The 144,179-nt window shown below is 43.4% G+C and overlaps 1 protein-coding gene and 2 pseudogenes across 1 annotated transcript; all 3 read left to right on the top strand.

Moving 5' to 3' along the window:
- Positions 1–10,591: 10,591 nt before the first annotated feature.
- Positions 10,592–50,502, top strand: LOC119239563 (40S ribosomal protein SA-like; annotated as a pseudogene).
- Positions 50,503–94,745: 44,243 nt separating this feature from the next.
- ONECUT1 (one cut homeobox 1) lies at positions 94,746–128,753 on the top strand. Its single transcript, XM_037501756.2, has 2 exons — positions 94,746–95,934; positions 128,081–128,753. The coding sequence occupies exons 1-2, from the start codon at positions 94,830–94,832 to the stop codon at positions 128,371–128,373; spliced, it is 1,398 nt and encodes a 465-aa protein (XP_037357653.1). The 5' UTR covers positions 94,746–94,829; the 3' UTR covers positions 128,374–128,753.
- Positions 128,754–143,003: 14,250 nt separating this feature from the next.
- On the top strand, positions 143,004–143,234 carry LOC119237930 (NADH dehydrogenase [ubiquinone] 1 subunit C1, mitochondrial-like; annotated as a pseudogene).
- The last annotated feature ends 945 nt before the right edge of the window (positions 143,235–144,179 follow it).

Below are 144,179 nucleotides of genomic sequence, written 5' to 3'. Positions count from 1 at the left end.
CAGAGCGGGGAACAGAGCAGGCAGAAGGACCGAAGTACACTGCTGAGGGGAGCAGCAGGCGGCAGGAGAGGTCTGCACGCCATGTGGGACCCTCCTCCGTGGCCGGGGAGCAGCCGGGGATCGAACCGGCGCCACAGAGGCTGCCGGCAGCTTCGCAACCCAGCGCTCAACCGCTCTGCCACCGGGGAGGCCCAAACACCTCTATCTTGATCTCACTAACCACAGGGGTGTAGCTATCTGTCTCCCCAAACGAGCCATGATTTCCCCACACGCACACACACTGAGGGTCAGGATCCTGTGCCTAACACACAGTAGGTTCTTTTTTTTTTTTTTTAAAGATTTATTTATTTATTTATACAAGCACTGGGTACAGTCAGAAGTGCGGGAGGGTGAGAGAATTCACCAGAGCGGGGAGCAAAGGAGGCAGAAGGACCAAAGGCTGAGGGGAGCAGCGGGTGGCAGGAGAGGTCTGTGCGGCCTGTGGGACCCTCCTCCTGTGGCCGGGGAGCAGCCGGGGATTGAACCGGCCCTGCAGAGGCTGCAGGCAGCTTTGCAACCCAGCACTCAACCGCTGCGCCACCGGGGAGGCCCCACAGTAGGTTCTTAACCAGTGCTTGCTGAATGAAAAATTGAAGTGGAGTGTCAAGAGAAAGTCCTTGATTATACCAGAAGTTATGAGAATGGCAACAGAAATTCCCAGAGAGGGCCTAGATTCTGTCCAGCAAGCTGTGTATAAGCCCAGGAGGGGACCAGAATGTGGAAGTTAAGAGAAAAGAGGGACCTCCCCTGGTGGTGCAGGCAGTTGAGCACAGAGCTGTGAAGCTGCCCACAGCCTCTGCAGTGCCAGTTTGATCACCACCAGCTGGCGATGGTTCCACATAGCGGGGCAGACCTCTCCTGTCTTGCCTGCTGCTCCCCTCAGCAGTGTATTTCGTCAGTCTGCCTGTTCTGCTCCCCTCTCCGTCTCTGGTGAATCCTCTCACTCGCCAGCAAATCTGGCCTGTACCCCGGTTCTTGTGTAGATAAATAAATAAATCTTTTTTAAAAAAAAAGAAATTAAGAGAAAAGAGACTATAAAATCTGGACTTATTTTTATAAGAGACCATCTAAGTAAATCTAGGTCACTATGGCTCACTTACAAAGGAAAACTAGCTAAGTTCACCACCTTGAAGGATCCTACAATTGATAAAATAAGAAAACAAGCCTAAAAGTAATAAAGACATTAGACAAAAGCAAAACCTATGGCACAAGGTTGTGAATGATTTTTTTAAAAAAAGGTAAGACATGGATCATAATAGCTAAAACTAAGAAAAATATCAAAGTAATTATACATCTTTAAGTATCACCTTTGTCCTAAATGCATCTAATTTTCCAATATGATGCTTTGTGAATAAACACACACTCTCTGATTGTCTTACAGGCATGTAAACTGGTATATCCTTCTTTGGCAACACCTGCACAATGATGATTGTGAGCATCATTGCGCCCATCAATTCCACTGCTAAAATTTTCTTAAATATAATAAAAAATTCCAGTGATAGAGTCATAAACAACTCAAATACTCATTAATAAATGACTCTAATATGTGTATACATAAATTATCAAGGATAAAGTATTATACAGCCATTAAAAAGAATAAGTCAGATTATTCTTGGAAAGGAGCTTCCACAGTGTTATGTTTGGGAAATAATGCTGTTAAATAAAAAAAAGGAGTAGGACAGTATGAACAAGTATGATTCCATTTCTGCAAAATGTTACTATTCTAAAAGAAGATTCAAGCAAATCAACAGAGGCTATCTTAGGGTTTTAAAGGCATGGGGGAATTTCTATCACATTTCACCATTCATGTATGCCTATTGGTATAATTTAAATTTATGTGTGTATGTATTATCTTGTCTATTTTTTACATTTATAAATGTAAAAAATTAAATTACTTGAGATGGGTTGTGGTATTTGTCTATCTTAAGTTATGACTGCTTTCACATTTTGAGAAGAGGATGAGGTGAAAAATCACATAACCAACAAATCACATTGGATCGCCAATTCTAAGTTGCTTGTTCAGACTCCAAATCATTTCCTAACTTCCACATTGACTGAAAATAGCACATTCTGACCAACAATAATAAGATGAAAATGACCAACGTCTTTGCAGAAGAAACTGAGTTTCAGTGCATTTCAATAAGCTTTGAGTAATCTTTAAAGTTTTCCAGGCTAATCAGAACTCTCTCCAATCCAGTATCACTACAACTCACTGTTGAAAATCAACACTAATGGATGAAATACAATACAATTAGTTCAAAGCTACATTTCTTTAATATTTAAGTAAATGGCCTATTGCAAACAAAAGTTACTATCTTTGATGTCAAATTTGCATCTGTTCAAGTTGGGGTGACACATTTGGGTTTTACCTTGTATACAAATAGAGCAGAGCCTCTTCTATTCTAGTCAAATGTCCTCCTGGGAGCTTCAACCCCCTCTTCCCTTGTGTACAGGCCTCCTAACAGGAGCTGGTGTATCCCTATGGGATTTGGTGCAATATTTTGTCGTTCTGATTGAAATGTGTGCTGTCTGGTCCCTATAGTTTAATTTAGAACAATTAAGGTTCAGGGTACATGAGCTGGCAAAGCACATTACAAACAATGGCTGCAGAATAAACTGCAAATCAATCCACACTAAATCACCCTGAAAATCCCTGCAGCTCTGCAAAGCCATCCCAATTCCAGCCTCTCCTCTTTCCCTCTCCATCTGTGCCATAATAAGGAAGCCTCCATTGTTCAGTTTTGTAATAATTTTGCAAAAGCATTCATCCTTCCAGATAGAAAACTTCATCATCTCAGGTGAGGTTGGCAAAAAAGGAAAATGATGGGGGGGTAGGCGGGGAGGGTTGGCTCAGTTCATAACTACTTTGTCCCTCAACTGGGAAATATTTTCTCCATTTCCAAACTTTGATATTGACACATTATGCAAAAGTGTCACCACCAGGCTAACTTAGTTTATAAGAAATACTTACTCTTGGGCCTCCCCGGTGGTGCAGAGGGTTGAGCGCAGCGCTGTGAAGCTGTCCAGTGCAGACTCTGCCCCATAGATTCAATTCCCAGCCAGCCAGGGAGATACCCACATGATGTGGCAGACCTGTCCTGTCTCTCCTGCTGCTCCCCTCAGCATTGTTTTCAGTCCATCTGCCTGTTTTGCTCCCCACTCTCTCTCTGTTGAATTCTCTCACCCTCCCGCACCTCTGGCCTGTACCCCAGTTCTTGTATAAAAATAAATAAATCTTTTAAAAAAAAAAAGAAATACTTTTTTGTTCATCTTCTTGTTAATTTGACTCCTGAGTGGATAACTTCTTTCTCCCTCATCCCTCTATATGTATCTTCCCCTTAAAGCTACTTGGGCAGAGAGGATGAGATGCCTAGCTACTACCTACAAACATCCCATGAATCCACCTTCAGCATCCTTTATTAATGGGTAAATGGAAGAGCACTAGAACAGGCAGTCCATCCTTTTGTTCTAGGAAAAGACCCTGCAGGGCTGGCACAGGCTGTATGTCCAATTTCAAAGGAAATTGTAAAAGCACATTTTGTGACATCAAAATATTAAATGTGCCCATCCTTCCATCTAGCAGTTCCACTACCAGGATTTTTACCACTAGAACTCTTTCCCAACAGGACAAAAAAGAATGTATGTAAACATTTCTTGAAATCTTGTGTAGTGCAGTGAAAAAATTATAACGAATTTAAATTTCCATCAAAAAAGGAATGGATAAAAAAAATGCATGATGTGACTAGGTAAGAGAAACTGTGTAACCCTTTAAAAGAAATGTAGACTGTCTGAACTGATTCAGAAATTTTTCTTAAAATTATAATACATTTAAAAAAGAATTGTAGAACAGATTGACTATCATGAACCCATGTTCTAAATGCATATGGATTACGGCAATTCCACTCCTAGGGATCTACCAAAGGACACAAAAACATTTATTCAAAAGAACACCTATACCCCTACGTTTATTGCAGCACTATTTACAATAGGTAAAACCTGGAAACAACCCAAATGCCAAAAAATAGATGACTGGATCAAGAAGATGTGGTACATATACACAATGGAATATTATTCAGCAATCAAAAAAAAAAATAAACTCATGCCATTCACAGCAATGTGGATGGAACTAGAAGGAATTATGTTCAGTGAAGTAAGTCAGAAGGAAAAAGAAAAATATCGGATGGTTTCACTTATAGCAAGAATATAGGGGAACCAAATAAGACATCAGTGTAAAAAATAATATCAGTACAAAACACAACAAAGGAAAAGTGGGCCATTATAAATCGGAGACATACTGCAGGGAAGGAGGCAGGAGAGGGATCAGAGGGAGGGAGGGAGGAGCACAGGGGACTGAGGTGATGGTGCACGAGTGAATCGGGGAAGGAAACTCTATAGGGATTACACCTGAGGGGGTGGGGGAAGCAAATATTGTTTAAAAATGAACAATACACAAGGATGGTTTAACATCAGAAAATCAATCAACGTTATCCAACACATCAACAAAAAGAAATATAAAAACCATATGATAATATCAATAGATGCTGAGAAAGCTTTCGACAAAGTGCAACACCCATTCATGATAAAAGCCCTTGAAATTCTTGGGATACAAGGAACATACCTCAACATCATAAAGGCCATCTATGACAAGCCAACAGCCAGTATCATCCTCAATGGTGAAAAGCTGAAAGCAATTCCATTAAGATCTGGAACAAGACAAGGATGTCCACTCTCACCACTGCTTTTCAATATAATACTGGAAGTCCTAGCCAGAGCAATAAGACAAGAGAAAGACATCCAAGGAATCCAGATAGGAAAAGAAGAAGTCAAACTATCACTATTTGCAGATGATATGATAATATACATAGAGAACCCCAAAATCTCCACAGAAAAACTAATTCAACTTATCAATCAATTCAGTAAAGTGGCAGAATACAAAATCAACACGCAAAAGTCAGTAGCCTTCCTATACACAAACAATAAATCTGAAGAAGAAGAAATAAAAAAAAACATCCCTTTTATTATCAAAACAAAAAAAATCAAATATTTGGGAATAAATCTAACAAAAGAGGTAAAGGACCTATACAAAGAAAATTATAAAACACTGTTAAAAGAAATAGAAGAAGACACAAAGAAATGGAAAGACATCCCCTGCTCATGGATTGGAAGAATAAACATTATTAAAATGGCTATCCTACCAAAAGCAATATACCGATTCAATGCTATTCCAATCAAAATTTCAATGTCATTCTTCAAAGAAATAGAACAATTATTGATGAAATTCATATGGAATCACCAAAAACCCCGAATAGCCAAAGCTCTCCTGAAAAAAAAAAGAAGGAAATGGAGGCATCACACTCCCAGACTTCAAACTATACTACAAAGCCATAATCATCAAAACTGCATGGTATTGGAACAAGAACAGACACACAGACCAATGGAATCGAATAGAAAATCCAGAAATAAACCCACAGATTTATGGTCAACTAATCTTTGACAAAGGAGCAAAGACTATGCATTGGGGCAAAGAAAGTTTGTTCAATAAATGGTGCTGGGAAAACTGGGTTGCTACATGCAAAAGAATGAAGCTTGACCACTAACTCACACCACACACAAAAATCAACTCAAAATGGATTAAAGAACTAGACATAAGACCTGAAACCATAAAATACATAGAAGGAAATATAGGTGAAACACTACGTGATTTGCATATCAAAGACATCTTTACAGACACATCACCCAAAGCAGTGATAGTGAAGGCAAAGATAAACAGCTGGGACTACATCAAATTAAAGAGCTTCTGCACAGCAAAAGAGACAATAACAAAAACAAAGAGAAACCCCACCAACTGGGAGAACATTTTTGCACCCAACACTAATGATAAAGGACTGATCACAAAAATCTGCAAAGAGCTGATGAGACTCAGCAACAACAAAGAAAATAACCCAGTCAAAAAATGGGCAGAAGAGCTAAAAAGAAACTTCTCTGAAGAGGAAATGCAAATGGCCAACAGGCATATGAAAAAATGTTCAACATCACTTGTCATCAGGGAAATGCAAATCAAAACTACCATGAGATACCATCTTACACCAGTGAGAATGGCACATATTAAAAAAACTAGCAACAACAAATGTTGGCGAGGTTGTGGAGAAAAAGGAACTCTCCTGCACTGTTGGTGGGAATGCAAACTGGTCCAACCACTATGGAGAGCTGTGTGGAGATTTCTGGACCTACTAAACATAGAGCTTCCATATGATCCAGCAATTCCACTCCTAGGTATTTACCCAAAGGACACAGAAACATTAATTCCAAAGAACACCTGCACCCCTATGTTTATAGCAGCACTATTTACAATAGCTAAGCTTTGGAAACAGCCCAAATGCCCAAAAATAGATGACTGGATCAAGAAGATGTGGTACATATATACCATGGAATATTACTCAGCATTCAAAAAAGATAAACACATGCAATTTGCGGCAACATGGATGGCGCTGGAAGGGATCATGCTCAGCGAAATAAGCCAGAAAGAAAAAGAAAAATACCGGATGGTCTCACTCATAGCAGGAATCTAGAAAACTTAAATAAGGGATCAGGAAAAAGAATAACTATAAGAAAGTGAAAATCAAAATCAACAAAAAACTATGAACCAGAGACACTTTTTGGGGGGTGGGGGGTGGGAGGGGAGGGATTGGAGTCAGAATGGGGCATGTGCAGTTGTATGGGGAAATATAAAAATAAAATTTATTATTTAATAAAAAAAAGAACAATAATGTAAAAAATAAATAAATAAATACATATGGGTTAGTATATGCATTTTTCTAATGAGGGAAAATAGACACCAAATCCCTAATAATACCTATTTTCTGGGGGGTTGGAAATTTTTTTCTATGCATATTTTTGTATTGTTGAATTTTTTCCAATAAGCTTATATATAGTAAAGCATGATATAACAATAGACTTATCTTCCATTCCACCTCAAACTTCTAGCCACTCAACGAAAGCCTGTTGATCTTTTCAGTACCAGTGTAGTAGGTTCTAAGAATACAAAGATTAGCTTCACAGAGAATATAATCCACTGGTAGGAAACACCACTCCTCTGTGCCATTCCATTAGAGCCCATGATGTTGGATTTGCTTCCTGACCAAGCAAGATAAAGAATTCAAATGATGACTGAGATCAATTCAAGTTTTTCCTCTTCCCACAAACTTGCCTATTACAGACAGACATGAAGGTGATAGCCGTCACTTTCCAACATCGGGCATGTATCCATCCAGATTTTGGATGCTGGAGTCTTCTGGGGGCTTACTGATATTAGAACCAAAATCACTGGCATTTATTTATTCAGCACTTACTGCGTGTCAGACAATGCACCAAATCCCTTATCCATATTATTTCATGTCATCCTCACGGCAGCCTTCCAAAATAGTTACCATCTCATATACTATGTTTTTTTAAATAGACATGCCAGTCAATGCATGGCAAAGGTAAGACTGGATAAAACTCAAGTCCTCAGGCCCCTATAGCAGTGCAGGGCTGGGGGGTATACTAGGTGCTCACGCCAGAAGTGGTCACTGTGGTAGCTGGTAGTTCTAGTAACATTTGCTAAGCTGTCAGCCTGTGAAAGGAAACTGATGAAGCAAGGGAAAAACAAAACACAATTATGAGATTTGGAAAGTCCATGCCAGTAACCTGTCAAACTCATGATTTATGAAAAGCGTTAATGAAGTATAAACAATTCCAGGTGGGTCATTCAATCAAGCTCTTGATGGTATGCTTTCACTGTTCGGAATCTGGGTGGCTACCGAATAGAATACTAATTCCTTATGGGAGAAAACTGGAGATTGAATTATGTTGTAATTATGAACTCAGGAAGGAGACTGGCATACAGTGTCTGTGGGCCGAGTGTGCGTGTGCTGGCCTCAAGACTAAGTCCCATTGCATCAAGTCCTCATGGAAAGCAGGATGCTTCGAGCCCAGGCTGTAGCTAAAGGGAAGGCTCTGAGACATGAACCCACGGCACTTCTGAGTTCCTCCCAGTCAGTGAGGATGCTGGAGCTGCCCACCTCAGAGCAAGACAATGTGTAGAAGCCAGTACAACAGAAGATCCTTGCTGAGCTTCTACCTCTTAACCTTTCAGACTCATTTCCTCCCCAGGTTCATCCGAATGATAGTATTCAGGCCTCTAGCATATTCTAGAAACTATTCTCAACACAAAGTTAAAACGCATGTTTCTACCACTAAGTAGTTAAAAATCCACTCAGGAAGTTCAATTCTGATAGAAGTCTACAGATAATTTCAGAGATGGTACTTTTCAGCATGCCACTCCCTTTTTAAGAATCATGAAAACTCTGTCTACCTATTCTCAGCTCAAATGTAACACCTGCCCACCATCTAACCAGTTCACAGAGGCATTTCCCTAACTCTGAATGACTACAGCGTCAAAACTTAAAATCTATTTTAGGTCTCAGACTTTTTCTCAACCCCATGCTGGGCATACAATTTGACCTTAAAGACAATTTGATCAAAATAATAAAGAAAAGGCAATTGTAAATGGCTGATGGGGGGGTATTATTAAAGCATTCTTTCTACTCTTACAATGAATTTAGACTCATTTTACGTACTCTCAAATTGCCAATTTCTCATATACTCCTGTTCCTAAGAGTTTTTAGAAATGAACAGGTCCTCAGAAGTCATCTAATTCAACTTCTCATTTTCCAGATGAATGAATTGCCATCCAAAGAGAGAAAATTATCTGTGGATTGCAAATTCGGCCACTTATTTATTTGATATTTACTGAACATCCATTGCAAGTTACTTTAGATAATGTGTCAAGGGAAGGGAAATAACAAGTGCAAAGGGCCTGAAACAAGAATGAATTGGGTGTGCTTTAGGAACTTTGCGGAGACCAGTATCATTGGGTCATGGTAAGTGAAAAATGAGAGTTTGAAGAAGTAGAAAAGGGTCATGATTTTAGGGCTATGTAAGCTATTATAGACAATGGGTTTCACTCGGTGCATTTGCAGTGCAGGAGTGACAAGATTTTATTATATTATTAGACGATCAAATCTGGGCCTCCCTGGTGGCGCAAGGGGTTAAGATGCAACCTATGAAGTTATCCGCAGCCACTGCAGCACGAATTCAATCCCCAGCCAGGGAGCTACCCACATGGTGCAGCAGACCTCTCCTGCCTTGCCCGCTGCTCCCCTCAGCAGTGTATTTCAGTCATTTTGCCTGTTCTGTTCCCGGCTCTGTCTCTGGTGAGTCCTCTCACCTTCCCCCATACCTCTGGCCTGTACCCAAGTTCTTGTATGCATAAATAAATAAATCTTGAGAAAAAAAAGATCAAATCTGCATGGAAGAAATGGAACTCACATTCATTGTTGGTGGGCATGCAGGTGGGAACATAAAATGGCAGAGCCATTCTGAAAGAAAACTAAATATACTCTTTTCTATTTTTTTTTTTAATAGAGGCATGTTTTATTTATTTGTTTGTTTGTTTTGTTTATACATGCACTGGGTACAGTCAGAAGCACAGGAGGGTGAGAGAATTCACCAGAGCCAGAGCGGGGAGCAGAGCAGGCAGAAGGACCGAAGGACACTGCTGAGGGGAGCAGCGGGCAGCAGGAGAGGTCTGCGCGCCATGTGGGACCCTCCTCTGGTGGCCGGGGAGCAGCCGGGGATCGAACCGGCGCCGCAGAGGCCGCGGGCAGCTTCACAACCCAGCGCTCAACCGCTGCGCCACTGGGGAGGCCCACTAAATATACTCTTATCCTATGATCCAGCAATCATGTTCTTTGGTAATTACCCAAAGAAGCTGAAAACTTATATACACAGAAAATGAATGCTTATAGCAATTTTGTTCATAGTGGCTAAAACTTAGAAGTAACCAAAATATCCTTCACTGGGTGAATGGACAAGTATATCTGGTACATATAGACAATTGAATATTATCTAGCAATAAAAATGAGTGAGCTGTCAAACCATGAAAATATATGTGAAAATCTTAAATGCATATTACTAGGAGAGAAACCAATTTGAAAAATCAGCATACTCCATGATTCCAACTATATGACAATCTAGAAAAGACAAAACTGTGGAGACAGTAATAACATCAGTGGTTGCCAGGAGTGGACAGAGAGAGGGACAAAATGAGTAAGAGCATAGAGGGTTTTTAGGACAGAGAAACTGTAATTGTGAATACATGTCATTACACATTTGTCCAAACCTATAGAATGTATATAACTAAGAGTGAGCCTAATGTGAACTAGGGACTTCCGGTTATGATGATGTGTCCGTGTAGATTCATTAATAGCCAAGAAAAAAAAGTACCACTCTGTGCAGGATTTTGATATTGGGGGACATGTGTAGAAGAAAGGAGTGTATGGAAGATCACTGTGACTTTCACTCAATTTTACTGTGAACTTGAAATTTCTCTAAAAAACAAAGTCAAAGTATCATTCTGGTAGTATGGTAAATAAAATAAAATCTGATAGTATGGACAATAAAGTAGAAGTAGCAGGATCAGTGTGAAAGCTACTATTAGTCCAGATAAGACATGAAGGAAGCCAAGTTTAAGATGGCAGTGGGGCAGGGGGTGGAGGGGAAATCAGACAGGGTCAGAATTGGAGTATATCTGGAAGATGGAACTGACAGTCTTCTTGATGGACTGGACCTGAAATGTGAAAGAAAAACAAATCTTTCATCCAACGATGCTGAGAAGAGAAGACTGAGGAAGAAACCATCTCCGTGCCAGGTTGGACATCCATGTAGACACAATGAGCAAGAGTTGAATGAGGGGTGCTCTCATCAGGGGCTAGAGATATAAAATTGGGAACCATTAGCATGTGCATGGCATTGAAAGCCATAGGACTGTGTGAAGTAAGCAATGAGATGACATAGTAAAGGAAAGAGAAATGTGCTGAATGCTGTTTCCAGGAACTTTCCAGTGTTCAAAGTCTAATAAGATCTTGGCTAGAAATCAGCACAAGTGTGGAAGCAGAGTTGATATAAAAGGCAGACAAGAACTCAGATACTTAGCAGCCCAATCCTAAACCAGAAGCCCAGAATCTTCTATCAGAAAACTGAAATGCTATGGTCTTTATCCCCTTCTTGTGGATATCAGGAGGGAAGGACAATGAGAGGGAGCACAGAACCACATGCATGTGCTGCTTCAGAGTTGAGTAAGCCGCATGCACTAGTACACTGCTAGTGAAGCATCCTACCCAAGATAAAAGTTCTTAAATATAGTAGCATGGAAGTTGCCTAACCATTGGCAGCAAATGAAGGCAGGGAAGAGAATTCATTAGATGAAGAATAAGGAAATTCTCTAGGCATGGAAAAGTTGGGACGTTCCACAAATAAAATGGATTCTGCCATCATGGGATGCTGTGGGCCAATATTGGGTGCAATGGGGCAACTTAAGAGAATTATAAGTCCCAAATCTTCAAAGAGATGCCAGTCGAGGGTATTTGAAGAAAAAGTGATTAGAAGCTGGAAACCTAATCCTGAAATATGGGAGAAAAAGTTTCACCCCCATTTCACCATCTGCCATCACCTTCCTGAAATCCCAATAAGTTGAGTTTTCCAATATACACTAAGGGGCATCTTGGAGCTGTGTGCCTGAGAAAGTCCTGAAACAAGTCACCTTCTCCAACTCCTGGCCTCCTCCAACAAAATCATTCAGTAGCATGTCAATCAAAGCTATCTCGACAGCAAGGTGGATAGAGGAGTTTGTAAAGAGACAATCTCAGTAAGAAAGAGGAGTGATTTTCACAACTGCTTGATTTGGGACCCTTCAATAGTCTCATGGCCTGAGTTTCTCTGCTTCTCCTTAAGGGGACTTGAGTTCTGTTCCTCACTTTTTTGATGTGTAAGGAGGTTCTGTTGTTGATTTTTTTAATAAAATGAGTAAAATTACATTATTCCTATAGCATTTGCATGAAGGAAACACATGCTTTGTGTGCATTCCTTCTTGGTACTTCCTTGTGGCAGACATCACTAGTCAATCAAGATCTGTACTTCCCTGCTGTATCAGGATGCAACCTCAGAATCCTTTTCATCACAGCAGTATAAGTAACATTACTAATCAAAATCTATTTCCCTTCTCTATCATACTAATTACAGTTTAGAATCTAACAGTTCTGAATCCTGTCCTTTCTATTTTGGCCTTGTACCTTGTGTCCCAATTTCACTGCTTATTAGCTATATAACTTTGGACACATTAACTAAATCTCTCTAAGCCTGTGATTTTGGATTAACCTTCCAGGAGGGTGTAGGTGGGATTCACTGAGACAGTGAACAGCAAAGAAGACCATGTTTTGGTGAGATTTTTGGTTTGTATTTTTATGGGGGGAGACTTGCAGATCCAGTAAAAGCATTAAATAGACAGTTGATACACAAGAATCTAAATTAAAGATGAATTGGAAGAGTCCTGAATCATTCATGCTGGCAAAACCAACATGTGAATTCTCACATACTCTCAGAAGTCCTCTTTTCCAGGATCACTAAGAGAAGAATCAGCTAATTCTCCAGGCACAGCCTGGATGTACAACACTACAGCAGTGTCAGTTTCTACCCAAATTCCTAACCATATACAGACCAAGAGAATAGAATTTAATGCCCAGAAAAAAAATCCACAACTTATGTGGACAGTTAATTTGCAACAAAGGCACCAAGAATATACAATGGAGAAAGAAATATCTCTTCAATAAATGGTGTTAGAAAAACTAGACAACCTGCAAAAGAATGAAAATAAACCATTATCTCACACCATAAACAAAAATTAAGCCAAAATGGGAAGGGGACTTGGATGCCAAACCTGAAATCATAAACTACATGGAAGAAAATGTAGGCAAAAGACTCCATGTCATTAGCTTCAGTGGTGTCTTTAGGGCTTCAACTCCAAACAGCAAAGGAAACAAAATCAAAAATAAATAGAACTACATCAAATTAAAAATCTTCTGCACAGCAAAATTAACTATCATTAAAACAAAATGAAACCCTACTGAATAGGAGAAAATATTTACATATCATACACCTAACAAGATGCTGATCTAAGATCTACAAAGAATTTATACAATTCAGCAAAAAGAAAACAAATAACCCAACCAAAAAAAAATGGACAGAACAGCTAAATAGACACTTCTCCAAACAAGGCATGCAGATATCCAACACACATATGAAAAAATCCTCATCATCACTCATTATCAGGGAAATGCTAATCAAAACCACAGTGTGATACCACCTCATACCAGTGAGAATGGCCCATTTCAAAAAAAAAAAAAACAGAAACAAATGTTGGTGAAGATATCAAAAAATAGGAATCCTCTTACACTATTGGAAATGTAGATTGGTCCAGCTGTTATGGAAAATTTTCAAAATATTAAAAAAAGACATGCCATATGATCCAGCAATTCCACTCCTAGGTATCTATCTAAATAAAAACACTAATTCCAAAGGATATAGGCACGCCTGTGTTCACTGCAACACTATTGCCAAGCCTAAGTGGCCAAAGACTAGATGTGATATAATTACACAATGAAATAGTTACTTAAAAAAAAAAATGAGGGCCTCCCATGGTGGCGCAGCAGTTGAGTGCTGGGCTGCAAAGCTGCCCGCAGCCTCTGCAGCACTAGTTCGATCCCCAGCCACCGGCAAGGGTCCCACATGGTGCGACAGACCTCTCCTGTCGCGCCCGCTGCTCCCCTCAGCAGTGTATTTCGTCAGTCTGCCTGTTCTGTTTCCCGCTCTGGCTCTGGTGAATTCTCTCACCCTCCCATGCTTCTGACTGTACCCAGTCCTTGTATAAATAAATAAATAAATAAATAAATAAATAAATAAATAAATAAATAAGTGAATTCTTGTCATTTGACAAGAATATGACTGGAACTGGAGGGGATTATGCTAAGCAAAATAAGTCAGTAAGAGAAAGACAAATACCTGATGATATTACTCATAGGTATACTATAAAGAAACAAAACAAAGGAATAGAAAAAATGAAACCAAAAGAAACCTTAGAAATCTAACAGCAGAATTGAAGTTGCCAGAGAAGAAGGTGGTAGGTTGAGAACAAAGGAAAGGTGGGATTCAATGGTCTGTGGAGAAGAAATAAGGGTGTTTTGGTGGCAGTAGGAAGCAAACCTACACCCCTGATTCATACACAGTGTTGAAAACCAACATTACCTCAATTTAAAGTAATACATTTTCTTTAAAAATCTTGTCCTCTATTAAAAAAAAAAAAAATTAAAAAAAAAAAATCTTGTCCTAGTTGCTTTTTCTCAGAGTCCAGGTACTAAGGAAATGAATCTGAAATCATAAAACATTGTCTCTCCAAGAAGTTGTGGAGATTATCCAGCTCCTCTGTATAATCATATAGCAATGAACTGAGATGCAATCAAGTATGCAGAGAAGGTGCTGGCCTCAGAGAAAGGTCACCTGGATAGTCACCCTCCCACAAACACACTGCTGACCAATTTTACAGATTTGAAAACTGAGGCCTTTTGAAGAGAAATGCAGCCAACATTATCAAAGGAGTTAGTTGTGAGGCAAAATCCATATACTCACAAAGCATTTCAGCATTTACAGTTTTTCAAAAACGTTGAGGTCTATAATTATGCTAATGCGTACATGGAGGAGGTATTAGCAAATTCATGAATGTTACTCCTGTCCAGACTTTGTTTCACTCATTCATTCAACAAATACACGCTAAGCACCTCCTAAGCATCAGACACAGGGCTGAAGAAGAAGAGCTGGTGTAAACTCAGGGTTTAGTTAATCCAAAGACTGGTAAAGGACCCGTTGTACAGATAAAATACAACGTTTAGAAAATTCGATCATAGTTGTGAAAATTCAAAAGCCATTTCCAGCTTTCTAAAGTCAGTTTCCAAAGATCCACACAAGAATGCCCTTTTATCAGATGATTTGCTGTCATTGAAGTCAGAGGTATAGAAGCTAAGGTAGCCATAGGAATTTGATTTTAACACAGGGCAAGAGCATACAAAAGGTGTGACTCCTACCTGCTTTCTACAAGGAACATGTTTCCTTGTGTGGGATCAGTAAGATTGGGTTCCACCAGTAACAATGGCCCTGTCTCATAAGGGTCATAGATTTAGCTCATTGAGGCCTCTAAAAGTTCAGATCTCTATCAAGAACAGCCCGCTGTATTTGAGCTCCTTTGATATGTGGTTATCTGGATGAAAACAGGACTTCTGGCACTGGATACTGCTGATGAACCACAGTAGGCAAGGAGTCTTTATTGCTATTCTGTCTGGAGTCAGCTTTAAAAAGTTGAATAAAAGTAAGAGCAAAGGAAAAGATTAACTGGAGTTTTCCAAACCTTATACTTGCTATTATAGTTTGTGCTTTACAGCAACCTCAGATTCCTTGCTCCTTTCACCCCCTACATGACACTGGATTACTTATGTACCATCGTCTAAGTTGTGACTAAGGCAGGTAGGAATATTCATTCATACAAGTTTTTTTAACCTCCTCTGCCTATACAAATATGGAAACTAACTGGGTGAGTTTGATAACATAAAGTAGATGGGACATCTTGCAATCAATCATGAAATTAAAATTATGAGGACTAGACAGCAACATGGAAGATGTTTGTAATATTCATAAAATAATGCAAACTGTCACATGTCCTCTGATTGTGACTTGTCAAAACAGGTTTGTATGCAATAATGCTAGATATGTAAATGGTGTCCTGCTGTTTGTAAACAATGAAGTGTTGTGTCAGGGTAAAAAGATCAAGACAGAGAGAACATTTTTCAGTTTCTGTAGTGTGATTTTCTGAGGGGGGCAGTTTAATTATTTTCAACAAGGTGTGAACCCAATGTGATACCGAGAAATAGGTCCCCAAGAAGCGGGTGATAAAACATGCTCTTGCTTTTTCCCTTCGTGTGTCTCTGATCATCATTGTCAAACTTCAGTCAGCAGTAAGGCAGAAGACACTTGTTTGAAACTTAAGTCTTGATGGAAATTTCATAGGGAGTAGCAAATAGCTTTGGGTCCAGGAGCACAGGAAGCATCTGTGGAGCTTAAAAAAATATATAAAGACAGAGAGAGGAAAAAAAACAGGGTGGGGGGAGCGCACAGTGGACTCTGTTCAGGGATTATGGGTGCTTCTGTAGTGGGAGAACTATGGTGACCACACCTGAGGGGAGAAATCCTATAAGGGGAAAAAATTCACGAGAATGTAAAATAATGATACATTATTTTAAAAATACGTATCTGTTTTTTTAAAAACATATATACATGTATATGTATATGTATATGTATATGTATATGTATATGTATATGTATATGTACCTGAATTCAAACCCCAATCTGGAAACTTCTTTCATTTCCTTAACTGTTAGGTGGGAAGAAGGAAGTCATGTTTGTTGAGATCTCACTATGTCCTATGTTCTGGGCTTGGCAATTTTTCATACATCATTTCATCTAATCTTCACATCAGCCCCGGGAGACAAGTATTAGCTTTCAATTTCCTGGTGATACACTGAGGCTTCAAGACATTAAATAATGTGCTTACAGTCATACAGCTAGTAAGTGGCCAAGCCCGATCTAAAGTCAAGGACTGTCTGTCCCCTGAGTCTGCTCCTTTCACTCTCTGGATGTGGCCTCCCATGGTATTCTGGGGTGACTTAGCTAGGGTGTCAGACTCACAGCAGGGAGCAGGGGGCTGATAAATATTGGCTGAATCAGAAACTCACCATCTATCACCATCAAAATCCCTTGAGCCCACCCGCTTCTGTTTCTCAGCTCCCTTGATCAGTCCAGTAAAGAGAGGTTTCCCCTTTGCCATGGAGTGAACCTCTGTCTGTGGAGAAGAGGCACCCAGGTGCACCGATATGGAAGGGACTCTGGCAATGGAGCCATCTGAGGCAGGGCAGCCCCGGGCCCCCAGCAGCGACCCTAGGGTGGAAACACAGTGAGCACTCGGCAAGGCCAACAGCGTGTGTATGCCACCTGAGGTCAGAGGTTGTGCATGCCCAGTGAGGGCAGGAAGAAGGCCAGGGTGAGGGCTTTGAAAGGACTTCCTCTCCTCCCCATGCTAGCCTCCCCAGTCCAAAGAGACAGTCAGCCAGGTTCTGGTTCCTTTTGAAAACAGACTCCCATTCAGCACTGCTCCACAGAAAGCACATAAGGGTATTTATAGTCTCAGATTCACCATAATCGCTAAAATTGAACTTGCCTTTCCTTTTCTTCCTTTGTTCACAGCAAGGTGAGGATAATTTCCTCCCTTTTTAATCTGATCAAGACTAGCTGATTCTTTCAAATGCAAGAAATGCTAACAACCCCAAACTGTCTCACAATATAGTCTTTTCACATTACGACACATTTAAAGGCTCAAATAAAGGACAAAATTAAGGCAGCCGCTTCCCTAATATTTTGAAATCATTATGAAGTTAAAATCCTTTTGATGCAAAGGATTTCTTTTTTAACCATGATCTCTTTTATGTGAATAGTGAAAAAATGTTCATGGTAACAAATGCACCAGGAGAAAAAAAAGGTCAGAAAAAAATGGAAATCCTGTTTGTGTCCATAGGTGAATTGCTGCTGTGAGGCGGCTGCAATTTGACTTTGTACAAAAAGGGTCACTGAACAGAAGGTCAGGCAGCTGGCCATTTCCATTTCAAAGATGCTATCAAAAGGCCAAGAGGCAGTTCACCCGGCAGCCCTTTAGCAAACAAGATTTTCTCCTCTCTCATTTATGATATTTTTTTATGCCAAAATAGTTTAGCGAGAAGGTCCCCGATTCATTTCCCCCAGAACACAAGTGGCTTGCTTGAGGTTTGGGAAGGACTTTAGTTTAAGGAATTGGAAGAGTTTTGAGTAATGAGGAGCCATTTGGTGGCCACTTATCAAAGATTTTGCTGTGAGGTAATAAATCACAACAGAGCCACTTCACTCCACCCTGAGACAATTGGGGAAAGGTAGCTCCCTTATTAGGAATTATGATCTGTCACATCTAAAACCAGAAAACTCAGTTTTACAAATGCCTTGTTTATTAATTAAGAGCCTCTTGCCAAAACTTTAGGAGGAAGGCACAAAATTTGAGGAGATTATGATTTTGGTTGTATTTGAGGCCCTCTAGTTAAATCTAAGCTAATGCCAGGCAAAATGATGTTGGAAGAGCTAGAAATTCCAAACCCCAAATTTCGTGGGCCTATGTGGCATAAACACAAGTGGGAATGAAAGCGCACTGGAACAGGTTAGAGTCACCCAGTCCAGAATATGTTGAAATTGTTTGCATATGTTACTTAGAAACAGGTCTCCGGTCACTAAAGAAATAAAGGAAGAGTTTACACTAAACACAGTGCTCTTTGGTCTGCCTGACAGGGAGCCCAGGGCAGGCTAGACCAATGATCAGCCAGCCTGGGGCCCACTTGTGATCAGAACCACCAGCATGAGGTTGACCCAGAGGACAAGCCAGACCTAGCGGTGCCAAAGGTCAAAACCGGGGAAGTCCCATCCATCGACCAGTCCTAGAAATGCAGAAGAAAGCTACGAAAAGGTCAGCTGTTGCATAAATACAGGAATAGGGTGATGCAAAGAGCAAGGGTGAATGAAAAATACAAGCTCCACTATGATGGTTTTAAATGGGTATTTAGCCCATTTAAATGGGTTTTGTCACCAGAAGAGGGGGGTATCCAACAAAGTCCCAAAGCATAAGCCAGGTCAGATACCATGGGCCCGAATGTCCCCCTGAGCTGTATTAAGAAGCCCTGCCAGTGTTAGCCCTTTTCTCTGTGAAATGATACAAACGGCCTCCAAACCCATCCTTTACCCTCACAACAGCATGAGTCTTGATTGACCCGTCTCTGGATGACCAGTTATTAGAGGCACAGAGCAGCCACAGAAATCTCAGGGAGGTAAAGCTGGGGTCTGGGAACAGCCCCCTGGGAAAGCCCACCTGCAGCTTCTTGGCTGTTCTGGAGATGCTAGTGAGCTCTGTGCCAAATAATAAAAATAATTCCAACCAACCCTCCTGAGGAAAAAATGAAAAGAATGACTAATAGCTACTCTATTTTGAAGATGTACTTAATACTATAGAAAAGTGTGGTCGCCCCCAAATGTTCTAGTATTTTAAATTGCATGCTATCAAAATCTAATATAATGAATGGCCTTGTACGTTCTTATCATTTCATCTTTCAAAGAGACCCTCATTTAAGTCATCTGTTTACAGAGACGAAAAGGATATCCGCTCTTCTTCTTCATTTACATTTTTCCAAAAGTGTTTCCGTCTCCAGTGCTTAGGAGAAATGTCTGCTGGTAGGAAGTGGGCGGGGGTGAGAGAGAGGGAAAAAGAGCAGAAAAAGAGAGAAGGAAAAGATGGGGGGGAGAGGAGGTATCAGAAGGAAGGACAGATAGAGGAAGGAAGGGAGAGAGAGAGAATGGGAAAAGCAAAGAGAGAAAAATCCAACACAGCTCTGGCTGCTGTTTCCAGAAGCAATCGCCGGCATCTGTCAGAACTCCCACTAAATGAGGGTCGGTCTTAGCAGGTGCTTGCTCTGCTCTTGTACATCTAATTGTGTGGCCTTGACTATGATGGAATTTGTTTCTTAAGAAAAGGGGAAATATGAGTCTCAGTGCTTTAATAGCAAGGTGGCTTCTGCAGTAATAAATGACCCAGAGGTTGGATTTGGCAGCAGGGGAGGCTACTTCCTGTGTTCTCCCCAGAGGTGTCAGGAGCAGCTGCTATCATTAGGGAGGGAAGGGACTTTGGGAGGAAGATGGTGTAAGTGGAGAGGCGAGGAGCAAAGGAAGAGGGGACACCATGGGGGAGAGAAGAGATCTTGCTGGGCCCTCTGCCCACAACAGTCAGACTGTTACATGTTTGGAACAACATACTTGAATAATGTGACCAGCAATTCTATAGTCCTTGGTAGATGTGTTAGTAAGAAACTTTAAAGGTCCCTGCCTGGTAGTTCCACTATTGAAGATGATAGGCTTTCCTGGGCTTCTAGAATAAATCCAGGGGGCCTTCCTGGTGGCGCGAGAGGTTAAGTCTCAGCGATATGAAGTGATCAGCAGCCACTGCAGCACAAGTTTGATCCCCGGCCAGGGAGCTGACCCACGTGGCACAGCAGACCTCTCCTGTCTCGCCTGCTGCTCCCCTCAGCAGTGTATTTCAGTAGATCTGCCTGTTCTGCTTCCCACTCTGTCTCTGGTGAACCCTCTCACCCCCTGCACCTCTGGCCTACACCACAGTTCTTATATGCATAAATAAATAGATCTTTAAAAAGAAAGAGAGATTAAATCCAAACTCACCATGTTATTGTCACTGCCCAGAACATCTCTCTGAGCTCATCTGCAAGCAGGGTCTCCTTGCCCTCTAGCCCCACATCCTGCAGTCCCCCTCCCAGAGCCCCAAGAAGACCCAGAGAATGGCATGTTCAAATCCCCAGGGCTGGGCACCTGCATGAACAGCTATGGACAGCTCAGAGGGCAGTCCTGTACACTTTCTGTGGTCAGAGTTTCACTTTACCACTGAATACAGTAAGGGATCCTGATTCCCGCTCGCCCCCGCTCCCCCCCAGGATTGCTGTAAGGAAGAAACAAGATCAGCATCCAAGAAAATGTGGGCCAGTACTGTGCTGGAAATTCAAACTCTAGGCCCGAGAACACTTGAGGGTACTTATAAGAGTCTCTGATAGTAATGTCTTCCTTTATTACAGTGCAAAAGCTTTTCATCTACCTGCTTGCTTTCTTCATACAGAATAAAAATACTGTCCAGTTGTTATTATCTTTCCTGTTTGACATACGAGAAAAACCAAGACTTAGTCAGGTTCTGTGGTTGCTCCGTGTTAATGAATAGCAGACCCAGATCAGACACTGTGAACCCCTGACTGCTAGTCTAGCCATCCCAGAGTCTATCTGTTTGAACAATGAATCTCCAACCAACCTGAGGTGGTGCTGAGGATCCCCATGCTTGGCACCCTTTTGGGTTAGAGAACAGGATCTTAAGTGGCTTCTCTGGACTCGGTGCAAGTCAGATAGTGTCTCCTGTCCCCAGTGGGGTGGCAAGACCAGAGGATACAGATTGAGAGCCTCGGGCCACTAGGCCTGAGGGGTGGAGGGAAAGTCAAACACTAGGGAAGCTATTGGAAGGTCCCTGGTACTAGGCAAAAAGTAGAGAGGAGATGAAGAGATGGAGAAAAGGCAAGAAAACTAAGGCCAACCACTTAGAGAGAAGACGCATCAGGAACCACAGATGGACTGCAGAAGCAACCATTTCACATTTTCCCCATGGCTGTCATGGGAGCCAGCTGCAGGGAGGGGCACATGGTCCAGGGCTACAGAACCGGGGGACTGCCGGGGCTAGCCCACGCTCCCTCCCAAGTCCTCTGGATCTCAATCCAAAAATCTCACACAACACCCTTTACCCTAAGTTACTTGAGAAATGAGTGGATTTCGAGCTGAGAGGGATCACACTGTCACTGTGGGGCTTATGGGAGAACAATTTCTATGTCCCTCAAAATTGAGAGTGATTTTCAAGACAGGGACAGCAGTGAAAAAAGCACTGGCCCCAGTCTGGAGGAGGCAAAGAACCCACATCTCTTGAGTTTCCACTACATACCAGGTACTGTAGCAGGCACTGTATGTGCTCCTCATTTAATCCTCCCAAGGCCCTGAAATGTAGGTATGACACGCTCCACTTTATAGTTGAGGGAACTGAGGCTCAGAGCTTAAGTAAATTGGCCAAGGTCTTACAACTACTTACGCAGTAAAGGAGGAATTTGAATAATCCAGCTCGTTTCACTACACTAAAGGACCTCAGTCAATTTCACAGAATTAGTTCAAGAATTAAATAAAGCAATGTTAATAAAAGTTTGGGTAAACCCAAAGTGCCAGGCAATTATTAGCCCTGTGTGTGGTGTGTACAGTCTTGCATATAGGCAAGTATCCAGATCTACAGTTCCTTACACAGAACAGCCATGTGAATTAGTATCAGTGCATGTTTCTCTCCACAAAGCAAATATCTGTACCGTACACAATTCCCTTGTGAACCCCATCATCACCAAGGCCATTAAATGTGGTCCCCAGATGAAGTATGAGCATGCCGGTCAAAAATGGATATTCACAGGCTGAAAGCACTTTATGATTATCAAGGGACAAAAAATGAATTAAAATCACACCCTGCTAAGTGCCACAGAAGTATTTTCAAATTAGCATTGTTGCTGCTATCTCCCGGGTCCCTGGCATGTGGGCTGTACCTGCTGACATGTCCCTGAGGAACACTAGCATGTTTGAATCAGAACAGAGACAGCTGATTACAATTTATTTTCCGTACCAATGACAACAGAAACCGGCCTGTTTTGTCAAAGGGGTAAAGTGCTGTGGGCTCTCTGCCTGTCCTAATTAAATGTCTGCCTTTTCTGAGGGTCATTTGGGTGATTTATAATTTCTGGCAAGCCTGGGACTAGGGTGAGTCAAGTGGGGCACCTGAAGCACAGAATTTAAGGAAACACTCGCTAGCTGGGCCATGCAAGTGCCACCCTGTGCGCGCAAGTTCCTGAGCCTGAGCTCCACCTTAAAGTTTGCATCCAGGCACCTGCCTGCTCGCCTACTGCTAGTCCCAAATTTCCCAGCACCCTGACAGACAAGAGAGGTAAGGGAGGAGGAGAGCTGGTGTCTGCCAGAATAGAGTGGCTGCCCTCAGAGAATGTTGCTGATGCCTCCAGGGTCCCAAGAGAAATTTTCCTAAATTACAAAGCAAGAGAAACCAACATATGAAAATGCACAATTGCCCAACTTTTGGACACCATGCACCCTACTGCTCAAATTCCCACCCTTCCATTATCCTAAATTCTTTTTTTATATTTTATTTTATACAATTCTTACATTATTTTTCATTTTTGCACAATGTATGCATTTTCATTTTGGTTATATTCCCTATACAATCGCACCCCCCCCCTTATTTTGACCCTAATCCTTCCTCTTCCCACCCCGCCCCCCGCCTTGTAGTGTGTCTCTGGATTATAGTTGCTTAATGATTTTTATTTTTACTTTGTATTAATTAGTCCTTTTCCTGGTCCGTTATTTAGGTTTTCTAAATTACTGCTATGAGTGAAACCATCCGGTATTTTTCTTTCTCATTCTGACTTATTTCGCTGAGCATGATCCCTTCAAGCTCCATCCATTAAATTCTAAGCCACTGGAGGGAGGGAGGGAGGGAGGGCAGCACTACTGTGTCTCTGCATGTTATGGTCCCTCCTCTCTGCCTCTAAACCCAACACCCTCAAAGAAAGGAGGGAGGGTTCCACAAAGGGCTTCCTCCGTGCCCAGCTTCCATCACATACTACTGGAAACCCCAGACCTAATGCGACACCAAGTTAAAGGTGAGAACTTGCCAGGCAAGCAAATGTACTTCATGAACTCAGAAAATAATCATACATGGTCCAGGTTAGACAGTAATCCTTTGGGGGCAGAGGAGAAGTGGAGACAGTACAGGTAGGTGGAGAGGAGAGTGTGGTGGAGGATTGTGGGCACTTTGGTGGTGGGAAAACTATGGTGACCACAACTGAAGGGAGAAATCCTACAAGGACGTTAAAAAAGAAATGAAAAAATACAAAACAAAAAGAAAAAAGAAATGTTTCAGTGTTCAGATGATCCGGGATGCATTTCTAGCAAATGGAATCAATAGGTATAAACAAACATCCAGGAGAGGCCTGAACACTTTAGATGATGTGAACCAATTGAGCGCAAGTCAGACACTGCGATCTAGGAAGCTTAGTCATAACCATGCCTATGGTGATGCCGTGAGCCAAGAGAACCAGGGTTCCATTGTGTTCTTGGGAACACAGCACCCTCAGGAGCGGTGAGCTACGGGATTCCTTCTCTACCTGACAGGCAGTGGGTGAGACACCGAGATTCCGCTCCTCCAAACAGTGGTTCCTGGAATAGGGAATAAGAGATAAGGTGAGGGAGTCGGAGGGGTGTCCAGAAGGCTAAGGAGATGCGACTCCCTCCCTCCTCACGCTGCAATTCCAACCACTTCCGTCAACTCCCAGGCAAATAGCTAGTTCACCCTCTTTCTATAATTCCTTGGACTGCACAGAGGGGTCTTTTCATTGACACATCTACAACTTTCAGACCAGGTCTCTCACCAAAAGAGATGATAAATAGGGCCTCCTCTGGTGGCGCAGGCAGTTGAGCACCGCTGTCCACAGCCTATGCAGCTCTGGTTCCATCCCCGTCGGCCAGCGAGGGTCCCACATGGTGCGGCAGACCTCACCTGTCGCGCCCGCTGCTCCCCTCAGCAGTGTATTTCATCAGTCTGCCTGTTCTGTTCCCTGCTCTGGCTCTGGTGAATCCTCTCACCCTCCCGCACCTCTGGCCTGTACCCTGGTTCGTGAATGAATGAATAAATAAATAAATAAATAAATTTAAAAAAGAGAGAGAGAGATGATAAATAGACATCACTTGCCAGTTCTGAGATCTCAGACAAGTCACTTAACTTTTCTGAGCCTGGTTTCATCATTTTAAGAAAGGCAAAAAACCCAACACAATGTTTGGTGTTCAATAAATTAGCTGTGTTCCCTCATTCTACTGATTCAAAAAGAGACTGGGGTTTGTTTTTTTGTTTTGGTTTTTTAAATAATGTATATATACTTTTTTTTATTGCTCATTTTTAAACAATATTTGCTTCCCCCACCCCCTCAGGAGTAGTCCTCATAGAGTTTCCTTCCCCAAGGCACCCGTGCACCATCACCTCAGTCCCCTGTGCTCCTCCCTCCCTCCCTCTCATCCCTCTCCCTCCTCCTCCAATTCAAGATGTCACATTAAAGCACACAGCCCAGTGTCTAGCTCAAAACCAATGCATAATAAGTCCATTCTTTTTGTTCCTCCGTCCCCTCCCCAGCCAAGTCCAAACACACTCTTTTTTTTTCAGGTGCAGACAGAAGAACGAGCTCTATGTGCTCAAAGGACTGGAGAATCCCCACAATTTAAGCTTTCCTTCTGTGATGCTGACATCACAGAAGCTGAGCTTGGGGCAGAGGTGGAGGCACAGAGAACCTGGATCAAAGAACCTCAGAGGTGAAGGGGTGGCGGGAGAGTCATCTTCTTAGGACCCTCTCCTTTTTCCCATCTGTCCTGCCCTTCATAGCCTGGATGATGGGAGACAGAAATGGTGGGCATGAGATGAGATAATTTCCTTCAACTCTGTGTTGAAGGGGCAGGTGAGTGAAGAAGAGAAATTCTGTGGCTACCACGTCATGCAACCCAGGCAGGTATTCCACTCACATTCCAGGTGGGACTGAGGTTGGGAACTGACTGTAGGCCCATCTCCAGCATGTGTGTTAGGTTAATAATCACCCTACTTAAATACAGGGAAACTGAACAAAGGGTCAGGAAAAAGATAAAACTTGCAGGCAAACCATAGATCTGAGGCATCCAGCAGGGGTGGGAGAGGAAAAGGGGTCAAAACAGGTCAGGGAAGAGCACCAGGGAATATGGTGATGACTCACAGGTGCTGTGTCAGTTGGAGAATTATGGGGACTACACGTACTGAGGGGATAAATCAAATATTGTACAAAAATGAACAACAATGCAAAAAATAATTACTTTTTTTTTAAAGATTTATTTATTTATTTATACAAGCACTGGGTACAGTCAGAAGCGCGGGAGGGTGAGAGGATTCACCAGAGCCAGAGCGGGGAGCAGAGCAGGCAGAAGGACCGAAGTACACTGCTGAGAGGAGCAGCGGGCGGAAGGAGAGGTCTGCGGGCCATGCAGGACTCTCCTCCGGCGGCCGGGGAGCAGCCGGGAATCGAACCAGCGCTGCAGAGGCTGCGGGCAGCTTCGCAAACCCAGCGCTCAACCGCTGCGCCACCGGGGAGGCCCATAATTACATTTTTTAAAGATTTTTTTAAATTTAGTTTTGCGTAGAAGAACTGGGGTGCAGGCCAGAGTTGTGGTGGTGAGAGGATTCACCAGCGACAGAGCGGGGAGCAGAACAAGAACAGTACAAACAGTAGAACAGGATTTCAGTAGAAATACACTGCTGAGGGGAGCAGTGGGTGAGATAGAAGAGGTCTGCTATGCCATATGGATCAGCTCCCCGGCTGGGGATGGAACTCAGGCCATTGCCATGGGCCTGCACAGTGGTAGTGCTGAAACTTAACCCCTAGGCCACCAAGGAGGCCCTAATTAATTAATTAAAAAAATAATAATAATCACCCTCCAGAGGCTTCGTGGCCCACAAGACAAGTCATTAAACCAACCTTTTTTTTTTAAATAATAAATTTTATTTTTATATTCCCCATACAATTGCAACCCCCCCATTCTGACCCCAATCCCTCCCCTCCCCCCACCCCCCAAAAAGTGTCTCTGGTTCATAGTTTTTTGTTGATTTTGTTTTTCACTTTCTTATATTCATTTTCCTGGTCCCTTATTTAAGTTTTCTAGATTCCTGCTATGAGTGAGACCATCCGGTATTTTTCTTTTTCTTTCTGGCTTATTTCACTGAGCATGATCCCTTCCAGCGCCATCCATGTTGCTGCAAATTGCATGTGTTTATCTTTTTTGAATGCTGAGTAATATTCCATGGTATATATGTACCACATCTTCTTGATCCAGTCATCTATTTTTGGGCGTTTGGGCTGTTTCCAAAGCTTAGCTATTGTAAACAATGCTGCTATAAACATAGGGGTGCAGGTGTTCTTTGGAATTGATGTTTCTGTGTCCTTTGGGTAAATACCTAGGAGTGGAATTGCTGGAGCATATGGAAGCTCTATGTTTAGTAGGTCCAGAAATCTCCACACAGCTCTCCATAGTGGTTGGACCAGTTTGCACTCCCACCAACAGTGCAGAAGAGTTCCTTTTTCTCCACACCCTCGCCAACATTTGTTGTTGCTAGTTTTTTTAATATGTGCCATTCTCATTGGTGTAAGATGGTATCTCATGGTAGTTTTGATTTGCATTTCCCTGATGACAAGTGATGTTGAACATTTTTTCATATGCCTGTTGGCCATTTGCATTTCCTCTTCAGAGAAGTTTCTTTTTAGCTCTTCTGCCCATTTTTTGACTGGATTATTTTCTTTGTTGTTGTTGAGTCTCATCAGCTCTTTGCAGATTTTTGTGATCAGTCCTTTATCATTAGTGTTGTGTGCAAAAATGTTCTCCCAGTTGGTGGGGTTTCTCTTTGTTTTTGTTATTGTCTCTTTTGCTGTGCAGAAGCTCTTTAAAGTGAAAAAGTCTAATCAGTCAGAACATCTAAATCCAAGAAAATCACTGAAACTGAAACAATGTAAATGTTTTTGACCTGAATTATTGTGCTAATAACTTAAATGGTCTACTTGACTTCAGGAGTGTGGGAGGAACCTGCTCCTCTGCTGACCAAAGGCCACATCCTACTGAGTGAGGCATCCTCTTTGCATACTTTTTAAAAGACAGACTCTTCATAAGCATATAAAATCCTCTGGAGCTGCAGATATTCTTACGATTTGTTATGCTAAAATCTCACTTATTTAGCAAGAAGTAATTTTTCCCTCTATGTGGCATTTTTAATTGGAGAAATGGTGAAACTGTAGTGGCAGAAGCAGGTCAGTTGTTGTCTGGGGCTGGGGCTCAAGAGACTGACTACAAAGAGGCTGGAGGAAGCTTTTACAGTAATAGCAATGCCTATGTCTTGATGTGGGAGAGATTCATAAAACTGTATACTTAGAACTACCCATTTTTATAATATGTAAATGATACATCAAGAAAGGTTTTTTTAATGCTATTTTTTTCACAGCAGAGCAGCATAACTTAAGAATGTCAGTGAAAATGTGCTGTTACCCATATAGAAATATTAGATCTGCCAAAATGTCTCAATAACAGGGCACTTCATCCAAATATGTCAATATTTTGTGGTATAAATCACCATTGCCAGCTCAGGTGGTGCATGTAGCACTGAACATGCCCAGAGTATATGTTTCGCCATCACAACCCCCCAGGAGCAGCAGTTAACCCACTAGAAGTCAAGGGCATTAACACCCTTCAGGTTGGCTAGTCTAAACACTAAAAGGCTTGGTTTTCAGTCAATGTGGAACTCTGTCTTTCCAACCACGTGGTATGCCAAGTCTTCTCCTAAACCCCATTTCTATAAATTAGCAAATCAAAAACTTGAGGCCCAGGTTCATTTGAGGCCCAAATGTTTTTGTATTTTTTTTCTTGCCTTTACAGTTGATTTACCATGGGATAACCTGGTGGCTCCCTTAAAAAGCTCTGGGAATCCAGTAAGGTTGGTTACTACAAAGCCATTGAAGGTCTATTTCTCCCAGCCTATTATCCTCAGGAATGAGATATCTAAGGTTGTGCAGATTAAGTATTTTCTCTACTTTTTTAAAGATCCCCTTGGCTACCTCCATTCTCAGACACATTCAGAAGTGCTTGGAGCTACCTGGAGCACCTACTTAATTGTTCTAGCCAGAGCTTCAGTACTATGTGGAATGGGAATGGTGAGGGTGAGCATCCTTTTCTAGTACTTGATCTTGGAGGAAAAGCTTTCAGTTTCTCACCATTGAGTATGATGTTGGTTGTGGGTTTGCTGTGTATTGCCTTTATTGCATTGAGGTATTGTCCTTCTGCCCTCATTTTATTAAGTTTTTTTTTTTTTTTCAGAAATTGATGTTGGATTTTGCTAAATGGTTTCTCTGCATTGATATGATTTTACAATTTTTATCTTTCCTATTGTTGAGATGACGAGTTACATTAATTGATTTGTGAATGTTGAATAATCCTTGCATCCTGGAATAAATCCCACTTAGTCATGATATATGAGCCTTTTAATGTATTATTGTCCCAAATTTCCCACCCTGGTCCATCCTTTACCCTTCTTCTAAACTCCATGTTCCCCCAAAAAGGCATGTGCTTTCACATCTCTTTACCTTTGCCTGAAATTGATTTCACCATCTTGTTTAATCTCCTGCTCATCATTTAAGACAGCTTAACCATCACCTCCTCCTGAACTTTTCCTGAGCCTTCCCACCTTCTTAGGCAGAGTCAAATAACCTATCCTTCACACTCAATTATTGTCATATATATACATTTATCTGTATTACATTTTCCCTGCTGTGTTCTGTTTCCATACTGCCATGAGGATAATTCGGTGCATGCTATGAATTACATCAAGATAGAAACTATAGGGGCCTCCCTGGTGGCGCAAGGGGTTAAGATGCAACCTATGAAGCTATCCGCAGCCACTGCAGCAAGTTCGATCCCTGGCCAGGGAGCTGACCCACATGGCGCAGAAGACCTCTCCTGTCTCGCCCACTGCTCCCTTCAGCAGTGTATTTCAGTCAATCTGCCTGTTCTGTTCCCCACTCTGTCTCTGGCGAATCCTCTCAACCACCCACCCCGCACCTCTGGACTGTACCCCAGCCATTGTATGTGTAAATAAATAAATCTTTTTTTAAAAAAAAGATAGAAACATATCTTAGAGAGCTTTGTATCCCAAGTGCCCGGCATGGTGCCAACAAAGTGGATACTGAACAAATATTTGTTGGACATGTATACAACCAAGCAGTATTCCATTCTGTAGCCCTGGGGTTGCCCTTTCTTTTTAATTCCACTGTTTGAAAAACAATGATACAGGCACTTTACTCCACCTTACATTGCTTCATACAAAGTTTAGTCTTGACCCTGGGTTCCAGGTATTTTGGTGTGGCTGAGGGATACATTTGTGTCTAAGGGATCATTTTAGCTTCCGCTTACCATGTCTAGCTCTGGATTGCTACTTGAGTCTTCTCTATTCAGCAATACCAGCTTCTCCAGGTCATTTCAGCAAACTCAGTACTGACTCTTCCCAAGTGAGGGCACTGATTCTCCCTTAATTTCCCAACACATAGTATTAGGCAAACTTTGGTCTTCAGCAGACCCTTAGTAAAGACTTTGGGTAGCAGAGGGAGCTACAACATAGGGAAGACCCATGAAATATGGTTTGAGTGGTTACTGCACCCTCACTTCACAGAGTCAGGTTTCTGAAGGCTTGTCTCTCCTTAATGGCCCCAATTACATACCACCATCTTTCAAAGCCATTTTTTTTTTTATTTTAGAGTGATTTTTTTTTTTTTAAGATTTATTTATTTATACAAGCACTGGGTACAGTCAGAAGCGTGGGAGGGTGAGAGAATTCACCAGAGCCAGAGCGGGGAACAGAACAGGCAGAAGGACCGAAGTATAGTGCTGAGGGGAGCAGCAGGCGTGGCAGGAGAGGTCTGCGCGCCATGTGGGACCCTCACTGGTGGCCGGGGATCGAACTGGCGCTGCAGAGGCTGCGGGCAGCTTCGCAGCCCAGCGCTCAACCGCTGCGCCACCAGGGGAGGCTCTTTCAAAACCAATTTACTACTTCCATGAACAGAAGCTTCACCCCTCCAGAAACCAAGACTGACACCCCTTCTCTCCAAGTAGGAAAGGAAATCTCTCCTTCATCTTATAGTCAGTATCGAAATAATCTCTGCACAGATGTCACTCTGTCACAATGAACAATACGCATCATTTTTAGTTTGGGTCCATTCTCATGGTGTCAAGCTGTCTTTTCCAAGAAAAATCTGCACCTTTTCTTTTTTTTTTCTTTTGTTAATTTTTTTCATCTTTTTACATTGTTGCTCATTTTTGTACAGTACTTGATTTCCACCCCCCAGGTGTAGTCCCTGTAAATCTCCCACCACCACATCACCTATGAACCATCACCATGGTCCCTTGTGCTCTTCCCACCCCTGTTTTGATGCCTTTTCCTCTTCCTCCCCTGCTTTAGGCCTCTGATCTATAGTTGCCTACAAGTTTTGTCTCTTTTTTTTTTTACCCTCTGTTTGGTTTCCATATATTCCTCCTATAAGTGAAACCACTCAGTATCTTTCTTTTGTCTTCTGGCTTATTTCATTTAGCATAATCCCTTCCAGCTCCATCCATGTGGCTGCAAATGGCATGAGCTTATTTTTTTTATTGCTGATTAGCACTCCATTATGATATAACCAAAGACACAATGAAATTTTAGTGTCCCTGAAGCAAAGGGGTAAAAAAAGAGCACAGCCTGCCCATCCTCCAAATTACAAAGTCTATCTTTATTTTTTTTAGTATTTTTTATTTATTTATGCATATAAGAACTGGGGTAGAGGTCAGAGGTGTGGGGGGTGGGAGGATTCACCAGAGACAGAGTGGGGAACAGAACAGGCTGATTGAGTGAAGCACACTGCTGAGGGGAAGAGCAGACGATTCAGGAGAGGTCTGCTGCACCATGTGGGTATCTCCCTGGCCAGGGATCGAACTCATGTTGCAGTGGCTGTGGATAGCTTCATAGGTTGTGCCTTAACCCCTTGTGCCAACAGGGAGGCCCCAAACTCTATACCTTTAAGGAAAATTTCACTAGCCATCAAAGTTTCAGAAATATTTTATCCTAGGCTCAGAGTATTGCCCTCTGGAAGTGAATAAATAGATAAATGGTTTAAAGAATAAACAAAAATAGCCACATGAAGGGGTTAAGACTTTAGGAAAGGGACTTGAGAGAAGGAATCATTCAAATTCGTAGAAAAAGGGGGAAAATCTCATTTTCTTAATGGCACTTTCTTGAAAAATTGTGGGATATTCATACATTAGGAGTTAGGAGTGATTAGATCAGAATGTGAATGTGATCCCTTTCAGCGCTGAGGCATGAGTACTCTTTTGGAAAATCTTAGCAAGAGCCAGAAACTACAAGGAGAGCACAGGATTTCACTTCATCCAAGAAGCACATCCTTCTAGGAACTAAATCAAGAAAGAAGTGGTATCCATGCAAAGAGCAAATGTCACCTCACCTGCAGGTTCATTACAGAGTACTTACAAGTGAAATCGGATCAGTGATTCCAAACAAGGGAAGCTCATACTAGAGGAGGGATGAACAAGATAAAAACGATACTTCCAGAAAGAAAACTTTCAAAGAGATATGGAAAAGGGGACCACAGAGTTAGAATCTGTGCTGACCCCTAGGGTGAAATACATGCTTCCCGGACTTGGAAATCATCACCAAGATTAATGTTGACTCATGGACAGCATGAAGCATCATTTGGAAGGCAGACGCATCAACATGAAATACCTGGGTGAGCCTCCAGGATGACAGGACAATGCCAAGAAACAAAAAACAACAGAGGGGCCATGTGATCATTCAAACGGAACACGTGAGGAAAGGTCAGTGGTTACATGGGCAGAGCTGCCAGTGGGAAGAGCTGCATGAAGGATGAAGTGAGCACGGGGGCAGAAGAATGAAGAGGTCACCGTGGCCTGTGTGACCTTCTTTGTGAAAGGACTCAGTTCCCCGGCCAGCAATTCTTCAGGATGGAGGAGAAATTATCTGCCAGTTTTGAGTTCCGTGACTGTGATAATTCATAGCTAAGGTCCTAGCTTTTGACTGGATGCTCCAGATCAGCACACACTATAAAGAAAAAGCAGATTAAGGGGTTAGAGAGTGACTGGTGTTTCTTTTAAAAAGGCAGTCAGAGACGTCTCTCTGAGGAAGTGGCATTCAAGCAGAGGCCTGGATTTAATGAGGGAGCCAGTCAATGGATATCTGAGGAAGCACCACGAAGAGAGAGGGAATAGCAAATACAGGGCCCAGAAGGAGATAAGTGAGGCAAGGTCAGAGGGAGGGAGGAGAGAAGGGGTGAGAAAAGGGCCCGGAGGAAGAGTGAGGGCCAGGTTGTGGTGGCCTTAGTGGGCCAGGGAAAGGACTTTGAATGATATTCCTAATGTGGGGGAGCCATTGGAGGGTCTAAGTAGGAGAGCCACGTGATCTGATTACCATTTTCAAATAATCACTCAGAGAGGTTTGAGGAAAGATGGTGAGAACAAGGGGGAGAGCAGAGGAAGAAACAGAAAACTGGATTCAAGAATGAGGAGATGCTGAAAGCTTGACCATGAGATCAAAGGCGATCTCCCATATCTTCAAAGAGAGGATCACCAAAATAGCATTCTGGGCAACTTAAATACATAATTTCCCAAAGAATCACATTTCTACTTAGACCCTTAGTATTTTCATTTCATTCACATACATATATACATTTAAATTATACACAATCAATCTAGAAATAATATCAATTTACAGATATTTCTTCCAGTCAATCTCACATTACCTGAAGAAAATTTATTCAAACTCATCCTAGGCATGTGTTTTAGACCCACTTTTTGAGTCGCTGCATACAAATTTCACTTTCACCTATAGGGGACGATTTTGAATTCATGTAAAATGCTGTAATTGAATATTTATTCTAAGTCACAATCTCCATTGGTAAAAGGATTGGTAAAGATTTTAAAGTAGCACTTAGGGGCCTCCCTGGTGTGCAGGGGTTAAAGACAGTGCTATCAAGCTATTGTGAACCACTACAGCATGAGTTCCATCCCCAGCCAGCCAGGGAGCTACCCACATGATGCAGCAGACCTCTCCTGTCTTACTGCTCCCTTCAGCAGTGTATTTCTGTGGATCCACCTATTCTGTTCCATACTCTGTCTCTGGTGAATCCTCTCACCACACCTCCCTTCCCACACCTCTGGCTTACACCCCAGTTCTCGTATTTTTTTTTTTTATAGAGGCATGTTTTATTTATTTATTTGTTTGTTTGTTTGTTTGTTTGTTTGTTTTGTTTATACATGCACTGGGTACAGTCAGAAGCGCGGGAGGGTGAGAGAATTCACCAGAGCCACAGCAGGGAGCAGAACAGGCAGACTGATGAAGTACACTGCTGAGGGGAGCAGCGGGCGGCAGGAGAGGTCTGCGCGCCATATGGGACCCTCCTCCGGTGGCCGGGGAGCAGCCGGGGATCGAACCGGTGCTGCAAAGGCCGCGGGCAGCTTCGCAACCCAGCGCTCAACCGCTGTGCCACCGGGGAGGCCCCACACCCCAGTTCTTGTATGCATAAATAAATATACCTTTTTTAAAAAAAAATGTCACTTACATTAAAATGTAGTTCAGAGGGAACCTCTGAAGGGGGAGATTCCATACCTCAAAAACACAAATATTGACATAAACCACGTTAACTCAATATAAATAAACAAACAAATGAAAAGATAAGCAATGAAAATGATTAAAGTTTAATTGGTAATAAAAGAAGTGCATCTTTTTAATATAGTTTCCTTAACAGCAGAGATGTCATTTTGTTAAGTATTGTATCCATAGTGCCCAGAGCAGGGATCAATACATCCTGTATTTGTGGTGTAAATAAAGTTTTATTGGAACAGTGAACATGTTGATTCATTTGAATAATGTCAATGGCTGCCTTTGCTCTACAAAGGCAATGTTGGACATTTTTGTTTGGCTTGCAAAGCCTAAAACATTTACTATGTGTCCCTTTACAGAAAAAGTTTGCTGATGCTTGACCTAGAGCATTGCCTAGCACATAGTAGGTACTTAACAATAGTTTATTATTGACTAAGTGGCTGTAAGACAACTCCTCAGTTTCTGAAGGATAATTTAGAGAAAGAGGGGGGAAAAAAAAACTTATATTCTGCAGTATTTGTTGAATTTGTCCTCAAGCGCCCTCCACCCTGGCCCCTTCTAGTGGTTCTTTTCAAGCACTAAGTGGTATAAAAGTCTTTCTGTCTAATTCTTAAAGGAACATTTTCTGAGGCAGCTCTCCTGCCCTGTGCACCCATGAATAACCCTAAAGACATCACTTCTCTCTTCTGTGCCTCCATTTTCCACAACTTGAATACAGAGTGTTTGTGGAACTTGTGGGTCAAGTGTTTTCAGAGGAAAGGTGCTCTAGTAGGAGTGTTTGACTTTTATATCTGGAAAAAGCTAAGGGGCAGCCCACATCCACGTGGAGGAGTGCAAGAGCCCATCAGCTGATGGAGCCAGGGCACAGCAAGGTCGCTGGAGAAGGGACTTCTTTCTCCATGTTTTCAAGTCTCTCTTACTAAGGACATGCTTTGAAGGGGTGCTGAAACTGTTCCATTCCAAATCAAAAACTACATTTATGGACCTCCCTGGTGGCACAAGGGTTAAAGACACAGCACAATCAAGTTATAGCCAGCCACTGCAGCACAAGTTCCATCCCCCACCAGGGTTGACCCACATGGCCCAGTAGACCTCTCTTGTCTCACCCACTGCTCCCCTCAGCAGTGTATTTCAGTCAATCCACCTGTTCTGCTCCCCACTCTGTCTCTGGTGAGCTCTCTCATGCCCCGCACCTCTGGTCTACATCCCAGTTCTCATATGCATAAACAAATAAATCTTTAAAAACCTACGGGGCTCCCCTCATGGCGCAGAAGGTTGAGCACAGTGCCTTTAAGCTGTCCACAACCTCTGCAGCATGGCTTCAAGCCCAGCCGGCTGGTGTGATAACCACATGGCATGGCAGACCTCTCCTGTCTCACCCGCTGCTCCCCTCAACAGTGTATTTCAGTCGATCTGCCTGTTCTGCTCCCCACTCTGTCTCTGGTGAATCCTCTCACCCTCCCACTCATCTGGCCTGTACCCTGGTTCTTGTATGCATGAATAAATAAATCTTTAAAAAAAAACCTACATACCAGAATTGACTGATCTTTACAGGGTATACAGGCTTCTCAGAGGATTTCCTATTTGCATATCTGTGAAAGTACTTCTGGAAGCTTTGTGGGTCACCCGGTTCTGTCAACAGAACCACTGCTGGATATAAAATCATCTGCAAGAACTCCAAGCTGGAAAATTGACACAACAGTGATTGCTTTATTTCTTTTTGTAGAGCGAAGTGGAAATTACCTCCCTCTGTGGAAAGAGACTCTAGCCTTAGCTAAGAGGTGGAGAGCCTCCATGTTTTGGGGCATTCCAAAGGGTTCTGAAATGTTCTGGTTCACCTTCTCTCTTTTGTCTGCTGCCACCTCTAACGGAGCCGAAAGAGCTCTGAGAGGAGTGAGTTGAACTCTTTTAAAGTATTTTAGCAGCAATTTGTGCAAGAGGATAGTTATAGGAGTAATTTTTTTGGTAGCCTAAAATATCCTCAGGAGCAACAAAGAGAAGCTGTGAGGCCTTTGTGGCTGAACCAGAAGACCTGGGGGCAAGACACATGAGGGGAGTAGCCCACTCCACCACAGACTTTACAGTGCGCAAGCAAGAAGCCTTCTTTGAAAGTCGGTTGGTAACTGAATCTAATTTGCCTCATTAAACACAGTGTGTAGATTGGACAAAAAGGAGTATTTCCTGATAAACGTGAAAGCACCTACGGCAAATAGTTCAGGTTAGTGTGGGATCACCCCGAGGCTGAGCTGGAGCACAGGAAACAACAGGAGTTAAGTGAGGAGGTAAGATTAAGAAGGTAAGGAAGCAATAAAGGATCTGACTCTGACATCAGAATGGTGATTGCCAGGGGTGGGAGGGGGGTAGGGGGCAGGGACATGTAGAAGGGATCAAATGGTTAGCGGTGGATGGTGACTAGATATTTAGTGGTAGAACTGGTGTGATATATACAGTTGCTGATAGAGAAACTATACACCTGAAGCCTACAGTGGAAAGAAAAGGAGGAGGGATGAAAGTTAGCTGTCACTCTGACAGCGGGGGCTCATTTCCAGAAACAAGAGCCTCTGGGTTACCCATATCCAAAGGAGTTGTATTGAGGGGCTGATTGACAGCTACTGGGGATGGTGTTAATTCTTCTAGTACTCCAGCCCTGGGTGAGCCATGCAGATGATGGCAGCTGAGATCGACTGAATTGCCTTAATATGATGGTTTCAGTGGATATGAAACCATTTGTTCTTGAACCTCTCAATAATACCTTCTTGTTTTTCTTGCCCATGTGTTACTTCTTCACAAACTTGGAAATAAGAAGTTGCCTGGCATGAAGTAGTAACATCTGCCACATTGATAGGGACCATTATCTTTTGAATAGACTTCCTCTGGCTGAGGAAATCCTCATGCCATAAATCCAGCCTCCCTAAAGGAGAACACAAATGCTCTGGCTCCCTTGCAGCTATTACACATATCTGAGGTTTATGTTCTGCCAATCAGGCCCAAGAATCAAGCCCAACACGAAACTAGGGGCGTGGGTTCCCCACGACGGTGGGGCACAAGGCAGACACAGCGCCCCAAAGCCGTTGAGGTTTACCCTACCATTCCCGCTCTATTCCCTGTCCCACGGGGTGGAAAATCAGCTCCCCAGGGGCTCCAGGAGAGATCTCTGGCGCCACCTAGCGACTTGAAGCCAGCAGAGGCGCCTAGAGGAGCCAGTGGCCAGCTGGGGAGTTAACCCACGCCGGGCCCCTTCCGACCAGTAGTCTGAGCCCACAAGGGGAGCGAGCACCCACAGCCGGGGCAGACCAGGAGCGCAGAAGAGTGTGCCTGAGACCGGACGCACAGGGAGTGTGTCCCACATCACCATCTTAGAACAGGGACATTTCTTCAGTAAAGACTACCTGCAGAAGGCTTCCTCAGGAGCCAGAGGTGAGCGGGGGAAGTTCGCCCACGCCAGACCCCCTCTGGCCTGCAGTCCAAACCCAGAGGGGGAGCAGGAACCCACCGCCGGGGCAGACCAGGCACACAGGGGAGTGTGTCCCCACATCGGCATTTTAGAACAGGGACCTTTCTCCAGTAAAGACTGCTTGAAACTGACAGATGACTCCTGGAGGAACCAGAGGAGAGCAGAGAAGCTCACCCAAGATGCCGGCCAGTCCCAACTACACAGTGTCCCAACGCATACGGCAAATTAGAAAACAGACAGTAGAGAGGAGAAGAACCACACGCAACCTAGCAACTCCCCAGGGAAAAAAGCACACCACAAAAAGAAAACCAGCCCCAGATTGCAACGACAGTAACTTGGAAGAACTTCTGAGCCTTCCAGAAAGAGAATTTAAAATTGCCGTGATTAAAAAACTGACAGAAGTCATAAAGGAAAACAATGATAAGGGAAAAATAATCAACGATCAGAAGAATGCAATTGAGTCCCTAGAGAGGGAAAACAATGGTCAGAAGAATGAAATTGAGTCCCTAAAGAGGGAAGTAAAAGAAATGCAGGAGATCAAAGAATTAACGGAAGAACTAAAGAATTCTGGGAAAAGCAATGAAAGCAGAATAGATGAAATGGAAGAACGAATAAGTAATCTTGAAGACACAGAAATAAAAAGAACCAAAACAGAAAAGGAAAGAGAAGTACGAAGGAAAAAGAACGAAGAAAGACTTCGGGAACTATCTGACTCCATGAGGAAAGGAAATATAAGAGTTATAGGAATACCAGAAGGAGAGGAGAGAGATGTAGGAACAGAGAAAATATTCAAAGAGATAATTGAAGAGAACTTCCCAAATGTGAAGAAGGAGCTGAAAATTGATATACAAGAAGCAAGAAGAACACCAAACTTCCACGACGAAAGGAAAAATACAGCAAGACACATAATAGTAAAGCTCCCAAGAATCCAGGACAAGGAAAAAATAATGAAGCTGGCAAGAGGGAAGAAACAGATAACATTCAAAGGAAAGCCAATCAGGCTGACATCAGACTTCTCCGAAGAAACACTACGGGCAAGGAGAGAATGGAGGGACATAGTCAACAGACTCCAAGAAAACAGATGCCAACCAAGAATTCTCTATCCCGCAAAGCTCTCCTTTCTCTTTGAAGAAAGAATATGGACCTTCCCAGACAAACAGAAACTCCGGAATTTCATTGCAACTAAACCCCCACTCCAAAAAATACTACAAGGAGTCCTAAAGCCAGAACCTCAGAGGGACGAATAACAATGAAAGAAGGCCAAAAAAAAAAAGTTATTAAAAGAATAAATAAATAAAATCAAAGGAAAGACAAACACAATGGCAAATACAAATGCTAACATATCAATATTAACTCTAAATGTAAATGGACTAAACTCTTCAATAAAAAGACACAGAGTTGCAGCCTGGATTAAGAAACAAAACCCAACCTTTTGCTGTCTCCAGGAAACACATTTAGCTACAAAAGATAAAAATAGGCTCAAAGTTAAAGGATGGAAAACAATCCTACAAGCAAATGGACCAAAAAAGAAAGCAGGAACAGCTATACTTATATCAGATAAAACAGATTTCAAACTCAAAAAGATAAAAAGAGACCCCAATGGTCACTACATTATGATCAAGGGGACAATACTTCAAGAAGAAATAACACTCATTAACATATACTCACCAAACGAAGGAGCACCAAAATATATCAGACAACTGTTATCCTCTCTGAAAACAGACATCAGAGAAAACACATACGTAGTGGGAGACTTCAACACACCACTATCAACAATGGATAGATCAACAAGACAAAAAATAAGTAAAGAAACCAAAGCTCTAAATAAAGACCTAGAGCAATTGGGCTTAACAGACATCTATAGAACACTAAACCCCAAAAAAACGGAGTACACATTTTTCTCAAGCGCACACGGATCATTCTCCAGGATCGATCACATACTGGGGCACAAGACAAACATCAACAGATACACCAAGATTGAAATCATATCAACCATCTTTTCTGACCATGAAGGCATCAAACTAGAAATAAACCATAAAAAGAAGGCAAGGAACTTTCCTACCTCATGGAGATTAAAAACCACACTACTGGAAGACCACTGGACTAATGAGGAGATCAAAGAAGAAATTAAAAAATTCTTTGAATTGAACGACAAGGAGGACACCAATATCCTAAATGTATGGGATGCAGCAAAAGCAGTAATAAGAGGAAAATATATAGCAATAGAAGCTCACATCAAGAAACAAGAAAGAACTCAAAGAAACAACCTAATCTCGAAGCTCAAAGATCTAGAAAAAGAACAACAAAAAAACCCCAAAACCAGTAGAAGAAAAGAAATAATAAAAACCAAAGCAGAAATAAATGAAATTGAAACTAAAAAAACAATCCAAAAGATCAATGAAACCAAGAGCTGGTTCTTTGAAAAAATCAATAAAATAGACAAACCCTAGCCAGGCTCACAAAGGAAAAAGGGAGAAAGCACAAATAAACAGGATCATCAATGAAAGAGGAGAAATCACAACGGACACAGCAGAAATCAAAAGAATAATCAGTAACTACTATGAACAGTTATATGGAAACAAGTTTAACAATCTAGAGGAGATGGACAAATTCCTACAACTCTACAATCACCCAAAGCTAGATAAAGAAGAAATAGAACACCTAAACAGACCAATTACAAGCAGCGAAATTGAAATGGTAATCAAAAACCTCCCCAAAAACAAAAGCCCGGGACCTGATGGATTTACAAATGAATTCTACCAAACATTCAGAGACGAATTAGTGCCTATCCTTCACAAACTCTTCCGAAAAATTGAGAAGAAAGGGACAATACCAAACACGTTCTATGAAGCCAACATTACACTAATACCAAAACCAAACAAGGACAACACAAAAAAGGAAAACTACAGGCCAATCTCCCTAATGAACACTGATGCAAAAATCCTCAATAAAATTTTAGCTATCAGAATCCAACAATGCATCCATAAGATAATTCACCACAACCAAGTAGGATTCATTCCAGGGACACAAGGATGGTTTAACATCCGAAAATCAATCAACGTTATCCAACACATCAACAAAAAGAAATATAAAAACCATATGATAATATCAATAGATGCTGAGAAAGCTTTCGACAAAGTGCAACACCCATTCATGATAAAAGCCCTTGAAATTCTGGGATACAAGGAACATACCTCAACATCATAAAGGCCATCTATGACAAGCCAACAGCCAGTATCATTCTCAATGGTGAAAAGCTGAAAGCAATTCCATTAAGATCTGGAACAAGACAAGGATGTCCACTCTCACCACTGCTTTTCAATATAATACTGGAAGTCCTAGCCAGAGCAATAAGACGAGAGAAAGACATCCAAGGAATCCAAATAGGAAAAGAAGAAGTCAAACTATCACTATTTGCAGATGATATGATAATATACATAGAGAACCCCAAAAAGTCCACAGAAAAACTAATTCAACTCATCAATCAGTTCAGTAAAGTGGCAGGATACAAAATCAACACGCAAAAGTCAGTAGCCTTCCTATACACAAACAATAAATCTGAAGAAGAAGAAATCAAAAAAACCATCCCTTTTTTTATTGAAACAAAAAAAATCAAATATTTGGGAATAAATCTAACAAAAGAGGTAAAGGACCTATACAAAGAAAACTATAAATCACTGTTAAAAGAAATAGAAGAAGACACAAAGAAATGGAAAGACATCCCCTGCTCATGGATTGGAAGAATAAACATTATTAAAATGGCCATCCTTCCAAAAGCAATATACAGATTCAATGCTATTCCAATCAAAATTTCAATGTCATTCTTCAAAGAAATAGAACAATTATTGATGAAATTCATATGGAATCACAAAAAACCCCGAATAGCCAAAGCTCTACTGAAAAAAAAAGAAGGGAATGGAGGCATCACACTCCCAGACTTCAAACTCTACTACAAAGCCATAATCATCAAAACTGCATGGTATTGGAACAAGAACAGACATACAGACCAATGGAATCGAATAGAAAATCCAGAAATAAACCCACAGATTTATGGTCAACTAATCTTTGACAAAGGAGCAAAGACTATGCATTGGAGCAAAGAAAGTTTGTTCAATAAATGGTGCTGGGAAAACTGGGTCGTTACATGCAAAAGAATGAAGCTTGACCACTACCTCACACCATACACAAACATCAACTCAAAATGGATTAAAGAACTAGACATAAGACCTGAAACCATAAAATATATAGAAGGAAATATAGGCGAAACACTACGTGATTTGCACATCAAAGACATCTTTACAGACACATCACCCAAAGCAGTGATAGTGAAGGCGAAGATAAACAGCTGGGACTACATCAAATTAAAGAGCTTCTGCACAGCAAAAGAGACAATAACAAAAACAAAGAGAAACCCCACCAACTGGGAGAACATTTTTGCACCCAACACTAATGATAAAGGACTGATCACAAAAATCTGCAAAGAGCTGATGAGACTTAACAACAACAAAGAAAAGAATCCAGTCAAAAAATGGGCAGAAGAGCTAAAAAGAAACTTCTCTGAAGAGGAAATGCAAATGGCCAACAGGCATATGAAAAAATGTTCAACATCACTTGTCATCAGGGAAATGCAAATCAAAACTACCATGAGATACCATCTTACACCAGTGAAAATGGCACATATTAAAAAAACTAGCAACAACAAATGTTGGCGAGGGTGTGGAGAAAAAGAACTCTTCTGCACTGTTGGTGGGAGTGCAAACTGGTCCAACCACTGTGAAGAGCTGTGTGGAGATTTCTGGACCTACTAAACATAGAGCTTCCATATGATCCAGCAATTCCACACCTAGGTATTTACCCAAAGGACACAGAAACATCAATTCCAAAGAACACCTGCACCCCTATGTTTATAGCAGCACTGTTTACAATAGCTAAGCTTTGGAAACAACCCAAATGCCCAAAAATAGATGACTGGATCAAGAAGATGTGGTACATATATACCATGGAATATTACTCAGCATTCAAAAAAGATAAACACATGCAATTTGCAGCAACATGGATGGCACTGGAAGGGATCATGCTCAGCGAAATAAGCCAAAAAGAAAAAGAAAAATACCGGATGGTCTCACTCATAGCAGGAATCTAGAAAACTTAAATAAGGGAACAGGAAAACAAATAACTATAAGAAAGTGAAAATCAAAATCAACAAAAAACTACGAACCAGAGACACTTCTAGGGGGGCGGGGGTGGAGGGGAGGGATTGGGGTCAGAATGGGGGGGCTGCAATTGTATGGGGATTATAAAAATAAAATTTATTATTAAAAAAAAAAAAAAGAATCAGGCCCAAGAAGGTGACATTAGGTGCAGTGTATGAAATGGGCAGAGGTGGCATAGGCTTGCAGTATTTGGTGGCAGAGACAGTAATAGAGTAATGGAGGTTTTGCCATAGTTTGGGGTAGAATTTCTGGCACAGAATTTCTGGCAGGGCTGATGGGCTTTAGCATTTGTAGAAACTGTAGTTTCCTGGTACCACCATTTCAAATGAATTTCCCATCAGGCCAGTTTCTGCAACTGAGTGTGAGTGATCCTCCCACGAAGTTAACCACAGTGTTTCTCATTCCCCACCCCTCCTTAACATCTTTTATGTCAATCCCTTTCTTGTACAAACCAACCAGAGAGGACTCCGTTCTTCCTGACTCAGCCCATGACTAATAGAGAAAGAAGAAATAAACAGTAAAGAACGCAGTATAAATCGGTATGTTATTTTATAAAAGCACAAAGAAATCCAAAGGGGCCGTAAACAGGCTTACTTATAAACCAACTCAAGTGAGAAACTAGTTTTAAAGTCTCCAGAGAGAAAATTCAGCACAACCTAAAGAAGAACACAATTCCTGGAACCTACAGCCACCATTGCCAGAAAGTTCTACCTTAGTATTCAAAAAGCTACAAGAACTTGTCATAGCCATTTAAAAGAAAATACACTTAAATGACCCATTTTCTCACTGAATTTACTTTTAATGGTTTTAATATTATACATGAAGCTGCCAACTGCCAAACATTAGGGAATCATCATCTACATTTTTTTCCAGTTTAATACAAGTCAGACAAAAACTTGAGAAGGGACAGAGGCTCTACCCTAAGGGAGGTTCCCACGCTGGCCCGGGGAGCCTACGATTGTCTCTGAAAAGTCAGGCAAATATTCCTTGCCTGTTCTACTGGTTCACAGAGTATCCAACAGAATCACAAGACATTTGAGACAGGATGGACCTCAGCGGTCATATTGCCCAAACTCTCCAATCGATAGGTAAGGAAACAGGACAAGAGAAGTGACTTGCCCAAGGGCATCTAGATGTTCTGCTCAAGAAAAATCTGGGGTCCCCAAGAAAAACCTGGAGTCCCCAGGCTGTGTCCACTTGATCCCACTGTACATGCATGGCCTGATGGGGGCAAATCCTGTAGGACGTCCCAGGATAAAACCAGCAGCGGACTTGCCCCGGCGTTCCTGGGTGACGGCAGTGACCCTGACCTCAGGTCCTTGAGCTCTCCCTCAGCATCCCCATGTCCCGCCCTCCCCACAGCAATCCTTTATCTCCCCGGCACTTGAGAGTGAAAGGTGAGGGAGAGAAGCCCACCATCGCTGCGTGTCCCCCGCACCACTCCTGCGCATAATCTCTGGGTAATGATTCCTCTTGCCAGAAGCCCAGATCCCGAAATAGTGCAGTTCATTGGCAGAGGTCCAGGAGCTAATAGGGATGGCAGCATCGTGTCTTGTGACCCATTTTAACTGAGCTAATTTAGAATTTACCTGACCAAGAGTACCATAAAATGTACTCCTCAGAAGAGATTGTTAATTACCACAGGATGACTCGCCTGTGTTTGGTGGCTGGAGGGGGGTGGGGTGAGGGAGGGGGAAGGAGGGACCTGAAGGGGGAAAGCTTGTTTCCAGAAATAATCCTTCCCTCCTCACCAGATAGGAATTAAATGTAGGAAAGGGCAGAGGGGATGGACAGAGATTTGCCCACAGGAACCAAACAGGGTTATAATTAGTTCGTGTATTTGCGGGTGTCATCTTTCACCCTCTACCCTTGGAGGAGGCTGCAGGGAAGCTCAGAATCCTTTGTGCCTCTCTGAGAAGGGCACTGAGATCCTTGGGGTGTTAGAGGAAGAGCTGAGAGCAAGATGACTGCGAGGAGCAAGGCAAGCGATGTCTCTGCAGAGGAGAGAGACTCCCAAAGCAATGGCCCCGTGAATATAACACTGTTTACTGACAGCAGCTCCGGCAGCTATTACGGAGCTGTCTGAGAGTGTCCTAATTAGTGAGGGTTGTCAGCACTCCCATTATAATCCCCAGTTGAGTGAGCTAAGTGTTTATCTCAGCCACTTCAAGTCACAGCCTCTGAAACATAGCCTTGAGTGGCCGGTCTCATTTTGTTTTGATCTCGTGACTGACCCTACCATCTCCATGTTTCTTATGCATCTTGAATGTATATTTACACAGGGCCATCTCACAATGAAGGGAATTCCCACAACCGTCTCATGGCTGAGGTGTCCATCATCTTATAAAGATGTTCTCTAGAAGCAAATGTCTCCAAGATGTGACTTCCAAGTTAGATTTGAAGCACTTTCTCTCGCCGATCCATTCACTATTTCCTCTCGGGCTGTAGTCCTGACCTAGTACAGTGTTCTGAGTAAGCAGGAATTTGTTCCTGCTTTTTGCCGTATTAGACTGTAGCCTGGCGTATTAATCAGTTGAAGATTGCGTCCTGTGAGTTCATCCTTAGCATGCTCGCCTTAATATTCGCTCATTCATGAAACCTTTGTGGAATTTGAACTGTGTTAGATATTTAATCTTACTCTTAGGCCATAAACCTTTACATGACACAGTCTGCCTTGATGTATAGACCAGCCTTATTAAAAGTAATGGGTGTCTTGCATTGTGAATCGAGAGCGCATTTTGAAGAGCAGGAATAAAACTCAAGTGGGATGATATATGTGTAAAAACTTGATTCATGTGGATGCAGTCATGTGAGTGCTGCCTCCCTTCTCAACAGGCCCCTTCTGCACAACCACAATTGTCAGGAGAATTCCAAAGTGAAAGGGTAGGAGGGAGAGACCTTATTTTCTTGAAGTAACAGACAATACCCTAGGTAAGTATATCAAATGTCAGGCTCCCCTAAGGCAGTGTGAGGCTGACCCAGCCTTAAGTCTGACACCAAAATCAGTGATTCTGTGAAATAGAGTTATTTTTGAGACCCATGTAAAACTAACATTAAAGATGCTTGTTTTTAACTGATCTCTTGAATAATGCAAGATCATTTGAATAGCCAAACCCAGTGTCATTTAAATTCACAGCATCATGCATAACTCAACATTTCAAGAAATTAGTATCATTTTTAACTTTGTGTTATGGATATTTTCGAGCATACAAAATCAAAGAGAATAGTTTAATGAATCCTATATATCTCTCACCCAGTTTCAATGCTATCAATGACCAACTACTTTAAAACCTTGTTTCAGGGCCTCCCTAGTAGTACAAGGGGTTAAGCATCAGCACTATGAAGCATCAGCACTATGAAGCAATCCGCCAGGGGGGTGACCACACACGGCACAGCAGACCTCTCCTGTCTCGCCCACTGCTCCCCTCAGCAGTGTATTTCAGTCAATCTGTCTGTTCTGTTCCCTGCTCTGTCTCTGGAGAATCCTCTCTGTCTCTCTGTCTCTGTCTCTCTGTCTCTCTCTCTCTCTCTCACACATACACACACACACACACACACACACACACCTACACACACCTCTGGCCTATACCCCAGTTCTTGTATGCATAAATAAATAACCCTTTAAAAAAAAGAAAATCTTGTTTCATCTCTACTCACCATTACCACCTCTACTCACCCAGCCCCTATTATTTTGAAACTAAATTCAGACTATTTCCATAAATTTAAACAGACATTTCAACTGCCTTAGAGAGTCCATTCTGGGATCAATCACCACCTCCATTGCACCTCTCCCCCTGCTACACTCTCACACCCAACCACCCACCCAAAAAGGTTCATAATTGACCACACCCACAAGACATGTCCTCAAAGAGTTGTGACATATGAATGTGACCCTGAATGCAAGGATGTGACTGGGCACCCCAAATAAGAGCAATTGCCAGATGACCCTTCCCACCTGAAAATGGCCTGCTTGGACCAATTTGGGAGCATGTTTCCCAGTCACTAAAGCAACAACATCAAATTCTTACTCAAAAGAATTAAAAACAAAAAAGCATCATCCTTGTGATAGAAAAACTCAGTCTCCTAAAGAACAAAAATAAAAATAAACATCCGCGTGAGCAAGCATAGCCTCCATTCTACAGAAAAGCATGTGGAGAACAGTATTGCTGCAAATAAACTCCCAAAAAGTTAAAATGAAGATTGTAATATGATACCAAAAGCTGAAAACTCCCCTGTTCTCACCATTACTGACATACTTGAGAAAAAAAGCACATTTGCATCCCCTGGAAAACTACTAAACTTACTCCTCAGAGTGCATAAGAACTTAAGGGTGTTGACAAATGTATGAAATAAAGTATCTCCGGTGGTAATGACCATAATTTTAAGGTCTAGAAATATTTTTTAAATCAGACACCCCTGATCTTGGCATACTACCAGTTATTACTATACTAAAATGATCTTTCTGGAAGGCATGGAAAAAATCAAGGACATTCTCCACTGAAAAGCAAGCAAGTTTGATTAGCAAAATGAGCCTGTACTAAACTTCTAATCTTCCCTATCAGAGCAATGGTAAATTGAACCAATAATGAGCAAATACATGCTTTTAGATGACATTCTAGAAACACACATCAGAAAGAATATGCATCCAGCAGAATACTTAACTTGGAAAAAAAAGATGCATTTGAGATAGTGAGAAATAAGAAAGGAGATCTTCTTAATCAGTCTTTGCCAATCACTACCTGAAACATAAGGAGACTGGCAACACCAGTATCCAGCCCTTGTCAGCGAGGAAGGCAGAGCTGAAGGATCCCCAAGAGTTAAAACCCTGTTTACTATGTCTGGAGGTAGTGCAATCTATATACCAATCACTGAAGTCATTTGAGGCTTGCCTGTTGCTGACAAATGTAGATGGACAGATATGTAAAGATGATGCGTCATGAACTGCAGCTGATGAATTTCCTGCAGAGGCCCCTGTACTCACATCAGAAGTGTCAAGAGGTGACAGAGCTACATCACACTGAATCTGGCAGTTTAATTTGGTGTCGGCTATTAGTGTTGACTCTCAGTGCTATTGCCATTCAGTGTTTCTGCTTGCAAGGTGACACAGCCTCGAAGATTGCTAAATTTCTTTCTTGAGTGAAAGAGAGGTTGCCTAGTTTGCACAGTAATCCCTTGTTGAACAATGGGATGATTGGAGAGGGGCAGGAGGAGGGAAAAAGGTAAAAAGGAAATCATTTCAGAGGGCTCCTCTAAAACTTCCCTTGCACAATTTCAGGTAAGAATCTGACAGTTTTCTTGGATAAAAAGGAAATGTCTGGGGTAAGGATGAATTATGCTCAAGGTTTGGCTTGGCTGAATTAGAAGCTATTGAGTGCACTGGCACGGAAGCACCCTCCCTTCCTAGTGAAACCACTCCTAGAGAAACCCTCCTTCCCATGAAACCACTATATTCACTCAGGAAGGAGAACTTGGTAGGTTACTCTGACCTCTAGGTATCACCCAATAAGTCCAATTTCCTACTTCTGACCCCATGTTTGTGGGTGAGGCAGGATTTGGCAGTGTACTCAAGGACACTTCAACCTTCCTTGGTAAACTTTTTCCAGAGAAAAGAAAAAACAGTTCCTATATTCTGCATTCCACACCCACTGCCTACCCGTGCCACTGCTGGCAGGGTGAGAAGTTGTAGTCCCTGCAAGTCAGAGAGGTTCTAGAAGCTCCTCACTCCCTAAGGGAAGCCTAACATTGACTCAAGGGAGTTTGGCCAAAGGCTAACAATAGATAGCCCCTCCTCCATTCTGCCCAGGGCAGCACGGCAGTAACTGTTCGTTCCAGATATTATGGGTGTCACAGGAAGTTGATATCCTAGGATACACTTGTCACAAATGTCTGAGAGTGTGTGTGTGTGTGTGTGTGTGTGTGTGTGTGTGTGGGGGGATGGGGGGGTCAGAAGGAGTTACAGTAATTAATAGTAAAATGATCTCCGAAGCAATTAGCAAAACATGGCTCAAAGTTTAATTGACTTGTCCAAGACAGCAACTAGGATCAGAGTAGGACAAAGAGGAAATACTTATATTACAAAAACCAGAGAAGATTGCAATGCTTCTTAGCACCTGCCCTCCCAACCACATTGGGTAAGCGCCTGCTCACGATACAGTGAGTCTTATATTTTCATAGACTCTCATATTTGTCTGTGGCTTTGATTTCCATTATCTCACTTGAGCTTCATTCATTTCACAGTTACTTAAAGTCACTCCCAGAGGCTGCCCTCTGGTTCTGAGATCTTCCAATACTCCAATTTCCACCCACATTCTTCTCCATTACAGAAGAAATTTCCGTGTTCCAGGAGAATTTCACTCAGTGCCATTGACCAATACAAAATCATTGCAATAGTACAGACCAGACTTCATGGTAGAAGGCTGGGATAACTTTTAAAGTGGAAATATAAAGATTATTCCAAGGCATTCTGCATAGACAGAGAAGCATGGGGATAACTAAACATTTTTTTAAAATAGCCTCAGAATCACTTTCCAATCTAAAAGTTTTTGGGGTACAAAATCAGAACTATAGTGTTCTTATGGGATTTTTTTTTCCTGTGAAAATTTTTCCAGTTGAAGGATCCTAATATTCCTGGGGTCTTATATATCTGCTTTCTAAAACCATATCCTTCCATAGACATCTTTATAAAAGCTTCAGAAAGATCCTGTAAGGAATATCAGATTATCAAGCTGAATATAAAGTACAGAACAAGATCAGTGAGAATCCCTGCTCCACACTGGTCAACCACATGGATCATTAAGTCACACTCTACATGCGGTGTTGACGAGTGAGGTATAATCACTGGAAAGCAACTAGGGTACTGAGGAGTCAACCACACCACAGTGCATGGTAGAAGTTTCTTGAACAGAGAAGACAAGAGCAAGTTCAGTGTAAGTCTTCAGCTATTTGTCTTGTGAAACGTAAGAGATGTTTATAAAAAAAAAACAGAGCAAAGCCTTCCTTAGCTAATTAGAGAGGGGTCCATACAGTATTATTTGGGTTCCCATCATAATTCAAAGGGAAACTTTCACAGTGTCCAGAGCCCTTGATGCCATGCAAACAGAGGAGGATGTCCTCAGGTTCCCTGTAGCAGGAACCTACTTGGGTGGCACCAACTTTGACCTCCAGATGGAACAGTACATCTATGTAAGGAAAAGTGATGGTGTCTACATCATTAATTTAAAGTGAATCAGGGAGAAGCTTCTGCTGGCAGCTCATGCCATTGAAAACCTGGTCATGTCAGTGTCACATCATCCAGGAACACTGGCCAGTGAGCTGTGCTGACGTTTGCTGCCACCACCAGAGCCACTGCAGTTGCTGGCCATTTCCTCCTGGAACCTTCACTAACCAGATCCAGGTAGCTTTCTGGAGGCTAAGGCTTCTGGTGGTTGCTGATCCCAGCGCTGACCACCAGCTCTCACAGAGGCATCTTATGTTAACCTGCCCACGATTGCTCTGTGTAACACAGACTCGTCACACTCTCTGGACATTGCCATCCCTGCAACAACAAGGGGCCTTCCCTGAGCGGGTCTCATGTGGTAGATGCTGGCCTGGGAAGTCCTCTGCATGTGTGGTACCCTCTCCCGTGAACATCCACAGGAACTAACACCGGAGCTCTCTTCCAACACATGTCCTGAAGAGATTGAAAAGAGCAGATTGCTGCTAAGAAAGAAGCATTTCAGGGTGAATGGAAGGGCTCGGCTCCCAAGTGCACTGCTACTCAACAGGGGCTCACAGACGGGTCTGCAAGTGTGCAGGTGCCCATTGAGCCTTCCCAGCAGTTCCCGGATGGAGTGTGGAGACCCTAGCCACCCCTGGAGACTGCTTTGCAGCTCCCACTGCTTATACCACTGAATGGGCAGGAACAACCACTGAGTGGTCTTAGGCTGCTCTTACACGAACACTCAAATGAAAGTGAAAATAAGGTGGATAGAAAATAAACAGTTTTCTAAGGGGGTTGGGGGAGAACAGAGCAAGGCTCAAACAGTGGAAGTTGCAGAAGGGAGAATCTCCAGTAAGGGAGGCCTCTCTACTGGCTTACCTGACGGGGATGTGCTGCCTCCACAGGAAGGCTGGGTGCTCTGGGGGATGCTGTGGAAGGATTTGTCCATCATATAAGGGCTTGGAGTAAATTATTGCTCAGGCCCCTTCACATTCTAATATTCCAAGTTCTCTAATCTTCTCCGTTTAAACCTTAATGAGTTGGAGAAGAATAAAGGAACCTCAGCCATTGCATGGAACAGGAGGGGAAGTGACATATGGTCAATGAGGAGGAAAAGGTGGAGACAAGGAAAACAACTCTGTGGGCCTCTCCAGGCATCCAGGTTTTCTCCCTTTACTTTCAGAGAAGTTTCAAGTCAGATGACACCACTGGTGAAGAAGGGCCACCTTCTTCCAAATCCAACTGGATTTGGTTACTTGCTTCATTTTTACAGGCTCAAATATAAAAGCAGTATCTACCCAGTACAGAGGTTGAGAGTGTGCAGTTCTAGCATATACAGTCATTTCTGTCCTTTCTCCTCTGCTGCTTAAGGGGACTCACTGACTACCTGGCCAAACCTCTTCATTCTTTAGATAAGGAAACTGAGACCCAGAAAGGTCAACTATGTATCCCAAGGTCATGCTTATAATTACTAGCAGAGCTGACCCTGGAGCACAAGTGTCCTGATCTCCCATTCCGGGTCTTTCTTCTACCAAAAGACCATTTGTATCCACTGGGGATACAAATACCAGTTTCTCCAACAAATCCGTAGCATAGAAAGGAGATTAAAAGAAGTGTAAAAGAATCAACTAAATGCACTGGTTGGAACTTGTTTGAATCCTCATTCCAAAAAACTGGCAAGCAAAAAAACAAAAACATTTTGGAGACAATTAGCAAAACTGAATATTAACTAGGTATTAGATAATACTATTCATTAAAATTTTTATGAACTGTGATAATGTAGCATTTGTTTTAAGTTCTTATCAATTTGAGGGCATACTGAAGTATTGACAAGTTTCAAAACATGATATATTAGATTTGCTTTAAAATCTCCAGAAAGTGAAGAGAGGTGGTCCTGGATGAAATAAGATTGGTAAATGTTGGTAATTGTTAAAGTCAGATAATGGATACAGGGGAGCTTAATATGCTGCTCTGTCTACCTGTGCATTTACTTGAAAATGTCCACTTTTGAAATGTTTAAAAGAAAAAATGCTAATACAGACTTAAGACTGAGCAAGTTGGGCCTCCCCGGTGGCGCAGCGGTTGAGTGCTGGGTTGCAAAGCTGCCCGCAGCCTCTGCAGCGCCGGTTCGATCCCTGGCTGCTCCCCGGCCACCGGAGGAGGGTCCCACATGGCGCACAGACCTCTCCTGCCGCCCGCTGCTCCCCTCAGCAGTGTACTTCGGTCCTTCTGCCTGCTCTGCTCCCCGCTCTGGCTCTGGTGAATTCTCTCACCCTCCTGCGCTTCTGACTGTACCCAGTGCTTGTATAAATAAATAAAATAAATAAATAAAAATAAATCTTTAAAAAAAAAAAGACTGAGCAAGTTGAATGTAGAGCCTCTCCCCTGTCTCCAGTATAGTTGCTCTGGGTGTGGGAGTTGGGAAGATGGCCTGGGCCTGGATCACTGGGGCTCTTCCAAGTCCTTCACTCACCCACAAATCTTCTCACTCAAGATGCCCGGTTGGGGCAGGAAATCACACTGTGCCTTGTACATATTTATCCATGTGTAATTTAACTGCAAACTGGAAACTTTCTAGTATAATGGGCCTGTGCTGTGTTTTCCATTTTCTGATGTTTTGTTTAAAAATTTTAACCCTCACACTCACCCCACGTATAAAACGCAGTGATGTCAGATGCCATGCTAGACTCACAACAGTTAGCTGTGTCACCAGCTTTGTGTTATGTTCTCACCCTCCCTTTGTGTTATGTCTTCCTTTACACACAGGCACATGCACGAACACGACATGAAACATTGACTGTGCAAGATCCCAGTTGTGCAAAAGAACAAATTTCCCAGCTCATCACAAGAACAAAGACCTATCATTGGATCCAAATGGATACTCAACTGCAATATGCATTCAGAGCCTGGTTTGGTTTGGGACCTCAGCTCTTTCCTGTTAATTCTCTCAAAGGACTTGAATAAGTTGGATTTTCATAGTTAAAGAAGTTGTGTCTTTAAAATGACTTTGGGGGGGCCTCCCTGGTAGCACAAGGGGTTAAGACGCAACCTATGAGGCTGTCCGCAGCCTCTGCAGCCCGAGTTCTATCCCCAGCCAGCCAGGGAGGAGCCCACACAGCGCAGCAGACCTCTCCTGGCTCGCCTGCTGCTCCCCTCAGCAGTGTGCTTCGGTCAGTCTGTCTGTTCTGTTCCCCACTCTGTCTCTGGTGAATCCTCTCACCCCCTTCACCTCTGGCCTGTACCCCAGCTCTTGTATGCACAAACAAATACATATTTAAAATGACTTTGGATATGAATGCATTTACCATTGGAATCTTTTTTTATATTTTATTTTATATAATTCTTACATCATTTTTCATTTTTGCATAATGTATGCATTTTCATTTTGGTTATATTCCCCATACAAGGAATCCAAATAGGCAAGGAAGAAGTCAAACTACCACTATTCGCAAATGATACAATAATATACATAAAGAACCCCAAAAACTCCACAGAAAAATTAAACTAATCAATCAGTTTAGTAAAGTGGCAGGATACAAAATCAACACACAAAAATCAGTAGCCTTCCTATACACAAACAATCAAACTGAAGAAGAAATCAAGAAAACCATCCCTTTTATCATTGAAACAAAAAAAAAAAATAAAACACTTGGGAATAAAACTAACAAAAGAGGTAAAGGACCTATACAAAGGAAACTATAAAACACTGTTAAAAGAAATAGAAGAAGACACAAAGAAATGGAAAGACATCCCCTGCTCATGGATTGGAAGAATTAACATTATCAAAATGGCCATTCTACCAAAGGCAATTTGCAGATTCAATGCTATTCCAATAAAAATTTCAATGACATTCTTCAAAGAAATAGAACAAATATTGATGAAATTCATATGGAACCATTGGAATCTTGACCTCATAACGTGTAGTACTAAATTCGAGGGCATTCACAGGCCTCTACCAGATGACTTGAAATAAACCAGAAATGAAGGGTGGCTGAGAGAAAGAAAGCATCAACACAGCTTTGGGAAATTTCTTAAAATGATTGTGCATAACTTGCTCACAAACAAAAAAACATGTAACATTGCTTCTACCACATTTGCCTGCTCCCTGGCCCTAACCGTCCCTGTAATCTTGTACTACTATCATCTCTCTAGTCCATGATTTTTCAACATCTCTCTAGTCATTCCACAGATTCCTTTGACAAGTCAGAAACTTGCCAATAGTGTTGTTGCCAGTGTTGTTGTGGAGGAAATAGGAAGAGAAGCATCCCTCTCTGTACCAAGGTTTGGAAATCCCAAAATAAAACATGTAAGAATTCATGGGGTTGGATTCTAGCCCCCTAAATACTAAGGAAAGCATTCATTAATAATTACAAAGGAATACATCTCTAGCCCCCTACTCCCCTTAATGCAGACCACTGCATTATGTAAAAGCACCTGTGAAAAAGACACTGAATAGAAGTTAATGTGAGTTCAGGGACCATACCTCTCCCTTTGTGTCTCCCTTTGTGTGCATCTGTAGCATTCATTAAGCCCTGACTGCATACAAAACCATCAATAGGATAGCTGTGACTCAAGAACCTACTGTAGATCTGGCCCATATAGGCTCTGCCTGAGAAGTTTATTGTCTCATTGAGGAGACTTAAAACAGAAGAGATGAATTTTTCAAACTGAAGGAAAAGGCACACTAACATAAGGCAAATGAATAACCAAGAGTCAGGAAAGAGTTGGATTAAGGCCACAATTAAATCAACATAGGCAACAATAAGTAATTCCTTCTATTTGCACAAGATTTCACAGTTTCCTAAATATTCACACTCATTCACTTTTTTAATTTAAACAGTTTTATGAAACAGTCTTTCTCTCCCCCAGTTTCTCAGAGAGAAAACTAAGCCCCATGGAAACAAGGTGACATGTCCAAAGCCTCTGAGCTAGTAAGTGGCAGAGCTGAGCAGAAAATAATTCAGGGCTCTAATCTGCTGACTTCTAGTAATCGCTGTTTCCACTTCCCCACATTATCACTCAACACAGTGTATCTGTTCAGAGTTTTACTTTTACAAAGCATTTTCACAGACTCTATATTATATCATTTGGTCCTTTCAGCAGCCCAGCGCGTAGGCCAGAGCAGAAATGCCACAGGAGAGCAAACTAAGATCTTGGTGAGTTTTCCTGCCTGAAGTCACCCAACCAGAGATTGTTATGTAACCTGACTCCCAGCACAGGGACCGCTCCTTTCACACAGAATGATATTGGGGAAGGTGGGGGGAGGGAAAAGAGAAAGGCCAAGTGCAGCAGGGGACTTTCGCTTTCATTTCTTCCTGGATCTGCACCTGTCAGGTACATGTCAAGCCCTGAAACTATCAATAGAAGAGGAGAGGGACTAAGATACAAAGCAGCCTGGTCTCTCAGGAGCTTCCTTGCTTTTTAGAGTATCAGAAATGGTGGGGGTTTCCTCAAATCTCACCATACCCCAAATCACCATGCACCCCATGACTTGGATCCAGGCGATGGAGTGGAATGGTGAATTTAAATCACGTCCCAATCTCCCAGGGCTAACCTGTCTAGCCCGTCAGTGGAACTGCCTCCCCAGTTTCTCATGCCTTCTGCAAAGAAGGAGAGAAGATAACCCCAGGGTGAGCAGGAGAACCACTTTGGGAAATGTATTCCCGCAGCTCCCAGGAAGGAGCAAGCTAATTGGCTCCAGAGGCGGCGGCAGCAGTGCGGGCAGGTTGGATTGCACCGTTCTTTATTGACTGGTGCAGTCACTTGTTGGGAACCCGTGTTCATTAGCTGTGTGTAAAGTGATATTAGAGGAGAGACACGGGGTCCTGAGCTGAATGATTGAGCGCCCCACCTGATGGGAGGTGCATTATGTAAAAGCACCTTCCAGAGTAATCAAGTTACTTAAGTGGATGTGTTGAGCGTATCTGAGAGGGTGCTGCAGTGAGAATGCAAGATCAGGGGCGCTGAGATGTGAAAGGTGACTCTGCCTCAGCTGAAACAAACCCTCAGCCTTCTGATACCCATTCTGCACACCTCTCTCTAGCCATTATCCGTAACTACACGGCCTTCCCACTTTGGTTTCCCTGGCACAGGTGGATAAGCCAGCTAACAGGAGCTGTTCGTTTAGCAGACCCAGGCAGAAAGTGAAGAGGCCAACTCTTCTGCCTTCACATCTTCCTTAGTCCTTTCCCCGACATGAGGAAGCTCACTGGCTAATCTCTAAGCTTTAAAAAATTCAAACAATTCATTTTCTAAACAGTTACTACTAGGACATTGTTGTTTAAAACAAAAGTAGCAGAGTTCCTATATTTGCTTCCATGACCCCAGCCTTTGGAGGCACAGAAAAATAGGAAAACTCTGCTTAGTTAGCATCAGACTTGTGCTGAGAAAAAATAGAGCACTCCAGCGCCCACAATGAGACAAGTCAAAGAGGAAACATCGCCATCACCGAGGCTCCACAAAACCTTAGTCATTGCTCACCTTCTTTTCAACCTAGTTCGCTGCCCTCAGAGTCCCCTCCTCTTACCACATCTTTCCAGTGAAAGGGTGATATTTACACCAAAGCATGCCTCTGGCTTTACCACCACCCACCCTGCAAGACCTGAGATGCCTCCAGTTCCTACCAAATCATCCCAGCAGCCCTCAGAGGGGTTTCCTAGTTGCTCCAAAACCAGAGTTACAGACTACCCATGTCCTCTGCTCCGATCACACTTACAGGGCTATAGAGGTGTCACTCATCAGAGCTGACACTGAAAGCGGCAACTGTGTACTCCTGAACGTAGGAATCCCGGTCCCTCACACAAAAGGGGCATGGCTGGGGCACACTCACCATCCCCAATCCTCCAAACATGCCACATTCCATGAAGAGCACAGTCTCAGCTCATTCCCAGACCCAACCCACTTTCTATGGCTCCTAATCGTCTACACAAAGCAGCCCAAGCCCTCCAGAGTGGCATTCAAAGCCGCTATCCCTCTGCCTCCACTGCAACCCTTCTCCCAACCTCGTTCACACACCCAGCTCATAGCGCACCCCCTTGAGACTTTCAGTACACATGCTTTGATTCTCCATGCCATGGGCTTTTCTCCTGAAGTTTTCCTGAAACTGATCCCCTGGATCCTTTTGAGATCCAGGCAGCCCCTCAAACCAGAAGACCCAGTTCCAGTTCAACACAGAGGCTTTGCTTCTCCCCTCACAGACCAGCTTCCATCACAGCAGGGGTGCACTGTGCTCCCTGATGTGTGCTCTGCGGGGCAGGGACCACATCTTTACCTACATCCCTACCTTCAAGAGCACAGTATCTTGCACATAGTGGGTACTCAATAAGGGACTATTGGGCTGAAGAAGCTACATGCATCTAAAAACTGATGCCTTGGGGAAAATGAATCATTTGGGTCTAATGGTGCTCTGGGAGACAGGACCCAGAACTGGCAAGGTTTGACAAAGTTAGGATTGGGAAATGCCGTAAGCCTGGTTCATGGGATACCCACATGTACAGTCTTTACCATCACTGGGAACCACCCAAAATGGAGAAACAGAGTTGAAGAAAAGAAGTAGAAATCAACTCAACATTTCGGAAGACTTCTAACAATTAGACATATCTGTCTCTGGGAATGTTCAGGGGAGATCAGGGATAAAGGAAGCTGCCAGAGATGTTCTGCATTGTTTTAGAGGATGGGCAATAATCCACCTACCCAACACCTGTGAACTCCAATGTCTTCCCCTTACTGCTCCAAGGACCTCCACCCCCACCCCATCGCCAAGGAATTTGAAGGTTGCCAAGTTCAGCCACTCAACCTCACTAAGCCTACTCCCCACTCCTATGCTACGGAGTCTCTAGTCCCGAGGACAGTGAGGACTCATGGAACCTTCAGCGCCCCTCACCACTGCTTTGAACTTTTAAAGCAGCTGTTGCCAAACAAAGGCAGTAGATCACTCATCCGAGTGTCTATCCAGCAGGAAGTCTGAAATATTTGACAGGCCTTAGAAACAGCCACTTGCTCAGGGCAAGAAGCTATTTATTAAGGACACATAGAAAAAGATACTAATTTCACTTGCTATGCTGAATGTATTTGTCCCTGGAGGGCAAGGAGAGGACTATTTATAAAAAAGGAGGGAGAGAGGGAGAGAAGGAAGGAGGGAGGAAAAGGAAGGAGTTAAAAATGGAGAGAAGGAAGGGGCTATTGTGGCCTGAAGGGAATCTATAATAATTTAAATACGCTGTTTTAAGAGTGTAATCAATTTGAAGCAGACAAATTCATGTTCTAATTGTCTAACTGCCCATTTCCTAAATAGAGAAGCACTTGGGATTGTAAGAGATCCCAAATAATGAAGAAAAACAGGTAACATCCATTTGTCACTACAGCGCTCATGCTAGAGACAGGCTAATGAAGCTGGCTTGCAAAGTGTCATTTATACTTTGCTCTTAAGGTTATCTGAAGCATTTTATTGTCCTTCATGATTTGCTCTTTTAAGGTTTTCTAGCACTTTCACTTGGAAAAATCACCTTTGCCAGTAGTGGCACAATTGGACATACAAGTGTGCTTTCTGCTTCAATTCAGAATCACACACATGCAATTATTCCGTGACTTTTCCAAGCAGCCATGTCCATGATAGTGACATGGCAAAGGATCCCACCCCACAGTTCTTCTTTCTCTTCTCAGATTAATGATATTGCATGTGTCTGTTAAAATAAGTGTGTTTGACTGTCCTATTAGGTATATTATTCTAAATGGGTTGTCAATCAGATTGTCCTCATTAGGAATTGAAAACAACAAGTTCATCAGGGAATAGATTTAGAATGGCTAATGATGTTACAAAGCTGCCAACCCCTATTCATAAGAGAAATTAGCTCCGTGATGTCTTAGGAATTCATCTTTTCCTTTCTTGTCCCATAAAATTTGCTCTAATATAGGCCTTCCCTGCATTGGGCCTACACAAAAGGCTTCCCTTTTCTATCTCTCCCCATTTCTAAGAGCCTACACACACACACACACACACACACACACAACTTTGCTCTTTATGTTGACATTCAAAGCACAGAATCACCTTGCTGGGTTTACCCCCACTCCCATCCTCCTACCACCACCAACAGCAAATTGATGTCCCAACATCAGCCCACAGTTACCAGACCCTACACTGTGTTCTTCTCCTGCTTGAATGACCTTAGTTCACATCTCTCCCTGTCAGAGACCTACCCATTATTCAATACTTTGTCAAAATCTTGCACTTCCAGGAGGACTTCTCATGCCAAGTAGAATTAATCTCTTCTTCCTAGGCTCACTTCTTTGAACTCTGCTTATACTTCTCTTACAGCACAAATACAGTCTATTTTTTTTTAATTATGTATCTACCCTTTCCTCCACTAGCACAGAAGCCTGGGAGATAAAGGACTGTGATGTTCTTCTTTGCTTCCCAGGCAATACCTAGCACTGGTGGATCTTCCATATATTTTGTGGTTACAGTGAAGTGCTAAGGAATCATTCAAAAGAGATATGAAACTATGGACAATATATAATATTAAGTAAAAAGCATAAGCATTGAAGTGTTTACACTGTGCTGCCATTTATTTAAAGTAAAATCAGACATGTACAGAGATACATACAGATATAAATAGACTGAGCTCTGTAATTTCTCTCAGAGGATACATAGAGAGAGAGTGACAAAGATAGAGACAGAGACAGAGAGAAAGAGAGACAGAGAGAGAGAGAGAGACCTCTAATAACAGTGCCCATTGGGAGGGGGCAAATATACAGGGTCAATGGTGGGACAGAGCCTTACTGTTTGAATTTTATTACCATTGCACATACAACCTTGTGCATATATTTTCCACATTACCTATTCAAAGATAACAATTCAATTTAATTAAATTGAAAGTAATAAAATGAATGTTTGATTTTAATTGAAGTTGAACTGAACAACCCTGAAATTAATAATAAAACTGGCCAGAGTAGTCACATTACCCATTCCCAATGAATTCAGCATTCAGAGAGAATTTTATTCCTCTAATTATATGGTAATCCAATGCCAAATTGAATTCATTAGTTTTAATAATAGCAATAATAACTAATATATTTATAAAATTAATAGATCAGATACGGTATTTTTATTGAGAAATTTTATCCAGTAGTATTTCAAATCTTTCAGCTTATAAAATCAGTTCACTAACAATGAGAGCTCTAACAGTCATAGTCTTTGGCCTGGTATTATTATTGGAAAATGTTGCCAAATAAAAAAAGTTGAAACATTGCAATAACTACATCATTAAATCTTACAATTGCATAAATTATATCAATAAATCCTGACTGGATAAAGGGAATAAAAACTGTCCTTAGAGTTCAAGGTATGATATAGCCTGAGAAAAGTATGATACATTCCATGAAGAACTGGAGCACAGCATTTGGAGTCCAGAGGTCCCCACACAGGGCTGTGTGACCAGGTGTGCACAGGTGTGCAGAGAAAGTCATCCCTCTCCTACTTTCCTCCAACAAGCGAAAGCACTCACTCTATCACACCAACTCAAAATGCCATGGTTCCTTCCTGAGCTACTTCTCTATCCTTCCTTCCCTCATGACCTGTCAGCAACTACATGAACATCCAAAAGAAGGTCAAAAAAAGGAGAAGAAGCCCAGAGCGTGCATGGACAGCTAGGTGCCCTCTTGGCCCTCTCTGGAGAAAAGACCCTGCCCCAAAACTCCCAGGGTTTCATTGTTTTCATCATTATCTTAGCCTCTGGAGCTACAAATGTGACACATGGCTGTTAAATTATCCTGCCATCTCTAAGACCCCTTTTTAAAGAGTATTATGTATGAACAGCCCTGAAACCCCATGCTGGAGGCTCTCGGTGGAATGTCAGGGGCAGAATGGAGACCCACACAGCAGCGGCAGATCCTGGGGGACACTAATGAGGGGCAGGGCCAGTGCCCAAGAGAAGTACTACTTATTATTAACACATTAGCCCCACAGGGCACTGTGCCAGTTTTAATAAGCAACCAATCTGGCATGCCTGCTCAGCTAGAAAAAATCTGAAAACACAGGGGCAAATATCAGCCTATCCTGTAACACTTCGTTTCCAGCAGGGAATGAAAAAATACCTTTTTTGCTAATCACTCGAGTAATCTTAAGGACTAATGCTAATTATAGACATGACTGTTATCACTCTCCACAACCATTCTAGCTATTACAGAATGCATACTAAATATACTACCATGGAATTCATGCGAACACTAAAAATGATCGTAAGAGATTTTGGGTTTTGTTCACCATTGTATCCCTGGTGACTAGGGTGGGATATGGCAGATACCTAATATTTGTTGAATTTATCTTATACTATCTGGTGTTTAATATACTATTTAAGGGAAGAAACTCAATTTCTTGAAATGGGATCTCTGACTCCCATATGTTTTAATCTGTATATGACTTTACTTAAAAAGAAAGGAGACAAAAAGAAAGTCAGTAATGGACTCCACCAGAAGAAAGATACTGTACAACAATCATACAAATTTAATCACAACTCACCTTGCCCTTCTTTCTGTGGCCTGCCCTCCCTGTAAAAGCACAATGAGCAGAAACTTGTAATATTTAAGCCTCTGGCCAATCTCTCTAGTGACCATCTCTTCTCTGTGCCATCTCTTCTCTTCCCTGTCCTGCCCTTGCCCAGGACAGACTCTCAATTTCTTACCAAAAAAAAAAAAAAAATTGAAACCACTCTCCACAGAATCAGAAAAAGACATCAACAATATCCTTCAAGTTTCAAGCTCCAATTTTACGCTCTTGGCTGGCAAGAGTATTGTTAAAGACCTTTTGAAGAGCAAATTTGGCAATGTACAAAGCTAGAGTTCTAGAATCATGCATACCATTTGGCCCAATAATTCACCACTGGAAAGCCGACTTCAGGAAATCATCCAAAATTCATAAAAGGCTTTTATATCAATTTCATTCAGCACACTGAAAGTCTGGATGCAACTTTAATTTCTAATAATAGTAATGTTTATCCACTCATATTTGAAATATTATATAGCCGTTAAAAATCTTTTAAAGTTCTTGCCAATTAACAATCATTAAAAATGAAGAGCACACAACAAGGGAGACTATTTACATTTTGATTGTAAGTTGAAAAACATTCAGATATATAGGTATGTAAGATAACCTAAGCTATATTTAAAAGTATCCATAAAGATATTAGCATAAATACAAATAAAAATTATGAGATACCATTCCATGCCATCAGATTAGCAGAATTAAAGTCAGGCAATACCAAGTGTTGGTGAGGCTGTGGGAAAATGGTCACTGGTACTATCAGTTGGCGATATCTCATAAAATTAAAAGAGAATTTCCTCTCTTCTTTATATACACAGGGGAAATTTTCTACATGTACATAAAGAGACAACCATGAAAAGTTTTACTGTTTGCAATAGTGAGCCATGAAAACAATGAATTAATTGTTAATTTCTGTTAAAAAGAGAATGGATGAATAAACAGTAGTCAAGTCATACAAAGAAATACTATACTGCAATGAAAATGGAGGACCTAGAGCTACATCGATATGGCTAACTCTCACAACAGTAATATTAAATATCAAATGCAAATTGCAGGAAAAAATAATTATATAAAAATATAAATCTAAAAACATGTAGCTAAATATTTTACATTACTTAGTGGCAGATGCATAAAAATATAAGAATATAAAGAGATGGGGTGTAATGACTCTAAATACCAAGTCACAGGCATCAAATAAATGATTCCCACTCAAGGCCAAGAGATGGAGTGAAAATAAGATGATTTGCCTTAATTAAAATGTTAATTTGTGGGTTTTACTGTTGTTGTATTGAGCTGTCAAATTCTGCAAGAACAATAGACAACAAAATGCTAGCAATATAATGGTGTTTGAACAGGAAAAATATGTGCTACAATGTAAAAAAATGTTTAAGATTTTTCTCCATCAGCAAATCAAATACTGTGTTGAAGAAAGGTAAGTATGCACAAATTTTCTACACCATTTGTAACTGCCAGCTTAACAGGCTTAGCAAAACACATCTCAACACATAGACTCAAAGATATGCAGAAGGGAATGGAAACTTGGAAACTGTTTGGTACAGTTCCCTCATTTGACAGAGGGGGGAATATGAGGTTCAGGGGAATTAAACAACTTTTCTAAAACCACAGGACTCCAGAGATAAGAACACTTCAACCCAGGTTTTTTGACTCAGAATCTATTATCTCACCCTAAGAGCAGCAGCTTGCAATATATTTTTCTGAGTGATTATCTACATTCACCTTAGACATTTTTATAAGAGTAATTTCTTCGTGATGGAAATTAAAAGACTCCACTTGTTTTTATGCTGACAGAAAAAGATAAAGACATATCAATGGAAAGTGCATTTTGTCAGACATTGTGTGTCTAGGGAGACCAATTGATGACATACTGAAAGAGGCCTAAAAAGAAATTAAATCTTAAGAAGATCTGATAACATGTAAAAAATTATAAAGTTGGAATCAGGAAAGCATTTTTAGAAATCCTATAAAATTTGAAAAGACAAAGGTACTTAAATGAAGAAGTAAAAAAGACTAATAATGAGACACTATTTTTACATATTAGACTGATACAGACCATTAAGTTTAATATGCAGTGTTGCAAAAAAATATGGAAACATTTATAGCAATAGAATGTAAACTAGAGCAACCTCTTTTCAGTTAAAATTTAAAATATCTCAAATTAAATATAGTTATAATATTTAGCATAACAAAATATCTTTTAACTTCAACTTGATAAAGAGCCTCTATAATAAGCCTATCACTGGTATCATCGTGAATGGTGAAAGACTGAATCCTTTCTCTCTAAGATCAGGATATAAAGCAAGGACATTCATTCTCACCACTCATATTCAGCATTAGAGTTGTGGTACAGTAAGGTAAAAAACAAGCAGATTACAAAGGGAGAATAAAATTGTTTCCACTTGCAGATGACATGAATTTCTAGGTAGAAAGTCTCAAGGACTATACATTTTTTAAAAAGAAAACCTCCTAAAACTAATAAATTCATTGAGCAAGGTCACAGGATTGAAGATCAACACATAAAAATCAATCTTGTATCTATAGTCTCACAATGACCATGTGGAAAATGAAATTTGAAACACACTACCATTTATAATCACCTCGAAGGAGATGATATATTAGGTATACACTTAAAAGTGTCTAGGATCTCTTTAGCAAAAAGTATAAAATTCTGATTAAAAAAATCAAAGGAGATTTAGATAAATGGAAAGAAATGCCATATTCTGAAACCATCAAAAATATAAAAGCAACTTACAAAATGGGAGAAAATATTTGCAAATCATATATTTGATAAGGGGTTAATATCCAAATCATAAAAAGAAATCACACAACATGAGAGCCAAAAAAATAAATAAGTAATCCTATGTAGACATTTTTGCAAAGAAGACATGCAAATGGCCAAATAGAATATGAAAAAGTGTTTAGTCATCACTAGTCACCCGGGAAATGCACATCAAAACCACAGTGAGTTATCTCCTCACTCCTATTGGAATGGCTATCATCATGAAGACAAGGGATAACAAGTGTTAGAAAGGATGTGGACAAAAGGGGGTTCATGTACACTGTTTGTAGTCACTGTGGAAAGTAGCATGGAGGTTCCAGAAAAAATTAAAAATAGGACTACTATATGATTCAACAATTCCACTTCTGGATATATATCCAAAGGAAATGAAAACAAGAGATATTTGCATTCATATGTTCTTTGCAGCATTATTCATTATAGCTAAGATACGGAAATAAGCTATCAATCAACAGATGAATGGTTAAAGAAGATGGTGTGGGTGGTAGATTATTACACAGTCATGAAAAAGAAGGAACCCTGCCCTTTGTGAAAACATGGATGGACCTTGACAGTATTATGCTCAGTGAATAAAACAGACAGAGAAAGACAATAGTTTATGGCCCATATGATCCAGCAACTCCACTTCCTAGTAGTTTATCTTAAAAATGTTTATTTGAAAGGATATATGGGGCCACCCCAGTGGTGCAAGGGATTAAGACACAACCTCTGAAGCTATCCACAGCCACTGCAGCACGAGTTCAATGCCCGGCCAGGGAGGTGACCCCCATGACACAACAGACCTTCCTGTCTCACAGGCTGCTCCTCCTCAGCAGTGTATTTCAGTAGATCTGCCTCTTCTGTCCCCACTCTGTCACTGGTGAATCCTCTCATCCCCCACACCTCTGGCCTGTACCCCAGTCCTTGTATGCATAAATAAATAAATCTTTAAAATACAATAAAGGATATATGCACTCCTATGGTCATTGCAGCACTATTTACAATAGCCAAGTTATGGAAACAACCTAAGTGCCCAATGACAGTTAAGTGGATAAGGAGGACATGGTATATACACACAATGGAATACTACTCAACTATAAAAAGATTAAATCTTGCAACAACATAGATAGAAATGGAGGGTATTACCATAAGTAAGTCAGAAAAAATGGGAAGAGGTAGGCTTCAGCTATAAGATGAATAACATCTGAGGAGCTAAACTATAAACTGATATCTATAGTAGATTACACAGTATTGTATTTGAGAAAAAAGAACTTAATGTTCTCACCAAGAAGAAAATAAGTGTGTGTGCGCACACTTGCATGCATGCAGGGAGTGACAATGTGTACGTTAACTAGATGGGAGAAGTCCTTTCACAATGTGTACATAAATCAAAATGTCTTTTTAAATATCTTACAATTTTGTCAATTATACCTCCATAAATCTGAAAAAATGATAGATTCATGAATTGAAAGATTCAACAGTCACTATTCACCCTAGTGACGAAAGTGGTATCTCATTGTGGTTTGAATTTACACTTCCCTAATAATTAATAATGTTGAGCTTCTCTTCTTGTGTTTATTGATCATTTGTATGTCTTCTCTAGAGAAACATCACTTCAAGTCCTTTGTCCATTATTTCAGAAGTAGAATAACTTACATTTGGAGGTCATTTAATGTTAGAAGAAAAGGGGAAGAAGACATTTAAGATGTACCTGCGCCTTCTAGTTGATTGAGCAATATGAATTGCCATTTTTGTAAGTAAGAAATTACTGAACATTACTAATTTATAATGTTTCAAGTGAGAGACTCAGCAAATAGTAATTCTATAAAATAAATAAAGCAAGATATGGCCAACAGGTAGAAGAGCTTAACTGCGAGTGAAGATAAGATTTTTATTAAACAAAGAATTGAAGCATTAATTTCCAATTTAACAAGGCAATCTTAGAGAGACACTTTGTCAAATGTGAAAAGGAATAGGCTCTATACTCCCCTTCAGATTCTAGATAGTTTCAACAAAGTAAAAAGGATGAACTGCAAACTAGAGAATAGTTTCTTTTAGTCCAAGAGAACTTTATCCAATTCTCACCATTGTTCCATTTTCCTCCTGGACACAAAGACAAGCTCCATTCCTTATCACCTCTTGAAGTAGGATGAGGCTGACCAATACAATGTAGGTGGAAGTGACAGGCACTACTGAATCTGGCCCATTAAACTTGCGGTAAGTGGCCTTCATTCTCTTCCCACCACCCAAGTCAACAACGAAGAGGCTCAATCAGAGGACACCAAGCTGGAAGTGGCCTGAATTCATGAGTGACCATAGACAAGGCTACTTGTCAATCAAGAATAGCCCTACCAGATTTTCTTAGGTAAGAAATAATCATTTTCATAATAAGCCATTGAAATTTTAGAGATTAGTTTGTTTTGATTTTCATTTCTCTAATGATTAGTAATATTGAACATCTTTTCATAAACTTGTCGGCTATTTACATGTCATATTTGGAACAATAATTATTCAAATCCTTGGCCCATTTTTAGTTATTCTACTATCAAGTTGTACCCGTTCCTTTTAAATTTTGGAAATTAACCCTTCCCTGACATATGGTTGACAGTATTTTGTCCTGTTTCATAGGTTCACTTGCCACCCTACTTACTGAGTTTTTTTTCCGTACAATATCTTTTTTGTTAGGTATTGTCCCTCTTGACATTTGTTTCTGTTTTTTTTTTAAAGATTTGTTTATTTATGCATACAAGAGCTGGGGCACAGGCCAGAGATGCAGGGGGTGAGAGGATTCACTAGAGACAGAGTGGGGAACAGAACAGGCAGACTGACTGAAATACACTGCTAAGGGGAGCAGAGGGCAAGACAGGAGAGTTCTGCTACACCATGTGGGCTGCTCCCTGGCAGACCGGGAATGGAATTCCTGCTTCGGAGGCTTGGGATTGCTTTATAGAGCAGGTCTTACCCCCTTGTGCCACCAGGGAGGCCCTCTACATTTGTTTTTGTTAACTGTGCTTTTAGTGCTATATCCATGGAATCATTGCCAAGACCAGTGTCATGAAGGTTCTCCCCTATTTTTCTTCTAGGAGTTTTAAAGTTTCATGTATTTTGCTTAAGTCAATTTTGAGCAATTTTTGTGTAAGGTGTAAGATAAGCATGCAAGTTGTTCCAATAGTCCCAGATGAGGTCATCCTGGACTGGCTGACAACAAAATATGTGGGAGAACTTGGTTAAGATCAGCAAATCCATACAGTCAATCCACAGTGAACTAAAGACATGAATAATCCCAACAGAGAGCTGAAGAACAAACTGGCTGATCTAAAGATAAAATTTTATAATTGTTCCATTTCCTTGAAAAATGTCATTGGGATTTTGAAAGACATATGCTTTTTTATTCTCAACTTCATAGCAAAACATAACATTGTCAAAGATTTCTAAAGCTAGCTTTACTAAAATGTGATTTGCTAGCCCTCCCCCAAAAAAGTTCAATTTAATTCTCTTGCATGTGGGATATCCATTTTTCCCAGTACTATCACTTGTTGAGGAAACGATCATTTCTGCACTGCGTATTCTTGGCACCCTTCTTGGTGATAAGTTGATCACATATATTTCTGGGCATTCTATTCTCTTTTCTTGGTTTATAGACCTACTTTATACCAGTACCATGGTATTTTAATGGTTGTAGCTTTTATTGAGCTGTATATTGAAATTAGAAACAGAAACTAGCTTTATTCTTCTTGTTCAGGATCATTTTAGTTATCCAGGGTACGTTGTGGTTCCACATGAATTCTAGAATTGTTTTCATATTTCTAAAAAAGACTGCCATTGGGATTTTGATAGTGATTGCATTGAACCTGTGGGTGGCTTGGATAATACGAATATTTTTAGAATACTGTCTTCATATCAATGAACATGTGATGTCTTTGTATTTTCTTTCATTTCTTTTATCACAGTTTTATGGTTTCAGTGCACAAGCACTTCAGTTCTTTAGTTAAATTTATTCTTTTTGTACTCTCAAAAATGGTATTGTCTTACTAATTTCTTTTTCAATTAGTTTGCTATTAGTTTATAGAACCATTATCTCTCTTGGTAGTAAAAACTAAAACATAGACAATGACTATAATGCAAGATATAGCCATACCTTCCTCAACTTAAATGTAAATTAATTGTTAATGGGAATTCAGGCCATACTTCATTCTTGAAAGTAATATGTCAGCATCAAATACATGCCCTATATTGAAAAAATTCTTAAGAACTGTAATGTTGTATTTCTTACAGTCATCTTTAAAGAACATGTTTTAAACATCTGCATCATTCTCTAGCTCTGAAAATTGTGATATTATTCCAATTCAGATTATCTTGAAAGAGCAAAATTGCATTTGTATTGTCATTATGGCAAAAGAAGGTCTTGAAATACATAAACCACTCAAATTAATAAGGGACTATCATTAATTTTCTATTGTCAAAAAATCTAGTTAGGGATCTTTGACATTTCAAAACCAAACTAAAAACTCAGAAAATCAAGTGGTATATTTTTTTCAATATGGGTCAAATTTTTATTTTTATTTGAATGCTAAAACTAATTCTAAAAAGATAATTGTTATCATATTCCTCATATGTTTGTAATCACAGATTTCCCTAAGAATGCAGAGCCAAATTATCCAGAAGTGCTGAAAAATCTGATCACTTAATACCTACATGAGCCCAACAAAAGAGCACTAATTAATGCTTTTCCATTGCTTTTGCAGACTAGTTCTTTACCGAAATTAATTCAAACCCAAAATGTTTTCTAAAATGGAGCTACCCTAGTTTGTGTAAAAATCCACAGTTGCTCCCCCAGGAGCACCCTCTCACCCCAGTTTTCTTAAGAAAGTAGAATTTGTAAGATTCCTGTCCATAATCCACACAAGTTGCTAATATTTTACTTTTGTTCCTACTGAAAATAATGGATTTTATGACATAAGTTTAAGGAGCATCATGTAGCTTGATTTTTTACTTACAGTATTATTTCTATTTCTACTCCTCTTTCAAATTGCCAACTGTTCTCTTTCTCCTTATATGACTTACATTGTTTCTATTATGTTTCTAGACACTACACTTTCAGTGACTGTGAGTTTTGAATTTCTAAAGCACAAAATGGAAGGAACATATATTACAAGGAATAAATTCAGGATTTTCATGCATTCACTATTTGGTTTGAGGCAGTTTAGATCAGGTACGTCACAAGACACTGCCTATTGTGATCTGCAATTGGGCACCATGCTCCATCATAACAAAAGTCATTGGTTGAAGCTAAATGTTGTGATGCTGAAATGAAAGCAATGACACAAAGGGTAATATGGACAAGATTTCTGCAAATTTGGAGATTTTGCTATCGGTATCAACAAATCTGAATGGAGGAGTTTCTATTACAACAGAAAAAAATAATAATAAAGCTATAAGTTTCAAAGGAGACAAGAATAGATAAATCAAACTCAAACACAAGATAAACCCTTAATTGCATGCCTTGTGGACAAGGTCATTTGGGGCACTCTTTCCACTCAGCAATGTTTCATCCTTTTCAGCAGATATCTAACAATCCGTATCACTTTAAGCCCCACCTGGATACAGGCCTGCTTCAGGAAGAAACCTTTGTCAGCTTGGGAAAGCAGACATTTTGTGTAGCCTGAGTCTAGAAGACCATTGTTCAACCCAATCAGACCCAATATCTGTTTTATTAGCAGATATTTTGTTGTCTCCTTCAATACCCTAAGGTTAAATTCATTTATAGTGTAACTGATTGGTGCACCTATTTCAAAAGGCTACAACCATGAAGTAAAGAAGAAATAAAAATAAAGCAATTCAACATTCAAAAATATATATTTCAAAATGCAAATGCTTAGACATGATATCATTTAAAATCTAATGAGTAATTGGAAACTTGCAAACATTAATAATGAACAATTTTGGTTTAAGAAATATAGGAAAATCCAAAGTCACTTCATATGGAAACATAGGTAAATAAAAGACGTCATATGAATGGGAGAATATAAAATAGTGTTAGGATAAGAAATCAAATGTACCTACATGCAATAACGCAAAAAAGGAAGTAACCAACATGCCGTGATAAGTTACAGACTGTCAACATAAAGAAAATAAGGAAACATATTATTTTGATAGAATGATTAATGATGTCAAATCTGCCAGGATTGCCAGATTTTTTTTTTTAAAGTGATTCTGATTCTTTTTTTTTAAAGATTGATTTATTTTTTTAAATAAATTTTATTTTTATATTCCCCATACAATTGCAACCCCCTTATTTTTACCCCAATCCCTCCCCTCCCCGCCTCTCACCCCCCACCCCCATTCCCCACCCCCCACCCCCCACCCCCACCCCCCACCTCCCCCACCCCCATAGAGTGTCTCTGGTTCATAGTTTTTTGTTGATTTTGATTTTCACTTTCTTATAGTTATTCATTTTCCTGGTCCGTCAGAAGCACAGGAGGGTGAGAGAATTCACCAGAGCCAGAGCTGGGAGCAGAGCAGGCAGAAGGACCGAAGGACACTGCTGAGGGGAGCAGCAGGCGGCAGGAGAGATCTGCGCGCCATGTGGGACTCGGGATTGAACCGGCGCTGTAGAGGCTTCAGGCAGCTTCACAACCCAGCGCTCAACCGCTGCGCCACCAGGAAGGCCCCGGGTTGCCAAATTTTAAAATCTACTTTCAAAGTCTGTGAAGGCTGTTATCACTTAAAAATACATTCAACTGTTAGTAACACGTTTGAAATTACCTTAAATAAATATGTTTTCTAAAAACCTAGTTCTCATTCATGAAAAAAATGGAGAGATACACAATTAAAGACTAAAATAATGGTTCCATAGTCATCAGGAATGAGGTTCCTTCTATCTTCTGCTGCACCCTGTTTAACACATAGCTTTTTTTTTTTTTGCACTTTTTTAAATTTTATATATTTTTTATATATTTTATATAATTTATACAATTTATATAATATTTTATATTTTTTTAATTTTTGCACACGTAGCTTTTTTTTTTATTGAAGTACCATTGGTTTACAACTCTGTAAATGATTCAAAGGCATAGAATCACACCTCTTCAGATGTATGTTACCAAACCACACTCAACATCAAGGCACCCATTGTCCTCCAACATAATTCATTGGGTCTTCTCCACATCTTGCTCTCCAGACTCCAGCTTCCCTCAATTCTACAGTCACATTTCTAGGGTTTGTTAGTTGTTTGGTTCTGTACTGTTTTGTTCTCTATATCCACATATAAGTGAAACCATACCTTACTTACTTTACTTAGTATCATCCCCTCCAAGTACACTTATGTTGTCACAAAGGCAAGAGTATATCTATTTTTATAGCTGAGTAGTATTTCACTGTGTGTATGTACCACATCTTTTCAATTCACTCATTTGTCTTTGGGCATTTTGATTGTTTCTGTAAGTTGGCTATTGTAAATAGTATTGCAATGAACATAGGCGTGCACAAATCCATTCAAATTAGTGTTTTTGCATCCTTCAGGTAGATATCTAGGAATAGAAATGCTGGATCATATAATAGCTCTATTTTTTAATATTTTAAGAAGTCTCCATACTGTCTTCTATAGAGGCTGGATTAGCCTACACCCCCGCCAACAATCTACAAAGGTTGTTTTTCTCCACAGTATCCTAACACTTGTTTCTGATCTTTTCGGTATGGACCATTCTTATGGCTGTGGTATTTCACTGTGGTTTGATATTCATGTCCCTGATAAATGATGATGAGCATTTTTTCATGTGTCTGTTGGCCATCTGTGTATCTTTTGTGGAGAAGTGTCTGTTTAGCTCCTCCACCCATTATACATTTTCTTTTTGTTAACTTGTATGAGTTCTTTGTAAATGTTGGCTATCATCCCTTTGTCTAGACATATGATGTACAAAATTTTTCTCCCGTTCAGTAGAATGTTCTTTTTGTTTTAACGGTACTTTCTTCCACTGTGCTGAAGTTTTGGAGTTTGATGTATCACATTTGTTTAAATTATCTTTTGTTTCTCCTGTCATTGGAGACAAATCCACAAAAACATCACTGAAGTCAATGTGAAGTGTTTGGTTATGTTTTCTTGTACGCATTTTATAGTTTTGGTCTTACACCCAAATTTTTAATTAATTTTGAGTTAATTTCTATATATGGTATAATTAAGTGGCTTAGTTTCATTCTTTTGCATGTGACTGTCCAGTTTTCCCAACGCCATTTGTTGGACAGTATGGAGATTTTCCTTTCTTCAGTATACACACTTAGCTCCTTTATGGTAGATTTCCTGTCCATGTAAGTATGGATTTATTTCTAGGCATTCAATTCTATTGGTCTGTGTGTCTATTTTTATTCCAGTACCACACTGTTTTGCTTACTAGAGCTTTGGCATATAGTTTTACATCTGGTATTGTGATCTCACCATTCTTTTTGTCAGGATTGTTTTAGCAATTCAGGGTCATTTGTGGATCCATATGAATTTCAGTAGTTTTGTTCTGTTTATTTGAAGGATTGCACTGAATCATATATTGGTTTAAGGAATATGAACATTTTAACAATGTAATTTCCTCCAATCCACGAGCAAGGACTATCTCCCCAATTCTTTGTGTTTTCTTCTATTTCTTTTAACAATGTCATATAGTTTGCATTGTACAGGTCCTTCACTTCCTTTGTTAGGTTTACCCCTAGATATTTCATTTTTAAAATGCTATTATAAATAGGATAGTTTCTTGGTTTTCACTTCTAGTGCATAGTTTTAATATAGGAATGCAGCTGATTTTTGTAAGTTGATTTTGTGAGCTGCCAATTTTCTGCAGATACATTGCTTCAATCAGTTTTTTTTTTAATGGAGTCTTTACGATTACCAAATTTACTTGGTAAAGTTTACTTTTTCTTTCCTCACTTGAATTCATTTTATTCCTTTGTCTTGCTTAATTGCTCTAGCTATAACTTCTAATATTTTGTTCAATAGTAGTAGTTAAAGTAAACATCCTTGTCTCAGAGGAAAATCTTTCAGTTTTGCACCATTAAGTATGATCTTAGCTGTGGGTTTGTCATACGTACTCTTTATTATGGTGAGGTATGTTTCTTCTAGTTGCATTTTTAAAGAATTTTTATCATAAATGGATGTGAATCTTATCAAATGCTTTCTCTGCATCTATTGGTGTGAGCATATGATTTTTACCTTTCCTTTTGTTGATGTGATAAAATACTTTGATCCATTTTCAGATGTCAAGCTGTTCTTGCACTTCTGGAAAAAATTCCAGTTGGTCATGATATATTAGTCTTTTAGTGCATTGTTTAATTTGGTTTACTAAGGTTTTGTTGAGGATTTTTGCATTTATGTTCATCAGGGACATTGGTCTGTATTTGCTTGGTTTTTTTTAATGTCTGCCTGCTTTTTGGTATTAGAGTAATTTTGGCCTTGAGAAATGCATTTGGGGGCCTCCCCTGGTGGCGCAGCGGTTGAGTGCTGGGCTGCGGGGCTGCCTGCAGCCTCTGCAGCACCAGTTCATTCCCCGGCTGCTCGCAAGGGTCCCACAAAAAAAAAAAAAAAGTAAAAAAGAAATGCATTTGGAAGCATCCTCTCTCAGCTTTGTGAAATAATTTGAGGTTAGGTATTAATTCATCTTTGAAGGTTTTGGTAGATCTCACTAGTGAAACCATCTGGTCCTGAGCTTTTGTTTTGCATTGTTGTTGTTGTTTTTAGGAGACTTTTAATTATTGTTTCAATTTCTTGCTTGTAATTAGTTCAGGTTTTTGATTTCTTCCTGATTCAATCTCAGGAGATTGTATTTTTCTAAGAATTTGTCCATTTCTTTTATGTTATTCATCTTACTGGCATATAGATATTTGTTGTAATCTTTGATGATCCTCTGTATTTCTCAGATGTTTGTTATAACTTCTTCTCTTTCATTTCTGATTCTATTTATTAGCGAGCCAAGATGGAGGTTTGTCTATTTGGTTTATTTTTAAAGAACCAGTTTTTGTTTTCATTAATCTTCTGGGCTATCTTTTTGCTTTTTATTTTGTTTCTGCTCTAGTTTTTATTACTTGCTTCCTTCCACTGGCTTTTGATTTTGTGAGTTCTTTTTTTTTTTTTCCTAGTTCCTTAAGGTGAGAAGTAAAATTCAGTTGCACTCTTACTTGCGCTCTTTCTTAGTGTGGGTCTGTATAGCTAAATACTTCCCTCTTAGTACTTTTGCTGTGTCCCAAAGGTTCTTCTGGTCGTGCTTTCACTTTTGCTTGTCTCTGGGCATTTTTAATTTCTTCTTTGATTTCCTCATTAACCCAATAGTCATGAAATGTGTTGTTCAATCTCCACATAGAAGAGATGATTAGTGCTTTCTTTTTGTTGTTGATTTCCAGTTTGATACCATTGTGATCAGAGAAGATACTTGATATAATGTCAATCTTCACAAAGTTATTGACACTTGTTTCATCACCCTATGTATGGTCTATCCTGAAGAATATTCCATATGTACTTGAGAAGAGTGCATACTCAAATTGAGGGGGGGCGGTGCAGTGCCTTATAAACACCTATTAAGAATATGTGGTCTGGGGCCTCCCCGGTGGCGCAGCGGTTGAGCTCTGGGTTGCGAAGCTGCCCGCGGCCTCTGTGGCGTCGGTTCGATCCCCGGCTGCTCCCCCGCCACCGGAGGAGGGTCCCACATGGCGCGCAGAACTCTCCTGCCGCCCGCTGCTCCCCTCAGCAGTGTACTTCGGTCCTTCTGCCTGCTCTGCTCCCCGCTCTGGCTCTGGTGAATTCTCTCACCCTCCCACGCTTCTGACTGTACCCAGTGCTTGTATAAACAAAACAAACAAACAAATAAATAAATCATAAATAAAAATACATGCCTCTTTAAAAAAAAAATTTAAAAAAAAAATAAAAAAAAAATAAAAAAAAAAAAAAAAAAAAAAAGAATATGTGGTCTGGCTCTTTGTTTAAGGCTATTGTTTTCTTTTATTTTTACTTTTTTTAAAAGATTTATTTTATGCATACAAGAGCTGGGGTACAGGCCAGAGATGCAGGGGGTGAGAGGACTCACCAGAGACAGAGTGGGGAACAGAACAGGCAGACTGACTGAAATACACTCCTGAGGGAAGCAGCGGGCAAGGCAGGAGAGGTCTGCTGCTCCATGTGGGTTGCTCCCTGGCCGGGGATCGAACTCGTGCTGCAGAAGCTGTGGATTGCTTCATAGTGCAGTGCTTAACCCTTTGTGCCACCAGGGAGGCCCCCCATAGTTTAACTATAATAGGGCCAATGCTTTCATTCAGGAGGTACAAGAAGATAGTGACAGTTGTCTAAGTCCACCCCAAGCATTCCCTTAGAAGGAAAGATGGCTTCACCAGGTAGCATTCTGGCACACCCCTCTGGAACCCACTGGTCAAAACATTCCCCATAAGTATCTCAGAACAAAATGTTGAGGGGAATGAGAAAAATACACCCTTTCTGCTTAATGGATCACCACAGAATAGATAAAAGAAAATGAGAGAGGAAAGCAGAGCAGGGAAGAAGAGGGTTATTCAATGCCAGACCTCTGCTGTTTGTCCATACAAAATTTCAATCTTCACAAAGATTGTACTTAGAGCAAAGTATTCAGTGACTTCTACTACCCCTGCTTCTTAGGAAATCATCCCAACGAATCTCTTGCCTCTTTCCCATTGATCTTTTCCATCTGGGTCTTCACACTACTAACTAAAAATAAAATGGAAAAAAATGGATCTCACCAAAAATTGAAATGATATAATTTCACTATATTTAGATAAATATTTACCTTGTCACTATTAAAGACTATATTACATTAAGAATTTATTTTGCATTGGCAAATAAGATTAATCATTCAGGCTTTCTATTGTCTCTGTAACAGGTAACATCCAACAAGTCAATTTGGCTTTTTCCTTAAATTCTTTGAGAAATATTCGCAGCCTAAGATGGCTTATATTTTAAGCTTAATTTTCTGATATTTTGTTTCCTTTCTTCAGCTGTTTACTCTAATTTTCAGCATCTGCAGATTCTAGTCCCAGAGTTAGATCAGCCTGGAGAGTTTCTAATTTCTTGAACTCTCAGTTCTGGCCTGATGCCTGACCCTTGGGAAATATAATGCTGCTTCTGGAATCTTTCTAAACCACACAAGGGCTGTTGTGTAAGGACATTTCAGTGATCAGAGTTTATGACTCAGAGCTTTTGAAAGTCTAAATCCTAGGGGCTGTTCTTACACTGCCTCTTGGTCCAGGTTTAGGTCTCCGGTTTCCCCCCACTTCAGATTAAAGAAACTAGATCCAAGAATTGGTAAGACAAACAACATTTGCAAATACAATGTTAGCTTCTAATAATAGTATATAATAAAGAATATAAGAATAAATATAAGAGACAAATGTTGATGAATATATTGGTAGATATTTAAGAATTAACCAGTATAAATTGAGTATTTACCACATGCTATGTGATTTCACCTATCTCTTCCCATTTATTCTTGTATATAACCCTGTGGCATAGACATTAATTATCTTCAGAGAAATCTGAGGCTCAAATGGATTCAATCCCTTGCCCAAGATTCTCACTACAATTGAGTGCCACAGGATTTGAACTTCAGTCTTTTGACTCTTGGTTCAGAATTCTTCTAACTGCACCTCTCCATTAAAAAGACTAGTACACACCATGGTTGGAAATCTGTCATACATTATCTATGATCCACTTTTCAATGTAACCCTTGTGAAAGTAAATACAGTTTTATTCTAATCCAAAAGTTTCCTCCAATTACCAAGGTATTCAAAAGATAACCTTCTCTAGAATGATAAAACTGAGAGGTCATCCCTATTCTCAGAAGAGTCTCCATAAGCAAGAACTAGGGAAGGTAGAATCCAAAGAAGCTGTTACCAGAATCTTTTACAAACAAGAATAAACCCTATCTAATCCTTTTAGACTAAATGGGGTCCTTTTACAGAGGAAGCTGCTAATATGGCATCAGGCTATTAATGGGAAAAGCATTTACTTTAGATTAAGAATAGTGTAAAGTAGAGAGGGTCCCTCTATGACTGGCTATTAGGGATGTTAATTAAATATTTATAATGTCTAAATTAGCATAGTGAAAGCTCAATTCATCAATTTGTTCTGGTCTGTTTGCAAGGGGGAAAAAATAACTCCAAATGCCCCTGAAGAAAGATGCTGTATGAGTCAATAGGAAGATGACTGAACAATTTATTATGATTGTGGTAAACTTTTTTATTTTGATTTTATTTAAAGGTACTTGTTGCAGCACCTTACCTTAAAGACCATTTACCACAGTCAATATACTGGAGGGCCATGCATTATTCATTGCTATCCAACGAAAAATTTGCTAAGGTGCTGCAGTGCTGAATGTCTGATTGATTAATTGATTCCTTTGATTTCTTGGATAGTTACTCCCAAAAAAAAGGGGTGGGGGGTTTACATTTAATGTTAAGATCTGGAGCTGGAAACTAGAAGCCATGGATCCTTCTGTTACTAACCAGCCTTTTAAAGGACCTGGTTTTCCAAGTCTTGAAGTGATATCTTACTAATAAAGTTGTTCCTAGGTTCCACAGCTAATAATTGAGAGGAATAGTTTGGTTCTTCCATTAAAAAACTGCTATGTAGTTGGGTGCTTCTCTCTCTATCTAGTGTAGGCAAGCGAGGAATATTAACACCTAAACGGCCACTTGCAACCTCTCTACCTTAGATGAGCCTGGCGGCAATGGAGACTTCATCACCACTCACAAAGATTTGGGCGAACACAATTATAGGAGGAAAGTCTGGAAATTTTTACAAATCCATTCGCCCACACTGGCCCAGGCGTCCCACCATCCTGTGTAATGAATACACTTCTTCCCCAAAACTGAAAATTAAAAATAAAAGCTTACGTAGCTCTTTAGCTTGTTTTTGACTATAATAAACTGTAATTCTTCTATCTAACAGGCTTTCTTCTTTCTCTGGAGAAGTGACCAGAAATAGAGTTTAACCTCTCTTTTTACCGGCGCATCAGATCTCCCTCCCTTTCTTTCTGTCATCAGACAAGATGGCCTTCCCCAGAGGGAAGGCTGGCGTGAAAGGGTTAAAGGTTCTCTGGTCAAAATGACCCAACAGAAGGAGCCCGGCCCAGAGCTGAAATCTAAGTGCTAATGACCGCTGCCCTTCACCCTGCTGCTGTCCACCGGCCCGACCTGCGGGCCGGGTGGGGGCCAGAGCTGGGCCAGGGCACAAAGTTCTGCATTTAACATTTGAACTTCTCCTATCCGAGGCAGCAGGCCGTTTTGTCCTGGGGTCGCTGACCCTGGCTCCCCCATCAGCTGCCCTGAAACCTTAATTGAATGACAGATGGTCATCTTCTGGGGCGCCAGAAGCTGCGGGCAGCCAGCCGCGCGGGGGCTGCGGCCCCCGGCCCCAGAGGTTGTGCTCCGGCTCTGCCAGCGAGCTGCGGGCGGCTGAGGAGCTGGCGGCCCGAGGGCGCATCCGAGTCCGCCGGCCTCCGCCAAACGTGCAATTTTGCGCTCCGGGAGGAAACCACAGTTTAAGTGGCCGCGTGTGCGAAAAGTCTCTGGATCCTAGTGACCCTGCCAGCCTGCAAAGCTAAGCGCCAGGCACAGAGCAGGCCCACGCTAGACCAACACCGAGGTGTCCGCCTGACCTGCCCGGAGCCTGACGCAGCCTCGGGTCCAGGAAGGCAACCGACGCGTCAAAATGTCTAGCCATCTCTACCGAAAGGCCTAGATTCCAGCGTCGGTCAATGAGGCCTAAGGCTAGCTGACCAGCGTCCAAGCCCAGGATGCCACCTCCGGCCCGGCCCGCCCGCCTGGACCACGAGCAGGCGGGGAAATGCGGGGTCCCGCGCGCGGCGGGCCTAGAGCATCCCCCCAAAGCGCCTTCGCCTGCGCGCCATTCCTACCCGAAGCCCCGCGAGCTCCGCAGATGCAGCGAACCCCCCGGGACCCGCCCGACTAACGCGGGCGCCGGAATCCCCAAAACACCTCAATGGCGGGAATTTTCGGGGCTCTAGGGTTAAAAGAGGGGCGCCCCAAAAGGCGCTGCTCCGAGGCACCGCGGCCCAGCCACGCCGCCTGCGCCGCCCGCCCGCGCCCCAGTGTCCTATTTCTTTAAAATAAAAGCTTCGAGCCCTACAATTACTAGGATTACAGTGAGCGGTTATTGATCCGCAGCCGGCATTGTAGGATCAAGCAGGCGGGTGGCAGCAGACATCGCCGCCCCCAACCCTCACCGCCGCTAGTCCTGCAAAGCACTGAAAAAAAGCCGTTTCTAAATGTTTGATTTCAGACGCACCATCAACACTTGCTGCAAAAGAATGACACCCCCACCCGCCTCCCCGCCCCGGCGGCCGCACCTCCTCTCTCCGCCCGTGGGCCTCCCGGGCCCGAGTCCGCGACGCTGCCACCTGCAGCCTTTTTTTTTTTTTTTTTTTCCCTCTCCTTTTTTTTTTTTTTTTTTTAATTACTGAGGGAAAATTTACACATAAGCAACAACAAAAAAGCGTCCCCGGCAGGCGCGAGCGGGGGTGGTGAGAAGACCCGCGAAGGCGGTAATGCAACCCTAATGCACAGATAGCTGACATCAACTTCCGTCAGGCAGCTCCTGGAGATCGAACCTTTCGATTGTAACTGGGACAATTTGCATAGTGATTCCCTTTCAGAGCTTTCCCGGGTCCATAACAAGCCCAGGCAGCTATTCAAAGGCGAGTTGCCAGCCCAAAAGCTGGGTTGGCCTGACCAAAAAAGAGGCACCCGGCGCCCCGGAGAAGCGAGACGCGTGCTCCGGCCCTGGCCCTTCTGTTTCTTTTCTTCTCTTTCTCTTCTCCGATTCCTGATTTAGCTGGGAGCTGCTTATTTATGGCTGCAAATGTGTGTGTGCGAAGGAAAGCGGGAGAATTGATCTTCGCCTGGACTTAAAGATGGAGCCGATGGCGCTGGAGGGAATTTGGGTTTGTGCGTCAAGCCCTGACCCTGCGCGCCGAAGGGAGCAGCTTGGCACCGCGCCCGAGGTCCTTCTTCCCCCGCACCCCCCACGTCCTGACCTTGCTGGAATCCTCGGGCCCGGGAGCGACCTGGGGACCCACCTGCCTCAGGCAGAGCTACCGAGAAAGGCTTTCACGGAGAGGCCCGTCCTGTGCCAGTCTTTAAAATGAGCGCAATAAAAGGTATCACCCGCGACGTGAACCATTTCTTTTCTTACTGTCCATTAGTTGGGGGCCGGGGGATGGCGTGGGGAGGGCCAGTTATGGTTTCCAGAGGAGAGGGTGCATTAGGGGACTTGAAAGCAGGCTTCCCTGTTTTCTGGTTTCCTTCCCATTTGAAATTATGCAGATTGACTCCGGTTTCCCTCCCTCCTAGGGGTCAAATCCTCAGACGCGATCCTGATCGCTTGTCAAAGAAGCAACTTGCCATGAAATGCGCTAATGCGCGGCGACTCGCCCACCCGGGTAAGCCAGTCTACAGGCGCATGCGGAGGGTGGAGGGGTTACGGGTAGGCCCGGGCAGGTGCTCCAGGCCACTCTGGGCCACTGCTGAGCTGATGGCCATGCAAACAGGGCGGGCGGCTAGGGCCGCAGCCGCGTCACCGCCCGGGAGCCGGGCGGGGGCGCACCCCTCCCCGCCTGCCTTCCCAGCTTGGGCTTCTGGCAGGTCCTCCTGGCGAGTTTAGAGCAGCAAGTGAGGGCTGAGAGGCGGCCTCCCGAACCTCGCGTAAATATCCAAGCGTAGCCCGCGCGGTCGCGCGTAAGCGAGCGAGCTTCTGCGATGTGTGAGCCGTTCCGCTGCCCAGCAGCTTGCACCGGCAGAACCGCACCTGCATTTGGGCGCGTCGTGGAAATGCAGCCTGCAGGGTTCACTTACCCCGCGAGATGCCCACATCGGAACTGGGCTACGCTTTGCCAGGCTTGTTCCCGCTTTCTACATCTCCCAGGTTGCTTGGTTGTGTCTCCAAATACAGCCTAAACCTGTTTAAAATGATCACTGTCCACCGCCCTCTGTCTTTGCAGCACTGCCGGTTATCTCACAGGCAGAATCAGCTCCTTAGGTCAGAGGACATAAAGAGGAGGCTAAATTCGTGTCTTTTTTTTTTTTTTTAAGTGGAGAGAAAATGTAATTTCCCAATGATCTTTGTTTATATTGGTTCCTGAGGTGCTGGAAGCTGTCTGGCCACGAGCTTTCTCTCTGGCCCTGTTTATGTGGAGCACTCAATTTATTTTTCTCATTTTTTAAGCCTTGGTATCTTAAATATATATATGTTTTCACGATCGTTTCAAAAAAGGTTTCTTAAAGAACAGATATAGAAGAGTGTGTATGTAATTGAATGGTAAAAAAAAAAAACTGGAAGGCACAAATAAACCTAATGCAAGTTGAAAATAAATTGAATCGGCATAAATGATTATGAAAGACGATGCGGGAATTAACTGGTCTGCGGAAAGCAAGTTTAAGGTCAGAATTTTCCAGATTTAATGGCCACTCAAAAGAAATTAAGCCTATTTCTTTAGCAAAAAACACAGACCCTTCTGGGTATCTCCGTTCAGTGCATGTTTTGAGGCATTTCAAAGAACAATTCAGCTTTGGGACACCTTTCCTACATTTTTTAGTAAACTACAACCAGTTCAGTGATCTTCACATTTTATGAGAAGCAATTTGAATTTTATTTCTGATTGCAGAAATAAAGAAAAACCTTAAGACCCTGGTAGTTAAAATATTACTGGTTACTAAGGGGTTAATTTGATGCAAACAATCTACTGCCTTTGAGCACTAACCCAGGAAGGTAGAGGCCCAGGGCAAGAAACACCTGTCTGGTGGTAACAGAGCTCTACGGATCTGAGGGGAGGTTAGAGAGAGTCTGAACCTAAGCTTTGGGTTTGCTGCATCCCTCTTGCTCTCTTAAAACAGTAACTCAAGATGTAAGTAAAAGTGTTTTCATTTTTTATTGATCCCACTAACATCTTTCATTATCCAGCATGTAGCCACAGCAAATTATTGCTCATTTGATACCGAGAATTCTATTGACCATCGCTTTCGTTGGAGAGAGAATTCTAACTACTCGGCTGCTCTGCAGTCAGTCAGAGCTGAGGCTGAGGACGATACTCAGCTAAAACCAAATAAATTGAGCCCTCTGCCTCCAGGAATTGATGGAGATGTGTTCATTACATTGGGCCACGTGAACATGCATAAAAATCTGCTTTTTACTCTGCTGGTCTTGCCCCCACTCACAAAAGGTCGGCCCCTTTGGAACAGATCTGCCTACTTGGAGGGCAGGGCATTCCTCTGACTCTCCTGGACCCCTTCTGGCAGCCTCTTTCCAGCACAGGCCAGGGTTAGGGCAAATGAAATAATGCGAGGAAACCTGCTCCAGTAGCAATCTGCATTCAAAACTACCCCAATTTGGACATCTACAGAAATCATTGAACTGGGGATGAGGAGGGGGCACCTAAAACATCTAGATCCCAGTGTAATTTCCCAGACTAAACTGCTCCCTCTTAGAGAATCCACAGCCATCAGAGAGGGCTAAGTAGGCGAGGAGAGCACTCTGAGATCGGCAACTGCTTTCTTTGGTTGGCAATGGGCTGCTGGCCTGGAATGATGTGCCTGGTGACTCGGACTCTCCCGCCAGCCAGCGGCTCTTGGAGTTTGAGGCCAAGGCCTAGTGAAGCTTGACCTTTGGCCCTGAGGCTGGCAGCTCTGGGCTGCTCACAGCTGGAGAGAGGTCAGTTGGGAAAAGACACTGGAGAGGGATAGGAAGAGGAAAGGAGAGGTCCGTCTGTTCCCTGGCAAGATGGAAAATGAATCTGCCTTCACAATGAAAAGATCCAGAGCTGGCCCATAGCAGGGGCCACCCGCTGCCCCCCAACTCTCAGACTGCCTTCCCTCTTCTAAAGTCTGCCTCCTCTCCCTTGCCTGTCAGGACCGATGTGTTCGCACGCAGTCTGCCTACTGGCATCTTGCACATAGATGCCCCAAATGGAGGGTGCAGTTGCATAGCACAACCCTTGCAGAAAAACATGGAGCTTGATAGCAGGTGGAGGCTGAGCTGCCCCCGTCACCCCCAAGGCTAGCCCAGCATCACTGCCCAGCCCCTTCTGTCAGATTTCCAAGTAACAAGGGATCCATGTCCACTTCTCCTAACTCTAAGCCAAGTGACCTTGGAGGAAACATGGGCCTGGGGACTCCGTGGAGGAGATGGTTTGGATGGGTTTCATCTCCACAGCCACCAAGATAAAAACTCTTTCCGCTCCAGAACAAAAGAGGGGGACCAATTAATGACTGTAACAAATGAGTCTACCACATGTACAGCTCACGAAACTGCGCCAATTCCAAATCAGAAGGCACATTTCAGGGCTCTAAGAGACCAGGTTTAATACTTGTTTTCCTAATAGTGCTCTGAAGTGTGACTTAAATTATCTGCATTCTCATGGGCAGCGCTCCACATTGAGGAACCACTGTGTTCTAGAACAAGGCAGTGAAGAGGTAGGAGCATGCTCTGTGCACGCTGGACAAAAGCATCGGTCAGTTGAGAGGTGAGATTCTAACTTGTTTTTTTTTTTTTTTTAGTTAAGCTGAGATTCACATGGTGGATACTTTGGGTTCTTTTTGTTTTTAATGTAGATAAATAACCCCCTCCCCTCATTGGGATAATCAAAGGGCGCCTGATGTAGTCGTATTCTTGGAATGTGCGCTCAGCCCAGCCCAAAGAGATTTCGTGAACCCCATTTTCCAGACAGCAGCCCAGACCTCTGCAAACCTGCAAACCCTACAGGAAAAGGAGGCTTGTCGCGGTCACACAATGGGTCCAACACCCGAGCGGACAGAGGCCGCGTTTCATAGGATCGAAGATTAAGGATGGCTGGATGGAGATCTGAGAGGCTGCTGCTGAGCCAGCCAGGAAGGCTCTGGCGCTGCTAGAGTCCTGCACTAACTACTAAAGCGACATTATCCTGAGCGTTATTTTGAGAAACAAGATCTGGGACCTGGATTTAAATTAAAGAAATTAGGGTCAAGGAACAGGTGGCCCAACATTTCTTAGGAACGAGGCTGAACTAAGAAGTACCCCGTGGAACCAACTTTGCCAAAGACTGGAGATTAGCAAATGTTTTCTCCTCCCATACACAACAGCACACGTCTCTCTGATTGCCAGCTCACCCCTGCGCAGGGGACCTCTGACTATCCACAGTGCCTCCCAACCACCCCTGCGGCCCCCTCCACGTTGCGCCAGGCAAATGAAAGGAGCAGAACTCGATAGTAAATTATTTTGCTCTGCCTTCTGTCCTTTTATGAAAATAAAAGGCAACACTTTGTCATTTTTAATCATATAAGAAGACAATAAACCTAATTTCGATATTGATTTCTCCCAGAATCAAGTGATTTTGTGCAGTGTCCTTTGTGTTTCTGAGGATGGGTCCTTTGTTGGTAGACTGCGGGGGTATGTGGCTGTGTCTGTGTAGCTTATCTGAAACTTGTACTTGATTGTGGACTTTGAAACCCCTTAGATGAGAGGCGTTCTTCCTGGGTGGCAGGACTGTGGGTTTATTTTTTTGGTTTTGTTGTTGTCGTCTAATTATCTAGAAAATGGTCTCAAATCAGTTGCCTTTCATGCCCTAGAATAGGTTTAAGGCTTAGTTGGTGCTGTTAGGAGTGATGGTCTCAGAGATTTTTTTTTAATAAAATAGAAACAAAAACAAAAAATCATACTGGGACCCAGATATCAATCTGGGACCCAGATATCAGTCAGGGGCCCAGACAGCACCATGGCAGCTTTAGCCAGGGCAATGCACACTCCCCTCACTGAACTGGCCAAAGGGGCGCTACCACCCTCAGTCAGCAGGACACAGACTGGTTCAAAGATCCAGCTGAGATGCCACAAGGGATGCCAGTTACAGGCCTCCAGAGACTCGGGTACTCCCTCCAAATGCTCATGCTCATGTGTCAATCTTATCTTTTACAAAATCAAGAATATTTGATGTCAACGCCAAACGATGCTGGCACCTTCCGTGAGGAAGTCTCAAGGACAAGGGAGATGGTCAGGCCTTCAACTAGCTAGAGGGAAAGAGAAGAAATAAGGAAAGAAAGCTGCAGAGAAGAGAAGATTAAGGAGAAGAATGGGGCAGGCGGGGAGGAGAGGGCAGAGGAAGAGCAAGCAGGGCTGGAGGAGGGGAGAGAGGGTGGAAAAGAGGAGGAAGTAAGAGCTGAGAGGTGGGATGGAAAAAATGGAAGGAAGGAATGATAGATAAAAAAATAAAAGAAAGGGGAAAAGACCAATGAAAAGGATGGTGAAGAAGAAGAAGAAAGGAAGGGAAAGTCAGGAAAACAGATTTTATTTTTTTTTTAGGTTTATTTACGTATTTATTTATTCTACAAATTTCATTTTTATTTTCTTTATTTTTTAAAAAAATTAATTTTATTTTTATAGTCCCCATACAATTACAACCCCCTTATTTTGACCCCAATCCCTCCCCTCCCCGTCCCCCGCCCCCCAAAAAGTGTCTCTGGTTCATAGTTTTTTGTTGATTCTGATTTTCACTTTCTTATAGTTATTCATTTTCCTGGTCCCTTATTTAAGTTTTCTAGATTCCTGCTATGAGTGAGACCATCCGGTATTTTTCTTTTTCTTTCTGGACAGATTTTAAAAGCCTTAATAAGGTGAAAATGCAAAATTACTCCGGTCTTTAGAGAAAAACTGATTGTCCTAGTGGGCTACCTGGGATTTTTCCTGCAGCTGCGGAGGGCTTCTCCCCTCATACGAAAAGCAGAACAAATAACCGCCCCAGTGTAAATTAAGAGCCCCCAACTTCCCACTCCAATTCAAAAGACTACGGGCCTGGCCGCCTGCCCTGCGCTGTCAAGCAGGGACCACACGTTACCCTAGCACCAGCCGGGCATGTCCCCCAACCCCCAAGGGTTTGGCAGGGGCCAGTCGTCCAAAGGGGGGGGGGGTTGACTTGGTGGCTCTGTACCCGGGAGAGGGGGAGGGGACCTCGAGCCTGCAGCCTGCGACTGACCCTCGGGCTCTGACCTTTCCTGCCATCCTCCAGGGTCAGTATTTAACCTTTTGCTCTCCGCCCCCGCGCCCCCGCGCCCCCAGCTACGGGGAAAAGGAGAGTGGGTCGATATTGGAACTACCAGGGGAGGGGGCCACGCCTAGGCCGAATTGTGAGGGGACGAGGCCCGAACCGGTGTGTTCATGGCCTTCCCGGGCCGCCGCAGGAGCCCAGCCGGTGCGCGCGGGGCGCGAGGACAGGGCCCGTCACCCCCGCGCCTGGGGAAGAACCCGCTGGCGCAGGCAAGAGAGCGGGCATCTTGCCCAGCTTTCCTGCTCTGCTGAGAATAATTCCTTTTTCTTCCCAAGTGCCCATCCCCTTAACTCAGGCACCGGTTTGCATTCTGGAGATCCAGGGCGCCTTGGCCAGCGGGGCGCGGGAGCGCGGTGCCAAGCCAGACCTGCGCCCCCGCGAGCCCCAAGCCTGTCCGACCCTCGCCGACAGCGGGTGCCGGCAGGACCAGTGAAGACATCGGATCAAAGTTCAGGCTGCCGGGCCCAGCTGACCCGCCCTCTCGGCCCCGCTGGGACAGCAGGGACTCGCCTCTGGTCTGCCACGCCACGAACTTGGATGAGCGCTGGCGACCGGCGCCCCGGAGGGCTCTCCCCGCCGGGACCCGGGAAAGCGGGCGGCACAGCGGAGGCTGCCAAGGCGGGGGACGCGCCCCCGCCCGCCTGCTCCCCGCGGCTTGGGGTTTTCGCGGTCTCCCCAGCTGGAGCCGGGGCCGCCAGGAGCCGAGAGCGTTCGGTTCAAATGCATCAAGGCTCTGAAGTCATTTATCCGGTTTCATAAATAATTTTCTTATTACACTTAAGCCCGATTCCTGCCCCCTTTCCGTTTTTATTGCGGGGTTTCAGCGGCTAAAAAGTTTCTAAGTCGGGTGGGCCGTTGTTTTCCTTTTTCCATCATTAACATCATTAATATAAGCTATCAATAACCCTGTCGTTTCGAGCCGAGTTTCACGATATTGATCCACGCGGCTATTCATCTCTGCCATGCAAGACACGGAATAATTTTCGCATTACAGTAGCTTGGATTTGCTTTTAATTCATATTTAAAGCTGCAACCGGCTCGGTGGAGCGCTCTGCGAAAGACTAGAGGCGCCTAATTAATAATAAGTTAGAAACGAAGGAAGGCACTGGCGAATAAATAATTAATACAGACATCTATGTCTCTTTGAATATTGCTCCTTTAAAAATTTAGACTTACCAGGACCATACTGTAAGTCTGCAATTTATATTGTGGGGATGATTTAAGAAAGCTATTTTTTTTTCCTTGAAATACAATACTAAATTATTAACAGTGTTTTGCAAACCTAAGTTCCTTCATTAGCCAGCCCCTCCGGTTTGTTCCTTCCAGGTGGAAAACACCATTTTTTTTTTCTTTTAAGAATCATAATAAGAATCATAATAAACTCCCAGCAAGAACCACCAGCTGTGATTAGCTGAGGTTGGCAAGGGTAGGAAAGACGAAATGGCAAGGAGAGCAAAGTGTGGGGTCTCTGGCTCTCAAAGGGGGGGCTGGTAGCTGCCACATAGGGGGCTTAGTTAGGGGAGGAGATGGACAAAAACTTTAAGTGCTTAGCAGTGAGTCCAGGAAATCATTGCACCTGAAGGGACAGAGTTTAAGGTAAACTTGTGATCCTCAAAGACCCTTCTTGAGGGAGGAGGCTGAGATTTGGAGGTCCCCAGGTTCCCCTGTGGCAAAAAAAAAAAATAGTCAGGAATTTCAGAGAAAAGCTATTGAAAGTGAGTACTGGTTTCTAGGCTAGCCAGAAGCTAGCAGTGAATTCGGGGAAATAAAATTCAAGTGGGTAGAAATGAGTGAAAATTGGACAAGGCTTTCATGTAAGAAGACTAGGATTTGTTTGCAATATTGTTAGCAATATTGATTTTTTTTGTTACTTGGATTAATGTATGTTAAACAGGAAAATACAGGCATTAGTCAAGTACATTATAATCATCTATTGTTGAGAACAAACTCTCAGGTGAACTCTGGAGATTCCAGGACTGAAGATACTCCCAGGTGCGTCAGGACCGTTCCAGGTCCAGTTTGGGGCAGCTGGAATCTGGCAGCAAGAGCAGTTTGGGGAAGAGAAGGTGGCCTCACCTCCCGCTCACTCCCCTACTAGAATTACAGCCCAGTATTTAACTAACCCATCACCCATGTGTGTCAGGGGTAAGCTCTCTGTTTGGCTAAATGATGTTTACAGAAACTGAGAGGTGGGGGTGCACATCTTCCTTACAGCCCCCTAGCCCCATCTCCAGGTCTCTTTAGCCCTAGTGACTATCCCTACAACCCTCCTAGATCCCACAACCCAGCACCACAGTTCACACCCAGCACACCAGCACAAACACATGCACACACACAAATACTTACACCCATATCTGTTAGGTTTTTTGTTTGTTTGTTTGTTTGTTTGTTTTGTAAAGAGAGGAGGTGAAGAGTAAGACACAGAATTAGCTATTCACAGAGGCCTGGAGACCCTCTGGTCCCTGCATCTTGGGCACTAGGCGGACCCAGAGAAAGTGAATCAGAGACCACACACACACACACACACACACACGCACACGCACACGCACACGCACACGCACATCCACCACACCTTGTTCTTCATGGCGCTGCCCCCTCACCCCAACTCGGGCTCTACCTCATGGTAATTCCTTTTGGGAGCCAGGGAACGGGGGCTGCACTCTGTTTTTTCTCTCAGTCCTCCTACTGAGCCTGGGTTACCACATTTACCCAGTGAGACCCACTAACAGGCCTTGCTGCCCAGGTGAAGGCCTCTTCTAAGCTCCACCAAAACTAAAGGGCACAGCCAGGACCTCCTCAGACCTTGAATGGTTGGTGAGGTGAGAGGCAGCATTAGAGGGCTACAGAGTTCCGGAGCTGGAGGAGAGAACTTCCTGCAACTTGAGGTCTCTGATCCTGCGGGGAATCTCCTTTGCATGCTGGAACCCAAGGGCAGCCCAGGTAGCCCAGAGCCCGAGGTGAGGTGTCTAGTTCTAGTCCAAGGCCCCGGGTGAAGGGATGAGCAGGCTGAGACTTGGAAGGCGGATGCTGCTGCCAGTGCAAGAAGGGAAAGTGTGGAAAATGTGAAAGGGAAAGGAAAGTCGAAGAGCAAGGAAAAAAGGGGGTTCCGCCAGGAGAAAACAGAAAGGGGGCAGGGCTGAGAAGGAGCCCCAACAAGAAGTGGGGAGCCGAAACACCGGGTGTTTCATTTTTAAATCTTCTAGGTGTCTGTGGGTCAAATAAAGACAAGGGCAGTAACGATTATTCTGTTAAATCTATGGTACTTGACTGCGCAAACACTAATTGATTAGACACCAAAATGATTTGTTTAAAGAGTTTTCCTTCCCAAGTGCAGCTGCTCTCCGGGCAGGGCCGGCGTTGGCCTGCGAGGCTGCCGAGGAGCCGGCCAAGTAGGCCGCGCCCCCGGCCGCAGGGCCCACAATCGGTGGGCAGTGGGGCTGGCTGGTCCTTTCAGGCCGCCAGAGGCTCCTGGCTGGGCCGTGACCCTTGATTTCGGCAGGTCGGTGTCCTCAGAACCGGAGGATGATGCACCTGGAGCCGACTTTGCCCTCTGCCCGCCCTCTTTGCCCTGAGTTTTCCTCAGTTTGGGTCACTCTGAAATGCACCAGTCCGAGGGCCCCTCGCCTTGGCGCTTCCCCCCCAGCCACTAGCCCTGGCACTCACCACCACCGCGCGCCACTGACGACCGGGCTTGCAGCCCCACATGGGAGAAACTGGCCCCAATCTGGGAAACTCGTTGCCCCGCGAGGCCGGGACTGGTCTCCATAGTAATATATTTGTCAACTTATCTTCATCTACAGATAAGATCATATCTTCATATAAAGATAAAACCAAGAAAGAAAATGCACTGAGGGATGATGAGAGATTAATTCCCCCCGGAATCGGAATGAGCTGGTGGTGGCCAGCTTCAAGTCCTTCCTCCAGAGCGTCACCGCGGAATCTTGGCTTCCCACCAGTAGTCCCAGGCAACCCCTCTCCCGCCAACTGTCTGCGCCTCAGGCCTTAAAAAGCTCTCCCCAAAGTGGGGGACGGCAGACAGATTTAAGCCCAGGAGAAGCTGTTCCTTGTTTTATCTGATGGGCCAAGATTGGAAGTAAACAGAAATGCTGGCAGTGGAATCCGATGTTCTAGGACCGCTGTCCAGCACCCTCCTCAGCTCCTAGAATCCAGAGTCAGCTAGGGTTGGCACAAGCTGTCAAGAGCCCTTTAGCAGAACATCTTACTCTTTCAGATTTGGAGGAGACTGGTAGAAGGTTGAACAAAGGAGAATACAAAAATACAAAGAAAAAAGTACTGTCATGGGCAAACACTGTAATTGAGGTTAAGAAGGAAAAAAGAGGAAAAAAGGTTAACTGAACAGATGAATAAAAACTATATGCTAAGTAGATCAAAGATTGATAAATGGGGCTAGAATAATTGTTTATCACTTCCTTGGCCCCCAGAAAGTAAAGCAAAGTCATTGACTATTTTTTTAATAAATGATTTTCGATAGTGAATCACCAGCTAACCATTTCTTGATGTTCTATTCTAAGTCAAGTGCAAGTTTCTAAATAAAATTTCTGCCGAGATGGGAGGAAGACAGAAGAGCTTGGCAGTAAGCACCTAGAATCAAATCTTTTACTGACCCCTCCCCACCCCCTTATCAAGCGCCCACTGTTACCACACACCAAAGAAACGTTCCTTCACCTGGAGTTTAATTGTAGACTTGCTACAGTTATCAGAAATACTAGTGAGTTATCTTCTGAAACTCTAGCCAAGTCTCCTCTTGGAGTCTTGTGGGGGCTGAGAGGGTGTGCCCTGATACCAACAAGGCTTACTGTTGATGTATCAATAAATGGGAAGTAAATAGGTGATGGCTCAGAGAGGCTAGAAACATTCTTGGAAGGGTTTTGAAAATGGAGACTGTGGTGTATGTTACCTCACAAAGAAAACCAAAGCAGGTACTAAGATTAATGAAAAATTCTCAGACCTTGTGTGCCCAGTATTTGGAGCAATGGTCTAGTCTCCTTTTCTCTCTGAGCCTAGTGGGATCACCTGACAACTTGCCCTCCCACCACTGTTGTCACCCCGACATTTACAAAATAAGCAGCCTGAATCTTGTTTCCACACTAAAAACATTGCCATTAGCAAGCATCTACTTGTTAATCTTGTTTCCCGTTTTCTTAAATATATACATGAATTTATTTTGTGGTGGTGATTGACACTTTTTTCACTTTTTTTATACCAAATTACCTGCAGCCACTCACTCAAAATCTAAGCAGCTGACATTAAGCACTCCCCTCAAACTTCCTGTTATAAAGAATTGTGCAGCATCCTGTAATCACAAATACTGACCAACCAAGCAGTTTCAAGAGACCTCTCCTTGAGCTCTAATTGATTCATCCCCTACAGTGCACCTGATGGGTGACAGGCATTGTGCTGGCCTGGGTGACTAGAAGGGGCAAGGGAGAAGAGAGACAAAAACAAACCAAAAAAAAAAAGGAAATCCCTACTTGCACTTGGCAACCCATCTAGTCTCTCTCTCTCTCTCTCTCTCTCTCTCTCTCTCTCTCTCTCTCTCTCTCTCTCTCTCCCCCCCCCCTCTCTCTCTCTCACACACACACACACACACACAAACATGCACAGAGACACATGTGTGCATTCATCTTAACTAGGCCTAAGACCATTCTTCCTACCCAGCATACATCCTCAGTAATAGAAAAATTTTCCAAGAGCTTAAATAAGAAGAAAAACAAAGATTTAAAGGTGTGAATAGCCAAGAAAGATTAGGGAGGTTTGCAAACTAAAGCAAGACCTGCACACTCATTAGCCTACATATACAACATTCATCCAAATCTTTCATTTGGGTCTTCCTTTAGAGACCAACACTGAGCCAGATCCCCCTTTCATAAAAGGGGGGGGGGAGGTGGAGAAAGAAGGAGGTATTGAGCTCCCCAGATCCCAGCCCTCTTCAGGTAACCTGCAGGGGCTCATCCAGTGTTTCTAGGATCAAGTCCCTAATTAGTCACACAAAGAGAAAACCATGAACAATTTGTACACTTGGTAGTATTTACTTCTTTCTCTCTTTTAACAAACTGCCTTTTGGGAAGAGAGTTGTCATAAGGGCAAATCAATCATTTCAAAGGGAAAAGTATGGGGGAGACAATAGTTTAGCTGAAAGACTGCTTGCAACAACTTTAACCCATTGTTTGGTCTCATACACGTGACACATACTCTATGAAAAGAGAATAGAAACAACAAGGAGTCAAGGATGCGGCTTCCCACCAACATATTGTGATCCACAATGCAGAGAATATATTTTATGCCTATGTGTATAAATAGACACAGATGTGTTTGATAGAGTAATTTTGTTTTCAGAGTTCCTTTATGACATTGTATTTACCCCAAAGAACTTTTCCTCTCTGGAGGCTTTAAATTTCTAAATGTACATCGTGCAAGTAAATGTTAAGTACCTGTAGACGGACTCCCATTTTCACAACCTCCATAGGCATTGTTTGGGAAAGATTAGGAATGTCTCCAGATTAATCAGCCCCCAGAACATGACCGTTTTCAAGGAAGTGGAGTTGACTGTACCCACAGGCCTTGAGTTTGTCTGGTGGTGGCAGAGACCTGGGGAAAGAGATGGGCCTACTCCAGCCTTGGCTAGCGAGATGTTCACCCCAAGCATTGGAGGGTGCTGGCTGGCAAGCTTTTGCCAGCCTACTGCCATCACCCCTACCCTGACCTCCCCTAGGGTCTAGGAACATTTCCAGCAGACAGGAGCGGTGGGCTTCTGCCCCATGCCCCAGCAAAGGAACTTACAGTCTTGAGTTTGGTCCATCCCAGGACACACACATTTTTTTTCCATATCCCAGCCCTGATACCCAGACCCCGAGACGCTGTTCCCCATTGTGACCACGGCTCGCCTGGGGCTGAAGATCTGCGCTGACCCGGTCGTAACTGCCAAGGGGTGGACAATGGGCACATCTGTCCTTTCTCTGAGGGATGAAAGCACCTAAGCAACACGGCTCTGTCTTTTGTTACGGATTTTTTCTTTCTTTCATTCTTTTGTAAATGAAAGCCTCCGCATGTGGCGGTCTGACGTCCGTCCCACACCGATCGCCTCCCCACGCGTCCCCAACAGGCCCCAGGACCAGGTTGGATTCTGGAGTGGAGCGCGACTGTGGGAATCGGACAATTATACCCTCGGCTGAATTGATTTTTCAAATCTGGAGGCTCCTCGCGGGGACGCCGGGAGGAAAGCGTCCCTCGGGGTCCCGCGGAAACAGCGCTCCCGGTGTACCCCGAGGGCGCCATTCCTTCCTGCAAGCAGCGGCCTCTGGGTGATCTACCTGGAGGGCCAGGGGGCAGGCGCAGCAACACCGGAGCCTCGACGGCCCCACCAGCACCTCCAAGTTAACTTGGGAACCTATCCGAGTCTGCGTGCGTGCGTGTGTCTGTCTGTCTGTGTGTTTGTCTGACTGCGCCGTCGACGCCGCAGCGCACCGCCTTATGTACCAACTGCACCTGAGCCGGAGAAAACCCCAAACGGCCAGGGGCGGCGAGGAATGAACAGGCTGGGGCTCCCGCGCTGCGCACCCCAACTCCCCGAGGGGAGGAGGCGGCACGTCGGTGGGGACAGCCGGGGCCGGGCCGCGGCCACCAGCCCGCCCGGGGCCTTTACGACACCGGCTCCCTGGCCTGTGGCACAGCCACCCCCGGCAGCTGAGGGCCCGGGGAGCGCAGACCCCCGGCGGCCCCGCGGAGGGAGCCCGGAGGGCGGGGTGCGCAGAACGAGGAGCGCCCCGGCTCCCCGGGCGCAGCGCCCCAACGCGCGGGGAGCCCAGCAAGCGCGGCCGACGGGGGCGCTGAGGAAGCAGCGCCCACCCGCGCCGGGGCCCCGACGGGCGCCCCAGCCCCGCTCCCCGCGCCCCGCCGGGGCTCCGCACGTGCGCGCCACTCCCCGGCCGCCCGGCGCCGCCGGCCCGCCGCGGGCCCCCCGCCTTCATTTGTACGCGGACGTCACGGGTCGCGCGCGCGGGGGGCGAGGGGGCGGGGCCGGGCCGCGCGCCTGCGCACTGCCGCCAGCGGGCGTGGGGGCGGGGCGGGCCGCGGCGGCGGCGGCGGCGGCGGCGGCAGCGGCGGCGGCAGCGGCGGCCACGGCGGCGGCCACAGAGTCGGCACCAGCGACCCCGCCATGGCGCGAGGCGGCCCGCGGCGCGGGCGAGCGGCGGCCGCGGGAGGTGCGCGCGCCGCGTCGGGGGAGCCGGGGGCCTCGCTCTTCTAAGCAGCAGACGGGCGCGCGGGGGCCGGGGGCGGGTGGGCGGGCTGGGGGCGCCGCGCTCGCCCAACGGCGCGGGTCCTTTTTGGAAATTAATATTTAAAAAAAAGAGAACGCCGAGGACGCGGCGGGAGGGACGGAGACGCGCGCCCAGAGCGCGCCAGAGCCCCGCCGCCAGCGCAGCGAGCCAGGCAGCGGGCGCCGCGCGCGGGCCGAGGGCGAGCCCGGACCCCGCGCGCCCCTCGCCGCGGCCGCCCGGACACCCCCATGTGGGGCCCGCCGCCCGCGCGCCCGCACCAGGATGAACGCGCAGCTGAGCATGGAGGCGCTCGGCGAGCTGCACGGGGTGAGCCACGAGCCGGTGCCCGCGCCCGCTGACCTGCTGGGCGGCAGCCCCCACGCGCGGAGCTCCGCGGCGCACCGCGGCGCCCACCTGCCCCCCGCGCACCCGCGCTCCATGGGCATGGCCGCCCTGCTGGACGGCGGCGCCGGCGCGGGCGACTACCACCACCACCACCGCGCGCCCGAGCACAGCCTGGCCGGGCCCCTGCACCCCACCATGACCATGGCCTGCGAGACCCCGCCGGGGATGAGCATGCCCACCACCTACACCACCCTGACGCCCCTGCAGCCGCTGCCGCCCATCTCCACCGTGTCGGACAAGTTCCCGCACCACCACCATCACCACCACCACCACCACCACCCGCACCACCACCAGCGCCTGGCGGGCAACGTGAGCGGCAGCTTCACGCTCATGCGGGACGAGCGCGGACTGGCGTCCATGAATAACCTCTATACCCCCTACCACAAGGACGTGGCCGGCATGGGCCAGAGCCTCTCGCCCCTGTCCGGCTCCGGGCTGGGGGGCATCCACAACTCCCAGCAAGGGCTCCCCCACTATGCCCACCCCGGCGCCGCCATGCCCGCCGACAAGATGCTCACCCCCAATGGCTTCGAAGCCCACCACCCGGCCATGCTCGGCCGGCACGGGGAGCAGCACCTCACGCCCACGTCGGCCGGCATGGTGCCCATCAACGGCCTTCCCCCGCACCACCCCCACGCGCACCTGAACGCCCAGGGCCACGGGCAACTTCTGGGGACGGCCAGGGAACCCAACCCTTCGGTGACGGGCGCGCAGGTTAGCAATGGAAGTAATTCAGGGCAGATGGAAGAGATCAATACCAAAGAGGTGGCGCAGCGTATCACCACCGAGCTCAAGCGCTACAGCATCCCACAGGCCATCTTCGCGCAGAGGGTGCTCTGCCGCTCCCAAGGGACCCTGTCGGACCTACTGCGTAACCCCAAACCCTGGAGCAAACTCAAGTCCGGCCGGGAGACCTTCCGGAGGATGTGGAAGTGGCTGCAGGAGCCGGAGTTCCAGCGCATGTCTGCGCTCCGCCTAGCAGGTGAGCGGGCCAGGGAGCGGCGCGAAGGGAGGTGAGGGATCGGGAAGCCGGAGGGGCCGGCCAAGGGGGGGAAGGAGAAGGGCTGGGCACGGTTCATCTTCTCCCGGTGGGAGGTCTCCGGGCCGGGAAGAGCCAACACAGGGCTCCGGGGCAGACGCCGGACTCGTGTACTGGGCTTTGGGAGGCTCCGGGGACTGAACGGCGCGGTCTCAGTACAGGCCGGGGGGTTTTGCGCTTGGGGACAGCGGTGAGCGCTCGCACGGCAGGAGGCTGAGAGAGAGTCTCGCACCTAGCCGGACGAGATCTGCGCGTCTCTTCTCGGTCGGGCACTGTGGGTTTGGAGAAAGGAAAGCGATGTGTACGTGGAACCGCGCGCAGGTGTCGCCAGGCAGCACCCCTGGCGCATACTCCGCCGCTGGGCTGCAGCCTGCGGGAGCTGCGCGCCGGTGTTCGGCGGAACGCCCAACGGTGACCCCCTCCAACTCCAATCGGCCGGGTCGGGAGGGGGAAGATGCTCTCTGAGAGTTCCCCAAGAAGGTTCCGAAGTCGCGGGGCGCTGGGCGTGTGGTGCGGGCGGTGCGTAAAGGTTAGCACACACTTTGCGCGCGCAGCTAGCTATGGAAAGGAGAGGGGGGCACACTGTCCCCAGGTCCGGGGGGGGAGCCGCGGAGCAACAAGGGAGCTTCCAGCAAGCCCGCGGACACCCTTGGCGGCCGACTAGCTTAGGACTCAGCAATTCGTTTTATTCCTCTGCTTGATTTTTCGGCTGCATCCCCTTGCAGGGGGTGGGAGTATGGAAATGACCCCAGGTCTACGAGAGCAGAAACCCTAAGACCCAGTGCTTGTAGGTTGAGAGGAAAGGTCTCTGCAGAGGCAGCGCCTCGCTCCCCCAGCGCCCCTCTTCCAAGATGCGGGAGAGGCTCAGGCCCGCGGGCTGGCGCGGGGACAGCTGAGACCAATCTAAATCGCGCCATCACACGGAGTATGTCGAGCTGGTTCGGCGAACCCGGAGGGCGGGGAACGCGCGGGGAGGTAGAGCAAGGACAGCCGAGGCTAACTCGGTTTGGGGAGACCCGGACTGAGTTGATTTACTCTTGGGTCCAAGTTGGCGCTGCTCCCCCACCCCCAATTTCAGCCCAGGGCCCTGGTCTGAGTCCTGGCGAAGAGAAAGGTAAAAGCCAGAATGAGGGTTTGTTAATTAACTGATCGTTCTCCATTAATTCGTCCCTGGAGATCGAGAGACAGTCAATCCGCGCAGAGCCGGGGGCACTGAGCCGTTTCACAGTCTAAAATCAAAGCAAGAGGCCACAGCCCCCTCCCCCCATCTCGTGCGGGCCAATAAGAAGCTGGAAGGAGGCAGGTGCCGGCGTGCCAGCCAGCCTGCGACTCCTGCCTTGCTTGGGTCTGGGTGCCCGTGGCCTCCCCGCCCGAGCGCCGCCGCGCTAGCTGGTCCTCTGCTCCGCGCGGGTTTCCAGCCGAGCCCGGCATTTGTTGGCTCCAAGCAAAGTCCCCTTGCAGACTCCCGCAGACTGCGCTCCGGACGCGGGCGAGGCTGGGGCAGGGAGAGGTGGCCGGGCTGCGCTCCGGGCTCCGGCGATGCTTCTCCTTAGCCCTGTGTGCAACCACCGTGTCAGCCTCCGCGATCCCCCCGGCCCCTGCGGACTGACGGGGCAGCTGTAGTTCCTGAGGGGAAAGACAAAACTCCCCGACTCTCTGCCTCTGCCTGCGCTTAAGGTAGTCATGCTTTTGCACATTCCCACACCGGCTTCAAGCCTGGGCTTCAGTGTCTTTTACCAAGCAATGCCGGCGCAGGCGACATATTGAGAGATAGGGTGCACAAGCCCCCCCCCCCCAGCGCCCCCCCAAGCCATTTTCCCATCCTGCACCCAGTGAAGGCGCTAATTAAGGGCTCCAGTGACTTCCTACCTCACTGCCTCTTGTCGCCCCCTGGAAGGATATACTGGCAGGTTCTGTTCAGAAACGACCTCCAGGCCTCCTGTCCTACTACCCGGCTTTGCACGGACACCCTCTGACCTTTAGGAGTGGGCCGCAGGGCCGAAGCAGCGCGAGTTCCGACGGCTGCCTGTCCACGGGAGGTTGTCCCGGGGCTCCTGCTGGGGCGCGCGGCAGCCTGTCGCCAGTCATGCTCGACCTGAGGTACGTGGCATTTTCCTTGGGGGGAAAAAACCTGGAAAGGTGACATTTGGCGCCAAATCTTGAGCGCACTTCGCACTTCGCCCTTAAAGACCGGGATAGAGGGTGGTCTCTTTGCATTTCTTTTCTTCAACTTAAAGGGGTGGGGAGTCGGCAGGAGGGCGCATGCAGAGGGAACCGGTAACCATCGTTTTGCGCTGCAAAAGCCACGACCCATTTTTAAGTCAGTGAAAAACAAGTGACCCCGTTAATTTTTTCACTTAGAAAAAAACAGTGATGTAGTTTCCTGAACCCACCAAATGATCTCTAGTAGACCCTGACAACAGGAGACTTAAGCTAGACTGTAGCGCTCCTTGGCAGCGCGGTGAGCTCCTGCAGCCAGCTCTCAAAACCAGGAGTGCCCCTTTTAGTTGCACTCGCTGTTTTATTTCATGACCCCTCAACCTTATTCCTATTCCATGTGAGACCAGGTGCTGGGAGGTCAGTTCCGGTGGCAGGAGGGTGGCTTTTCCGTGCCCTTTTGTGCACCCCAGTGGCTGTACAATCTGTTGTGGATGGCGAGCGCTCTCTGCACATGTTGGCATGCTGGGGGTGGCGCCTTCTCTTTACAAAATTACAAGGACTGATGGAAGCTGTGAGTCAGAAGGAAATTCTCACCAAATTAACTGCCTTTAAAAAAATCAATATATGGTCCCTCAATGTAATACTTGCAGCTGCCCCCATTAAAGTGCGGTACAGCCAGTCTCCCTCTGCATGTTGTCCCATGTGGGATGGGCTGGCTGGGTTGTGTGGGTGGGTGGGTGGCCCGCCTCTGACACTTCTGATGTGGGCACCTATTAAGAGGAGAGAGATTAGTTTCCAATTAAAGATTACAGAAGACTTGGACCACATAGGGGAGCTGCCAGGGAAGGAAGAGAGTACAACTTGCAAGGACCAGCCTTAGAAATGCCTCCCACCCAGGATTCCGGGCTTGCAGGCCCAGGGATTGGGGAGGAGTCTGTACCAAGCCACTTCTAGTGTGCTATACCTGGAGGGGAGGTCTCCCTGACCAGGAACTGTGTCCCTTTCTTGTCCAGGATTTGCCCCTGAGTGACCTAAGCCTGGGGGGAGGGAGTTCAGCCAGGAGGTGTCCATGAGAAAGTCTTGCTCAGGCCAACCTGGGCTGTGTTTGCTGTAAGTGGCCTTGCGGCCTGGTTGATTGATAACTGGCCCCCACGCAACTTCATTTGCTTTTTGTTAATATTTATCCCAGCTGGTGACATTTCAACTGTCCCCTCTCTTCCCGGAGCCACGGGAACCAAGCAAAGAACTGTGATGCTGGGCCATGGGAACCCCCCTTCCTCAATCCTCGAAGACTGCATGACTGGGAGAGAAGCCAGGACTGGGCTTGTGGGACTCAAGAACTGGAACAGTTCCTGGACCCAAGAGCAGGGGTAGAAGGTGCCAAGTGGACTGGTTACCCTTGCACCCAGCATCTCAGAGTGGTGGGTGTCTCACAGTGCAGCTGCTCCCCGCTGCCTGTGACAGGAACAAAGGGCTTGGCGGGGCACAATGACCACCTCAGCCGTGCAGCCTGGGGGAAGGAAAAACTGCACATAGGGAGCACCCCTCTAAAGACCAGGGACTGCCTCCCCCCAGCTTGGCTATGGCACAGGTCAATTCAGTTGTCAGGCGGAGACTGAGGAGTCTAGTTGTCACCTGGGAAGTTGACTGGATCCTCCACACATACACCAGCAGAACAAGAAACCTGTATTGTCTCAATATTAGGGACAAACAATAGATGGCTCTTAGTGGGCCTTTCTCAGAGCCCTTGTCTCTGGAGGGCATATCACAATAGTTCTCTCTTGCAGTCCCCACTCAGAAGCATAATCCCCAATAAGGAGAGGAAGGAGAGCATGGGGTTAAGGAGTGTGCAAGTGGTGAAAACTTAGCAAATAGTTTGACTAAGATGGGGTAGACCTGCTGCAGGGCCTTGAGGAGGGCTGACAGTTTTGTGGTGACTCTGCTGTCAGCACATGGAACATGGCTTCCTAAGACAAATCCTGCAGCCAATTGCTCACTGTGCCATCAGTAGGTGCAGCCCCGTGTCCCTTGGAAGCACCTAGAGGATGACCCACACAGCACAGGAGTCTGAGAGTAACTAGAAACTCAGTCATGCCATCGCCATTTTGCAACTGGCACTTGGGAGGCCTATGTCAGCAATAGAACAGTTGTGTGCATCAGCAAAGCAATTGCAAAACCCAAGGTGTGTCTTTCTCTATGTTTAAGCTTCCGGGCCTCAGTACTCCTGCCCTCCCTGATGCGCCCACTCTGATGCCCTCCGTTTTGCCCTCCCTGATGCGCCCACTCTGATGCCCTCCATTTGGGCTCACCTCTGGGTAGCCAGCCAGGAAGTGCTTCCATAGCTGCGCGCGCCCCCTGCGGGCCGCTGGGGTGGTGTACCCTAGCAAATCTTAGTGGTTAAACCTGCTTGGAAAAAGAAAAAGATGCTTGCTGTGCCTTTGTTTTTATACTGTCATTGTCCTAATGATTCTCAAAACCATAACTGTTTTCAAATGAAGAGGATGTGGAGAAGGTATAAAGGATATTTAGTGGGTCTGTGTCAGTCACCTTTAATGCCTGGGATTTACCCCACTGGTGAGACAAAACTGCCACCCCTCCCCCCCAAGTGCACCTCCCCAAACAAGATGCATATTTGGATTTTCTATCTGAATTATAGTTTTGTTGTCATGTTTTTATTTGATAACAGCAGACTCAGACTAAAGAAGGTGATCCTGGCAGCCTAAAGAAGGAGCTGCAGGGCGAGGGGATATAGTACCTGAGGGAGGATTAGCAGTTTCTTTGTTTTGTTGTTTCCCCTTCCAGCTAACTGACAGGAGTCAGGAGGCTGCCCTGAGGCCTTGAGCTTGGAGGTCTTTGTTTCCTCTGGTGTGGGGTGGGGTGAAAAGGCTTTCCTAGAGAGAGGGGCCTGAAGCCCTGGTGCAGCGTCAGCACCCTGGACAGGGCTCTGCGCGGTGTCCTCTGCTCCAGTTTCTCTTCGCCCCTAGAAAGTGCCTTTGAAGAATTATAGTGAGAAAACAAAAAACGAACCACTAATCCTCTGAAGTTTATGAGAAATTGTGAGGTCCCATCAGGAATATATACCAGCAGAGGCAAGTAATCGAAAACATCAAACCTATCCTCGTCGATCTGGTGGTTGATCTTTCTCTCTCTCCAGCAGCTTTCTGTGTGCATCCGAGTGCACGTGCACACCTGCTTATAAAATCAGGATTCCAGTCCCAATGGGTGTGACAGGGGTTGGATCATTAAACTAAAACGTTCAATTCAGTCCCTTTGATCCGTGCTGGGGAAAATCTATAGTCATCTCTAATCTACGAGGTCTTTAAGGAGGTTGTTACATGAGCTGTTTTGATGTCATCATTTCCACATTCATGGCCAATTCAGCTAATCAAACAGACGCTGCTACCTAAAGTTCTCAGAAGAAATCATTCTTACAGAGTATATTGGTAAAATTTATTCTTGATTTCTTTGTAAGAAAGAAAATCTTCAAGTGTGGGTGGATAGGTAATTGAAGAGGAGGTTCTCAGATGTGTTGCTCCTCAGAATCCATAGTTAGAAGCCTCATCCTCCAAGTAATAGTGCTCAGTGCTCTTTGTAAACTCCACATACTAGAATAAACACCAACTTGCTATTTTAAATCAACCAAGGATCCTTGACTGGTTATGAAAAATTACTAGCTTCCTCTAGCCCCCATTAAAATAGAGAACTATTGGTAGTAGCAACAGAAGTGTCTTGTTGAAGTCATGGTAGTTAGAGAATAGATTCTTATAATTCCAGATAAAAGCATTCAGTGTATAGTCATAAAATACTATTTTTCACCATGTCTCTAAATAAGATGAATAAGCACCTTGGGAGACGAATGTTATATAATTTTGATATGAAAAATGCCTGTTTGATAGAGTTCAGTAAAAAGAAAACATTTATTTCTGGTATGAATGAATTTAGTACACAATCACAAATCTTCTATGAATAGATTTGCACAGGTTTTTCTCTTAGCACAGTATGAAACTTAATTTCCTCTTGAAGTCACAGAAATGAGTTAGATGACTAAGCCAGTCACACGATAATCTGATTGTTTTTAATACATTCAAAATTATGTTTTATCACAGGGTTCTGCTACAGAGTCCTCTAGATTATGTTCTTCTAAAAAGATAGGACATCATTATAAGTTAGAATAAGTTAGCTTCTAGAAATATTTCATCCTCTAGATGAGAGACTATCACAACACCAGAACAGAACCAGTTACTGAAATGCAACCATCAGATATGTCACGGCAGTGGATAAGGAAGGCACTTATGTATACTGTGCATTCTCCTAGCATCAAATGTTCACATTTAATGCTTATTGTCTATGCCAGTGGCTCCCACATCTTGCTATACATTGGACTCCCTTCGGGATCTTTTAAAAAAAATGATGCTTGGCTACAACCCTAGATATTCTGATGTGATTGCTATAAGGCATGAGCTCAGCATTGGGATATTTTTAAGAGCTCTAAAGTGATTTTAATGTGCAGCAAAGTTTGGGACCCACTGGCATAGTTTGTGTGGTAGTTGCCATTATTTCCCATTTCTCTGTTCAACGTAGTCAATTGACTTACCTATGGTAACACAGCTGGAAACCACTGATGCCCTGAACTCAGCTTTCCTAGCTCAAAGCCAGAACCCTGTTCCCTTCACCCTGTGCCCCTGCTGTTAGTACGGGTCTGCCACATGGGCCCAGGATGTGCAAATGTCTGCTTTATTGTCATAAGCACCCCATCTAGGAAGTCTCTTCATAAAAGTCTTGAAGCCAGAGCAAGCGTGTCTTCCCTCTGGGGCTCTCGAAGAGAGTTACTTCTGGAAACTTACTTCTTTTTTTACTCAGACTTATAAGTGAGACTTTTTATTGCTCTTTTGGAGAAGCAGCCAGAGGGAATATAAGGCAGAAACTGAGCTAGATGTGGAACCCAAGTCTCCTTATCCATTTGTTCACTTAAACAATTATTGATGGGCAAGACCCATCTCATTAGATGTGTTCTGTGTGCAGTACTGCTCTATTGGGACACACGCCTGGAGAAGGGCCCAAAGGCCCTCCCATACTTTCAGGACTTGGCATTCTAATCTGTATTTGTACAGCAATTACATTCTTGGCTTCACATCAGTGCCCCATCTTACTATTCCAAAGCTTCCCTGTTATTCACATTTTAGAACTCTGCCCTAAAAAATAATAAATGTACTAAAACTCTGTTTATATGTTGGCAATCATCCAGAGGGCAACTTAAAATTTCCATCAAACACCGCAAGTTTCCGGTTATCCATGTGTGTCTCATCCTGTTTTGCATATGCCAGAGGGTACTCAGAATCGACAGTTTCTGAAATCACTGCTTTCGTTTTCGCATCTGCTGATGAGCTCATAGTCCCAAAGAGAGTTTTTCAGGGAACACAATAAACTATGTGTTTTTCGCTTTCCTGTTTTCTTCTAAAACAGATCAATGGGGGAAATTAAATAAATAAACGAGCAAAGCACGCCACCTACTGGCGTCAGTGCTCGCTGCAGGGGAAGTGCGTGAGAGGAGTGGCTAACGCGATTCCAGTATTGATGGAGTCACAAAAATCGTTCATTAAGGCAATTTAATCTTTGCTATTAAATGTCCTTTCAATTCATTTGGGGTAATTAAGATGCAGTTAAAGTGATTAAATTCTAATTACTTATGCTAGACAAAGACATATTTGTCACACTAATGCGGTTAACTAAGGACTCAGAAAGAAAGTTAACATTTACTTCAAATGATGCAACTGGAAAAATCAGTTCCTCTTTTCATCATTAATCCAGTGAGCTGGGTGATTATGTAATGGCACTACAAGCTCATTAAATAGGGGAAGTGCTGATTTAAATGACTGCTAGCTGGAAAACCTGAACCAGGAGTGCTTCAGTTGAGTTTGGTCAGCATTCCATGCAAAATTGCTTCCTCTTCTTCCCCTTAAGCCCCTCCCTCCCCCCCAAGTAACAAACAATTCCTGAATGTTAATCTGACTTTAAAAGACTGGATGGCTCAAAGAAACTTCTATTTACCAGCCTGCAGACATTGTTAAACCAAAAGATCTTTTTTTTTTTTTTTCAAATGTGTAAGTGTAGGCCAGAGGAGGGTGGGGGGTTGAGAGGATTATTCACCAGAGACAGAGTGGGGAGCAGAACGGGCAAATCTACTGAAACACTGCTGAGGGGAGCAGCGGGTGATGCAGGAGAGGTCTGCTGTGCTGTGTGGGTCAGCAACCTGGCTGGGGATGGAACTCTTGCTGCAGTGTGGAGATTCTGATAGCGCTGACTTTAACCCCTTGGCCACCAGGGAGGCCCCAAAAGATCTTTTTTTTTTTTAATTTTTAAAAAATATTTATGCATACAAGAACTGGGGTACAAGCCAGAGGTGCTGCAGGGGTGGGCAGTGAGAGGATTCACCAGAGACAGGTGGGGAGCAGAGCAGGCAGATCTGCTGAAATACACTGCTGAGGGGAGCAGCTGGCGAGGAGAGGTCTGCTGCACCATGTGGGTTGCTCCCTGGCCAGGCTGGGGATTGAACTCCTGTTGCAGAGGCTGCAGATAGCTTCACAGTGCTGTGCTTTAACCCCTTGCACCACCAGGGAGGCCCCTAAGAATTTTTTTTAATGGCAAATGCATTTTAGAGGCAGAGAGGGTCAAGGCAAAGGGGCAAGGAAGGTGCTGTGAGGGTGGGGAGGGAGGTGTAACTTTCTTGACACAAACAGCTCCAGGATGGAAATTTCCGATGCAAACTTCAGAGGCCACTTTTCTTCACATAATCACCCTACGAAGCCTCCTTCTCTTCCTCCCCAGTTACACTTTTACTGCCTCTGATGCACGGGGAAAGATTCCTCTGCACAGATCATGCTACGTTTGATTATTAGACACACTCTGATGAATGCTAAGTACCTCTTGGCAAGTTGGTCTCTTTTCAGGATTCCTCTACCTTCATATGTAAAGCCATCTAATACCATGAACCATCAGGTCCCTAAGCTATTTTACCGTGATGTCCACAAACAATTCCCAGCCTCTTAGGATAACTTGGTTATAATTGCTCATGAGAGAAGGATGAATTTAACTTGCTGAATTTGAAGTTTGGCTGCCTCACAAAAATGGCTTTTGAAGGCAGTGTCTAGCATTTGCCTGAGGGGGAATGGTCCAAGGATGAGGATGGTCAGTCAGAAAATTGGGGATTATTTTCCTTGGGAGATCGATGTCTTTTAATTAATTTGCATATTGAAAACCATAATAATTTCCTCTCTTTATCCCTTTGAAATTCAGTACTGCATATGTTTACTCCATAAGCAAGGAAGCTCAAGTTATACTACTTACTGGTCACTGAAATGGTACAACTACCTTTTAAAAATGAATTGGTGGTTGTTTGAATATTTACATTCTTAAGTAATTAAGACTTCATAAATTAATAGGTTGTATCATCTAAAATTACTAAAAATATCAAAATAAAAAATCAAGAGCCCCAGAGACAGGTTCTTGGCAATAATTAGCTCTGAGAACTAGTCAACACATTTAGCTTTCTGGACCTGTCTCCTTAAATGTAGAATGAAGAATTTGGCTTTCATGTTCTTCCAGGTCCCACATTCTTGATTGATTGCCTTCTGTGATGGCTGCGAACCCATGGCAGAGTCTCTGATCGCCATTTACTGCTCTGTCCTAAAGGCAGGATTCAACAAGGTGTATGGCCCAGGGGCCCCTCTCTTGAGCAGTGTCTGAGGCCTGGCTCCCCTGTCAAATGATCAGGAGGAAGCAGCCCCTCCAGTCAGGAGCAGTGCTGCAGTTTGAAATGACAGTTCTTGTGTCCAAGGAATATGGACTGTTGGTGAGGATAGGAATGATCAGGAGCTCATACACTGCTGATGGGAATGTAGATTGGCACCAGTGATTCCAAATATAATTTGGTATTGTTTTATCAACCTGAACCAGCACCTCTCTAGCAATTTTGCTCTCTATGCCCTAGATAAACTCAGAGGTGCTCCTGGAGATGTGTACATGACTATTCATAGAAGCGTTGTTCACAGAGCAGGGAAAAGCAGAAACTGCCCATATATGCACTGTCAAGGAATATACAAATTATGAAGTATTCATATAATACTGTATATACTGTCATGAAAGTGAATGAGCCACAACTATATAAAACAGCATCGTTGAGCCTTGGGAACAATGTTGAATTAAAAAAAGAAACAAGCTGTAGAAAACCACAACAGAACAATGCCAAAGTTCAAAAGCAAGTAATACTGAACAACTTAGTGCTTAGAGATACAGAAGCATATGGTAAAAAGAGGTAATTGAAAAAACAAATGCTAAATAATAATAAATGCAAATTCAGGGGAGTAGCTGCCTCCAGAAGGGGAAGGTAGGCTGATAGCAGTGAACATCTTTGTAGCTTCACAAGGCAACTGGTGTTCTAGTTCCTTTGCTGGGCGCTGCCTTCAAGGGTGTTCGTCTTGTTACTGTGCTTCCTATCTTAAATACACATGTTATTTTGTAAGAGGTAAATATCATTTTAACATTGGGGAGGGAAAAGATTGCTTTTGTCTGGTTCCTCAGACCACACAATTCAAACAAACGTCTGTATTATAGACCAAACAACATCTGTATTATCATTTTTTTAAAGATTTATTTATTCATTTATACAAGTACTGGGTACAGTCAGAAGCACAGGGAGGATGAGAGAATTTACCAGAGCCACAGCGGGGAGCAGAGCAGGCAGAAGGACCAAAGTATACTGCTGAGGGGAGCAACGGGCTGCAGGAGAGGTCTGCGCGCCATGTGGGACCCTCCTCCAGTGGCCAGGGAGCAGCCGGGGATCGAACCAGCACTGCAGAGGCTGCGGGCAGCCTGGCAACCCAGCGCTCAACTGCTGTGCCACGGGGGAGACCCCTGTATTATCATTTATGCAGTTCCTGGCACTGCACTAAAATGTCAGCCCTCTGAGGAATTGCATTCATTCAGCCCATTGTGGACAGGGCAAAGAAAGTAAAAGAGGAAATTTCACTAGGTATAGAAAGAGGTGTGTGTGTGTTCTTCATTCCTTTGTATACCTGCTGTGGCAGAGCTGTGTGAGTCCTGGGCACTGATCGCACATTCTAGTAGAGCAGAGAGACAGATGGCTGTTCATACCCTTTTTGTGTGCCAAGGAAAAGTTCAGGGAGTGATGAAGGGACAATTTTGAAGATGTGGAAGATGATTAGAACTTGGGTCTGCATAGAAGAATAGGTTTCCAGGGAGAGGGAACAATACCATGTGTAAGATTTTTTGGAACTGAATTATTATATAGCTGGAAGTTTCTTTTTTCCCCAGCACAGCTGTGACATAGCATCTTCCCATCAATAACAGATGTGTTTCTCCATGGCTGAGGTTTTCAGTGGTGGGGAGGGGTAGACTGAGGGGTGCATGTTTCTGGCGGTGGGGGCAGATCAAACTGAGGGAGGAGAGGAGAGTAGGCAAAAATATGTTAGCAAAAATATGTTCATGATTCTAATGGAGCTCCAATTTGAGAATTAGGATATTGATATTAAAGGGGCCTCCCTGGTAGTGCAAGGGTTAAAGTCTCAGTGCTATCAAGCTATCACCAGCCACTGTGAGTGGAGTTCGATCCCTAGCCAGGGAGCAGACCTCTCCTGTCTCACCCCCTGCTCCCCTTAGCAGTGTATTTCAGTAAACCCACCTATTCTGCTCCCTACTCTGTCTCTGGTGAATCCTCTCACCCCCTATACCTTTGCCCTACACCCCAGTTCTTGTATGCATAAATAAATAAAATAAACCTTTTTTTAAAAGAATATTGATATGAAGAGTAAATAACTTTAATTTTTTACCCCTTATTTATTTATTTTACTCTTTTTCCGTAATAACATGTAGTTCCATGACTTTATATATATGAATATTATAATATTTCATTTCTTTTTATCTATTTCAAGATCGAAGTCAAAAATTCAAGATTCCTATAGGAATAATTGTTTCCACATGCTCTTCCATCTGAGAAATTATTAGGAATCTGTAGCTCTCTACTACTCAAAGTGCCTTCTCCAGAAGAGCAGCAGTGGCCTTGTCTGGGTTCTTGTTGGAAATGCAGATTCTCAGGTTCTCTGCCCATACAGAGCTTGCATGTGCAGCTTGAGAAGATTCCCCCAGGAGATTGTGTGCACACTGAGGTCTGAGAAGTATCGTCAAGGATGATATCACATCCTGCAAAATCTCCATTGTCCTCCACCTGCCAAAACACTGATTGGGCACCTCCCCTGTGCCCATCACTGGCCCCACTGCTGGGTATCAAGGGAGTAGCCATGTGTCACCTCCTGGGGAGTTCAGAGGAGGAAGTGTGCAGGTACATATGTATTTGCAGTGTCTCTGATGCATGCTATGATCTAGGTAGAGATGAGTTTGGTGGGAGCAGGAAAGGAAATTAGAAGACCCAAAGGATGTTTGAAAGGACCTCGTATGTCTGCCAGGCCGAGGGCCTGGGCTATGAGAGCAGAAGGTGAAAGACATTGTGTTGCCCATGGAGGGAGGCTGTCAGATCTGTGCTTTTGAAAGCCAGATTGAGTAGGAGATTGCAGAAGGAGCAATAGCCGGGGACTAGCCAGGAGAAGTGATAGTAGATTTTGAGGTCTGATTGTATGTTTTTGTCAACAGAGGTGAGAAAACAGGTGGCAGAATATAAGAGAGATTTCTAAATGAAGAAGACATTGTGAAGAGCAAAAATGGATCGGGTCCCCATGGCTCTGCTTGCATAGCTGGGCACTTGCATGCACACTTATTCCTCAAGTTATATGGATATAAAGCTGTAATATTTCATCATGTAATAGCCCACATTCTCAGCTTTATTCTTTTTTTTTAAAGATTTATTTATTTATTTATACAAGCACTGGGTACAGTCAGAAGCGCGGGAGGGTGAGAGAATTCACCAGAGCCAGAGCAGGGAGCAGAGCAGGCAGAAGGACCAAAGTACACTGCTGAGGGGAGCAGCGGGTGGCAGGAGAGGTCTGAGCGCCATGTGGGGACCCCCCTCCGGTGGCCAGGGAGCAGCCGGGGATCGAACCGGCGCTGCAGAGGCTGCGGGCAGCTTCGCAACCCAGCGCTCAACCGCTGCACCACCGGGGAGGCCCCTATTCTTTTTTTCCTAAAAGTTTATTTTATTTATTTATGCATACAAGAGCTGGGGTGTAGGCCAGAGGTACGGGGGTGGGGATTGGGGGTGAGAGGATTCATCAGAGACAGAGTGGGAAGCAGAACAGGAGGATCTACTGAAATACACTGCTGAGGGGAGCAGCGGGTGAGACAGGAGAGGTCTGCTGTGCCATGTGGGTAGCTCCCTGGCCAGGGATTGAACTCATGCTGCAGTGGCTATCAGTAACTTCAAACTGCTGAGACTTAACCCCTTTCACTGCCAGGGAGGCCCCCTCAGCTTTATTCTTTTTTTTTTTTTTTTCAGTTTGATGTAATCTCAGGTGTTTATCTTTGCCTTCACTATCACTGCTTTAGGTGATGAGTCTTTAAAGATGTTTCTTTGTTGTTTTTTTTTTTTTTTTTGAAGATTTATTTATTTATTTATACAAGCACTGGGTACAGTCAGAAGCGCGGGAGGGTGAGAGAATTCACCAGAGTCAGAGCAGGGAACAGAACAGGCAGAAGGACCAAAGTACACTGCTGAGGGGAGCAGCGGGCGGAGGAGTGGTCTGCACTCCATGTGGGACCCTCACCGGCAGCTGGGGATCGAACTGGCACCGCAGAGGCTGTGGGCAGCTTCCACATGGACAGCTTCGCAGCCCAGCGCTCAACCGCTGCGCCACCAGGGGAGGCCCCTCAGCTTTATTCTTAAGAGAGATAGGCTCTCTGATTCTGATTCTTACAAAAGGCTATGCAGACTTGAGAGGTTGTCTCTGCAACTCTGGAAAGTGTCACTTAATAGGGCAACATTGTGTTTACATGATACTAATGAGGTAAAGAATGTGGTTCCCATGATGTGGGTGTGGTGTTCACGTCATAGCTGTTGGTGATCAGTGATGTGCACTCATTCCAACCAGCTGTCTGCTACTGGGCACACAAAGCACCATGAAGGACCCTTGTAAAGGGTTAGCTCATTCCTGCTGGTAGAGAAACAAAAGCAATCCTTAGTAACCATAGATCAGAAGCCTTCTGTCTATAAGTGGAGACAGCAGGAAAGGAGATAGAAACTCAGATCAGACAAGTGTTGGCAAGGCTTGGTTTTAGTACCTTTGGGATAGGAACTAAACATTCCCAAGTCAAAAATATTCTTATAAGAAAGCAAAATTTTCTCCAATCTAGTTATTTTCATGCTTATTCCATGAGCCCTGAATTTATGAAAAGATTGTTTTTAATTAATAAATGTTTGGTTTTTAGTATGTAGTGTGTGCACATCATTTTTTTTTCATTTTTTTTTAAAGATTTATTTATGCATACAAGAACTGGGGTGTAAGCCAGAGGTACAGGTGGTGAGAGGATTCACCAGAGAGAGTGGAGAGCAGATTTACTGAAACATATTGCTGAGGGGAGCAACGGGCGAGGTAGGAGAGGTCTGCACCATGTGGGTTGCTCCCTGGCCAGGGATGGAACTCGGGCTGCAGTGGCTGTGATAGCTTAATAGCACTGTCTTTAACCCCTGTGCCACCAGGGAGGCCCACATCATTTTTCAAAATAGCATAAAAGGTATGTAGAGAAAACCAAGTTTTCTTCCCATCCTATCCCTATTCTAATTACCCAGTTCCTTTCCAAGAGGCAACCTAAGAGAGAACCTATGGCTTTTCATGCATGTGAGTATATGTATGCGTGCGTGTGTGTGTGTGTGTGTGTGTGTGTGTGTGTGTACATCTCCCTTTTAAAATAACCAAGGGTCTCTTCCATTTCCCAGACAATAACTTTCTAGGGGAAACAGTTGGATGTCTCCTGCTTCCTTTTTTTGCTCTTTGATCAACAATTGCTTTCCTAGAAATATATTTTCATGCCCCAAAAGGTGCTACCCAGTGCAGTGAAACAAAAGGAGTAGCACAGGGTGACCACCCTTCTGGATATTTGAAAATGGTCTCTCCCTGTGGAGAGATGGAGGAGGATTTCAGCCCCACTGAAAGAGCCCACCAAACAGGCTTTTCTAGACGTGCAGTTAGAGGGATCACCTTCTAAAAAATACAGATGTCCAGGCTTCTTCTAAAATTCTGATTCAGTGAGTGTGTATTTTTCACAAGCATGTGGGTGATTCTTTTGATCTTGGCAAGTTTTGAAATACTGACAAGTGACCATCCAACTTTATTATTTGGCATCTAATTACCTGAGAAGAGTGTTTAAATGTATATTTGTGAGTCTCACTCTCTGAGAATTGAATCCAGGAAGGAACAGTATTTTGAACAAGCCCCCACTTCATGCTCCCTGGTGATGTTGATTTATTTGGCCCAAATCACAGAGTTTTGCCCTGGACTCTAGACCTGGCTTCCCAGGGTATGGCCCTGGGCCAGCTGCTGGGCATCACCAGGGAACTTGTCAGATGCACAGAATCCCAGGTACTACCCATAGCTGTTGAATCCAAATCTTCATCTTAACAAAATATCTAAATGGCTGAAATTTTCACATTTGAGTTTGAGAAGCACTGAATTAGAGAAGTGGATCTCAACAGTGGCTATGTGTTAGAATTACCTGGAGAGCTTTCAGAAATCCCCTATCCAGTCCATCGCTAGAATGTATAAATCAGGATATGTAGAAATGGGTCCCAGAAACCAGTGATCCTAAAGTTTCTCCATTGATTCCAACTTATATCCCAGGCTAAGGGCCTCTGAGGGTCTTCCAGCCTCCCCCAGTGCAGAATTCAGAGCCAGCTCTGACGCTCACAAGAAGGAATGACCACCTCACCCATGGACCCTGGACACCAGTAGTCATAGATATTTCTCAAAAAGTTCAATGACTTTTTTGCAGAAGGAAAAATAACAAATTAGTATTTTGTTTCACTTTATTTATAAATTCTTTTTTTTCCTAATAGCCAGACATAAAATTTGACAAACTCACCACAGATACAGATAAAGTCACTGTAGTCTTGACTCCTTTTGTCCAATCTGCAGCTCACTTTTTGCCAGCATCAGCATTGGCCTGTGTAGCCCCCTGACTTTATTCATTCTGTTCCTGGGTTCCTTTCACTGTTTTCTTGAGGACTTTTTCTTCTCATACAGGCCATATCTTACAAGTCTATGTTTGGGTTCATGTTTCTTTGCATCATCCAAGGTATGTAAATCATACCAAAGCCAGTTGTCTTGCCAGCTCCAAAATGGATTCTGAACCCAGATACAAAGATGAACCAGGGGTGGTCTTGCATTTTAGCAGGTTTTTTCCAAGTTGCTGTTTAGGTACTGTTGCCTGCCCAGGGTGAGGGATATCAGTGACCCTTGCTTCCTCTAAAGCAATCAATTGGTCATGAACTTCCTGGTCTGGGTAGGACACATGAATTACTGGGTCATTCATAATGGTGATGAATCAGGCAGCCAGGGAGGATTAATTTATAAATTCTGAGCCCTCCATTCTTGATTTTGAATTTCTCTGACTAGTCCCCTGAGATCATCTCAGTCATTGTTATGGTTTCCATTGCACAAACATTGTATGGATGTTCGCCGACATTATCCACAAATCAGATCCTTATTGACTCAGTATTTGATCGAGGCACACGTGGACCAGTCAGCATCCAGACTTAGCAAGGACAGATACAGACAGAGATACAGGCAGTCCCCTCTGGCACTCAGTGTACCCTGAGCACCTCATCTGGGTTGTCCCAATTCCAGCTCATTTCCGGCCCTGTCCCAAATTCAGGCCATCTGTACTTTCTGCTCTTCTGCTCTGTTACTTCAGCGTCCTAGCTGCTGACCCTGAATCACCTTCTAAATCAATCATAGGAGAGGTGGCAATATATTCCTTCATCAGGGGCTCAGTCTGCCTTTCACTGACTTCTCAGCGACAATTCAGGAATATCGTGCACAGTCTCCTAACCTACTTCAAAATAATTATCTAGTACAAGAATTAAGGAGATTGCATGTGTTTTTATTTTGTGTACAACTCTTTGAAGATAAAGACTCATGTCTTGGGAGTCTCCATTTTCTGTTTCTCTAGCCATGTCCAACTTACCCATCTAGGAAGCTGAACTTGCTAAAGAAGTAATCTGCAGTGCCCGTGCAACTCATGGACTAGTGAGAAAGATGGGTGGTAAAGAACTACTTATCCAGGGAGCTCTCTGGAGTTCTCCCTGGATGAGAAGTGGATTGAGAAGGCCTGGCAGGAAATGAGATGCTTGAACTTGGTCTTGATTACATGGAGAACTTTTTGTATGGTGGGGAAAAAGAGAAAGAAAAATGTTCTAGGTGAGGGAACAGCTTGAGCAAAGGTGTGGAGGCACGAAAATTCATAATGTGTTTAGGACTGACTGCTGAGCAGTGTGGCAGGAGTGAGGGGCAGTGGGTGGGCAGTGGGCAAGATGAGAAAGGTAGTTGGAGTCAGATTGTTAAGGTCCTTGAATATCATGGTGAAGCAGCCATCAATGGCTTTCCTCTTGAGCTTTTGAGATCCCCTTGTGAGACTTAGTTGTATGGTACATGTCACCAGGAGAATAGCATTTATCATTTCATTTCCTAGATGGCTGTGGAGAAATGCAAACAAAGCAAACCACTAATTTGAAATTAATGCTGGAAAATGTTTGATGACTTATAATGAGAAGTAAAACTCTAGGTTATTTGAGAAGAATTCCATTTCATAACTGTCAATTGCTGTGAATATTACATAGTTGAAGTATGACTATTAATTAAAGAAATGGATCTATAAATTAGGACAATTCACTACAGGCTTTATCTGAGAAAACAATGCATGATGAACATCGTGTCTGCCATTTGTCTTAACTGTTTTTGTGCAATCAACAGCATAACTGGGGCATCAGTGTCATATATTATCAATTACTGAAATCCAAACTAATGAGGGACTCTTTAAGATGAAGAATACCAATGGAATAAGACCCCAATGGACAAACATGTTGAAAAGTTTAGGAATTTAAATATCAGAATTCCCTAACCAACCTTTTAGGGAAAAAAAGCCCTATTACCTTTTGTTATGGACCAGGCGGACTGTTGCAAGGCAGCAATTTCTCCTCTATCCCCTTGCAAGCTGCAGAGTTAGGAAAGAGCTCCACAGAGGGAGGGTCAGTCAATGGGTGTCTTTTTCTGTCAGTATCAAAAAGCTTGAGGCTTTGCTGAGGAAACTGTGCAAGTATCAAAGGGGATTAAAAATGTATTCATCCAATGAGGGTTCCCAGCTCATCTTCCCATCTCAGGTTCAACCTGTGCCAGAGAGAAAATAGAACATAAGAAAGAAGACAAAATTTGTGGGGAGAACAACAAAACTAGAGGTCATGGTATAATTCTATGATTTCTCCCCAACTGTGCCTAAGGAATTAGGGGGCACACACACACACACACACACACACACACACACACACTCCTGCTCAAATTTCACCTCTAACATTTACTGTTGGAACGACTTGGGGTAGTCTCACCTCTGAGCCTCCATTTGGAGTGAAAGATAATAGCATCTACCAGTGGTAGTTGTTGAAGTTACATGTGTAGCGTCAAACACAGGGGTAGCAGCTACACATTTCAGCTGATCCAGGCCAGGCAGCCTCAGCCCTCCTTAGATCACAAAGTCCAGTAGCTCCAGCTCCCTGGGCTGAGCTCGGGAGGTTTTCCTAGAGAAGAGAGGCTGATGGAAATACCTTATATACTTATTCCATGAGGACTCCAGGCAGCAGGTGCATGGAAAGGTGGGTCTCTGTCCTGGATAGCTCTGTTAATAAAACAAACAAGGTGAAGCAATGAGAGGTTTGGGTGGCTTTTCTATCCAGGATTTGATGAAGCAGACCTCTCCTGTATTCAGCTGAGGCCCAACTATCCTACATTTTCTTTTCCATGTGGGTCAGCTCAGTTTCCTCTAGCATCTTATCAAAGCTGTTATCTGGGCCTCCCTGGTGGTGCAAGGGGTTAATCACAGCACTGTGAAACTGTCTGCAGCCACTGCAGCATGAGTTCGATACCTGGGCAGGGAGCTACCCACATGGCACAGCAGACCTCTCCTGTCTCACCCACTGCTCCCCTCAGCAGTGTATTTCAGTCAGTCTGCCTGTTCTGTTTCCCAATCTGTCTCTGGTGAATCCTCTCACCCCACACACACCTCTGGCCTGTAGCCCAGTTCTTGTATGCGTAAATAAATAAATCTTTTAAAAAAATAAAAGCTGTTATCCACACAGAGACCACTATCCCATGCTCCCCTTCATCCCCACTGAAACTGGACTCACTCCAGCCCCTCTTTCAGACCAACATGGGTGTACTGTCCCTTCTGCTTCCCAGACTCACCCCATCTCAGCTACCTTGTGGCCCACTCTCCTGGATGGGTCAACTGCAGCCCTTTCCACCATACCTGACACCAAAGAAATGCTCCTGTTCTGCTCACCTGGGCTGTGGGTTCCCTGGGCTCCCCTTCACCACCTGCTTCTGGCTCTGTTTTATCAATCCCCAGGAAAGTTTTCCTGATGTGCTGTATCCAGCATGCTGACATCTGCCTCCAGGGCATGGTAGAGTTGGAGGAGTGCCTGCTGACCATAGGCAAGTCACCTAGCCTCTCTGACATTGTTGGAAGTGTTGGAAGCACCATAAAGCAGATGCAGGGCTGAGTGACAGTGATCATTCCTGACTAGGAATGTCTGCTCTTTCCTTTTTTTATTAGGCCTCTCATGTTCATGTCCAGAAGCTTCCATGGTTGCTCTGGCTCCTCACAAATTCACAGACACAAAGGTAGCTTGTGTTCAGCATGTTGAATTGACTCTGCCTCCCTCTGCTGGGCCTCACAGTTTCCAGATGATCTATGTAGGCCCTCGCTTCTCGTGCAAAGGCTGCCCATGCCCTCCGTAGTTAGATTCACTGGAGTCACTGCAAATTTTACATAGTGCTGTACCTTCTCAATTTGCCACTTCACAGTTCTCTTATTCCCAAAATGACCAGGGGCCTAGCTTATAAATATATATATATAGTGTCAAGATAACTCCGGGCAAAGCAGAAGGCATTATGACAGGGCCTCCTGGAGTCTGAGCTCTAATCCTGAAGCTGTGGCTGCCAGCCCGCTGGCCCTGCTCTTCCTGTGGGTGCTGGCCTGTGAAATGGCCTGCCACACTCACTTCTAAGTTCCCCGCTCCACCTCTCCCGACCCCTGTCTTGTTTACTGAAAGATTTGATTTCCATGCTTGTTTCTCCACATGTATTGTTTTGTAGAGTTTATTTTGAGAAACAACTTTGGCAGCCAAGTGAGGATCTTTGGGGGCCAGGAGACATGAACAGCCAACCCCTTCTTGTCCTGCCGTAGTCCAGAGGAAGTTCCCTCTCAGTGGCTGGTAAAGGCTCACTACATGCCTGCTCAGCTACTGCGTTCCTAAATACTTTTATTGAGACATAATTTACATACCATACAATTCATTAATACTAAATAATTCAATGGTCTTTACTACAATCACTCCCATCAATTTTTAGAACAGTTATACCCATTAGCAGTCACTACCACCCCCTCCACACCACTAAGCCATAATAACCAACAGCCTACTTTCTGTCCCTGTGGATTTACCAGTTCTGGCCCTACTGCTTTTTCATCCTTTCTTCCCTACTCCAGAAGCCCGGAGCTCTCCTAAGCAGAGTATGTTAGGATATCCCTGTCAAACCCATCAGGAACTGGGTCAAATTTCAGGGTGTGCTTTTACCTTTACACTGCAACCCACATGTTCTTGGAGACACTGGAGCAGCAAAGAAGCTAAAGCCTTAGCTGCTATCTGGACCTTCCTCCTTGGACCCCAGGCTGGATCTCCCCAGTGTGACCTGAGACATCACAGGCTCATCTGCTCAAGGGTGCTTGACCCAGTACGTTGTACGGGAATTTGCCTTGAGGGTTAAGACAGACTCTCAGCAGGCCCCTTTGAAATGCCACACTGCCTTCAGGTGTCAAAGGCAGTTTCACGATGCCCTCAATAGCTCAGTCTTCCCCTGTGCTTCTCTCTGGCCCACCTCCTCTGCAATATTAGGACTGCTATGTTCAGGCAGTTGTTTGGAGGAAGAAAATACTTGGCCATAGTGTAAGAACTCACAGGGTATAAGCCACGTTTGAATGGGGCAGCTGTATATATAAAGTCTTCTTCCTCAGTCCATTGGATTCTGACTCCCAAATAATTTGATTTGAAATTCCCTGGCCTGGTTTCTCCCAAGGGGCCCTTGGTCCTCTTACCCTGCCTCTCTAGGGTCTTCCATCAGATTTTCAGATTAGAACTATCCTCTCCCAGGTGCAATTTCTACATTTCCTTCAGTGTGTTCAAAGTGATACCTCACAGAGCTGTTGCCAGAATTAAAATAATGCCTCTAAAGTGACAGACACAGACAGCGTTTACCATTCTTTTGGCTCCATCTGATACCATAGTCCCTAAAGTGTGCCCATCCCTGGTTTTCACTTGTCTATATGTGCATCCACCACGCCCTCAAAAAATACTTCTCCTTATTCATCCTTAGTATAACTAAGATCAGTTAGAATGTTCTAAAAGTCCTTTAAAATTATACCCAAGAGGGCCTCCCCGGTGGCTCAGCAGTTGAGCGCTGGGTTGCGAAGCTGCCCGCGGCCTCTGCCGAAGCCAGTTCGATCCCCGGCTGCTCCCCGGCCACCGGAGGAGGGTCCCACATGGCGCGCAGACCTCTCCTGCCGCCCGCTGCTCCCCTCAGCAGTGTCCTTCGGTCCTTCTGCCTGCTCTGCTCCCCGCTCTGGCTCTGGTGAATTCTCTCACCCTCCCGCGCTTCTGACTGTCCCCAGTGCTTGTGTAAATAAATAAATCTTAAAAAAAAAAAATAAAATAAAATTATACCCAAGAATAATTCCTTTTATAAGGTCCAGTCTTCTAACCTTCAAGACCTGATAATATCCCTTACTAAAGTCACATCTTGTTCCCTTTCCGACTTCACCCGAAGGTGCTCTGCCCCTATGGCCTTCTCCTGCAAGTGTGAGCAGGAGATGGTGGCTGGAGGGGTTGCCCTGCTGTGGAGGGGTTGCCCTGGAGTAAACAATTCAACCTTCATGCTTCTCTGGATACCTTTTATTACACAGAAAGCAATAGTCCTAGGGCCTCCCAGGTGGCGCAGGGGTTGAGTGCTGGGCTGCAAAGCTGCCCACAGCCTCTGCAGCGCTGGTTCGATCCCTGGCCACCCGCAATGGTCCCACATGGCACGCAGACCTCTCCTGCCGCCCACTGCTCCCCTCAGCAGTGTTCCCCTCAGCAGTGTTCAGTCTGTCTATTCTGCTCCCCGCTCTGGCTCTGGTGAATTCTCTCACCCTCCCGTGCTTCTGACTGTACCTAGTGCTTGTATAAATAAATCTTTAAAAAAAAAAAAGAAAAAAAGAAAGAAAGCAATAGCCCTAGACAAGGTGTATCCCGCCCGCTGCTTCCCCCTGGAGTGATGGTGAAAGCTATTCACACGCAGCAAGTGCAGGCGCTGTACCTAGAAGGTTCTGTAAGGTTAGTCCAGTCCCTTCACCACACAGTGAAGGAAACTGAACGCAGCATGGTTAAGGGATTTAAAACCATCATTCAACTAATTAACTAACAACAGAGCCAGAAGCAAAGCCTGAAACTTCTGACAGCCAGGGCAATTTTTTCTGCATAACCTTCCTCCCTCATCGGCCAGGAATATAGAGAACACATATTTCCCCTGGACCCTCAGCTCACTTCCAGTATGTGCACGTTGAAATGCACACTGGCCCCAAGAAGACAGCCTGTTCTGGTCCACAAGTCGGTCTTGGTGGAGCAGCCAACTCTGGGACAAATATGCCAAGAAGGAAGCATGTTAAAGACATTTTCCTATGATTTTAATGAATAAGTAGAAATTTAATAAGCATTAAAGTATCGATTGTTTAATGACTCAGAGATCTAGGAGGGCAAATGCTTAAAGTGTTCGCAGGGTCTGTGGTAGTAGTTATTGTAGTTATTGTTATTGATTTAATCCCTAAAGTTTAACAACTGTGAGGCATGTGAGTTTATGTTTTATCACCTTCATTCAGATGAACATGGATTGGGATTATTTGCAGGACTGACTGAGATGCCCGCACAGCCATTATCTACTCTCACCATTATCTACTCTTTGAGGAGCTGTAAAGAAAGAGTGGGGGAGATAGAATAAGAAAATTGGCATAGTGGCACTGCATTCCAAAAGACAAAGAAAGGTTACCTTGGAAATGTTTTAACTGAGGGAGTAATAGGCTTTGAAAACCTGGAGAGGCCCCGCAGCAGTGCATTCCTTGACACAGACTACATGCAGAGCAAAGATTCAAGCCTGTTATGCAAATACAGTGAGGAAAGGATCAGAAAATCAATTTGCAAACATTTAGAACGCTCCTTAAGGATTTATGGTTGTAACAATCACTTCAACTTGCATTATTATCTTGCTTGATGCTACTACAGTGCCATAAGGGGAGAAAGCCATTGTTCTCTCTTTTGCAACTGGGTAAACTAAGGCTCAAAGAAGGTGACATACTTGCCAAAAAGTTACCAGTGGCCACAGAGCTAGCTCTTGAGCTTCTGTTATCAGAGCCTAGGCTTATCTATGAAGTTGCATTATAAATTCATCTACCTTTATGAGATGTCTCCCAGGCCATTATGCCTGTGCCTGCCTATTCTCTGACAAATTCTTGGCAGACTTTTGCATAGCTCCATCAGTACTTCAGATGTTGTAAAATCCTCTGTGTCATTAAATCAGGAAAATGGATAAAGTTGATACTCAAATGCTTGATTGACAGCTTATTCTAGGGTGTTACTTTATACCATATTTTATAAAGTATGTTCTTTTTAAAAAAAAATTATTTATGCATATAAGAATTGAGGTACAAGCCAGAGATGTGGGGGGTGAGAGGATTCACCAGAGACAAAGTGGGGAGCAGAACAGGCAGACCGAATGAAATATACTGCAAAGGGGAGCAGCAGGTGAGACAGGAATGGTCTGCTGCACCATGTGGGTCACTTCCCTGGCTGGGGATGGAACTCATGCTGCATTAGCTGCAGGATTGCTTCATAGTGCTGACACTTAACCCCTTGTGCCACCAGGGAGGCCCCTGGTCTTTTGTTCTTTAATATTCTTGTCTTTTATTAATGTCTTTTACTCTTTTATTTAGTCATGTTCTACCCCTTATCATCTTCCACACTCACTTCTACCTCCCACATGGTACTTGCTGCAATGACTGCAGCCTTGGAGAAGATCAAAGTTGCCTGCCTGAGACAACCCCCACCACGCTTTGCCACTGCATCCTGGAAATAGATCTGCATGCCCACCTTCATAGAATTGACTCATGACAATTGTCCTTCTTCCATACTGGCTTTCAGGAACCACATGAATCCTCTTCCTGTAATCCATTTCTATCAGAAATACTTCTCTATTTTTACTGGGAGCTGTACACCCACACAAAAAGTACACTTTCACATAAAACACATGCATTGCTGTTCCACAAACAGCACTACCTCTTGTCAGTCCCCATGCCTACTCCCTCATTTTCTCTCTACCTTGCACGGTTGTGTGACCAGTCACAACCTCCATTTGGCAGTTTTCTTTCTTTTAGTAGGGAATCTCTGCCCTACAGGATAATCTGTGGAAATTCCAAAGCATCGTCCTCATTCATATTCTCTTAGCAGGTCTCACAACTGTAATTCTACCATCCCAGCTTTTATCAGTATGATTTTACCTCTGTGGTCACTCCTCCTAGCCTCCTTGTTGAAGTCACCCAATGACACACTATAAGCTTTAGTGCCCTCTCCATTCTACTAATGTCTCTACTTTCTTATTGAGCAACTCCAACTTCTGCCAGAGTCTTCTCCAGATACAGCCACAGGCACTTAGTCACAGACCCCTCCCTCTGGTACCCAGTACCCCTGATAGCCAGCGTGCCAGCGTGCTCTGCCAGCGTGCCCTGTGGACACACAAGTCAGCTAGGCTCCCAACTCCAGGGGAATCTTATACCCTGACTCTGACTTTCTGACATCTGCCATGCTTGAGACCTTGGAGCAGACGCTTTCCAAACTGTTTCCCCAACATCAGTATTGTATGAGACATTAACAGACAGTCCTCACCAAAAAGGGTTCTGAAGTTTGTTTATTTGGGAAACATATGTGATAGCACATGTCATAAATTTTGAGGAGATGGCTACATATAGGAAGTTTATTCATTTACTTGATCTGCAAACCATACATTTTTTAAATTTTTATTGCTTTTGTTTTTTATGTTCTTTATATTACCTCATTTTATTATATATTTTCATTAAATCGTTTTATTTTCTTACATCATTATTCATTTTTGTACAATATTTGATTTCTCTCCTATAAATCTCCCACCACAATATCAGTTGAGAACTATCACCTTAGTCCCTTATGCTCTTCCCTCCCCTGTTTTGACCCTACTCTCTCCTCCCCTGATGTATGCCTCAGATCTATAGTTTTGCCTGCAAGGTGTTTTGTTTTTTGTTTTGTTTTGTTTTGTTTTGTTTTGTTTTGACCCTTTGTTCAGTTTTCCTATAGTCCTCCTATAAGTGAAATCATCCAAAATTTTTCTTTTTCCTTCTGACTTATTTCAATGACCATAATCCCTTCCAGCTCCATCCATGTTGCTGAGACTGCCATGAGCAGTCTTTTTTGATTGCTGGATAATATTCCATTGTGTATATATATATATCGCATCTTCTTGATGCAGTCATCTGTTTTGGGGCATTTAGGTTGTTTCTGTATCTTATTTATTGTAAATAATGCTATAGTAAGCATAGGGGTGCAGATTTCCTTTTGAATTAATGTTTTTGTCTTCTTTGGGTAGATTCCTAGGAGTGGAATTGCTGGGTCATATGATAGCTCCATTTTTAGTAATTTGAGGGTTCTCTGCACAGCTTTTCATAGTGGTTGGACCAGTTTGCATTCCCACCAGTAGTGTAAAAGTGTTCTTTTTTCTCCATAATCTCACCACCATTTGTTGCTGCCAGTTTTTTAATATATGTCATTTTCACTGGTGTGAGGTGATATCTCATTGTGATTTTGATTTGCATTTCCGTAATTATAAGTGATGTTGAGCATTTTTCATATGCCTATTGGCCTTTTGCATTTCTTATTTGGAGAAGTGTCTTTTTGGTTCTTCTGCCCATTTTTTGACTGGGTTGTTTGCTTTGTTTTTGCTGAGTCATGTAAGCTCTTTGTAGATCTTTGATATCAGTCCCTTATGATTTGTATGTTGTACAAGTATTTTCTCCCAATCTGTAGGGTGTCTCTTCCTTTTGGTTATTGTCTCTTTTGCTGTACAGAAGCTTTTTAATTTGATGTATTCCCAGCTGATTATCCTGTCCTTCATTTTCTTTGCTTCTGGGGATGAGTCCTCAAAGATGTTTCTGAAATATATTACATGGAGTGTTTTGTCTATGTTTTCTGCTATATATTTTATAGTTTTAGGTCTTACAATCAAGTCTTTTATGCATTTTGGGTTGGTTTTTGTGTATGGTGTGAGGTAGTAATCTAATTTCCTTCTTTTGCACATAACAGTCCAGTTTTCCCAGCAGCATTTACTGAAGAGACTGTCCTTGTTCCAGTGCATGTCCTTTGTCATAGATTAGTTGGCCATATATGTGTGCCTCTATTTGTGGGTTTTCAATTCAATTCTGAAACTTGCCTGCAAGTTTCATCTTTTGTTTGTTTTGTTTTTGTTCCAGTACCATGCTTTTTTATATTATTATTAAGGCTTTGTAATATGTTTTGAAGTCTGTGTGTGTAAAACTTCCATTCTTCCTCTTTTTAGTCAGGAAAGCTTTGGCTATTCAAGGTTTTTTGTGATTCCATATGAATTTCAACATTTGTTCTATTTCTCTGATGAATGCCATTTGAGATTTTTAATTGGAAGTGCATTGAATTTGTAAATTGCTTTTGGTAGGAAGGCTATTTGATAATGTTAATTCTTTCAATCCATGAGCAGGGAATGTCTTTCCATTTCTTTGTGTCTTCTTCTATTTTCTTTTAACAATGTTTTGTGATTTTCTTTGTATAGGTCTTTTACCTCCTTTGTTAGGTTTATTCCCAGGTATTTAATTTTGGGGGAATACAGTTGTAAATGGGATATTTTTCTTGGTTTCTTCTTCTTCAGACTTACTATTCTGCAAACTATACTTTCAAGGAACCCCTGTTGGAGATCTTATCATTTGCCTGAGACCATTTAGAAAATACTAGCTTGGGGGCACTTCTACCCACTCAGTCCTATCAGATACTGAAATTGAAGTCAGTCAAACATCCATCCTGATTAGACACAAAATGGATATCTCTGTGATTTCCCTTGACTTTGCCTTTTGAGAGACAAGTAAGCTAATCCTGCACCCTATACCAGTTATTCACTTTTCAAGTGTTCTGTGTAATGTAATTTACCATGTAGGTCTGGAGTGAATTCCTACTCTTTATTTCTAGCCCAGAGCGCTCTCCTAAGCTCCCCACCTCATATATCCTGCTATGTGCTGGACAGCCATCTACTGGCGATCTCTAACAGAATGTCCTATAAGCTCTTCAAATGCAGTTTGTCCCCCCATGGAAGTGATTACTACCCTCATAAAACTCTTCTGTCCATCTGCATTCGCTAGTGGTTTCATTGCCACCATCTACCCAGAAACCTGAGAGATATTTGAACTCCACCCTCCCAGCCACCATGTCATGAAATCCTCTTGATTCTACCTTCAAGGAGCTCTTGAATTTGCTTCCTCTTCATCTTCCACTGCCTTTGTCCAAAATGGGGTCCTAATTACAGTTCAGACATTCTGAGAAACAGAAACTGGAATTTCTGAGACTTGCTTGCTAGAAGGTTATCAGAGAATGCTATGGAAAATAATCTCTAGTAGGGGGAGTGGAGGAAATAAGATCAGGAGGATAAAGAAGCTGAATTTTGGTGTAGTTGCAAGCATAGCCTCACCCAGTCCCTTGGGTACTCTGGCACTGGAGGAACCTTCAGAGTTGTCCCAACTGGATGCATAACCTCCATCCTCCACACCCCCATTCCGTAATCCCCTCAACCCCCACTGGATATGGGCAGCCTCCCCACCCCATTTTCCAGGGTAGCATAACTTTTGGCCAAGGGCAGTTCCCAAAACAGGCCTCAGCTGAGTGCCTTCAGCCACAGCAGCAGCTGAAGGAATGAGTGCCTTATCCTGAGGGGTTCACATTAACCACAGCATCCTGTCCCGAATCTTGGTGCTTTCCAGTCCACAACACAACCCAAGGAGCTTTTCTTTTCTTTTCTTTTTTTTTCTTCTGTTGTGGTTTTTTTTTAATATTTTATTTTATATAATTCTTACATCTTTTTTCATTTTTGCACAATGTGTGCATTTTCATTTTGGTTATAGTCCCCATACAATTGCACCCTCTCTTATTTTGACCCTAGACCTTTCTCCCCCCTTCCCTCCCCCACCCCGTGGTTTGTCTCTGGTTTATAGTTGCTTGTTGATTTTGACTTTTACTTTGTATTAATTAGTCTTTTTCCTGGTCCCTTATTTAGGTTTTCTAAATTCCTGCTATGAGTGAGACCATCTGGTATTTTTCTTTTTCTTTCTGGCTTATTTCACTGAGCATGATCCCTTCCGGCTCCATCCATGTTGCTGCAAACTGCATGTGTTTATCTTTTTTGATTGCTGAGTAATATTCCATTGTGTATAATGTACCACATCTTCTTGATCCAGTCATCTTTTTTTTGGGTTGTTTCCAAAGCTTAGCTATTGTAAAGAGTGCTGCTATAAACATAGGGATGCAGGTGCCCTTTGGAATTAATGTTTCTGTGTCATTTGGGTAAATATGTTCAACATCACTTGCAATCAGGGAAATGCAAATCAAAACTACCATGAGATACCATCTTACACCAGTGAGAATGGCGCATATTAAAAAAACTAGCAACAACAAATGTTGGTGAGGATGTGGAGAAAAAGGAACTCTCCTGCACTGTTGGTGGGAATGCAAACTGGTCCAACCACTATGGAGAGCTGTGTGGAGATTTCTGGACCTACTAAAGATAGAGCTTCCATATGATCCAGCAATTCCACTTTAAGGAGTTTTTCTAAACCCAGAATTAATGACATCACACCCTTTGTCAAAACCTCTCAGTCCTCCTTATCTACAGGATAATTCAAATCTGATCTCTGTCTACCTGTAAAGAACTCTGTCTGTAGCTTTCCTCCTTGTCTTCACTTTTGTACCTCTAATACCAGTGTAATAACACTTCCCAATTCTTCACCAGCACTGTTCCCCTGTTGAGAATAGGGTTTCCTACTCTCGGTAGCAAGCTCTTATTTACCCCTCAGGGCCCAATGTGAGCACCCCCTCCTCTCTGAGCCTATCTCAATATCATCAAGCACAGCCAATATTCTGTCTACTCTTTTTTATACTTGCAATTAGTGACCACTAATCAGAGTTCCTCAAGAGCAAAGCCTGTGTGGGTGTGGTATGGGGACAGACTTCTGAAGAGATGTGATCCCCTCCCTCTGAATCATATGCAGTGTTGTAAACCAGTGTGACCTCAATTAAAAAAGAATAACAATAAAATTTTAAGAGCAAAGCCTGCATGTTCCTTTTCGAATGTGAAGAAATGAATCCATTAGCCACGTGCATCAGTGTTGTATAAAGCTGTGCCTATATGGGCTGACTCAAGCTGCCTATAGTTGACTGCAGGCTAGTCAGGTCTTTTCCAGGAATTTCACCTAGTTGTACAGTGAGGGCTATAGGTCCCTGGGGAAAGGGATTGAGTTTGGGGAAGCTCAGCTGTTTCAGTATATAAAGCTCAAAGATCTGAGGGAACTGGACAGTCAACAGATGTACCCCATTATGTGGACACTGCCTTTCATGATGGGCTAGGGGTGAACCAGCCACCTACAGGCTATGTTATGAAAGGTATCGTAAGACCAACTTCCTACATAGCTGCCTTTAATGGTTTAAGTCTCCCCTCATATTCATTGATGGCCTGAATGGCCCCTTGAGTGGGGTAAATGCACTCTAGGACCTGGACAAGTGGAGGCTTATGTAGAAGAAAATTTCTCTGTGTATTTATTATTATTTTACCCTTAAAATTTTTCTATATTTTATGTATACTTTAAAATGTCCATAGTGCAATATTATAGTAACCCATGTACATATCTGATAAATAAATCATGTCAGGGAGTATATATATTCAAAATATTGTACATATATTTGGAGAACCCCTAGATTGGACTCCGAAGACCGGAGGTGTCTTCAGCTTTCACCCGTTTTTTTTTAAGTTGATCTGATTGCTGAGCTAATTTATCCTAATGAGCACAGAAGATCTTGGGGGAACTCTGGAGTCCAGGATCGAGCAGGGAAGCAGAAAGGGCTACCTGGGAACCAAAGGCTGCATCAAGACAGAGCTGGTGAACCATCTAGCAAGGAATCAAGAATCTGAATATGACAAGGCAGGAGAGAGAGCAGAACACAAGAGGCAGGCAGCCAAACGGAGGTTTTCAGGAGCTAGAAAAAAAACAGTAGACCCTCCTCCACCAGGTAGGCAGCCCATCTGCCAATCACTGTGATTGGCACTCATGTCAAAATGTAGCCAGGCAGATGGGAGGACAGCAATGGCTGCTCCAGAACACCTACATGGGAGGACATGGGGCAGCAATCTGATTGGCGTCAGGGCCTAGGAACACTGCCTCAAAGTTGCACTGGCATAGGCAGAGTACTGCTTTTACTCCATCTGTGGTTATTTGGGGATGGCTGTAGGATTGATTGATGGTAGAGATGGGGATGCAGAGAAAGTGTTATTAGCTCTGCAGCCCTTTGTGGCCTATCGGCAAGGTGGAAGCCAGTGAGCCACACTAAGCCAGAAAGAGTACAACATCTGAGATTTGGAAACACTGACCCCCAAGTTCTGGGATTCTGAGCTCTTTATTCAGGTGATGCTCCTGCATAGCTCTAATAACCAGGAAACAGCTTTATGATACAGCAGCAAAAGGCAGGAGCAGGGAATGGGCCTTTGCAGTGGGAGATGGAGAAAGGGAAGAAGAGGACTCCAAGAGCAAGGCGTTGATGAAGACTAAAGAAGGAGGCACAGAGAGAGACCCCAGAGGTGAACATGACTGACATGGCAGGTGTAGCCCTGATGGTGAGGAAGCATTTTCAAACTTCTACAAGTCCCGGTTCCACTAACGCATCAGTGGAAGACGGTGTGATGGGCACGGTAGCACACTCCATGCAGAGTTGTCTTAATGGCCAGTTTCCTATAAAACAAGATCGGAAGGGGAGCAGATGCAATTCCTTTTTATTTCATTGCTAGACTCTCAGTTAGGCTCCTGGTATTCTACCAGCAGTGGATTACAGAGCCTTTGAGGGTTACAACCACTTCCAGCTGATAAGACTTTGCATTTGTAAAGCACTTCAATTAACACAAACTTCTACATATATTATTTCATATCTCCTTAGCACAACCAGGCAAGATAGGTATTTTTATATCCTTTTTTGCAGATGGTAATATAAAAATTCAAGCAATGAGCTTGTTTAGCCCTAACTCTACATTCTGCAGATGACAAAATGCGTGTCAAAGCCAGGACCCACACCCAGATGTCACGGAACTCCACCTCTTCCTAATTCTCCCTCCTTTTGTTACACTTCCCTCCCAGCCCACCACAGTGCCAAAATCAGAAGTCAACAGAGAGAAAGCAGGCCTTCTCAGTGGGAGATGGGGGAAGTAAGGGAAGAGGACTCCAAGAGCAAGTGAGGAATGGCTCACAAATTTTCTTGACTCTGCTTTTCTCCTGATTCTCCCAGGTAGTTTGTTCTAACATCCTCTGTGCTTCTTTGCAGCGTGCAAAAGGAAAGAGCAAGAACATGGGAAGGATAGAGGCAACACCCCCAAAAAGCCCAGGTTGGTGTTCACAGATGTCCAGCGTCGAACTCTCCATGCAATATTCAAGGAAAATAAGCGTCCATCCAAAGAATTGCAAATCACCATCTCCCAGCAGCTGGGGTTGGAGCTGAGCACCGTCAGCAACTTCTTCATGAATGCGAGGAGGAGGAGTCTGGACAAATGGCAGGACGAGGGCAGCTCCAATTCAGGCAACTCATCTTCTTCATCAAGCACTTGTACCAAAGCATGAAGGAATAACCACGAACTAAAACCTCGGTGGAAAAGCTTTAAATAAAAAATTTTTAAAGACCAGGACCTCAAGATAGCAGGTTTATACTTAGAAATATTTGAAGAAAAAAAAAGTGTTATTTATAGTCCAAAGAAACCAAAGACTTAGCTCACCTGCATTCTGACTTTGTTCGGAGACACACACTTCAGCGGGGCGACAACTTGGCAAGAAAATTTATGAGTGGGAAAACACCACTGGATCTCACACCATCAATCCATGATCATTCTCGCTGTGCTTGGCTGTTTACTGGTTTGAAGCATAGTGATTTGAGTGGACATCTTTAAACTTGGACTTTCTCGTCTGTTCCACTGCACCGAGAAGGTGTACAGTGTCTCAGTACTGTGTGTGGGTGCGTGTGTGTGTGTGTGTGTGTACACACACGCGCACGCACAGAAACATGCACACACACACACCACCACCAGTGGTTAGGGACTTGGGCAGGGCTGGTCTTCAGGAAGGGTTGTGCCCTAAGAGTGCAACCAACATAGTGTGGGGTTGTCTGAGTTCATTGGATTAGGAGTATGATCTCGCTCGTCTAGCCTAGCGTTTGAACCTGCCAGGCCCGCAACCTAAATGCAGATTCAAACCCAGCAAAGAAAATTTGAATGACACCTAAACCAGTGCATTCTCTTTGTTTGTTAAGGAATGTTCAGATATTTTTTAAGAAACGAAACAAGAGTCCATTCATTAAAAAAAAAAAAATCACCTAGGTACCAAAGAACACAATATTATAGTGCAGGTATTTTATTGCAATGATTTTAATAACCAAAGCTATTTTTACACAAGATACTATGTAAAGTTATACATATGAACTGATCTAGCTGTAACACACATGCCACATGGAATCATGACTATTATTTATGACTCTTGAAGCATTTGAAATATTAGTTTTCAGAACTGGCAAGAAAGAATGTAGCTTCAGGGAAGCAATTAGTATCATAACAGAAAGGTCAGTGTAGTACATGTACATCCAGATGGCACACTCCCTTTTGGGATCCATAAATGTCACTTAAGTAGACACATAGTCGTGATCCCATAATCTGTTCAGTGCTAAGAAAATCTGGGTATGCTTCTGAAGTAGGACCCCATTTGTAAACTAGGAAACTAAATTAATCAAGGCAGGTAACTAAATTGGAAAATTTGCTCAAAGTAATGTTTTTTAGCGAAAGACCACTAAGTAAAGGACTCCATGCTGAGGTTAATTTGACTTAAATTTGCTTGATGCATTTGACACTGAATACCTTTTTAAAAATCTGTACAGGCACAAATAAAGTAGGCAGAATGATGTTAATATTAATATGAACTACCCAGTATCTGTAAGCATACTAAAAATGTAATGAAGCTGATTTTATTACCAATCTGAGAAGTTTTATGGCATGAATATCCATAGAAACAGCAGATGCATCTGAGAAATGGTGGAATTTATGGAACTACATAGAAAAAAAAATCATAATTCTAATGGAAGACAAACTTTGGGTTATATAGGCATTAAGCTGTTTATTTCACTAAAGCATATTCTCCAAAGCAGACTATATTCTTTCTTGCTACTGCATTAAGCTGCAACTTTTATAACACAGATTCCTCTCTCTAATGGGGACAGACAGGTAAAGAAACTAGACCTGAGCTTCCAAACACAAAAATTTAAATTTTGTTTTTCCAAATCAATTAGGGCTGTTGAAATCAAGGCTAAATTATGCAATTGTGCTATCAACACTAGTACCCAAGTGAATCACTTGATTTCCAGAAAAATTCTCTCTCTGAATCCAGCTGAATTGTAACTCATATAAGTGGATGCCTTTTGTACTGTTAGGTAAATTATTGGTTAATTACCACACCTAAATAGAAATATAAAATTAAATTTTATCTCAACAATAAGTTGTTTATTGAGACTCATTAAAATACTAAACCATCTCGACACAAAACCTAACTCTTTAACATCAAATGTCAGTATTTTATCTAGGTTTAGAAAAGACAGGCACCTGGAGAGAGGAAGTTAGGCCAGTGCGCCATCTGTGTCTCCTTCAGGCTGAATGAGAAAAGGAAATCAAACACCTACTTGTCCTTTGATCAAATATTGCATTTGCCTTGACACATTTTGTTTTAGTAATTTTTTATCTCATCCCAAATTCCAGCTTACAATTTCCCTTCAAAATATGGCACAATTATAGTTCAACTATTAAAGAGGCCATTTAAATGGTCACCCTTGGAATTTGGTAAAAATATGTAACCTTGTCAGTGACGCAAAAAGGAAAAAACCTGATTCACTTTTTCTCTCCAGGAATGGAAGGGACCATGAGGACAGTACTTATAGTTTAGGAGGGAGAAAAGCCTTATATATTTAAAACATGAGAGTTATAAATGCAGGGAAATTCAAGCTATATCTACACACAATCTTACCTAAGTCAATACCCCAGGAAAGACAAATGTTGAATTTCAACAACCATATATTTTGCTTTGCTTTTACTGTATTACTCCTCAAGGTAATCCAATGCATTTTATATTTTCAACCCATTATTTTGGTAATGTGTAGAATATTATTACCTATTTACTGTTCCCACCATATTTTCTGAAAGACAACCAGTGATCCTATTTGCTAACACCAAAGATAATTTTCATACCAGCATTGAATTTGCACCCATTATGCAATTTCAGGGCCTAGAGATATATTTTCTCATAAACAAATGCACAAATCAGAGCCTGCAGAGCAATTTTTACTTGACTGTTTAAGCATACAACCTTTGCTTTTTAGACATCATAATGGATAAACTCAACCTCTCACAAGCAATATCCTTATTACATCATGTATGATAATCTTTATTGCTTCTGAATTGGCACACAGAGAAAAAAATGCTTCCATTCCTATTTAGTCTAGCATTGATTTATAGCTCAGTCTTCTTAACCTACCACATTCAGTGGAGCAGATCACATGCTATTTGTTCACCCATCATTTCTCAATCTTTTAGCAAAATTCCCCTAGAAAGGTATCTTATTCTTTGGAATGTTAGACTCTGTTGGCCATAAATCATTCAGGTGCTCTCATGACCAGAGCTTCCCTTGAAAGGGGGCCAAGAGCGAGAGTGGGAGCTGTAACATCTCGGCACTCCAAAAGCCCAGACTTCAGTAAATGTTCAGGTAAAAGAACTCTGGATATAAGAAACTGAATATCCTAGTCCCTGGTTGCAGCTGGAATGACCCCAAGACCAAAGAACATGTATGGGGAGATCCAGAAGTTCTAACTGAGCATGTCACTCACTCTGCCCAAGGAAACTAATTAAATAACTTTCCAGAAAAAAAAAAAATAAAGCACGATGCTACTTTTGGACTCATGCCATTCCCATTGCTACCCCAGGTGAATGACCCATCTTCGCAGGTTAAATGCAAACTTTGCTATACCAAAGAGTCCTAGGACAATTTCACAGGAGCTGTAAAGGCATTTTCCCTAAGAAAGGTCCTCCCTTCTTTGTACATAAAGGATGAAAACTATGCATTTAGCAAACAAAGAGAAAGCACTTCTCCCTTTCCTATCTAGTTGTTTAGGGTGCATTCAAACCCCAGAAGCTCTTTTGAGATGCGATTGGCCTTCTGGGTTATTATTGTGGTGTGGTTAGCTTTACAGTACATTTGGTAACTATTTCCTAAATAGTATGGACAAAGCAGCAGAAGGTAAGAAAATAGCTACTTCCACGTGTAAAAAAAAAAAGGTGTAAAGATCTACTATTTATAGTGTGAACCAAAGATGCTACCTCACTCGATCTCCATTGGTGATTTTAATCACATTGATGATACCAAAGAATACCAAAGATATTTTCATGCACGGCCTTGGTCTGCAGAGGGAACTCACCCCTTCCTTCTCCCACCTCTTCCTCCCTCCTCACTCTTCACTCAGTGTGTAAACTTGTCTTCATTCTTAATAATAATGATACGAACAACAACAACAACATTAGGAAATACTACTCGTATAACTGCTAGTTCTACTTGTAAATCTCTAGGCAAACATGTTGCAAACTTTGTAAACTCCTAGGATGAGTGCCTTGCTTGAACCAAAGTGTTAAACCGCTGTTGACCTCTCTCACCTTATACTCTTTGAATACCTCAGCCTCTTAGAAAGGCCACTAATGAAAAAAAAAAAAAAAGGAATAATTATTCACCGTGGTGCTTTTTCCGTGCAACCATGCAATGAAACTTTCTTTGATACCAAAGGATGACTTTTTTCCCCCAATTTCTTGCTGATAAACCAAAGCTCCTCCTCCTGGTTCCCTCTCCAGGTTCCCCCAGTTCACCGAGTCCCTTCATCAGGCAGGCCGTGCATCACTTTTACCAATTCCTCCAAATACCTCATAGTAATAAAGTTTTAGGGTTATGTTGTATAGAGAGTCTATGTGATAAGGCAGAACTTACTAGTTTGATAATTGTTAAGGTTACTTTTAAAAGAAACTTTATAATTCTTATTTATTTTGTAGTTTGTATGTTTGGGATGTCCCCCTCCACCCCACCCCCTACTTTGGTTTGGGGTTTATTTTCTTGACAGAACTGCTCTGCTGCTCAAGGAAGACTTAATTTCTGGAAATGTTCCCCCAGGTGGGTTAAGGGTTGTGTAAAAAATGCAAGAATGGAATAAGAAATGATTTTCGTTTTGATGGTTACTTTTGAAGTTTTTGTGTTTTGTAGTAAATTTGTTTCCACAGGGTAAAAAAAAAAAAATATATATATATATATATAATCTCTTTTTTGTGAAACTGGTTCCTATTTTTCTCTAATGTGCTGTGATTTTTTTAATTTAACTACATTTTATATGAGCTTATTTAATCACTGCTTTAATTTATGACTGTGTAGTTTTTAAAATGTATATAGTAGAATCAAAACGGCCAAAGCTTTCTGTTACAATCTTTCTGTTCTTGATGCTAAGATAAGCTGGAGACAAGAGCTTCTCTTAACTGCAGGGTGTATCCTTAGCTTTTTCTTAGCAGGCACTTCGATGTGTGTTGTGAACACTGCCAGGTTCCCCCCTCAAAAAATTTGTACATGCCAAAATGAGTGTTTCAAGGTAGTCCTTTCTGTCACTTAGAAAGAAGGCATTATTCATGTTCTTCCATTAATTTATTAATTCTTTTTTTTCTTTAGGAAAGATTTCTTTGCAGGTTAGACCTGAAATTCCAAAGAATTAAGACTCATTTAATGTTTCAGAGCACCGGCATTTGTGAGATACATCGCTACTTTTTTTTTCCCCCCCAAACCATTCTCACGGGTATGAGAAGTAAAGAGTGTAAAAACTAGAAAGAGACAAGCTAACTTGAATTTGGAAATCTTAATTTCACCAAGTTTCTGAACTGCTTCTAGGCAGGGGCAGGGCATGGAGATGCAGTTCCTTGGCTGAGCTGAGAGGAGATACTTTAGCTTCAGACCTTTCCTGTCAGTCAAGCCTGAGGGGCAGCTGACCAGGCCCCCACCTGTTAGGCCAACCCCTGAAAGAAGCACTGCTTAATAGCTTGGCCCCAATTATCAATCCAACTTAAGGAAAATGCCTGAGAGTTATATGTTCTCCATGTCCATTTATTGGAGTTTCCTGTCCAAAACTACCCCTTAGTGACTCTCCATAATTCTCCCAACAAAATTGAAGGAATTACCCTTCATGTCAAAGTTCTGGTGTTTACAGACCCCAGACCCACTTGGGTTTGCCTCTTCTCACACTTCATCTTCTTGAATTTTCTTGTCCACACACTAGAGATGGTCCCTGCCCCAGACCACCTTCATCGAGGCTGTTCAGACACTTGGCCCGGCCCTCGCTAGCACACACACAGATTCTAACCCAACTGGTGGAATCCTCAGAAGAGCCGGTGCCCACTATTTTATCTTATTTTGCTGAAATAAGTCGCATCACCTACATGGCATAAACCCATAGATGTAAATATTTTTCCTCTCAATACCAGAATTTTACCTTATTTTCTTTTCCAGGGGTATTTGGGGTGGGAAAGGAAAGGGTGGGCTTAGACTTTGGGTCAAATGTTACATTTTCTTAGAAACATTTTTATACTCATTATGTATTTTAATAGGGCAATAAATCTGCTCTGAGTTGCAGGACCATTCAGTGCTCTGTGGGTAGGCATTGACTAATTTTTTTTTAAATACAAATACTGTGCAGTGAGTTACAGAAAGCCCAGGAAAATGGTTGAGGGAGTAGACTTTTACCATCAGCAATGATACGCTGAACAGAGTTGTATTCTCAAGATCATAGTTTCTGTTTCTGTGTTAGTCTTGATTTTTTTGTGGTATGTTCTGCATTTATTACATAATCATTGTGGGCTCATTTTAGATTTGCCGTCTGAACGAAGTGACAAGTATTTTTTAACAAAATAAACTTTAAAACATTGTCTTCCACTCGCTTCGGTAGTTGTCTTCATATCTTCCTGTGTCTCTTGTCCCTCTGAAGTCAGCCCATCTGTCTCTCCTCTATTTTTAGTATACCTTTGACCTTAGGTATTGTTTGAGTGTGACTCAGTTTCCCTGTTCAAGTTAGCTTGATGGTTTATTATGTAGGAGGGTGCCTAAGACAATCATCAGGTAAAAAATAAATAAATAAAAATTAAAAAAAAAAAAAAAGACCAGTAGAGTAGAAAATCTTCCAAGAGCAGAGGGAGTTCTTCCTTAGCAATGGGGGAGGAAAAAGTTAACTGCATAATTAAATAATTAATTAATTTTAAAAAACCTAACCATGAGGGGCTTAGATTTTTTTATAAAAGACAAATGTTGCTGTCATTTTCTTCGTCAATTAGAAAGCAGTGGTAGTTTCTACGTTGCATCTACATTTCAGACTAAATGATTATTGTACCCAGTTATGGTTGGTTGCTAATATTTTGTCTCTCTCTCTCTCTCTCTTTCTGTCCAATGCTTCTCCTGTACTTTTGTGTGTAGCAACAAAAGGTGTAATGCATTAGGCATTATTCTGGTTTGTTTATGAGTATCTCCTGTACTGCATTAAGGTTTTTTCATTTTTTTTAAGCTTCGCTACTGTTCTCACTTTATGCCGTGCAATATCATCTGCTGTGTTTGCTAAGCAAAAAAGAAAAAAAAGAAAAAAAAGCAAGTGATGATGCCATCATGCTTTTCAGTGTTAAAATGTTTCAGCATTTATGTAGTCACCAAAACGTAGTAAATAAAATGTTGGATTTTCCAGCACTTTAAATTTAGACAATTCATGCCTTCCTTTGTTTTTATTCTCTCTGCAATCCTAAGCCAGTAGCTCATGGATTTTCTTTGGCGGAAGAGGGGAGCTGAGAGGACAACATGCTTGAGAACTGAAGTCAGTACTATGGTTTAAAAAAAATTGCCTGATGGTAGAAAAATACCGAAGTGTTCTATAGTGGAGCAGGAGGATATGTTTAAATAGAAGTGGGACATTCTATATATAGATGTTAACCATGTATAGTAACCTGATTGACTCTCAGAAAAAAAAAATTATTAGCAAAAGTAGCCTTTAAAAGTCCTCTCCAGTAAAACATGTGCGCGCGTGTGTGTGTCTGTCTGTCTGTCTGAGAAAATGAAAATCCTCTTTATTTAATACAGTATAATGATTGATCTAGAGGCCTGACTCAGTAAAAAGGGAAGTATATTGCATTACTGATTACTAGCTGTATGACCCTGGACCAATTATCACTATTTTTTTTTTTAAATCTGAGCACAGCCGCTCCTCCACTGTTTTAAGATTTTATTTATTTTTGCATAGAAGAACTGGGTGTAGGCCAGAGATGTGGGGGTGGAGTGAGAGGATTCCCCAGAGACAGCGTGGGGAGCAGAACAGGTAGATTTACTGAAATATACTGCTGAGGGGAGCAGCAGGCAAGACAGGAGAGGTCTGCTAGGCCTTCACAATGGTAGCGCTGAGACTTAACCCCTAGGCCAGCAGGGAGGCCCCTGTACCAATTTTTTAACTACCCTAAATCTCAATTCCCTCATCTGTAAAATGGGGATAAGTGTCTAAACTATGAGGATTAGAAATTAGAAGTAAATAAAGTTTAACACAGAATTTGGCATGATAAATCCTTGAAAAATCTTAGCTATTTTTGTTATTCTCAGCAAATCTGTTAAAATGCAGACTTTTTTCCATTTAAAAAAATTTCCAAGCAGATTTTTCATTTTTTAAAATAAACTAAGGACTGTTTTCTTGACAAAATTCCAGTGGTTACATTTAGATTCTCCAAAGGTAGGAAAAGGAAAGATGTAGAAAAACATGTGAAAGGGCCATTGGGGTTGGCCCTGTAACAGAAACCAAATTAATGTATGCTTCAGGATACCAGAAAGGAAAAAACTACAGTCTGTCAGAAGAAAAAAAATTTGAAGGATGAATTGTCTTTGAGCCTTACAGAGAAAGAGATTCCTGCAGACATTCCAAACACTGCACCTTGAAAGCTTTGACTCCTCAGGTCTTTTGAAAGTGGGGCCAATGAATATAGATTTGGATGACTCCCCAGGGAGAATTTGGGGGCACCAAGAACACCTGGGGAAGACATTGTAAATGAAGCCCAGGAGTGCAAAAGTCTATATGGGGTCACATTTCTCTTCTATTTCATTAAAGCACTGAAAACAGTGTATGTGCTGACTGCAGATGACAAATAACTACCTAAAATTTAATTGGCTTTCATTCCTTCCAAAGCAGATTCTTCCTATTTCCATCCTACTGGGCAGGATCCTCACTTCCACTAACCACATTCAATAAGAACACGATTCACTCACCAGTTGCATTCATGAGTATGAAGTGGGTGATAGGAGAGAATGTATAGTGCTCTCTTTTTGGGTGTTGAAACTTTACCCCCATTTCCAACATTCTGATGTGTTACCACTAGGTCTCCACAACCAGATCATCCACTTGTCTCCACTTGAGTTTTAGTCTCTTTAGAGAGACCTTTTTGGCTATGGTTTCTTGCACAGGGGAAAGTGAGAACACGTGAAGGAGCTCCTGGCTACCCCAGCTGTTTGGGACACTGTTAAAGGCCCATTTTTCTTTTTTTTTTCTTAAAGATTTATTTATTTATTTATACAAGCACTGGGTACAGTCAGAAGTGCAGGAGGGTGAGAGAATTCACCAGAGCCAGAGGAGATAGCAGAGCAGGCAGACTGACGAAGTACACTGCTGAGGGGAGCAGAGGCGGTGAGAGAGGTCTGCGCGCCATGTGGGACCCTCCCCCGGCGGCCAGGGATCGAACCAGCACTGCAGAGGCTGTGGGCAGCCTTGCAACCCAGTGCTCAACCGCTGCGCCACCGGGGAGGCCCTAAGGGCCATTTTTCTCTCACACCCTCCACAGCGCTGAATCATGAGTTGTCCACCTGGGGGGCAAGAACTGATGGTGGGAGCAGCAGACAGGACTCTCAGAAGCCATGAAAGAAAGACAGATCCTAAACTATGTCGCAGACTCAATCAAGAAGCTCACCCATGATCCACTGGGGATACTTCACCTGTGGATCCCCTCAATTGACCCTGGTTCCCTCTCCAGGTGCTCTCTCCCTCTCTCTCTCATACACACACACTCACACACACACACACACACACACACACACACACACACGGTTACAGAGCAGGGACAGGGACACCCCATAACCCCCAAATCTGCCCATTCTAAGTTCTGCCGTCTGCCACATGAAGACAAAACACACTCTAGCGCACAAGACCATTAACGGAAAGGAACTTTAATACAATTAGTGTGTAACAATGAAAAGGGAAAGAATGTAGTTTCCAAATCCAGCACCCGAAATTACCTGTCTCCTCATGGGTAAACGTCCAGCCAAACAGGGTTGGCCCAAAGCAGGGCCTCTGAGGCCTGAAAGGCTGCCACAAGTCTAAGGCACCTTCTGGTGGGGACCCATAGGAAAGAGGCAGAAGGGGCCCGGCATGTCTGGGACAAAAAGGAATAAAATGAAGATAAATGCTGCCTTTGTTAACCTCCCCACGGGTCTCTCACTCACATCTGTTTCAACCAATCCAGGACCAATAAGCAAGTGCAGCTTCTTCACATGTGTCACCCCTCCATGGGCCTCCTCCTGGTCCTTGCTCTCCATCCTGCTTCCTTCCTCCCTCAGTCTCCTTTCCAGCTTCTTCTCCTCCCTGCTCAGCTCCACCTTCCCTTGGGTGGGGGTGGGAACTGGAACCTCCCCTTTCCCTGGGGACAACTCTGTTGCAAGGACAGAATCAAGAAATATGGATCCCACTCTTAGCTTTCCTGTTTCTAAAATCAAGTCTTTTGGGCCTCCTTGGTGGTGCAAGGGGTTAAGTCTCAGCACTATCAAACTATCCACAGCCACTGCAGCTCGATCCCTAGCCAAGGAGCTAATCCACATGGTGCGGCAGACCTCTCCTCTCTCACCCGCTGCTCCCCTCAGCCGTGTATTTCAGTCAGTCCACCTGTTCTGCTCCCCTCTCTGTCTGTGGTGAATCCTCTCACGTCCCACACCTCTGGCCTACACTCCAACTCTTGTATGCATAAATAAATAAATCTTTAAAGAGTAAATAAATAGGGCCTCCCCAGTGGCACAGCAGGTTGAGCGCAGCTCTGTGAAGCTGTCTGCAGCCTCTGCAGCGCTGGTTCAATCACCGGCCAGCCACGGAGATACCCACATGGTGCAGCAGACCTCTCCTGTCTCGCCCACTGCTCTCCTCAGCAGTGTATTTTAGTCAGTCTGCCTGTTCTGTTCCCCACTCTGTCTCTGGTGAGTCCTCTCACCTCCCACATCTCTGGCCCATATCCCAGCTCTTGTATGCATAAATAAATAAATAAATCTTTAAAAAAAGTAAATAAATAAAATCCTCAAGTCTTTTAACCCAGTGCTTCTAAGACTAAAGCATACACATGTCACCTGGAGTTCTTACTAAAAATGTATATCTGATTAAATCATTCTGAGGTGAGGCTTGAGCTCTGGCATTTCTGACATTCCCAGGTGATGCCACATTGCTGGTCCACAGGCCACATTTTGAATGGAAAGGTCTTAACTTCTCTAATCTTCAGCTTCCTCTTTTATAAAATAGAAGGAAGACCTGGAGGACTTTCCCACTTGAGTGCATTCTGATAAACCCTCAGACAGGGCTGGGCCTCTAGCCCTGAGAAAATTATGATGTACTTCCTCTCACCCATCTCCTCCCCAACTTACCCCTGTTTTGATTCAAAATTAAGACAGTACTAAAACAATAAGTGAATAAAATTTTTTTTAATCAAGACATTACTAAATCTAAAGAGCATGGAAAGAAGTCCAAAAAATTCTGTTTCCCATGAAAACTGCTTTAATGCTTTTCCTTATAACTCATGTTCTTCCCAAAATTTGTTCTCATGTTTTGAGTGCTCCTGCATTGTTGGTTCCTTAATACTTGGTCTGCCTCAGTGATAGCCCAAATCTGAGCCCAGATACTGGCAGACTGTCGGTATCTCCTGCCATGTGCCAAGAATATTTGAGGGACCCAAATTAATTGGATCCCTGTCCACTATGGTCTTCTGGGAAGGCGTAAGACCAAACTGGGGGCCATCCAACCTCAGAGAGGTCTTCCTCTTAATTGCAGTTCCTCTACATATCCCAGGTACCTTCTATACAAACATTTGATTGCTTCCTCAGCCTATGCCTGACTCCAGGATTGCCCATCTATTTGCATTGCCATAGTATCGAGGGTTGCCATGTATATCTGCACTCACCTGAAGGAAGTGAAGCCCTTTTCTTCATATTTGCCCTCTTATTGTCCAGGTCGAGACATGGGCTACATACGCTTAGATTGCGCCTTATATACACGATCACTGTAGAGAATAGAAAGATGACTCAGTCTATCCTCTAGCTCAGCAAATCCCAACCAGGTATGATTTTGCTCTCCACAGCAAGTCAGTACTAGCAAATCGAATTCAGCAACATACAAAAAAGAGAATACACCATGACTGCCGGAGAATTTATCCTAAGAATACATGGTTGGTTTAACATCTTATCATGAATTAATGTAATATACCACATAATACGCTAAGAAACAAAATCCACATGATCACCTTAGTGGATGCAGAAAGGATATTTGACAAAATTAACAACCCTTTCTGATAAAACTCTCAAAACACTAAAAATAGCAGGCAGCTTCTGCCACTTGATAAATAATCTCTATGGAAAGCCCTCAGCTAGCATCACGCTTCATGATAGAAGACTGAATCCTTTCCTCTGAAGATCAGGGCCAAGACAAGGATACCAGCAGCACCACTTCTATTCAGAATTGTACTGGAGCTTCCAGCAAGGTTAATTAGGCAAGAAAAAGAAGTAAGATAAAATCCAGAGTGGAAAGAAAGAAGTAAAACTACCTCTATACACAGATAGCATGACCATGCATATAGAAAATCCTAAGAGGTCTACAAGAAACTAATAAATTCAACAAGATTGAAGGATACAAGATCATTATACAAAAATATCAGTTGTATTTCTACACACTTACCAATGAACGATCTGAAAGTGAATTTTTTATTTATTCTTTTCACATTGGCATCAAAAATAATAAAATACTTGGGAATATATTTAACAAAAGATTTGCAAAACATATACAAGAGACTATAATACTTGTTGAACAAAATTAGATACAATCTAAATAAAAATAAGACACACAAATGGTAAATGAGCATAGGAAAAGATCATTAGCCATTAGGGAAATGCAAATTAAAAGCACAAAAATTATTAATTTATAAACTCTAAGACAGCTATAATAAAAGAGACAAGTGTGTGGGCTTCTCTGGTGGCCTAGGAATTAAGTCTCAGCGCTATCACCGCAATGGCCCACCGCACAGTCCCTGGCCAGGGAGCTACCCACATGGCACAGCAGAACCCTCCTTTCTTGCCTGCTGCTCCCCTCCGCAGTGTATTTCACTGATCTGCCTGCACTGCTCCCACTCCGTGGTGATCCTCTCACCCTCCCACACCTCTGACCTACACCCCAGTTCTTCTACACAAAAACAGAGAAATAAATAAATCTTAAAAAAAAAAGACAATTATGGAAATTACTTAAAATTTTAATCACGGAATTACTCTTTAATTCAGTAGTTCCGCTCATAGGTATAAAACCAAAAGAATGGAAAAAGTGTTTACAGAAAAACCTGTTCACAAATGTTCATATCAGCATTAGTCACATAAGCCAAATTTGGAAACAATACAGGCGTTTATGCATGGATACACAGATCAACAAAACATAGTATGTCCAGCAAAACAACTCTTAGGGGCCTCCCCGGTGGCACAGTGGTTGAGCGCTGGGTTGCGAAGCTGCCCGCAGTCTTTGCAGCGCCGGTTGCCGGTTCGATCCCCGGCTGCTCCCCAGCTGCTCCCTGGCCACCAGAGGAGGGTCCCACATGGCGCGCAGACCTCTCCTGCCGCCCGCTGCTCCCCTCGGCAGTGTACTTCGGTCCTTCTGCCTGCTCGGCTCCCCGCTCTGGCTCTGGTGAATTCTCTCACCCTCCCGCGCTTCTGACTGTACACAGTGCTTATATAAACAAAAAAACAAACAAACAAACAAATAAATAAATAAAACATGCCTCTATTTAAAAAAAAAAAAAACAACTCTTAGACTCTGTGAAAAACATGGTGGTTACCAGAAAGGGGGTGCCAGCAGAACGGATAAATGCGATAGTGTATTGGCCCAGGAATACATGTGAGGTGCTACTACTGAAATGATAGTCTTGTAAACAAATGCTAAGTCAATAAAATTTGAGGTTTTTTTTTTTTCCAAATGTCTACGTTTTGAAACATCTGGAACCAGTGAAAAGCGTCTATGTAGCTAGTAATGGGAGTCATAGAAAGATTTTAAGGAAAAGACATGGTCATGTATAAACACGCAGATTATAAAGAAAAACAAAAATGGGCAAAGTGTGAGGTATGCATGGACTAAGCAATGTTAAAATGTGCATTTAGTCACATAAAATAATTTAAGTAACAAAAATAAAGTGGTGTGTCAATATGATGTACTGTTACAGTCAACGGACTATCTGAAAAGAACAGATATATTCCACACCAAGGGGGACCCTGAAGAGCACCATGCTAAGTGAAAGAAGCCAGACACCAAGGCCACAGAATGTCTGACTCCATTGAGATGAAATGCCCAGAATAGGCACATTCATAGAAAAGGAAAGCAGATTAGTGATTGTCAGGGGAAAAGGGGAGTGAGTGTTTATGGGTAAAGGGTTTCTTTTATAGGGTGACAAAAATATTCTAGAGTTAGATAGTGGTGTCAGTTGCACAATCTTAGTACATATACAAAAAACTATTGAATTGGACACTATGAAAGGGTGAATGTTATGGTTTATGAATTACACCTCAATGCTGTGATATAAAAAAAATAATAATGGAGCATTTAGGAAGGCACAGGAGCAGACTTTAAAAATTTGTAAAAGCCTAAGCTTAGACATTTTGAATGAAAAATAGTGATAATATCAGATTATAAATTATTCTATAAAATAAATAGCCACGACATCATACTCGTGTACATAAAAATGTAAAACTGAATGAAAAAAATGTAAAAATGAATGAATAAAAGGGCAGCCCTTTTTCCCAGTGGAATTCTGATTAAAAAAATGTATTCAGGTGCTTCCGGCCGCCGACCCGGCAACATGGCGGCGCCCGCGTGGCTGCGCCGCTGCTCCTGGCTGCTGGCCCCAGCCAGGCTCCCGAGTGTTTCCGCCGCTGGCTAAGTTCCACGTGCGGGACCCGCCACACGACCAACCCAACTGGCTGAAAGTTGGCCTGACCTTGGGCACCTCGGCCTTTCTGTGGTTCTATTTCATCAAGCAGCATAATGAAGATGTTTTAGAGTATAAAAGAAGGAATGGATTGGAATAAACTTTTGGAAAACTGTTATAGGGCAGCCCCGGTACAAAACGGGGTGCCTGACTGTGGGTCCTCACCCACGCGCTTAAAGGACTTATCAATGCTCTACTGCAGGCACACGCGAAAAGTTAATAAAAGGTTTATTTACAAGGGAAGGGGAAACGAGGAAATGTACAGTTCAGGGAGAAAAATGGGAGACAAAGTTTTTAATGTGTCCTATCCGATCCACAGATCGGGAATCCCCAATGGCGCTCTGAGAGCTGGCCGCGAGCCAGGAGCCATGAAGCCAGGAGGCGAGTGACAGCGAGTCCCCCAAGGCCCACGTGTTTGGTTTTTATATCCAACCTGGCTGCATAACTCCACCCTCAGGTCCCAGCCACCTTCCCTTTGGTGGTGATGGGATTTGTCTTTCCCAATGTCTTGATGTATGGAGTGGGAGTGGAGTCCACAAAGTCTGTATGGGATTAGCTCAGGACATCATTTCCCCCTAACAATACTAACACAGTATGCTCCATAGAGTGATACAACAGTTCCTCTGGATTCCCCAGTCTGTTGAGTTTTTAATGTGTGATGTTATATGTGAATATTTGTCAAGCCAGCATTTATGTTTTACATCATTACATGAAAAAATAAAAATCCTCCTGTATTCAGACTCTGTAAAAAAAAAAAAATGTATTCAGTGTGGAACTAGATAATCACCTGGTCCAGGCAAACACCACAGCAGTAATTGCTGCAAACAACCCCACTGATAAATGCTAAGATAGGCAAGTGAAAGTATAAGAAATAGGATACGTGAAAATAGTGACTTTCTAGCAAAGAAACTTGGCAGAAATCTCCTTAGCCAAGAGATTAAAATTACCATTACTCTTTATAAATAAAGCATATCAACATCAAGTATCCCTGATATACTTCACTGTCAAAAATATGTTTCTTCAATCTAATCACGAAAAAGGATCAGA

This window comes from Talpa occidentalis, unplaced genomic scaffold, assembly GCF_014898055.3.
Source record: "Talpa occidentalis isolate TD23 unplaced genomic scaffold, MPIMG_talOcc4v2.1 talOcc4.11, whole genome shotgun sequence".
Lineage (NCBI taxonomy): Eukaryota > Metazoa > Chordata > Mammalia > Eulipotyphla > Talpidae > Talpa > Talpa occidentalis.
Note: the sequence above shows the minus strand (reverse complement) of the source record. Positions and strands in the feature narration are given on the sequence as shown.

Excerpts from the sequence above, each read along its gene's own strand:
- ONECUT1 (XM_037501756.2), top strand. The coding sequence starts at position 94,830 with ATGAACGCGCAGCTGAGCATGGAGGCGCTCGGCGAGCTGCACGGGGTG. Across the intron at positions 95,935-128,080 it reads GTCTGCGCTCCGCCTAGCAG|CGTGCAAAAGGAAAGAGCAA; the intron begins GTGAGCGGGCCA and ends GCTTCTTTGCAG.